Raw genomic sequence first — 118,264 nt, forward strand, 5'->3', positions numbered from 1 at the left:
TTCATTCTCTTCCCTTCCGTGTGGATCAAAAGGAGGAGTCATCTGAGAACTCATCACCCCCTCATCTATTTATACCAGCAATTAGGATTGACTGTACAAAAATTGTTGGTTTAACTTAAAAAAGTAAGTAACCTGGTTGCCTCAAAATTTTGAGTTTATTGAAATTAAAAAATTTGAGTTGATACAATGAAGGAAATTTGTTTAATAAATAGAAACTCAAAATATTGTATCTGAACCACATAAAAAATTGGATAAATCATGAAAATAGCACTATTTGGCATGTCTCACTGCATCATCAGAAATAAAACACACACAATTACCCAATATGCTTACAAAATCTTTTAATAATATTTTAATAAAGGTTGTCAAATCTAAAAAAAATGTAATTGTATTAACTCAAAATTTTAAGGCAACCAGGTAACTTTTTTTCTAAAGATTTTTTTTACAGTGCATGTATATGCATATGAATGTACACAATCATTTACCCACCCTTTCCATTTTGTTTTTAATAGAATCTTATATTAAAACATCTTTAAAAAACAGCCATCTATTTCCTGTTTCTGTTTGACCTACCACATTGTCTTCCCTTGAAAGTTAAGAACATGAGCTGCCCTAATGCATGTTAAATACACAGCTAGGCATAACATTATGACCAGGTGAGGTGAATAATACTGATTATCTCATTATCACGGACCCTGTTAGTAGGTGGGATATATTAGCAAGTTAACATTTTGTCCTCAAAGTTGATGTGTTAGAAGCCATAAAAAATGGGCAAGCTTAAGGATTTGAGTAAGTTGTTTGACAAGGGCCAAATTGCGATGGCTAGATGACTGGTCAGAGCATCTCCAAAACTGCAGCTCTTGTGGGGTGTTCCTGGTCTGCAGTGGTCAGTATCTATCAAAAGTGGCCCATAGAAGGAACAGTGGTGAACTGGTGACAGGGTTATGGGCGGCCAAGGCTCACTGATGCCTGTGGGGAGCATTGGCTGACTGTGTGGTCTGATCAAACAGACAAGCTACTGTAGCTCAAATTGCTCAAGAAGTAAATGCTGTTTCTGATAGAAAAGTGTCTGAATACACAGTGCATTACAGTTTGTTGCGTATGGGGCTGCATAGTATGGGCACCCTGACACCAGTCAGGGTGCCCATGCTGACCCCTGTCCACCGCCGAAAGCCCCAACAGTGGGCAGGTGAGCATCAGAACTCGACCACGGAGCGATGGAAGAAGGTGGCCTGGTCTGATGAATAACTTTTTATTTTACGTCACATAGATGACCGTGTGCATTGCTGGGAAACACATGGCACCAGGATACACTATGAAGGCAAGCCACCTGAGGCAGTGGATGCTTTGGCAAATTCCGTTGGGAAACCTTGGGTCCTGCCAATAATAATAATAATTAGTTACATTTATATAGTGCTTTTCTGGGTACTCAAAGCGCTTTACATATAGAAGGGGAAAATCTCCTCAACCACCACCAATGTACAGAAGCCATATTGCGCCAGAACGCCCACTACACACCAGCTGATTGGTGGAGAGAAGACAGACAAATTTGGCCAGGATGTCGGGGATACCCCTACTCTTTATCGAAGGACATCCTGGGATTTTTATTGACCACAGAGAGTCAGGACCTCGATTTAACGTCTCATGTGAAGGATGGTGCTCTTTTTGACACTATATTGTCCCCATCAATATACTGGGGTGATAGGACCCACACAGACCACAGGGAGAGCGCCCCCTGCTGGCCTCACTAACACCTCTACCAGCAGCAACCTATAGTTTTCCCAGTTGGTCTCCCATCCAGGTACTGACCAGGCTCAACCCTGCTTAGCTTCAGTGGGAAACCAGTCTTGGGCTACAGGGTGATTATGGTTGCTAGCCATATTACTTTGACCGTACCACCCACTTAAGCATTGTTGCAGACCATGTACATCCTTTTATGGAAACGGTATTCCCTGGTGGCTGTGACCTCTTTCAGATGGATAATGCACCCTGCCACAAAGCAAAAAGGGTTCAGGAATGGTTTGAGGAGCAAGAGTTTGAGGTGTTGACTTGACCTCCAAATTCCCCAGATCTCAATCCAATCGAGCATCTGTGGGATGTGCTGAACAAACAAGCCCGATCCATGGTTTTTGCATTCAAAAAAATCATAATGAATATTTTCTATAATGGTTATTTTCTACCCTGGTTTTGAGCCTAGCTTCTGAATCGCTCGTTTTTTTATGGCCGTGCCACATAAACATTTTGGAAGTAAACACCCACTGCTATGATTGGATAACATTTTACATTTACATTTATGCATTTAGCAAACGCTTTTATCCAAAGCGACTTACAACTGAGGAGTACAGGAAGCGTTCTCTCATGAAGAGGTAAAGAAACGTAAAAAGTGCCCTAAATACAAAGATTTTTATATTACACAGAGTAGCAAAAACCAGAAAAGGGAGGAAAAAGAGAAAAAGGAAGAGTTAGATTTTTTGAATTATTTTTTTTATGATAAGATTAAGTGCTAATGGAAGAGATGAGCTTTTACCTGTCTTTTGAATGAAGCGAGTGATTCTGTCGTGCGTATGGAGGACGCAAGATTGTTTCACCAACCAGGAACAATGAATGAAAAAGTTCTGGAGAGGGACTTCATGCCTCTCTGTGATGGTACCACAAGCCTCCACTGCTTAGCAGAGCGAAGGCTTCTGGTGGGCATGTAGACTCGCAGCAAGTTAAACTAGAGCAAGTTGAAGTATGCGGGTGCTGAGCTTGTGGTGGATCTATAAGCAAGAGTCAGAGCTTTGAACTTGATGTGGGCAGCGAGTGGTAGCCATCTCTGTATATATATATATATATATATATATATATATATATATATATATATATATATATATATATACAAAATTATAAATGCAACACTTTTACAACATGATTATTGCATAGGTGTGCCTTAGGCTGGACACAATAAAAGACCACTCTAAAATACGCAGTTTTATCACAGCACAATGCCACAGATGTTGCAATGATTGCAAGTTTTAAGGGAATGTGCAATCGGTTAGCTGACTAAAGGAATAGCCACAAGAGGTGCTGTCCATGAATTGAATGTTAATTTCTGTACCATAAGACTTATCCATAGGCTTTTCAGAGAATTTGGCAGTGCATCCAACCAGCCTCACAACCACAGACCACATGTAACCACACCAGCCCAGGACCTCCACATCCAGCATCTTCAACTACAAGATTGTCTAAGTCCAGCCACACGGACAGCTGCTGCAACAATCGGTTTGCATAACCAAAGAATTCCTGCGCAAACTGTCAGAAACCATCTCAGGGAAGCTCATCTGCATGCTCGTCGTCCTTATTGGGGTCTAGACCTGACTGCATTTTCTCGTCGTAAACAGCTTGAGTGGAGAAATCCTCACATTCGATTGCGTCTGGCACTTTGGAGAGGTGTTCTCTTCGCGGATGAATCCCGGTTTTCACTATACAGGGCAAATGGCAGACAGCCTGTATGGCGTCATGTGGGTGAGTGGTTTGCTGATGTCAACGTTGTGGACCGAGTGGCCCATGGTGGCGGTGAGGTTATAGTATGGGCAGGTCTATGTTATGGACAATGAACACAGGTGCATTTTACTGATGGCAGAGATACCGTGACGAGATCTTGAAGCCCATTGTTGTGCCATTCATCCACGACCATCACCTCATGTTGCAGCAGGATAATGCACGGCCCCATGTTGCAAGGATCTCTACACATAAGCATGCTTGTGATGCTCTGGATCAGCGTATACGACAGCGTGTTCCAGTTTCTGGTCCAACATTCAACAGGCCAAAATCAACAACCTGATCAACTCTATGCGAAGGAGATGTGTTGCACTGTGTGAGGCAAATGGTGGTCACACCAGATACTGACTGATTACATCAAATCAATGGGTGGGGCTACAGAATTAAGCATTCATCTTCTTCGGTCAAGGGGAGGCACAGGGAGACACATTCGCAGATTGATTGTATGGTCATTAAAAGTGTTTCTTTGAGTAACAAGTAAGGTTTTCAGCTCTGAAACGTATAGGATATTCTTATATTACAATGAGCTTTTATATATAAAAAGCTCAAATGAAAGTTGATTTCTCATGTCATGAATCCTGATAGCATAGAAAGCAACGTCACTTCATGGTGAAGTGTCCTGAACTTGAGATAAGTGTCCATTTTCAGTCATTTAGCAGAGGGCATTTGGTTAAAGTTAACTAGTGTATGTTCTGCTGTATTCATCTGCCCTTGGTGTTTTTGTATGAGACAGTAATGCTTTCACTCAGCAGGGGTGCTGCTTGTTTTTGGGAGAACTCCTCATCAGTAGAATCAAAGTTAAATACTGGGCTATTTTTAATTTGTTTTTAATCTTATGCCAAAACAAATAATAAAAAAAACAGGTAAACAACAAAAACATGAACTTATGTATAATTCATTACACATATCCCATTTCTTCCCAAACATAAAATATAATTTAGCAAATTTGAAGGGGCTATATGTAGAATTCAGAAACCCTTGTTTTTAGCGACACCATAGTGGCCATTAAGGGAACTGCAGCCAGGATCTTATTGCTCATGCTCACACTCATGCAGACACAATGCATCAAGAACAGTTAATGTTAAGTGACATACAAAAGTTATTAAATACCCTGATACACTCACTCCAGATATACTTTTCATTATTTGCTTAGAAGTAAAAGCAATAGAAGGATGCTGTTTCATGCATACTTAGCTTCACTGTTAAAGACTTGGATTCCCACCTAAACAAAGACGTCAGATAGGGCGGAATGTCCTTGTGGGTTGCGCAGATTAGCACTTTAATCTATCGCTTAATGCCGTTGCAGAGATTTTCTATTTATTCTGGTGAAATCATGTAACAAAATGCAAAAAATCTGCTCCCACTCTTGATATACAACCACTAGTGTCTCAGATTTAAAAGAGGTGATGAATTGAGAAATGAACTTTCCCTTGAGCTTTTGATATATAAAAGGTCATGATAATATAAGATTATCCTCTAAATTTCAGAGCTGAAAACTTCCTTCTTAGTCAAAGAAAAGCTTTTATAGACACCAGGCCCAGAAAACGATGGTGTGCTTCATCCTTACGCCATTGCGTGACGAAACACCACATCTACAGCACTAGCACAGCACATCGGCAGAAATTCTTTCTTGATCTGGTTGCGCATGTGTGTGTGTGTGTGTGTGTGTGCGGGCCATGTAATACAGAAATAATATTCCAATCAGGAATGTGGGTGGATGAAAAATAAATAATTGTGTTTGCTTGATAAATACGTTTACGAGCCCTGATATCGAGAGAATCTTTGCAGTTGCCGCTTTCAAAATAATATCTCCCTCATGGCATAGATATGACAGCGGAGCAGAAGCTCATTAAATATGCAAATCCTATCCAATCCTACATGGGCGTTTACTTCCAAGTCTCCAATGCGTCACGCCCACCAAAACCCAGCGTTCAGGAGACAGCCTCAAAACCAGTGTAGAAAATAGCCCATTAGCCTACTTATTAGTTATGAATGTTTTTGAATGTAAAAACCACACGAATGTCGTTAGTTGACCTCAGACAACAGTACAAAAAAAGAAAAAAAGCCAGTTCATGACACCTTTAACAAAGCGAAAACTTTACAAGCAAAGTTTGCAAATCTATGCCTTTATTCACATTAAGAGACCACTTAACATTGATTTCTCAATGTATACATACCCCCCCCCCCCAAATATATAGTCTACCTATCCAATCCCCCCATTCACACACACACACACACACACCTGTCCCACCCACTTTTTAAAACAAAGTTATGCCACTGTATACATGTGCTGATCATATAATTAGAACATCATTAAAAAGTTGATTAATTCCATTCAAAAAGTGAAACTTGTATATTATATTTATTCATTACACACAGACAGATATATTTCAAATGTTTATTTCTTTTCATTTTGATGATTATAACTGACAACTATGGAAAATCCCAAATTCAGTATCTCAGAACATTTGAATATTACTTAAGACCAATACAAGAAAGGATTTTTAGAATACTTGGCCAACTGAAAAGTATAAACATGAAAAGAATGAGCATGTACAGCACTCAATCCTTAGTTGGGGCTCCTTGTGCCTGAATTACTGCAGCGATGTGCTGTGGCATGGAGTCGATCCGTCTGTGGCACTGCTCAGGTGTTATGAGAGCCCAGATTGCTCTGATAGTGGCCTTCAGCTCTTCTGCATTGTGTGGTCTGGCATATCGCATCTTCCTCTTCACAATACCCCATATATTTTCTATGGGGTTAAGGTCAGGCAAGTTTGCTGGCCAATTAAGAACAGGGATACCATGGTCCTTAAACCAGGTACTGGTTGCTTTGGCACTGTGTGCAGGTGCCAAGTCTTGTTGAAAAATGAGATATGCATCTCTATAAAGTTGGTCAGCAGGAAGAAGTATGTGCTCTTAAACTTCCTGGTATACGGCTGCATTGACCTTGGACCTCAGAAAATACATTGGACCAACACAAGCAGGTGTACCCCAAACCATCACTGACTGTGGAAACTTTACACTGGACCTCAATCAACATGGACTGTGTGCCTCTCCTCTCTTCCTCCAGACTCTGGGACCCTGATTTCCAAAAGAAATGCAAAATTGACTTTCATCAGAAAACATAACTTTGGACCACTCAGCAGCAGTCCTTTTGTCTTTAGCCCAGGCGACACGCTTCTGTTGTTGAAGAGTGGCTTGACACAAGAAATGCGACAGCTGAAACCCATGTCTTGCAAATGTCTGTGTGTAGTGGTTCTTGAAGCACTGACTCCAAGTGCAGTACACTCTTTGTGAATCTCCCCCACATTTTTGATTAGGTTTTGTTTCACAATCCTCTCCAGGGTATGGTTATACCTATTGCTTGTACACTTTCTTCTACCACATCTTTTCCTTCCCTTCGCCTCTCTATTAATGTGCTTAGACACAGAGCTCTGTGAACAGCCAGCCTCTTTTCAATTACCTTTTGTGTCTTGCCGTCCTTGTGCAAGGGGTCAATGGTTGTCTTTTGGACAACTGTTAAGTCAGCAGTATTCTGAACTATATATATAAATCAACTTTTAGTCACTCTTTTCTCTTTTTTGTGGAAATACTCGGTACAGCCTATCTTATTTTTAAAGTAAATATTACAAAACTAAAGACTTTTTGGAGAATTTCAGAATTGGCCTCCATTCAATTCATGAATTTGAATTGAATTGACTCCACCCCACAGGAAGTTGAATTTGAATGACAGGAAGTGGAATTCAATTCATGACCATTCAAAGAAATTCCATTCAGTGTTAGGAAGGTTACTTTGGAAATGCAATTGCTTACTGTTAGAAGTTACCCATTATAAATGCGGTTTGGATTACTTTATCAATGCAAACCAATTTCCTTTTAATGATTGGTAACTAATTGAATTACATATTTTACCTCAGCAATGCAACTAAATACAATAAAAAAAATGTATTTAATAACATAATTGCATTACATGTAACTACAATATTACACATAATATTTAAGTAGATGTTAGGTTTGTGTGAGCCTGTTTATGTGGTTTATGAGGACACACATTTGTATAACTACATGGGTATCACACTGGTATTACACTATAAATGTGGTTTATGAGGACATTTCAAATGTCCTCATATTTCAAATAGCTTTATTAAATGTTTTTTTGAGAAAGTAAAAATGCAGAATGTTTCCTGTGATGGGTAGGTTTAAGGGTAGGGGCAGTATAGAAAATACAGTTTGTACAGTATAAAAACCATTACGCCTATGGAGAGTCCCTGTAAACCACAGACCAACGTGTGTGTGTGTGTGTGTGTGTGTGTGTGCGTGTGTGTGTGTGTGTGTGTGTGTAATGCTCAAAACGTCAACATAACCATAACTCACTTCAGTGTTGTGATGTAGGCCTGTTTTAAGTGAATATTGAACAGTTTTATTTTATCTCCATCTCTTGCTCAAAGCAGACAGCAATGCAATCGCAATTGTCTTCTGTGAGTGTGACTGGAATTAAGAAAAATAACATTTAAATTACCATTTTGCTAAAAATTTTGTTTGAACGTCAAACATTTCTAATTATTTCTGTCATCATTTTTAATATATTATTGATTTTGTATTAGCATTTTGCTCCAAACATTTCACATTTGTTATGGAAAATGTACATTTAAATAAATACATTGCCATTTTACATATTGCATTGGCATTATGCACATTAAATTTCAAATTGACTATTGCTACTAGTATGATTCAATACACTATGGAACCTTGTGGAATTTCAACAAAAGTAACCTTGCAAACGGACTTTTCGTGTGAAAATGCAATTCTCAACAGGTAGAAGTAGGCTATATTAAAAGAAAATACAGTAAAAGGTCCAGCAAGGAATACAATACTTACATACTTAATCTTTAAGTCATGTGCGTTTATACTGGGGGTACCAGTGCTTCAATTTATTTTCTTCCACATTAAAAGCCTGTTGAAAAACATGGGGTAGTAGGCTACCCAACTATTAGTTGTAACGCGCATGGTTTAACACTTTCCAAACATGCCAGCCCAGGATGACAAAACTTTGTTTTTACTAGTTGCCATATTAACATTATTTAGATAAATATTTGTGCCAACATTTTGAAAATATATATATATTTTTTTCCATCTATTTTTTTTCTTTTGTGTTTATTTAAAATAAGACAAATCTGATATTATTTGAATCTCATATCTGTTATTTAGCAGTTGAGATCGCTCTTTAATATTGATCTAACCAGGAGAAGACATGAGCCGGGTTTAAATCCCAGTTGTGCAGGTAAGGGTGCGTTGTAACACTGCGTTACAATGAGCCCCTGTTAGAACAAAGGCTATGTTCTACTTTTATGAATTCCTTTGAGAAACCATTAGATAAAGGTGAATAATGAATGAGAGTCAATGTTCGGAAATGATTCATTATTATGTTTTTAACTAGCTGTATTTACAATATGTTTGTTGTCAAACTGAAAAAATCAGTATATTTTTTATGATTAAAAAATGCCATTATTTTATCTAAAAAGTTAATAATTGTATTTTATTGACAAAATATTTTAGTTTGTCCTGGATTTTTTTTTTTTTTGTGTGTGTGTGTTTTTTTGCATTATATCAGGTAACATTTTAAGCTGTCATTTGGTCATGTTACAATGTACCCAACCTATGGGGCATGTTGTCACATTTCTATCTACACTGTGGGTCTCCTTACAGTGACGTCACCATTTTACACCACCATGTTTTACGCCACCATGTTTTACGCCACCATGTAGTAGCCCTAAACAGACACGGTTCAGAGCTCTAGCTACTTTCTGTTGTCTCAGATTCAGATTATGACATCGTTGTCCTGTATCAGACACCAACTTCTCTATGTGCTTCGAAAGGGAGGGGTGAGCTGTGAGCAGTTGCAATTCCAAACCTCGCTGCTAGATGCCACTAAAATGTACAAAGTGGATCTTTAATCCCTAAATCAGTCTACAGGCTTTCATAGAAAACCATGTAAGTTTCACAAGCTGTTCACACCTTGGCAATAACAAACTTATAGCCCCTTTGAAAAATTGTATATAAACAAATTACTAGCACACTGTAAAAACAAAAAATTCAGGCCTCTCCAATTCAAAATTCTAATATAAATCTTTCACCTGGCCAAATTAAATTATATTTTATCAATTGTGGCAACAGTCTGTTAACATTGGCTCAAAATAATATGTTGAGCCAATGGAAAAATGTAATTTACCAAACTGTGATGCTGATCCAGTTAAATATCTAAATTGTAGTAATAATTGTTTATTTCTCACTGTCTCAAAAGACAAAAAATATTAAAAACATAAATATAAGTAAAATACAGAACACAAACATGTTTGACATTTTATCACATCACTTTATTAACAAGACAATTCCAACACATTTGGTGACTGTGAAAATACATTATTTTAACAACACGATCTCATGGTAATGCGTATCAATAGTACGAGTGTGAAATCTCGTGGAATGGTGCAAATGCTACGCAGTTTTTCGATGCATATGATACGCACTTTATGGCGTGCATATGACACGCTCTTGGGTAGGATTATGGTGCTGGGGTGGGTTCTTATGTATAACAGGCCATAAAGTGCGTAGGCCTCATATGCACGCGAAAAACCTACTTATACGCATTTTCGTGAGACCGGGCTGTATTTGTAAGGAACAACTGAATACATTCAAGAATCTTCGGCATAATAGGATTTTTTTTAATGTGGTAAATAAAAAGTGGCAGATTTTTAATTTACAACAAAGTAAGCTAGCATTGTAATATAACAGTCATGTAGAATGAAACAGTTAACAGTGGCTTCATAGATTAGGCCTACTTAAAAACCTAGATTACAACTCGTTCTTTGTTCTTTATTTTCTATAAGTATAGTTAACAAACCTTGCTTTCATGAAATTCATTAAAAGAAGGTTGCCTACACATCTTGCTCCGGCTAAAGAGACTTGAACTCTTTAACTCTTTGAATTTTGCATGCGTAGTTTTTGGACGTAGGACTTGTTCAAACATGGATTTTTCATAGATTGACTGAACACAATTAAATGTTTAGTGCTTTTACATTTTTAGTGAAGACCTTAAGCTATGATCAGTAGCTAGGCTACAATGCATCTTTCTGCATGAAGATAAATTAAAGTAGGCTAATTTATTTGGCCGTAAATTAGATTAGATTAGATTAAACTTTATTGTCATTACACAAGTAGGCCTACAGGTACAAGGCAATGCAGTTTAGGTCAAACCAGAAGTGCAATAGTAAAAAGTGCAGTATTTACAGTGGTTGAATATAAATTTTACAGCGCATAATATACAATAGATATAAGTACAAACAACTAGGTCTATATATTATTTGACAATGTTCTAATTTAAATATTGCCACATTAAAGAGAGAAACACATACATTTTACATTTCAAATACATCTTACCTTTTCAAACACAGCTAGACGTTATCTACAATGAGTGAAACGAATCATAATGCATTACAATAAGTTGCCCAAAGAAAAAGTTAGAAAAAAGGTGTGGCATTGTGTCTTGCCCATTACTTGATATCAATTCGAACCACACCACGACGTTATCCTATCTCGGACACCCTGGATGGGTGGCTAGTCCATCAGTAAATTGTACAAGTAAATTTTTTTTTTTACAGTCATCAAGAAACACTTTGATAAAATGTGTTATAATTTACGCCAGCAGATGGCAGTATTGTACATTTTTCATTAAAGAGGGACCCCTCCTGGTTGCATGAACACTGCCTGTTCCTAGTCATAATTCAACAGTGACAGGCATGTCATTGTGTATACAAGATGTCCTTTTACATCTAATACAAAAGCCAGATGTTTCAAAAGTGATTCTGGACTACTGAATGTGGGTATACTTCTTCAGAAAACAGCTGTTTAGCAATATTTTAAGTACCTTTCTAACATTTGGTTATTGAACATACAGCCAGCAACAATAAAGCAATAAAAGAATACAAAGAAAATTATAAATATTGCATTCAACAATACTATATTGCTGGTGGTGAACCTGTTGTGGTTATGAATCTGGGCAGAGATTTAAATCTTGGTCAGGGCAATACATTTAAAAAAAAATATATATACTCTGTCATTGTTGTGCCCTTGAGCATGACATTCAACCTCAGTTTGCTCTGAAACACAAATTTTAATCTGCAAGTTATTATCTATAAAATAACTTGTAAAACTTTATTTCTACCAAAAGTCCTGTAGGGCAAAGTAAAGGTACAAGCAAAAGAGAAAAAACAACAAAATAACAAAAGAAATGTGTGTGCATGTTTGTGGATTTTCCACGTTTGTATGGAGATGACTTGCAGAGGTTTTAACAGGCGTTGAGGATTTAGATTGCTCTTTGGCCCTGGGTAAGGGCCCCCCCACCACTCCTCTAATGGAAGATGATTCAGTCGAACGGACGAGAAGACAGAATCGCAATTACCCAGACTTATTGAACTCACCCCTGACATTTCTTTGGCTTCTGACTGAACTAGCTCAGGAGTACAAGAGGATGGGTAAGTGGAGGAGAGATGAAGGGGAGTGGAGGGATAAAAAAAAGAAAGAGAGAAGATTGAATAAATTAATGAAATAGAAGACTGAGATACTAAAAAATATATTTATACACAGAATGCACAAACCAAGGTCTTGCACCTTGAATCTTGAAAAGATATAATGCAGCCATGGAAAAATGCACAATTAGACAAAAACAGACCAAATGAATCGCTAACAAAATTACCTTAAATTGGACCGCCAGGCTGAAATAATTTCCGCCTCAGTCAACACTGCATGCCACTGAATCTATGGATTGACGTGTGCATGTTAAGCCACAATGACAATCTCTCTCCATTCTCTCACTCAGTATCTCTCGCTCAGTGCCTCATCGCCGTCTCACTCAATCTTTGAGGGTATCAAGATAATGAATTGACGAATTAGACCTAATGGGACACAGAGCAGCGACAGTGTTACAGGAGGGTGCAAAAAAAAGACGGAAAAAAAAAACAGTGCACCATTTCAGTCCAAATTGCCTGCGATGCCATTCAAATGCCAGTCTGGCATTTAAACATGTCTCACCCCTCACAACTGACCAGGACTTCCATTCGCCTCAGTCAGTCTGATTCAGCCCTGCCTGTTCTAATTGGTTTATGGATTCCATGGTCGATCACAAGACAAGTTCTCTTGTAGTAAAGGTGGTGGCAAAATGCTTTTCAGTAAGGAGGGTCAAGGTCACAGGATTTATGAGTAACAATAATCAACAACAAGGATAACCATCATTAAAACAGCATTACCACCTTCCCTAACATTTTGTTACTATTCATCTCATTTAGGATTCACACATCTAATGCCAAAGGAGTCTGAATTATTATTTTTTAAATCTTCGGAAGAAACATACTATAGTGATCTGCAGGTGTTTGAAGTTGGTGTGGGATGATGATTATCATCAGTCATTTATTACAAGGGCACTTTATATTTATGTCAAAAATAAAATAAAGATTACAACTGATATTCTTCAAGCACTGTACAAATAATAAAAAAAATCAAACATACTTCCCTCTTGAGTGCAGTGGAATGAATTTCACAGTTCTGTGACGGCTGCAGTCAGAAAAGTAAATATCAGGTGGTGACACATGAAGCGACTGATCCGCACAAATCCTTTACAGTGCAAATGAAATACACATGGCATTACGGTCTGGGATTAACTGTCTGTTGACTGCCGTTAGGCTTGCCACCATTACAACCTAATCAAGCACATGAAGACACACTCTAATAGTAGGCCTGTGCCACAAAAAACCCTGTTGTTCAGAGTTTTTTACTGTATGCCTAACTGATAATGATAAATATGGGGGGGGGGGGGTGTAATTGTTATAATTGCTTTATCTGTATCTACTGTAATTTAGAAAAATCTGATAGAAAACAGACTGATTCCAGATTATGGCCTTCATTTCCAACAATATTCACCTTTTCAGAAATCTGTTTAACACATAGGAAGGGAGAATAATTTAATTATTAATTTATTGCCACTTTCCTACACATTAGGACTAAAATAATGATTACATTGGTTTACTTCAAAATACTTAATCTATTTAAAATTTTACATATATTTTATCATGTGAAAAAAAAAAAAAACGCTCAGTGGCCTTTTAGATAAACGTTTTACTTTTAGATAAATTATGTGATTTGATGCCAGAGTTTAATGCAATTTAGGGCACTTGACAAGAATATTTTGCAGGGACCCCTTTCTCTGAATTTAGTCAGCCAATAACTGTTCACACCACTAGGCCTATTAATGAAATATTATGCTAATCAAAAGGCCACAATTATGAAAAGGATATGTGCATAATTTTATTTAAATATAATCTATTACAGAAATAAATAAAATATATACATATTATTTGTATTTAAATGTATTTTAAAAAGCAATGTAAATGTAAAGATAGGCGCTAATTTCTTTACCTGTGCGTTTATTCAGACGTCATCTTTCACGTGTTCAGCTGAGTAAACTTTAAGCGTCCGAAAATTCAATTTCCCTTCGTACAAGTTTAATTTAAATATGCTGACTAAAACGATTAGATTTTTCTTCAAAACGTTGTGCACCGATTTCTTCTTTGAATTTTTCTTTGACAAGCGCTGTCAAATGTGTGAATTTAAAGCACAAAGAGGGACAGGCAGCTTATGTGCCGGAATATTTTAAAACTGAATGAAGAATACAGAAAGTGCAAAAACAGGGAAGTGAAGATAAATAGATTAGTGTGTGAAAGATGGTGAAATGACGCATTCCTCATCACAAAGCAGGAGAGCAGCTGTGGACGGAGCAGGTTCCGGTCGAGTACAGACACACAAAAGAGGACTCCAGCTTTCTCAGAGGGGCACTGGAAGGGACACTGGGCACACAAAAATTAAAATTAAATACCAAAGCCACATTAAAACTATATGAGGTAGAGTTATATTCTGCATTCAAAACTTTTAACGAAATCGAAAGAAACGTCCAGAGACCTTTGACCGCATATCCCATGCATCAGGTCCATGCCTTACCATGATTGGCAACTGGCAAGGCCTCGTTTTCAGGAAGCCTTCTCTTCTCAGCTGTGGTCAAAATAAATATCTCAGGGGTCAGGTTAAAGGTGGGGCAAGCCACACATGGAATCAGCCTCTTCTCTATATATACATGCTGAATCTGAAGATATGATTAGTGATGCCACACACGAAGAATATCCAAGCCCATTTTGTTTCCTCAAATGCTTAAGTAAAAAGCAAGTCCACAACGATAGATAGGTAACAAATGGCATATATGTTTAAATTTCGACCTGCAAGATCATATAACGTTTCTTTATCCAGCCCCCTTTTTATTTGATAATGTAGCCTACTTGTTTTCGTTTGATATTAATTCAGCTTATGACTTCTTACTGTCACTTTGACTGACTGGCTCTACTATGTAGTACTAGCATACTTACTTTAAAAAAAATTAAGTGACTCGCTAAAGTGTGTTAAGCAACAAGTGCACAGTGAGGTGAAAGTGGGCAAAGTGTTTAGAGACAAGTGATTACTGCACACGTCACGCGACACACTTGTCGCGAGGGTCGCAAACAATCGCAAGCGCGTGAAACAGGTGCCAATGGAATTCGAAGCATCTAAACTCCCGCGAAGAAACCATGATAGCACCCTGTGACCCACCCAGGGTGTTCAGACATAAGCAAAGGTAACCTATAGCACGCGGACTAAGCGCTGTCTGATGTATTTGTTTCTTGTATTTTAATAGTTTGTTGTTGTTGTTGTTGCTGTAGGTTATCCTCCTCTCATGCTGCTGAAAAAAAAAACCTTAACCCTAGCATGTATAGCCACCCACCACATGGTGTTTACAGTAATAGTCACAAGAAAGATGTCCCAGCAGGTGAAGGGTCCATATATATACACCTTTACATTTCATATTTAGAGAGGGACCAAACATCCACTGCGCATATGAAAAAAAAAACTACAATTATTAGCTATATTCGATAAAATATTATTTTCCTATATTTTGCAGATTTGCATTTTTCAACAGAACTATAGCATGTAGGCTATAGAACTGTGCTTTAGACACAATTTGTCAGCAGACCGGTGCAAACAATAAAGTGCAAACAAAGCCATTGTACAATTTGTGGGACATGTTAAGTATGTTTTAACTTGATTGCATGTATAGAGAGAAATTAAAGTGATAAAACTTCTAATAATTATTGTTACCTGTTATTTTATAAACACTAAAATATTAGCAAATATATGAATTGTAGACACATTTCTTAAAACGGCATACATGCCACTGACAATATTTGTATTAGAAAATGTTTTCTTTTCAAACTGGAAATGAGATATTTTAATGGCAAAGGCTTTAACGAATTCTGGTCCCACGTTATAAGGTTACTAGGACACATCATCTAAAAAGAAACTTTAAGAGAATTAAGCAAGGATTAAGCATGCTTTTCCTAAAGAAATCAACCTTTCAGTATTTATATCATGATACATAGAATTTAATTTAAATTACATTTGTTTTAAATAATTTAAGGAAATACAATTTTTAAATATATATATATATAATATATATATATTTATATATAATATATATATATATATATATATATATATATATATATATATATATATATATATATATATATATATATATATATATATATATATATATATACACACATATATACACACACACAAATAATATTTAACTTTTGAACTTCTACTTTAGTAGAAAAATACGTATTTACACACATGCTAACTTATTAGAACAAACTGTATATATAACAGACATTTAAATAACACTTCCATAAAAGTAAAACTAAACAACATTTAAATGGCATGCACAGAATTATCAAGATGGAACAAAGGCAGCGATGGTTAATACATTTAATATAGCATTCATAAGGATGTCAGTGTTTAACAGAATAAAAAACTCATAATGCATAATATACGTATAGCATATATAGCCTAAAAAACAAAAACGAGAAGCCACTCCACGAACTAATACTAAATACTCCAGATCAAACGTGCATAATAGCCTAACATGAATGTATGAATATATATATATATATATATATATATACACACACACACACACACACACATATATGTTAGGCTATTATGCATATATATATATATATATATATATATATATATATATATATATATATATATATATATATATATATATATATATATATATATATAGTCTATACACACACACACACATTTAAAAAAGCCTTTATTAAGTGAAGACTTTTTTAAACTTTTCTTTAAAGTGTTTAAACTAATTTGAAGAAAAGAGAAAAAAAAGAAAAAGAAAAAAACGTTTGATGAAATATAATATGGGCTGACATGTATGAAGAGGCACTCTAAATGCGAGTTTTCACTGAGAGAAAAAAAACGCTTGGTATTTGTGAAAGTGAAAATGCACCTGTGGCACTTTCTTGCATTTTAATTGTCAACCGACGTTAGATACGTGTGTCTAAACATTTTAAGCATCATTAATGATTTTAAAGTTAGTTGAAAAGGGGTCTACTCAAGCACGTAAAACCGTTTTGTCTCTCCGATTCACTCAAATCTTCAAGGTGGGATGAGTTGAGAGAGATACAAGGCTAAAGCTTTGGCTGTCAATGAAGCCATTTTCTCCAAAAAAGGGTCTCAAGATGGGAGCAGCATTCAATTAACTTGATCCCATCTAAAGAGCCTTAATTAGGTTTGTGGAGGACGCCACATGCACGGTGGGTCAGGGACAGCAAGACTGTGTCGTCTGAAAGGAGACTTATTTACGCCAGGACGATCAGACGCTTTAGAATTAAAAGCATTAAAACCTATCAACTCTATCCTCCCGGCGATTTCAAAGTGTCCGCTCTGCTAGGATCCGGACCCCGACAGTTCCCTGGCTTTGATGGAGGAATCTGGATTTAAAACAAGAAGCACCAGTCATGCATTTATTTTAGACCAGTTGCCCACAGACGTATTGGTTTCCATTTTTGGTATTGGACCAAATTATGGATAGTAAGCAAAGCTTACTAAATCATTTCTTGGGCCAATCACTTAGGTGGCATTTTTCAGGTATGGAGATTTAATACAAAACAACAAAATAAATAACAATACTAGATTCGTAAAATTTAAAGAGCTTAACAAATATTTGGGAGGAAAATAAATTTGTGTGTAACAGAGAAAAGAACTGCCATCGTGTCATTGCAGATTCTAGACTGTTGGTTGGCTGGATCCTGCTTTGCATGGTGTCAGGACTCATATCGCAGGCGTGCTTTGACTGACCGTGTTAGTATGAGTATGTTTGTGTGTCTTTTGAGAGAGAGAGACAGAGAGAGTGAGAGAGTTAAGGGGTGTGTGTTATCCTTTATATCAGGCTGCAAGCTCTATGATCACCAAGGCTCGCACACGCACACACACTCACACCAGCGCGTCCATTCACAAATCGAGTCAGCGCGTCAGCACCAATTGTAGTGACTGAACCAGTGGCATATACTGTGCGTTAAAGCTCAAGAGAGACCAAAGACAACACACCGGCAGACAAACACTAGGTATGTCTAAAGCAACTTGGTAGCCTTATGAAACATCTATTCAAATAAAACTCAGCGCATATACACTGACCAACACGATCTCATGGTAATGCGTATCAATAGAAGCCTACGAGTGTGAAATCTTGTAGAATGGATACGACTCCATCCATCATTGATAGGCCTACTTTATATCTATTATTATAGGCCTAGTAGACATAGGGATCACCGGTCTTTTCAAGAGCAAACGGCACATCACTTTCACATTTTCCTACGGGACACCAGTTGGTGCTACTTTTTTTAGATTAAAAAAATCATCAAGACTGTTCGGTTGAACACACTTTGAAACCACCATCGTTGTATAATAGAGATCTGTTGTTTGCGTTTATAGATTTATGCATGATCAATACATTATTTTCAGATCACCTGCGCCCTCAAAACATGTCCACAACGAGACCCTTGGCATCGACCACTACTTAGTTGAAGGGTGTTGGTTGGAAAAGTGTGCTTAAAGTTTGCACTGTGCTCTTTACAAAAATTAAAATGCTAAATAACCTATTCATTTTGCATATCTATTTTTTAAAAATTAATATTTAGAAAATTGTTGTTTTTACCCAACGTGGAAAACTTTAATTATGACGTGGACGTTATTTTGTCTACGTTAAGCGAAAAAGGAAACTCATGTCATACGTACTTTATAAATAAATAAAATCAATAAACGGGTTTGGGGATCAAACATGATTAACGATGAAAACAAAAACTCTTTCCCATCCTCTATAATAAATCACCAAATGTTGCTTTTGATCGGGTTGTACAAACACACTATATTTCATTAACAATTTTTTTATTAAATTTTAAATTTTATTATTTTCATTAAATTTTCATTAAATTTTATTATTTTTATAGCCTTGCTGCCACACTGTTTGAACGTTTCTGAAGTGCAAATCCAATGGACCCCATTCTTTAGAAATATACTGTCTTGTGTAGAAAATATTCAATTTCCTACAAGAGCTCAAGAAGAGGTATAGAATAGCCAACCAGACCTCATTGTTTTGTCTGGCATCACAGTGCGGTGAAATAAAAGCTTATTAAAATATTTGATGAAGAAGGATAATGAAATGTCCCTCAGGGTAGACTATGCATTCTGGAAAACATATAGATAGGAAGCGCACGTGAACACAATTAAGACTACATGACAAAACACGGAAAGGCTGATGACATCAATGCAAATATAAACATCGACCTTAATCCTATGTTGACTATTGGTGCCAGTGCAGCTATGGCTGCCATATAAAGAACTGGGCCTCAAAATAGCCAATAAAGTGTTATATGAAAGAGCTGCATTGAAGAAACTGGATGAGTCGAACGGCATCATATGATGTAGGAGTTAAGATCGGGTTGGATGTAGCCTAATCCAGCATAAAAAGGTGAATAGTCAGGATATACCTTTGAATAAATATGCATTTTGGATTAGGCCTACACATTAGGTTCATTGTTATTTTGCTATACATCAGTAGAAGTAGCTCTAGCTATTTATTATCCTGCGTTTTGTTGCTATGGGAGGGGGCGCCTCATGTTGGATGAATGAAATCACAAGATGCATAGCCTACAGTAGATGATGAAACGGCAAAAGAGGGTAAAGGAGGACACAGATATGGTTCATTTATACAGAATCTTTATCACTGATCCGTTGCATTATTATTATTTTCTCATTAGTGATGGCTCTACAATCCTTATAAAGGTATGCTGTAACTGCTATATGCGTGTCTGATAATGAATCTATTCTATGCGCAAAAAAAGGAGAAAAAAAGAAAGAAAAATAAATAATTGCGTAAACTGCAATTCTCGCCTAAGCCAGGGCGAGCGTTTCAGCCTTGACTGGCAAAAGAGAGACAGAGGGCAGGCCACGACGCTTGCAATCTGTCAATCGCTCTATTGTCTTTTACCCATTCCGCGCATGGAGTCTACGGTGTATCGTTGTAGTAGAATGCCCCATATCATTAAAGCCAAAGCATTGTTGAAGACCCTTAGATTAGAACCGTGTCCCATTCCACTCTTGACAAGAGCAGTACAACAGGCCAGTGGCTTTTGTACCGCTATGGACTCCTCAAATGGTATTGGTGGTGGTGGTGTGTGTGTGTGTGTGTGTGTGTGTGTGTGTGTGTGTGTGTGTGTGTGTGTGTGTGTGTGTGTGTGTGTGTGTGTGTGTGTGTGTGTGTGTGTGGAGGGGGGGGGGAGAGAATGATGTTCTTCATCAAGCAACAATAGGTCATCAATAGAACCAATATAAAAACATGACTAAATAATATATTTGCCACACCCTTTAACAATATTTAAATTAACTCCATGTAAAACCTCAGTGAAATCACAATGAAATATTATATAGAGGCTATACTATTTTGTTTAAAAGGAAACTCTCATGAAAAATAGAAAACAAGATATGCCTTGTTAGTGGCATTAAAAAGACGTGGTTAAGCAGATAATGTGCACCAATTTGAAAAGAGATGGCACGGTCTCGGCTTGCCAGAAACACTTCATAATGAGAAATGCAATCACAGAGGGCCTCTTGAGAAACCTCTTCAGTTAGAAAAGTCATACTGCACGTACACAGGGAGAATCTAGACTAACCTGGCAGCTCCGACAGTGTGATGTCTTTACAAACGTTATACAAAGGATTCAAGCGCTCATATTTGTGCTAACCAAATCGATGTTATTGTTGATGTGCTCGATGTTCTAAATCCACACTGTAAAGGTCACAGTCAATGTAGCCCAATAGGCTCCTTATAGGCGCAATTCCTCATAGACATACATAACGACTCAGGCTGCGTGATCAAACGAATCACAAAGATGTGCGCGATGCATGGATTTGCTGCTCATGGTAGCCTACCTGGAGAGCGCAAGTCAGGAACCGTATCAACCTATACAGGGTTCCAGCCGTTGCCACAGTGCAAATAGGGTCTGTTTAATGCTAATTTACGTTTTTTTTTTTATTGCGTATAAATAGTGTGTACCTACACATGATACTGTAGCCTAATAACAATGATGAAAATCGTTATCTCTGTGCAAGATGTAAATTGTAGGCTATACATTTTTAAACATTGAGAAACTTGAAGTTCTCGTACTGTTCTTCATATAAATAAAATGTTTATGCATCAAAAATGAAGAAAACTGTAATGTTATTATCATTTGGAAACAGCAAGCACTGCGTTGCGGAAACTGTTTCTCCATATAGTAGCCTATGACGCATTTTGTGTTAGGCCCACATGCAGTGACATTACCCATTTTTACAGTAAATAAAAACTGTGATATAAATGATACAATAAAACAATCCCCTGCGGAAAAACTTTACAGTACTTAACAGTATCAATGATGAAAAAAAACGGATTTTAAAATCTGCGCTTTCGTGAGTGCATTCGGAAAGTGAGTTGACGACCAAATCTGGATAATGATAGGCCTACATGCTTAAAAACATGCATAGCAGAAATAATTACACTACAGGTGAAAACCTCTATGATTAAGAGAAAAACCTCTATGATTAAGAGAAAAAAAAGTGAAGTCCGTGTTCAGTATGCAGGCTGCGTTTTTGGCACGGTCTGAATTTGTATTTTGGTGAAGCACTGTGTCTTTAAAAGTGCAAGGATGAGTGTTGTCTGTTACTCGCGAATCAGGGCCATGTGATAGCTCTAGACTGTGCTATTGGTCGAAGGCACGTGTCTAGGATACCGGAGTGTAACGTCACTGGGGGCTCGTATTAAAAATAAGAACAAAAATCCGGAGTGAAAGTATTTCAGGAGCAGTTAGGAGCCCCACTTCTCAGAGTAGCCACTGAAGTCTCCATAGTTGCATTGCGCACAAAACAAATAGCACCAAACTGGAAAGTTACGGTTCATCAACCTTAAACAGAGAACATTCCGTGACTGGAAGCCGTAACTATGTTTTTCCTTTGTGACCACGGTGCGCAAAGGCTTTTTATGGTCGCTAAAACTCACTGACAGATTTTCTTGCTCAGTTTTTAAAATTTTCCTTAAGTGAACAAAGTGGACGGAGTCGCCCGCGGAGTGGGGTGCGACTGCCTGAGTGCGGGAGAGCGATAAAGGGTTAAGGACGGAAAGTGGAGAGTGTGTCTCAGCATGGATGAGAATGAGCAGAGCGCAAGAGACGCGGAACAGCGAGGAGCAGCGGACGAGTCCAACAGTGCCATACGACCCCTTCTGCAAGCTCCAGGGAACCTGCAGCTCCCGCACCGAATCACAAACTTCTTCATCGATAATATCCTGCGGCCGGACTTTGGCCGTAAGAAAGAAGCGAACATCACACGCGATGAGGGCAATCACGGCGCTCGAGAAAATCACAACCCTACGGGTCCTAGCACGGGACAGGTGGGAAGTACTGTTCCAGCAGAGGGAACTTCGACAACGCATACGAGCAGCGGAGGAAAGAAGGCTGAGATAGAGAGCGAAGAGCCCCTGAAGCCCCGCGGGGAGAATGTGGATCAGTGCCTGGGTTCAGAATCGGATAGTTCACAGAGCAATTCAAACGGACACCCTAGTCAGTCTATGCTGTGGCCCGCTTGGGTTTACTGCACACGCTACTCGGACAGGCCGTCGTCAGGTACGTTTTCCTTCGTTTTCTTAAACCACATGCCAGGAGATCTATTAAATGTATCCAAAGTCGCCTACTGCACGTTCTAATCTATACTGTATTCGATTTGAACAGTTTATCCCAATTTTAGAGGGTAGACTAGCTAATTCTAAAACAAACCCCAATTTATTTATATTTTATTTTTACAATTCACTAAAGATAGCGGAATAGCCAAATTAAAATCTCACATCTTTCATGTCTGAACATGTATAGGCTACTGACATATTACGATGGGATTTGTATCATCTTTTGGCTAGTTTATGCAAAACGACAAGGGTCCTCAAAACAGGCTTAGATCGCCACTCTAAATGTTCAGAAAAGTGTAAAAGTAGTTTTAACTAAATTTTCGCAAATCAAACTTATTATTTTATTGTTATTTATATCAGTTGAATTCCATACCGTTTGCTCGTGGATTGATAATGATGTAGGCTAGTTTTGTTACCGTTTAAGAGAATGAGAAATTGAATGTGTCAAGATGGATCTAGCCTAGCCTACTTTTAATAAAATATATGTAGGCTAAATAAAATATTACAGAAACGCAATATTAACGCTGAATGAACATACATATATAGGCCTACAGGTTTTTTGGTTTTGTCTAAGGTTTTGTCCTGTATGCCTTCCCTCTTTGTTGATATTCCATTAGCATATTTTTGACAATGGAGCAGGCCTCGCATTTACTATATTCTCAATAAGCAGCTGCTCGTGAGTGTTTATGCTCTGTAAAGTAAGCTTATTTCGTAACTTGAATAGCATATTTAAATAAAACTAGTATTGCTAATAATTCAGAACAGAAGAAACCCTTATATGCATAGCCTACCGAATGCTAGTAGAGCAAACTTGAACAAGAGTGGTCATTTAGCCTAGTCCGACCGTCCGTTTTTTTATTTTAGAATAGTAGGCTAAATATATGATCTCTCAGTTAGCCTACAGCTTAAATGAAAGAGTGGATAGCTGATTGATATATAATTATTTACGAGAGCTTGTTTTGTACTTAAGTCTATCATTTCAATATCCTTTTATTTTTTTTCAAATAAATCAATCATAACTACTGTTAAAATGAAAGATTGGCACGATAAGGTATTTATTTTCTCGTTGAATTTTTTCACGTGAGCTTCCCCTCGCGCTTATTTTTTACATTTCAAATATTCATGAAAATATTATCCAACTGTAGCCTAGTCGGAGCGTTTTCAGCTTCGTTTAGCTAATTTTGTGTTGTGTTTATTTTCTTAGTGCGCTAGACTAACACTAGCTATTTATGATGTCGAATTTTTACGTAGGTATGCTCCCAATTTCTATGTCTACAAAGGTTTTTTAACGAAGATATGTTCAATATGAAGCAAGGCGCGAATCCCTCATCAAAATTCTGCTTCATCTCTGAGGTTTCCCGCATTACCTATTAATGTAGCCTACACTCAGAGAGAGAGAGAGAGAGAGAGAGAGAGAGAGAGAGAGAGAGAGAGAGAGAGCCATACCGCTCACACCCTATAATGTGACGCAAAATAAATAAATAAATAAATAATAGCCTACGTAAAACAGATTCATAAATTACAACACTTCGGTTGTGTATACAGCCCCCACTCTCCAGATCCCGCATGAACATAAAAACAGATTATTCTGGGCCTGTTATGCAATTTGTGCTTAGCTCTAAAAACGATGTTATTTCATCCACACACGCAGGTCCCAGATCTCGTAAACCAAAGAAGAAAAACGCAAGTAAGGAGGACAAACGACCACGCACGGCCTTCACTGCGGAACAGCTCCAGAGACTCAAGGCCGAGTTCCAGTCCAACCGCTACCTGACCGAGCAGCGACGACAGAGTCTGGCGCAGGAACTGGGCCTCAATGAATCTCAGATCAAAATCTGGTTTCAGAATAAGCGGGCAAAAATCAAAAAAGCCAGCGGCACCAAGAACGGTCTGGCATTACACCTGATGGCGCAGGGACTGTACAACCACAGCACCACGTCAAAGGAAGACAAATCAGACAGTGACTGAGACAGAGAATGCGGGAGGGGTGAGGTGATGGGTGGGGTGGGGTGGAATGGGAGGGAGGGAGGGAGGGAGGGAAGGAGGGAGGGCGGGGGCGCAAGGTTATATTTACAATGCAATAATTCAAAAGAATAAAAGGGCCAGTTAATAAATATACCAGCATTACCTACTAACGTTAAATAGAGGCTATAGCCTACCGAATTAGCCTATGTCAAAATACATTTATTGAATACAATTCTCTTATGAAATAATGGTCAAATTATTTCAAAAATAGGCTATATAGGAGCCGTTTTTTGCACTTGAGCAGAGTGGCTCTCTTGAGAAACAAGTGTTTCTATCGCTCTTCTTTGTCATGCTGTCACTAGAACCAAGCGTTTTCCACTATAGCGCATCGCGCGTTTATACTTTTTTTTAATTATGTGGGGAAAAAAAGCGAAAACCTTGCTTAAGTCCAAAGAGTCTTTTCTGCTGCATCCAGGCAACTGTGATATCAAATGCATTAGGAGTTGTTTTATTTCCACGTTTGTCGTTTGGTTTGATACAAAATGGACGCAGCAATCGTCGGATCTCAGCAGGAATTTTTATCAATAAATAAATAAATAAATAGAAGAAGAAGAAAAAACACGGTTCTTTTTATTGTAAATAAGTTCACCGTCTTAGCCTGGTTAATTTAAAGAGTAAATTGAGGGTAAAAAAGAAAAGAAAAGAAAAGAAAAATCGCAAAAACTTCTTTAACAGTGCATAGTTATCTGGTTAAACTACTATGTGAAAAGCTAACATATAGCTACGAAATAACATTCATAGCCTGGTCAAAACATTGCAAATAGGTGCGCTAAAATAAACAAATGTACCGCAGCGTCTTAAATTGCATACATAGTTTTTATAAAAGAGCAATATAATCATCTTTTGTAGCAAAGTATGTTTTAATCATTTTAATGCTGCCTATAAACGTGTAGCACTGACAATGATTTCGCTTATGCGCACTCTTGACAGAAGCCAGGACAAGCGCCACAACACATCACACAGAAATATAAACAATATATAAATATACTATATATAAACACACAACTATCGAATAAAAAAAGAAGCAAACCAGCTGTTTACTGTATGGCAGATGTTAAAATACTGTTTTAATGTTGACTTCATATTTGTTATGTATTTATATAGATTCTATTAAGGAAAAAAACTTTATCCAATGACCGGTGTTGCTTTTTATGTGAGAGTAGATTTCTAAGGTGTTTAAATTGCTTATTTATATTGCAATAACTTCTTTATGTGAATGAAAAGGTTGGGGCCTTTGCATGAAAGCTGCAAATTGTCATATTAGGCATATTCACGCGTGTTTAGAAAAGTTAAAACGGTATGATCGAGATTTAAGTTGCAGACTGTGTCCATATAGCCTACCAAAATTGTGGAATTTTTACTTTTTGAATCTCTTTGTTTTATACCTGAAAAGAGTGTGTGACTATATAGCCACCAAACTTAACACACTTTGCCTTACAAGTTCAAGTGCGAACTTAATAACACAGAACTGTGCCGAATCAGAGAAACAGTATTAGTTCAATTGCATATGAGCATATCTATGAATATGGCCTTCTATCTGATATATACGACCTAATGAATTTACTCATCAGCGAAGATCTATCTATAAAAGCTATGTTGAAAGCTGAAAAAAGAGAAAAATTAAGATAATACAATTTTATTTTGTGTTTACAGGTACTGTTTGTTATATGTGTAAATAATTTGTATCATGTACGTATTAATTGTGTAATTAACTGCCTCCTGAAATCTTGATAAGAATTAAATAAACAATAAGAATAATAATTCTCAATGTCTCAATAGCTTCTTTATTTGCTTCTTCTGTAAGATTTAATAACTATCTCGCGCTGCAGTTTTATCTTGCTCTTTGGTTGAAAAGAACGTGCCATGCTCTCTTCAAATGGGAGCTAAGCCCAGCGGACATGACGTCACGGTGCTGGCACACAAAGCTTTACCAAATCAGGAGTGAGTCGCTAATGCACCCTCAGCAGTAGCCCAAGGATTGGAGAAGCATTGCAGATAAAGCTATATGTAATAATCACCATCAAACGCATGCTCATTTGGATGTGTGAAACAAACCCCCCCCCCCATTTGTTTAATTTCTGAATTCTCTGTATCAGCAAAATTGTGTTGTAACCCTCACGTGCCCCGTGCACCACGACTGGGACGACAGAGACAATCATTGCCACAGAGGCGCTGGATAGCTTACAAGTGACTTTATTCGATAACTAGCCTTTAAACATTACCCACAGTTTAACAAACAACATAAACAGACAAACAAATCTAATTTCTGTTTGCTTCCCACATACTGAAATGTTCACACAAGGAAAAAACAAAACAACAACAACATATAGATAGCCCAAAGTCATGCTTATTCACCAGGCCTATTATATATATATATATATATATAACATACATATATATATATATATATATATATATATATATATATATATATATATATATATATATATATATATATATATATATATATATATATATATATATATATATACACACATACATACATACACACACACGAATCTATTAATAACAAATTAAGAGCATATGCCTCATCGAAATAACGACAATACTCCGGGAGACGGGACTCCGGGTGAACCAATGGATTGGAAAAAAATTATATTACAAAATAAGTTCCCGTTATGTAGATATATCAACATGCAAATTATACTACAGTTATTAGTTGTATTTAGACATGGGACAAAAATAATAATTTAGGCTATTTAGCATACATAAGTCTAATAAATAATGCCTAATGCTTTTTAGAAAACAAGATCTTAGTAGCATAATTCCTTAAAATATCATATGAAGAGATACTGCTTTTAACAAACGCATTAGGCTAATTAACAGTCATTGTTAACTTTAATGGAAACAACTGCTACGCATTTATTTATTTATGTATGTATTGTAAAATTACGCCGGACGCTAACCGTTCACTTAAATGTGCAATAACAATTAATAAAATCAATTAAAAAGTTTGGAAATTAAACTGATTATGTAAGGTCACAACCATAAACTTTAAATCACCAGACGAGATAGGCTACCCCAGTCCCATCAGCCTATTAACTCCTGGAGCGCTTTACGCAAAATAACTGAACATTCAAAAAATAAATCCTTAAGGCATAAATCCTAGTAAATATTTAACCTATTTAAAACAAATTATAAAACTGCAAACGTTTTTATCAAATATACATTTTGGAACAAATATGTTTGGGGTAAAAGCAAAATCTGGTTAGATGCACGTTTTATTATTTATGCATGGGCAGTACAACAAACGTCATACAAACTTTGTAGGTCACTTTGTAGGCCTAATGCAATGTTTTACAACATTAACAGAATAAAAGTAGAATAACAAAAAAATCAAAGCAGAAATATTGCCTTTATCCTACAAAGTGAGGTAACAATTTTGTCCGTCTTACATCTAAAAAAACTTTTTAACTTGACTTTCTCTAAAAAAAATATGTAAATTAAAAAGGAAAAAAAAAATCATCTGCTCATAGGCTACCTGTCCTCTGGGGGGAGGTGGGGGGGGGGGGGGGGGCACAGACAACTGGCATTTCCCATGCACTGACCTGCTCAATGACAATGCCTCATCTACATTTCTTTTCTAGCACTCCTTGTATGAGGAAGTGATGCCCAATGGTTGAGGGGAGAGGTCCCTGACTGGATTTCTATAGAAAAAAGTATGTGTTTGTGCGAGAGCAAATAATGAGAGAGACAGACAGAGTGAGAGAGACAGAAAGAGAGAGAGAGACAGAGAGAGAGAGACAGAGAGAAACCCCAAATGAAGGTCAAAACCTCCTGTCATGGCTGCAGGTGGCTCATTTCCTCTGAACAGTCCCCAATCCTGTCCACACCCCCTTCAGCTTTCGCTTTCTCCACCTTACACCCACATTTAACTCTCTCTAACACACTCTTACACACACACACACACACACACACACACTCTCTCTCTCTCTCTCTCTCTCACACACACACACACACACACACACACACACACACACACACACACACACACACACACACACACACACACACACACACACACACACACACACACACACACACACACACACACACACACACACACACCAATGTATATATGTATCTCAAAGGGCAGTTCAAGTGTAAATGATGTGCACATAAATACTGCTCAGAAGAGTCTAGGGCAAGGAACTAGTGAGCAAGGAACTCGCTATTGTGAGTGATTGTGAACTTTAGTCAAGCTGTTACCCTTGTATCAAGATACACATTAAGATTATACACATCTGGCCACCATGAGAGTGTGCTTCATTAATGGCAACATTTTTCAATTTCTATCAAATTAGACCATTTCAATCAAACTTCAACTTTGCCTGATATCATGGCCATTCAGACAAACAACAAAAAAGCCTGAGGTGGAGGGAAAGTATCAGAATACGGATGTCTACTCGTCTGCTTTCCATACAAAAGATCAGCACACCCTCAACCCCCCCCAAAACTCCAAACACTCCCACTGTGCTATTCTGCCCCGAGTTCTCCAAACGCTTCCTATGGACCACTGAGGAATGTGCCTGCGAGGTTCGGAAACGTCATTAAAGGACTGAGGGATGCAAACGGAGGACAAAAGGGATGACATCAGGCCGATTTCACACCAGGCCCTCGGATGGCCAGACCCAAGCCAGGGTCCTCACTACGCACCGCAGATCAAAAAGACTGCTGCACATACGCAGACCGGTCCGGCAAAGGAACGAAAGGGATGGTAAAGAATGCTAATCCGCAGGACAAATATATTTTAATCTTGTTACAATACAAGTTAATGCTGCAGCTAGTTGATGGGAATGAGTTGAAGAAAAGGTTATTTCATCTTACCTCAACATTGTTGTTCACAGGTGCACACAGAGAACTATTTCTTTAGCTCAGTTACCTTGAAAACTTCAAAGAACATGCATCTTGATACTATTCCACAATGAGAGACTAGATATAAGATAGAGTCAGTTTAACATACATTCTATCATATTATCGTAACTAAACCAATGCAGGACCCTCTTCATACACAATAATACACACATACACAGGGGTGGGTTTTTCATTTAGGTGAAAGCTCCACTGGTGGTGTCAGTGACCTCTACTGAAACCCCAGCAGGACTCTGACATGCAAAGGAAATGAGTCTGAGTGAATGAGTGTGTGTCTGTGTCTATCTTCTGAGCACCTTGGTAACTCTTGATCTCTCATGTATGGAACTCCGGCAATGGGCTCCTAAGAAGTCAACTCAGAGGACAAAAGGAAGCAGAGGCATTGAAACTCCAGTCTCTTGCTTTTTTCTAGCACTGCCTCGCGCTTAAGTCTCACACATATACACCACGAACACTACATGGGTTACACTAACTCAAAGAAACCTTAATGAGGAATTTTAATGAGCATGTAAAGTACAAGTGCCAGTCACTGAGGTAAGTGAGTGGCACGTGCACCTGTTGAAATGTTAATGTTTATAGTGGGATTTCAAAAACATGAGAACATGTGAGACGTGTGAAAAAATAATGATTATGAACAGTTCTTAAGATTAAAATAGCTTCATGGATATCATAAAAACAGTACAAATTCTTCAAATTGTAAATTAAGAACAACAAAAATTGTAGTGTTTTTAGTACACTAATGTAAAACATTTACTGATCACAACACAACAGTTTTCAACATAATAATGAAAGAAAGAAAGAAAGAAAGAAAGAAAGAAAGAAAGAAAGAAAGAAAGAAAGAAAGAAAGAAAGAAAGAAAGAAAGAAAGAAAGAAAGAAAGAAAGAAAGAAAGAAAGAAAGAGGAAATGTTTCTCAAGCACCAAATCAGCATATTCAAATGATTTCTGAAGGATCATGTGACACTGAACACTGGATAAATGATGCTAAAAACTCTTTACTTGAAAATATTGAAAACGTACTTAAAACATATTGAAATAGGAAACAGTTATTTTAAATTTCAATAATATTTTGTTTAAATAAATGCAGCCTTACTAAGCATAAGACTTTTGACTATTACAGAGTCCCAAAACCTTTGAACAGTAGTATATTTGCAATCACAATTTAAGTAATGTGATCTGTTTAACTGTCTAAATCAAATACATCATCTGTGATTCATTAAACAGCAGTGTTGAATATAGAACTCCTAAAGTTCAATTAATAATAATAAAAAAGTTTTCTGATCTTTAAATCAAATGACAATTAAAGTAACAACCACAATGCAAAAATGTAGATGCAGACCTGTCCGCATTCACTGTAGTGTACTTGCACATATCACACATATTCAAAAGCTTTCAAATCACCCAAGTAAGTGCTAGTGAGTGCTCTTTAAATGTAAGGTATGTTCAATAGTTAGAGAAGTACACCACTTAAAATTATAATTAAAATAGCCACACATTACAACTAATTAACCATCTCAAAAGTTTAACAATCAGGCACAAATGTAAATAAGACCACATGCCATACTTACAATTTGATTGGACAACAAGAACATTTGGATGTAGAAATTTACAGGAGATATATCATTACCTAAATGTAATATAAAGTAAATCAAAAGCTAAGAGGCGTCACTGTGGCACTTTGCCTTTGGTAACAAACTGAGTGGTTGACCTTTCCAGAATGGTTACTGTCATCTTTTTAATACAGCACAGCGACTTTTGACCTTATACTGTACGACATTTAGAGACATAATTGGCCGTGACTCCCACTAAACTATGAGAAGGACAAAATAACCATTTAAAACATTTGCTTTAAAGGTCTGCAAATATTAAGTGAATGATGTGTGTATGCCATCTGCTTTCTGATATATATATATATATTTTTTTTTTGGTACATTAAAGCAAAACAAAATGCATGTATTCTCATTTTCACAAATACACTTAAACTAACACCACGGCAGTGTAACTAAAATTCAAGTAATTTTCAAGTAATGTGGTGGTGAACTGTGCCTATTTTAAAAATAATTTAAAAAATAAGCCATATATCGCATATATTTATGCGGTATATGGATGAGCCATCCATCAAGTAATTATGAAAGAATGAGGTGAAATACAGGTGAAAAATGAATTTATCTAAGTTGAGGCTCAATTCTTGATATATTCATTTGGATAATACATAAAGATCATTTTTATAAAATATGTCAAAGAGTGGGCTATATATTTAAAGAATACATTTGTCAAAATAAACAAGTTTGGACAAATATGTTTGACATCAAAAACAGGTCTAACATTTCTTGAATATATGGATCATTTTGGCAACTTGTCAAAACAACTAGAAATTATTGTATAACTATATTAACTTAAGCTAAACCGCTAATAATATGGTAATATGTATAATTTGCTGATACAGCTATATTGATCGTATGAAGTAAGTTCAAATCTGTTTCTGTCTTCATGGAAACAGTGAGAGAAAGGAAATGAGAGTCGAGAACAGCACTTTATAAAAAGTGAGGGAAAGAGTAATGCATTAAAGATAGATATACATACAATTAAAAAAAATACTAAAATACTACCTGGATCATCTCTGCAGACACATCATTTCGGTTCCTGTTTGATATCCTGTACAGACAGACAAATTCACAAAAACAACAACAGTGAGACACATTAATGCAAAATAAAAAAAATAAAAAACCCGTATAGGCATCAAATTCAATGGCACAATATAAAGGTAGAGCATTCAAGTATATAGAGTGTAATTTTTAGTCCGACATGCAATGATCTATTCATTTAAACTGTCAAGCTCCATTTTATCATCAACACAAGCTGGAAAATAGGAAGGGTCACATGTTTTCCACAGAATAACCTTGACATATTCTCATAACATGCTCACATACACAAACACATTCGGAGAGAGTCAATATCAGAGAGGGCAGAGACGAAGCGCCTGCTCCATTATAGCATAGTCAGGGCAGGGAGTTATATTACATCCTCCGTGGACCTGCCCTGCCTCTCTTTGGTGTGTTGGCAAAGCCAAGCACAAGACAGGCAAACAAACCAGGTCATTGTTTAGACTGTTTCTTGGTTACGATTTAATTAGACACTTTAGTGAGCTAAACTTTGCCACAGCCATCTAAAATGACATGCTTTAGACTACAAATTTAGAAATGCATTGTTATACTGCACATACAGTCAGAGTACCTTCATGAAAAGCCTATTTGAGGAATTAATGGCACAGCAAGGCAGGAGGAAAAGCTGCAGAAGATTCTGCAAATGCTCAGGTGTCCATCTAATACGTTTTATATTATTTATTTCTAAAGTTCAGTACACTTGACAAATTCAATCACAGTCATTCTGAAAGAATGGCAGGCTTTGAATGTAAACACCTGAGCAAATGCGCCGGCTATGTTTCCCCCCAGCAGTCCAGATTCCCCCACTCTCAATCATCTGCCATGTGGTAGTGCAACAGCGAAAAACCCTGACTACATCCATTCATCACAAATGACATACATATGACAGCATTCATTAAAACATTCATGACGTTTTGACTGCCATGAAATGCATTGACTAAACCCTCCCCCGTATGAAGGTAAATTACTCCCATTACATTCTTCATGGTTATGTACAGTGGCGAGTAAAGTGTGCAGAGGTGTCCATGCGTGAGGATATGGATGATTGAGGTATAGAACATCTAGTTCTTTTTCTTTAAGCACTGGGGAACATTTTATTTTAACACACAAACCTGGGAACTTTCAAAAACATGGCCATGAGAAAAGCGTCAACGAGAAAGGCTTTAGACATTCAGACTGCAAAAAGACAAGACATTTCAGTTCATTTTACCACAAAAGTGACAAAACATGGGAAAAGGCGAGCAGGGAAGATGGGTGGGGGGTTTGGGGAAATGGAGGGGTGGGTGGAGAATCGGTGTCCTCTTGGCAGCTCACTGCAGCTGCCATTTTCTTGGCTCCGAGTGGCTGGTTTAGAGGGCGGGGCACGAGCAGCCACACAGAGAATGCCATAACAACCCCCGCCACCCCGCCTTTCCTACAGACCACCTCCAGAACGGCTGTTCCAGGGTCAGATTTATCTAATCCAGTCAGAATCGCACCTGACGGGACACTTGACTGTAACGGACTCGAGATCTGTTGAGTAAACTGCTGCATGATTGCAAAGCAAAGTACCCACCCACAGCACAGGAACAACAACAGCGGCACTTCCTGCACTTTCACTGAGCAAACTATGCCTACAGCCATTCATAATGAAAGGAAAACCACTGCGTACACACAACCATCACACCAGCATTTCAGAAATATTGTGAAAATGCAATATTCTTGTGACCACATTTTTCACCTGTCATCAGGTTTTGTGTATATAGCTCCCAAAAGACACAATCATCATATTTTACCAGAGACCTTGACTCAGCATAATAATAATACAAGAAAGTAAGGACAATGATGTAGTTTTAAGATTCAGTACATCCCACCTTAAGTGTAAAAAATAAATATTTTTTCACAAAATTCATCCATGTGCAACATTAGATATGAAACCCACATAAAAAAGGAACATTTTGTTCTATAATAAACTAATTAACACAAATAGGCCTACTGGAAATAACAGAATACATAACTAAAAAACACAAATAAATTACATAATTGAAGTTTGTATGTTGTAATGTAACCACCATATATTTGTCTAAAAATAAATCGTAATATGGCATATTGGACATTCTTGTAAAGATCATATCAAACTTTAACCCAAAATGAAATACTGCTCAACAATTTTTTATAATCAACACCAATATAAAATACTTACAGACAATGTGACATCTCATAATGTGGGTGAAAATGCTCATTTTGTTCCGACTTGTGACGCAAACATGTCAAGAACATTTCACTTCTATAAACACAATCCTCAAACTACATTGTAATTAGTTACCTTAGTTATCTCTCAAAATAAATAAAAATGAGAGAGAGAGAGCGAGCGAGAGAGAAAGAAAGAAGAGAGAGAGAGAGAGAGAGAGAGAGAGAGAGAGAGAGAGAGAGAGAGAGAGAGAGAGAGAGAGAGAGAGAAAGAGAGAGAGAGAAAGAGAGAGAGAGAGAGAAAGAGAGAGAGAGAGAGAGAGAGAGAGAGCGAGAGAGTGAGAGAGAGAGAGAGAGAGAGAGAGAGAGAGAGATACATCAAAAACATGAAAAAGGTCACATTATCCATTTGTTAACAGCAGAGTCTAGACAGGTCAAGGTGCATTATGTTCATTCCCAAATGCCCCGTCTCAATATCTCCAGATCCCTCACATGATTCTCTTTGGAAGGAGGGGTCAGCAGTGGCCAAGTGCAGGCTAATCAGGGCAGAGGGTAGTGTGACCCCCCAGTGTCTCCACTTGGCTAATCAAAGCCCCCAGTCCTGGGTGTCAGGCTCTGGGCTGGAGAGGGCAACGGGGACAAAGATAATGGGGAGGGGGGAGTTGTGTCCACTCTCCTTTGTCTCCATTCAGAGACAGAGACAAGCTTCACACAGATGACATCAGGGCCGGGTTCTTTTACTAAAGGATGCCCCGGATTTCGGAACGAACATACAGACAGACAGACGCACACTTACATACACACACACACACACACACACACACACACACACACACACACACACACACACACACACACACACACACACACCATCTGGGGCCTTCATATCCCAAAAGGGCTGAGGATGGAAACCAGGGTTTAGCACAACTCCTCTTTTCTCCCTCCCTCCCTCCCTCCTTCCTTCCATTTCTCTTCTTCATTACTCGGGGCCTGTTTAAACAGACAGCCAGGACAGACATGGCAAACATGCTGAAAAGCTTCTCAAAATCCTCATGCAAATCACAAGCCAATCTGTAGAGAGAGACAGAGGCATTTTGGGTTTGGGTGGAAATAATTAACTCTCTTTTCTATGCTATTTTCACCAAACACAGATGAGTCTGCAAGGCCTGTGCTGTGGAGGCTACTGTCCAAGTCTTCTATGCTAAAAATAGTTTTATTAACTTACCATATCGCATGGAGGAAGATTCTCTTTTTTTTCTTTTCTTGCAGAACACCAGAGCCAAATTACTCTGACGTTAAAACCCAGAGTGTGCAGACATAAGTCAAATAAGTTTAACACCTTAAAAATCTATTGCGGTATAATAAAAGAAAATGCTGAATTTATCACAATACTTTTTTATGATTAAATGATTAAGTTCACATGTTCTGCTATGACACAAAAAATGCCACTTCTGAACTAATGTACCAAACAAGAAAAAGTCTAGAATTAAATATTACCATTATATTCTATGTAAACATACTAAAAAGACAACAACAACAACAACAACAAGTGATGCTTTAAAGCAAATAATAGTAATTTTAATTAATTAAAATGTTTATGAACCTCAATTAAGGCAAAACAGACATTAATAGTGCTACAATGTCTATTCTATTCAGTTAGGAAAGATACATTTAATATCACATATTAAAACAATGTAATTACTGTATAAAATAAAACTATGTAAAATACACTGATACAAATATTGTTCTTGCTTGTACTATCAAACCTCTAAAATAAAAAATTAAACATTGTGTCACAACGCACAATATTATAATTTGCATGACTTCTTACACTGAAGTTGACTGTGAAGTACAGCTGATTGTAAGTAGCAGCCATTCTTTTACCAACATGTCAAAAGTCTCAAGTCAATTACATTACCTCTTTTGAAGTATAAAAAATATTACAGAGTTTGATGGACATCCACACAGCTGGAAGGCCAAAGACAGCATGTGTTTTCTTACTGCATATTTGCCTGAAGCACCCAGTTAATGAAAGTCTGCGGCAGCATCTTTATTAAAACGGCATGAGCGGAGAGGGAAAATGACTAGAGAACATGAAGAGGAGAAATGCACAAAAAAATTGATACACAATCTTTTCTGTGTGCTAACTGACATACGATTTGAAAGTATGCATTAGTATTTTACGTCGAGTTGCACATTTCATATGTGTATGTCTATAAACAATGCAATAAACAAATAAAACCATTCATTCATGCTTTCTAATATGCGCCCATTAAAAAGAAGGATTCTGATTGGCTACAGAGGATTGCATAATTTCAAGGGTCTTGTCAAACCTTCCTCTCTTTCTGAGTTTTAGAAACTTAACATTGAACAAATCACTGGTGTTATGTAAAGACATTATTGTAATATATTGTCACACGTTCTAGACATTTATTGCAGTTGTTACCGTTTCATTAATCACATTTGATAAATCACTCAACCCATACATTTACATTTATGTATTTTGCAGACGCTTTTATCCAAAGCGACGTACAGTGCACTTATTACAGGGACAATCCCCCTTGAGCAACATAGGGTACCCATAATTCACTGTCATGCTTCAAATGATAATTTAAGTGTTTGTATATAAACAGATACTTTTAACCTTCAAAATTGTAGCAATGTAGTACCAACTGACTCCCTGAATAGTTTACAAAATTAGTTGAGATACATTTTTCCTTGAGTAAATTTGCCATATGCAATACTTTATACATATCCAAATGATTCGATATTGAATTGAAATCGAATCGCAAGCCTGAGAATCAAAATCGATTCAAAGCGTGAAATTAATGTTAATACGTCCTAGTGTTTTACTGGTTGGACAATGTACATAGACAAGTGGTCACTTTAAACATGGTTAATAAAACTAAATACTGCATAACCAGCATTATCTCTAAAGAACGGGTTAGCTTCGTTTTTTTAAATTTTTCATAATTGTAAGTTAATATTTTTTTTCTTCCATAACACCATTGATTTTTGTCATGGAATTTTCCCTGTGGCTTGTATAATTTTATGCATATTTATTTACTCATTAAACAAGTCTGACAATTTCTGTGCATAATTAAAACATATACACACTGATTTCAAAGTCATCAGAGTCATTTTCCTGAGAGGCCATTGATGCATGCTTGGGACTGCTTGTTATGGAGGACTGCTTGTTATGAATCTATCAACAAATGACTTTTTTTTGCTGCCATTGTGTGAAAAAAAAGAAAAATCTGTGATCTGGAGTCTGGACTACGGTCTAAATTAATCATGCAAATTATTTTGTGAGACATGCCCTGCTCTCAGCACAATCACACACCTATGAAACATGAAACAAACTCATGAAATAAAGTGTAACAGGGCTCCGGCATGAGTCATAAATTTGCTATCTTGTTTTTTTTGTTGTGATTCAGTTAACATATTTACAGCCTTACTGATTTAGCATTCTAATATAATCTTTTTATAATCGATCAAAACTGTATCCAAACTCTCCCCGGTATGTAGGATTTTAATGAAGCTCAATTTCAACCCACACTTCCCGTTACAAAATTTAGAGTAATAAAAACAGACTTCCAGCTAGCTGCAGAGAACATCTAAACGCATTACATTTTGTTTTAAAAATACTGGCAGCTAAGATAAAACACAAGTTCTTTTCCTGATGCTCAGAATCCATAACTTCATGGAGCTTCAGCTGGAACAGGTTGTTCTTCACTTTCTGCAGCAATAAAGACCAATTTTGAGCACACAAACACATTTCTAAAAATAACATTAATGATATTTAAACTTAAATTGACACAAATTCAACTTACAGTAATGAAAATTTAGAGAATAATTACCTATTTGCAATGCATTTTAAAGCATTGCAAATAGGTAATTTACTTTAGGCCAAATGTAATTTATTTTCTTTTTTCTTTTGAACCATAAACACTTTATGAGATTCGCCTATGGGTAGTCGTCGTCCACAAGCTTGTTAACATCAAGATGTTTGGTTAATTTATATTGTATTTGTGAGGGAAAATGGATATCTTATATTAGTCTAGAATTATTATGTCCATTATAATTATTGTCTCCATTTTTAAACAACTCTTAGCCTTCACAAGTACATTTCAAATGCTCTGGCAGTCAGACGAAGGAATATTTAAAAGAATAAATATTAAACGGTAGTCTCTCAATTAATACAAGGTCAAAAAGTAGCAAATATGAAATAACAGAAATGGCAAATTGGTGATTTAAAAACATTTTTAAAATGTTTAAAATGTAACATTTCAAATAGTAGGAAATTTCAACTTACCGAGAGGATTTTCTTAACTACCTTAATTCACTAGAACAAATCTTAGCAGGAATATTACTTTTTTTTTTTTTTTTTTTTTAAAGAAGAAGTAATTCCTGTCATCATCTAGAGTCAGTCAAGGGTGAGGAGACCTAAATTTGATTGGCCAACCCAGGTCGCACCCCAATACTCTAAACTGTCATTGGCTATCCCCATACTAAGAGATGGAACATCAATGAAATCAGATATAATTTAATTGGTTTGAAATACCAGAAGCAATTCTACTATATTGGAAGCTTTGATTATTTAATGGTTGATAAATACCTTAAATGATTATTATTATGATCATTAATATTGTGAGGAAGGTTGGGTTATGCTTTATGCCACCTTGAAAGAGTCGGTGCCCCTCATAGGGCACCCTAGTTTAAGAAAAAGAAAAAAAACATGTGACAGAGCAGGATGATTTTTCATTAAAATACTATTAATTTAGGGATGAAGGGAATAAACAAACCTTATTTCTACCTCTCCTTCAAAACTTAATAAATCATTCAGAAAGCATGCTAATAAAAATAAAGTGAGAAACATAAACATGCATATAACTGAGAAAATCGTTGCAACGAGAAAAACAAACAAAAACAAAGGTTGATTGAAACATGATCGAAAAATTCACCCAGGGAGGACATGCTACTACCTCATGTTGCTCAAAATCTTGTTTTCCTCTACTGTACAGAATGTAACGTTACAAACTACTATAATGGTGGCAAGTTAACACTGAAAATGATTAGCAGCCTTTCATTGTATGGAAATGAGCAGCTTGAACAATATGCTAAATATTTTCTTTTATATTCCACAAAAAAACAAAAAAACAACAACATTTGGAACAGCATGAAGATGTGTTGATAGTAAAGCGTCATTACTAAACACCTCTCTACAAACTGGTAAACGGTAACTACCAAGCGGCATCTAAAATATATGACAGTTGATAAGTCTTTCTTTGCACTTTTGACGATTGTTATATTTAAATGAACATGACTGCCAACTTTTTTTTATTTTAAATATTACTTGGCCTTCTTTAAGGTATTGTTATAAAATTGCATTTCTCCTGAGGAGATACTAACACAAGCACAGTTTCATGAATACAGAGTAAGGTCAGCAGCAGTTTATTCCCTGTGTGCCATGATGCACTAACATTAGCCAGACTCAAACTGTTGAGTTTCATTCTGCTGGCCTTGTTATAAGAGAAATGCTGTCAACTCTGAATACATTGCTGATTCACTCTCACCTGAACAACACCAGCAAAACACAACACAGCGTGACTAATCACTGAATATCTAACCCTCCTTCCAAAAGACATCCATGATAACATGTCCACAAAAACATATCAGTGTACTTCCCCCATTAAACTAGTAAATATATAAAAATGACAGAGGGAGGCAGACAGAAAGAGAGAGAGATAGTAAGAGGGAGAGGTCATCACTAATGAGGGAAGCAGGTGACCCCTGCAATTCAACAGAGATCCTATCAGCTTCCTTTGTGTTGCAGGGGTTAATCCCCTTTAGGCACTAATTGATAGGAGATAACATGATACTATTGCCAAGGCCCTATTTGGTGTAACCCCTGCACTCTCACACATTGAGTGTTAGTGGGAGACCAGACGTGAAATTGATATTTGGGATGTTTGCGTGCTTAAGCGCAGCTCTTTCTTATCGAAGAGTTGCAGTGTTCATTTGGTGTTTACGTCACAGACTCTTTGCGAGGATTAACCACTTGGCCTTTAAATCACTGTGACCGGTTCATTTGGTTTTCAACCCATCAACACATGCTTTAGCAGACCGGCATCAAAACGAAATATACCCCTGTACCCGTTAATGAGTCTGAACGCTTTGAATGTTTGGCGAGACTCAGCACCTGACAGAATAAAAAGGGCTGGGTCAAGGTTAAATCGGAGTATCACCTCTTGAGTTCAATCAAAATATACAACCACAGCTGAAGACAGAGAAAGAATAAAACAGAGCGGAAATATCAAAAGACAGAATGAACATGGCGCTCTTTAACAGTATACTGTTTGCATATGAAGCAATATTTGACATAATCTACCGTCACAGGGGGAGCAGGGTTTGTATTTGTCAGTGGTTTTTATGTTGAAAAGTGGCATACAGGGACACATCGCATCATTCCAAATAATTAAAAGGCAATTAAGTGATCAGCAGCTGTGAAAAGGGAAAAGTGTGAGAGAGAGAGAGAGAGAGAGAGAGAGAGAGAGAGAGAGAGAGAGAGAGAGAGAGAGAGAGAGAGAGAGAGAGAGAATATTTCATTAAAACACTATTCCTTTATGATGTGATGAACAACCACTTTCTACCGCTCATTTAAAACTAAATAAATAATTCAGACACCTTAGAAAACATGCAAAACAACAATAAAAAATAAAAGTAAAATAAAAAGTGAAACATAAATAACATCATTCAATGAGAAACGAGGCAAATCTGAAAATGATTGTTCTTGAGTTCCACAAAAGCCTGAACAATGTTATTTAATGTTAAGCTTTTGACTCATAGGCTGATCCAAACAAAATAGCAAAGATTTTGAACAATGTGTAATATAATGCTCTAGAAAATAGCACCAGCAACTTTGAAAAGGCGTTAAATAGAAAGAAAAGCATAAAAGGACTCAGCACTTTAAGCACAGCACAAGTCAATGTTCACAACTAACACTGAGCTGTGTGTTTGGCCTTACATGCAGTTAAAAGAAAGCTAGCTGAGGCAGTAAAATACAAGGACTCACCAATCATTTGTGCAGGCGTTTATGAAGTAAACAAAATTAACTACCTTAGCGAAGATTGGAATTTCATCGACCATAGCTTTGAAACAGTTATTCTTGCGCTGGCCAGCCATTAATAAATCGATGTTTACTACCGGCTCAAATAATTATGAATGCGCTATGAAAGGACTAGCATGATGGCATGAAGTTATCTGCAAACAAACTGACATAGAATAAGTGACAGACACTACATTTGAACAGCTTCGTCTTAGCATGCGCAAAATGTCATTTAGTAGATTTTAGGCATAATATTATTAAAAAGTATCTGAAAATATAAACCCATAAGTACTCCTAAATATTTATGTCTTTCTAAAAATGGTATTAAAGAACAGTATAATATAATATATAACAGTATAATATTGATAAGCAGATAATTATGCAGATAAAACAATATATAGAAATGTGGAACATATACAAAAACTACTAAATAACCTGAAATTACATTTTAGCCTCATCGCGGATATGTTTGGAATCCCTTGCATATTTTCAAACCTTTAGTAAACAACATTTTAGAACTTCTACAAGTCATTATTTTTTCCTCCCACTGTTCTTACCATTTCCTGTCCTCGCGCACAGTACCAAATTGCTATACTGTATTATATAATCACTGTACATTATTACATAATGTGCACATTACAACTGCCAGTTGTACTTACAACAGTACTTTACAAAAGTTTATACATGTTAAACTTGCATGATACATTCAGCACACAAGTATTATTGAAATATGGCAAATGTGAAGGTATATCACCCCGTTCTATAATTTGTATTATTAGCATTTATATTATGTTGTATACTCCCATATTAATAATTAAATAAAAAAAATACTGTTTCTAGCTATACAAATAATCACAGAAAGACCCCTCATAGATCTCACATTTCAAAGCTTTTCCAGTTATGAGCCAGATTTCAGGGCCAATGGGTCACTCAAGGGGCCGAATCTTCCAGAACATTGTGTACCTCAGATACTGAAGGACAAGGCCTCAGACACTAAGCCACAAATCCGCCCTCTAACACACTCACACCCAAACACACTCACTCACACACACTCACACACCTTTGTGGCTTTATACACACTCTACACTCCAAACCAGACTCGCACATATCATAGTTGATTCACAAGTCGATAAAATATTTTTATCAAGCACAATAGACTATTATTTTTATTTAAAGAAAATTTTATTGAAATAACATCAAAAATAACACTGCTCACACAAATAATTCAAACTACAGTGACGAAACTACTTAATTGAAATTTTCATTAATGCAAAAGCTATTTAAAATATTTTTTTTTATTTAACGTTAATAATAATACTGTATTTACTCAAAATTATATTTTTAAAGGACACTACACTTTTCAAAATGCATTATTTTTTTGTTATATATATATACTTCAATGAACGTTTGCAACAAAACATGCACATTATTATTTGTGCAACAGAAATACGGATATATAATGAAAATCATCTTTAGAGATACTGTCGAGATATGGATAGGGACATTAAACACAATATTCAACGAGAATATATAAAGAATACCATATTATATAAATATGAAATAAAAACAACGTAAAGGGCACAGTCAAAGGACTAAACTTTTATTTAAAATATTATTAAATCCTGCTAAGGTAATGTGTGATTTAATATATTTTAGAGTCATACTATCTGTATAATGTGCTACCTAGGGGTTGAAAAAAAAACCTTAACATGCCTGTGTAATATACAAAGAAATAAGACAAATAACATTTCACAGCGGATTACAGCACATCATCATTTACCAGTGAAATCCTGAGAGCCTGAAGGCACAATTTTATTTGGATATTTGTAACTAACTAACTAACTAACTAACAAGCAATATCTCTTCCAAAAATGCATTAAAAAGCAGATAAAAAATTATTTGTGTGAGTGGCAAAATAAAAAAAAATAGATCTTTGAATGTCATCATAGCTACGCGGAAGGTCAAAAGTAGAGCCATAAAAAGGATGTGAGCTTTAATTTCAGACAGGTCAAATTTGCACCCACAGAACCATTCATAGTGTTCCTTCAAATTTATAACCTCATGCAAATACAACAAATGCAATCGAAGCAAATGTGGGGCAAATCTATCACATTCGTTTAGCAAACGAACGTCGAATGGCTAAACTAAATATTGCGGGCGATGCCTCCAGTCTAAACTGATTCACGCTGCAAATTCTGGTACTGTGGAAAGGGTATCCATCTTCCTCTGCAAAACTCCTCCCTAAAATGGAGGCAGCTGTCCTAATACATCCAATGTCTCGCTCCAGCACTTGGGTAAAGCTTTGAGAAGAGTCAGACGTTACACTGCCATCAGCACGAGGACATGAGTAAAAGGAAGAAAGCAAGTAAGCCAGGACAGTCACCAAAAAGAGAGAGGCTCTATGCTTTGGCTGCCTGCCAGTGATCCCTTTAAAATGCCATTGTGGCTTTGATATTGAATATATGCAAGCAATGCAGGAGAGTGAGATCCTTGTTCTTTCACACACAAAATCCATAAGCTCGCTCCACAAGAGCTACAGAGACCCGGGGGGCGCTGTTGGACACTGCAATAAAAATGGCTGCCATCTTCATTTTGTGAGATATTATTTCTAACAAAAAAAAGAAGCTTTTAACCATCCATTTGATGTCACAAAAATGACTATTGTGACGAGTATCCATGTAACCTTCAAATCAAACTAAGCTTTTTTTTTATGACAGACTGTCTGTACAGTATTTTTTTACCTGCCCATTAATCACCTTGTCTAATCATTACGTTCAATGAAGAAATCAGTTAGAAATTCATGAGAGAAGTGAGTACTGAAAATGATTGGTGTGCCAAACTGAAAGTGCGATTGCTCAGCAACATTTCAAACGTCACATCTGACAAAAGAAAACAGAGACTCGTTTCGGTTAGCATTAGCCTCTCTGATGCACACTCATCAGCCTGCAGGCTTTCATAATCGCACCTTTGCACACATCTCTGCATTCCTGCCGTTCCACCTCTCTCTCCATGACATGCCCAAATGTGCTTCACAGTGTACTGGGTTGGAAATGCCCTTTTAAACCTACCGGCAGCACGACAGCACAACTCCAGAACACCGGTACCACCGGTAGCTGAATCCTCCTGCCTATAAAGAAAGGCCAAAAACAAAGAATTAAAACGAATACATGTTTTAAATTGAGAGGGTCATAATTACTTTTACATTTCTTTACACATATTATAACAATTAAATAATAACACATTTTATTTCATATTTAATTAAAAAATGTCATCGTTTTTAGCATGTTCAATAAACACGAAATCATAGCAGATGGAGCATATTTTATATCATTGTGCATGCATAAAAAATCTGATAATACTTGAAATATATATACTAGTAGCATAGGAAAATAATTCCACCAACAGGTTGTTGATGTGCACAATTTTTCAAAAACATTCAAACCAAACATTTTACGGTCCTGTGAGCTAAACCAACATGCTTACACTTACACACATAGCTTGACCAGTTGAAACATGACATGGCGTACTGAGGTTGGACGCTGATAGGCCTGTAAGGTGAACTGATACTCAGAAGTGTGCAGCGGCGCATTTATAATACCATCACACATTACAATAATGAAAACCTCAAAATGAACACGTATGTGCTGAGTTGCTCAAATTGGCAGAAAATATCTGTAAATCAGTTTGTGCTGCAGGCAACAAAAATACTTAACAAACAGAAAACAGATTTCTTTAAGCGTCTCATAGTGAGCCACACCTATTCTAAATTGACCATGTGCCTCAAAATTGAATATACTCCATTTAAAAAATACTAAATAGTTAGCAGATACCCATAACAAAAAAAGTATAAACGTGAATGCTTATTTGTAAAATTACTACGATTAAAATAGGAACAATTCGGTGCTTATTTTCATTAGTCATTTGCCTAAATACTGCAAAAATCTAAATAAACTCGTATGTGTGTTATTTTAGCAAATTATATGTAACGGATGCTTACACAACAGCATGTCTAAAAATGATTCTGCAATTAGTTGCTAAATTTGAACAGATGAAACTCTTGATTCTTAATTTTTTTAATATATATTTGCATGCGTCATATAAAGCATTATTATTTTAATCATTGTGTCATGCACAAACAGAACTTATAAAACCTAGATACCATTACAACAAGAATTACAAAATTTCTCACCATAACCTTGTGTGACCTTCAAAGATTAGGCCTATTTTTTTTTTACTATATATATATATATATATATATATATATATATATATATATATATATATATATATATATATATATGCTTAGATAATATAATTACATATCATATATGCACCAGTAAAGGAAAGACTTTTTAAGTAGGATTTCAATTATCGTTACTTGTCATTATTATATTTTAGCTTAGATGTTGTTTTTGATTGCACACCCTTCTGGGCCTGGGCATGATAACATCCAGCGAGTGTAGGGTCCCCATTTCTCTCTCTGAGACACTCTCAAAACATAATATAGAGGGACCATGTCTACCAATGTATATCCTTGTGCCTCCTGTGAAGCAGCCATCTTGTTTTGCATATGACTGAGAAGCTGAGTCGTATGTCTGCTTATTTTATAACAATATCAAAGAGAGATGTCTCTGTCTGCTTTAAAACTGTGAATGTATAAGCATGCAAAGCCAAGCAACATGGGCAACAGATTCATGGTGCTTTTTCAAATCTGGACCAACACAAACATGCATTTGGTCAAAAAAGGACGATTTAGAACAATTACAGAGGAAGAAAGCAGACCTACTCTAAAACTAAACCTTCAATTCTAACTTCAGACGGATAAATGTAAAGTTAAGAAATGACTGTCTGCAAGACAAGCATTAAGCCCGTTACCGAAAAAGAAATGTTTTGGTCTGCACACCACAGATGAATCCTGCATTTTGATTTACATTCATGATTCGGATCATAATGACAATATAATAGCAGAATCAAATGATACCTTTTAAATACAGCACGGAAATACGGTATTACAAAAAATATGATAGAAATGGGATTAATAAATAGCCTAAGAAAATGCCTTATTATAAATGTCCTCATTAAATTATAAATAAAGGGGAACCTTTTTACTCCAGTGAATATTTCCCAGTATTTTGGGTCTTGCCAATGCAAAAAGATATACCGGTATAATATTTTTTACTATTTGCAGATGAAAAAAAGCAGTTTGTTAAACACGAGTTGAACTTCTGCGGCAGGGCACGTTGGCACATTACAGTATATGGGGTACAATGACCATTAAACAGCCTACTGACTTTTCAACAAAATTAAAACAAAGAAACAATTATGAAACATAAGTATTTAACAGCAAACACGTACATGTTAACATTAAAATCTCAAACCATTGTTCTGATCAATAAATATGGCAATTTATAAATCATAGCCTATCATTCGTAACATTTTAAAAAATGTAACATGAACCAATATAAATGGGCCAACTTGCCCAGTTATATTTATGCAGGATAAAAAAAAACAATTAAAGCATGTTTTTCCTGAGTAAAAGGGTCAACCTTTCAGTCAATAATATCTACCTTTTTGTTAATAATTGTGTCTGAATTTATGCCAGTATTCTGTTCACTTCACCTAACAGATCAAAAATATGTTACTGCGAATTCAAAGTTCACTAAAATTAAGATAGCAATGAACTGTGTGTGAAATAAACGCAAAAAACAAAACAAAAAAAAGCATTTGTAATATAGCTTCCGTCTTGCCTGTATTTTTGAAATGTGGATAAAGTCAACGAGTTGTATCTTATAACTTATTTAGGGACTTATGATACATTTTAAATATACTAAATTACCATTAGTTAACTTAATTTGTTAATATATTAGCTATTTTGGAACGAACCATGTATGGACGATACCATCCAGGCACAACAAAACTGAACTGACACCAGTTGCGAGCTGTGACCATAGATAGCATGACTGAAAACAAGTTCGCGTCATCGTATTATTACAGACACTCAAAACGCGTGAGGAGGTTTTTGCGTATATTTATTTATTAATGGTAGCAGTTTTACCAAAATTATTTGGAAGTCTAAGTACTGTCGTTAGACTAACCAGGTGTTTACCTTAAAATACATTTTTAGCACCAGGAAAACAGTCTAAACGCTAAACCCTGATAAATTACAACGCGTCATCCACCGCAGGCGGAAACTTCACGCACAAAGACGGGCCTTAAATTGCGGATAAACAGCAGACGACTTGGCGCATAACGGCATGATCTGTATACACTCCTGACACGTTGATATTCACACTACAGCTCACTGTTTTTGGCACCACGAGTTCATGGGGTTAATGAGAAACCGTGCTCACGTGAGCACAGGTGCGTCATCTGTCTGAAGAGATGATCGCGATAAACTCTTTCTTCATCCCGCCGAACGACATGCGGTAACATGTAATCACATTAAAATGACCACCCTGCATCCGATCGGCGGTTTACATGCGTCGTCTTGTTTGCTATGATTAAGCAACATCGCACACAGTTAAGTACTAATATATTCATGAACAACACAATCACCATAACAACGGCAGACTGTATTAGACAAAAAGATTTGCGCCCCGCCACGGTCATCTTACCTGTGAATTAACGAACTGTCTGTCTGGTGAAAAACATGGAATAAAACTTTGAAATGCGCTACAATAGAATCTAGTTTTCAAGCTACGAAATGACTACAGTGTTGGATGATTGAAAATTTCCGCTCTGTCTCCCTTTGTTTTTCTAATGACTATGAGCGAGACTCTGGATAAACTCCATCACCATTTTTATCAGTTTCAGACAGACTCCAGACACTCTCTGGCCACTTACGTGTCGTGCACTGTCTGCGCAGCGCGTTCACGAGCGTCGGCGCGCCACAGACTGACAAGCACCAGACCAATGGCGTTCCGAATTTCAGCATGATATCCAATAACAGCAGCCCAAAAAATGATAACCTCTGAATGACTCCCCGGATGGATGCAGGAAAAAAAATTATCTTTAGGAAACGCAGTCGCAGAAATATGATTGGAGGTGGGGATGAATCAGGTTTATCGTGCAGATTGCTCTTATGGATGTAAACTCTTGAGTCATATGTGAAAAGAAAACGGCATAATAATTTGTTACTCTGCACTATAGCTTTAATAATGTCCTGCATTACACCACCAAAGAAAAACTTTTTTAATAAAATAGTGTACGTGTTCTTGTTTGGAAAGGTGAATTCTAGCCTGTTTTAAGAGAAATGAAAACCATACAAGAAAAATATAAACTGCCTATATAAACAGGAAAGCTTCATTTCATAATAATACAAAATATGTTTTGGTTCTTAAGCCAATTCACAGCCATTTTTAGGCTAACTATAACATGAAGCAGCACAAATACAAACAAATAAATTGATACAAATAGGCTATTATTGTGTTTATTCAACATTATTTTAATGACTGATGAAACAACTGCTTAAAACCATTGAAACACTAATATAGTTGTAGGCCTATAGCTTGTTCCAAAAAATGTATTTTTTATTTTTTTATTTTTTTTGCTATGAAAGATAGGGATATTTAATGCCTTTAATACACTTAGAGAGACTCATCACTCACAAATTTGTTAGAATATACTGTATCATTTCTATGTTCATTCTTCCCAACCTCCAACTATAGGCTACATTTGAATAATTTGTTTGACATAAATAGCCTGCCTTTGTAAACATGTACACAGATGATTTGTACATATGTCAGAAAGTACGTTTATCAGAGTAATTTGGACTGCTGTTATCAAAAATATGATTGCTGTTCTTTAGGAAAAAATAAAATCATTATGAAAAATGTATTCCATTAATTGTTCATTAAATATCAGCTATGAAATAGCATATACTTGCCCAATATATTTTCACATATAAATCGCAGCGATCCTTTCTGAAGTGTTCTATACAATTTCAAAATGTTAAATAAAATGTAGCGATGTTAAAATAATGTTATGAAAATGAATGCAGGTTAAGTGGGTCATTTAAGCTTGATTGTACTCTGCTCAATGGGTTGACACTTTCAGAGTAAAACAATGGTCTTTAATTAAAGGGACACAATTTCTCTAATAATTTCTCTAGTTTTGGTTGATGCGATATGACACTGGTAGGTGTGGCTACACATGGTAAAATGTAGACATTTTTAATTTCTTACTCATAAGGTTTCTCGCTAAATGTAACCAAATATATAATGGGAGTTGTGACAATCTCTTTTGTCTGTTATACAGTTAACAAAATGCAAAGAATAGTTTTCTTGTAAGGTGCCAGCCCACTTTGGCCACATTTGTTAAACAAAGTGTGCCATGTATTCAGCATGTGCGATCTTTAACCTTCAGTATAATAAAAATCATTAAATAAATGCAGCAACTTTTTTACTGATTATTAATAGTTGACATGTCAACCTTTTTAGAAAACAGAAATGAGTGTGCAGTCAGGAAATTCAAGTTAGTGATGGAAGAAAGGAAAGAAAGAACAGAATACATGCAGAATATAATGCTTTAAGATAGACATAAAGTTCATTTAAAGTGTTCAGAGAAAACAGACAGAATTTTTTTTTACAATATTTTACAATACAATTTTATGTTCCTCTTAATTGTTAGCATTTTTATTGTTGCATTTTATAGTGAGATTTGTAATATGTTGTTCATTTTCATTAATATTTTGATATTCAGATTTAATAAAATGTAATGCACAACATCATTTGTTTTGAATTTTACATGATATGAGTGAACTGATACATTTCACTCAGCCTATAGGCTGTACGTTTCTGGATTTTTTAAATATGTTGTTGTTTGTATGCTAATATGTGTCAAAAAATCTTTTGTTTTTACTTAAGATACAGGATCACTTTGATAAATCAAGGATGGCCCACTTTATTGATAGCTGTTTATTGATAGCTATAACATATTATTAAATTGAAATAGCTGGACCTTAAAGTTAACAAAAGTTATAAAGAAAAAAAAACACATCTATGTATCTTTAGGCTATACATGTAAAAAAAAAAAAAAAAAAAAAAGTGACTTCACCTGCATTCACCCTATTTTACAACCTCCACCTGCAATAACCACTATCCAGTAAAAGCAAGAAAAAGCGGATATCTGCGTTTGTCATAGCCTTATATCTGCTACTAAGATTTGACTTGACATGATCATCTGTCACCTCAAGGTTTACTGTGTCTATGAGACTAAACTCTTCACTCTAACTCTCCTAAAATAGAAACCCCTATGGAATTTGCATTGGTTTTAATGGAAACTGTAAGGGTCCATGTGAATTTCATGGGTATTTTTTTCTTCTTCTATTGGTGGCTATGCATAGTGCCATTAAAACCATTCAATGGAATATTGCCCAAAACACCACAGGACAATGGTTGCCAGGTATGTGCAAAACCAGCCCATACATCTAAAATAACAGCAGTGACTCTATAATATCAAAATTCAATATGTGCCAGTCCCATACCTAAAATACATATTTTGCAGTTATTGTTATGTTTTAGGCTATAAACAATCTTGAAAATCACTAGTAGGGCCTAGAAGCCCTACTTCTACATAAACTCCTACTACTCCTACATAAACAGTCTGAACTCAAAGGCACCTTTATCACAAAATCTGGTAATTTATGTATAATATTTTAATGCATATCAGTGAATTACAATTAAAATCTGCACACAGCAGTTTATGAAGCCAAATTCTGTGGGAAAGCTGCAAACTTGGTAACTGGACGTCATGTTTTTTAATGGTTAACATTTGATGGTTTGTTTGTAATGTTTTTGTTGTTGTTGTTGTTTTGTGGTAACCATTATAACTTATGTGGTGGTTTCTATTGTTTGTTTGTTTTTTTTCAGCATGAAGTCAAGCTTTGAGGCATAGCTAATGTTAAGGGATGCATTTTTTAATAAAGCAGTTAATATAAATAGCCTTTTACAGATACAATTTAATTGGTTTATGTCACGCCAAATTAAAGTATGTTTAACCTTCACTTTTGTTGGAATTTACTTTAAAACGAAATACGCCAGGCTAGTCTTGTAGCCTACCTTTTGGCACTTCCCTCGTTGCAGTTTGATACCCATGATGCAGCGCGGCTCCGTTCGGTCGCCATGATTCTTATGCAGATGTTTTCAGAGCTCAGACTGAGAAGATTTCACGCTAAGCTAAGGGCCTGAATCGCTGCACTTAAATCAGTTTCAATGCACTCATCGACGTCATAGGGATACCAGAGTCTCCAAGATAACATACAGTCTTGGGTTATGGCGACCAATGCTGGGGGTATGATATATATATGTAATATGAAATTTACACTTAGTTTAGCTCCCAGCTAGCGGTAACGAGTTAGCTGCTATTGTTCCATAATTTGCGGCGCTTCTAAGATCTTCTTTCGGTTTACATATTGTGCAGTTTAATTCTATGCAACGACAGCCTTTTAGGCTGTATTTATTGCTATGGCTTGTCATGTTGATGGTCGTGATTCATGAGCACACGTATATTTACATCTCTATTCATTTGCGGTTGCTAACTAGCTAGCTGAAGGGTTGAATGCGAATGCGTTTCCAGTGTTTTTTGATGCAAAAATGCAACATATAACTAATGCGTTGACAGTCATTTTGATGTTTATAGGGCGAATGAAGAATTGTTCCTGTATAGTACAGTTTGGGTCTGAATTAGTTACGTAAGCATCTCAAACGGTGTCTCGACAGACAGCGGGACTGTTATTTTAACCGTGCCAGAGATACAAATTAGATGTTTTGAGAAAATCTAGTATTTAATAACAACTGCACTGTTTGCTCGTATTTGTTTCTATTCTAAATGTAGGTGTGGATGTGTTTCAAGATTGATGTTGTTTTTCTGTCAGTTAGTATTGATCCTCGTAACTTGTCAATCGCTGCCATCACTGCAGACACGAATGATGCTATTTTCTTGTTTAGACATTTACTGGGGTTATAAGCAGAGGAAAATGTGTTGCTTTCAGTCACCATGAAATCAAAATGTACTATTTATTATTTATAATATAGTATTTATTATATTGGTTTTTATCTGTGCACATTTTAGTTTTTCAAATGTATGTTCCCTTGTACTCTTTAATCAAAATAACTCTGTTGATCTGTTGATGTAGACTGTCGTGAGGGCTGGAAAAACTGTCACTCACATGGTTACATCTAATCAATTCCTGATTGACAAAATCAAGTCCCGCTGTACATTTTTTTCTTGTTTGAGATGCCCTGACATATGTCAAAATGGGGAAGAGAACACCATTCCTATTGCAGCTTCTGTTTCATGCTGGCTTTAAAGCAGTTAAATATGCTGTAAATTAGAACGTAAATATCCAAAGAACCTTCCAAATAACATCTGTACTGGTTACGGTTAAAAATACATTTTTCTTTCTGAAACATTGAGCTGATTATCGGATCAATGATTGTTACTACTACTATATTAAAGTGAAACGTCACCCAAAATGAAAATGATGTCCTTTGCTCATGCACTAGTTTCAAACTAGTATGACTCACTTTTTTCCGTGTAACATAAAATAAGATATTTTAAGAAATGTCTTTGTTAAACCATATTATGTTAGTCAAAGGTCTTCCAAAACATTATATATATATATATATATATATATATATATATATATATATTATATATTGTGTCTGTGCAGAAGTAAGTGGTTTGGAAGGCGAGTAAATTAAATTGTAATTATTTTAATTTTCAATGAACTCTCCGTCTAAGATTAGAATCATTCTTCAAAAAATAGTATAGTTCTTTCAACTAACAATTGTCTTGAAACCTAACATCTCATGCACCAAACTATGAGTTGTTATTTGCAAGATCTGAGCATGTACTATTATTATTATACAAATCAAATAAATCTTTATATGTATTATAATAAAAGATGAATGTGTTTTGTGCTTTTGTCTTTATGTAGATGATGACTTCGATGAATACGATAAACCTGGTGCGGAAAGGTCAAGAAGACGGAGAGGAGAAGATGATGATGACTTGGAAAGGTAAGTCTTAATCTCTGTCCCATTGCTGGCTCAGTTTTGCTCTGCACGTTTCATTTCTATATTAGGCATAGATAAAAAGAGAATCAGTTTCCTTGAGTTTCTATATTGCCTGGTGGCCAATTTTCACTGAATTTACATTACATAAGTAAGAGCTGAGTGTAAAGGTTGAATTAGCAGAGCAATAGCACAGCTGTATATAAAATATTGCAAATATTACAAACATCATATCAGAGGTTGTTGGTTCGCATCTCACTGGTGCATCTGTGACCAGGACAGCAATGCTTTGTGGTGTATCGAGAGCTATGGTATCACGGGTAATGTTTACAAACCATATCTAGGCTGCTATAACCAGACCTTTGGTCGTTCATGCCGATGGCAAGTGTCGGTTTCATTAGTGCCAGCATTGCAAATCTTGGGCTGTGGACATTGTTAAACATGTATTGTTCTAGTTATGGTGTGGAGAAACTCTTGAGAGGCTTAACTTTACATGCTTGGAGTATGGAGCATGGGGGTGGATCAGTGATGGTTTGGGCTGCAATATCATAGCATTCCCTAATGTGCTTGATGTACCAATGACTTCCGAACCTTCTGGAGGACCATGTGCACCTAATGGTTCTAACATTGTACCCTGAATGGGGTGCTGTGTATCAGCATGGTAATTGTTCAATACACACAGCAAGGACTTGTGACAGAATGGTGTGATGAACATGAAAGTGAATGTTCTGAGCATCTCCCACAGCCTGCACAGTCACCAGATCTAAATGTCGTTCTGGCGAGGTTGACGAGCGAGAGACGTCGGAGGGGCGAGACCTTTGCGTGATTGATAATGAGTGTCACCTGCGAAACACGCACCAGTCTCGCACACTCCTCCCACGTATCTCGTTCGTCAACCTTGCTGCAATCGTTGATCTGCTTTGGGGTGTTTAGGAGGAGCAAGTCAGAAACTGCTTTCCTCCACCAGCATCACATAGTAGTTCAGGATAAAGAATGACTCAAAATCACTTTGCCCACAGTGAAGGACTTGTATCTGGCATTCCCAGGATGGGTTGATGCTGTATTGACCGCAAAAGGAGGCCCTACTACACCATGCTGATAGATTGTTGTGCCCTAAAACCTGTTTCATTGTCCAACCTCTGTATATATAGACATCATCGGTTGCATTGCAAAGAAAATTAAGCTGTTGCTTTTAATATCTTGCATTGCTCAGTTGAAATCAGATGCTTCAAGAGTATATTTTTATTAATTCACAGTGATTTGGAGGAGGGAGACTTACTTGAAGAAGATTGGCTGTCATCAAAAAAGGTAAAGTGGTTTTCATCATTGCCAGTTTCTCTCCCCTCTACACTATATCATACATCTGTTCTTACCTTGTTGTTATGGCAGAAAGCATAGTTTGTTTGTTAGTTGCTGACTTAAAGGATTAGTTAACTTTTAAAATGAAAATTATACCATGATTTACTTGCCCTCAAGCCATATGACATTCTTCTTTCTGATGAACCCAATCTTGAGTTATATTAATAAATATCAAGGCTCTTCCAAGCTTTATAAGGGCAATGAACCAATCATAAACGTAATGGATGGATGCATCCATTCATCATAAAAGTACTACACACAGCTCCTGGGGGTTAATGAAGGCCTTCTGAAAATTTACTGCCAGTCTGCCTTCTGTATTCAACTTACGAAGAAAGTGTAAAGCCTCTCGCAGTTCAAAATGCTTACACTACATCTGAAGCCATACGTCGCGGCAGTTACGCTTTTTTTGTAAGTTGAATACGGAAGGTGGTTTGGTGGAAGCTAGATATTTGACTTTATAATGTGCTAAATATGGATATTTTTCTTACATAAACCCATCAATTTGCTTTAGAAGCCCTTTATTAACCCCCTGGGTCGATGTGGAGTATGTTTATGATGGATGGATGCACATTTTTGAGCTTCAATCTCATGGGCCCTGTTCACTGTCATTATAAAGCTTAGAAGCGTCAGGATATTTATTAATATAACCCTGATTAAGTTAATCAGAAAGAAGAAAGTCATATACACATAGGATAGCTTGAGGATGAGTAAATTTTGGGAGTTAATTTACATTTAAAGTGAACTAAGCATAACGGACATAAAGTACTGCTGAAATGATTTCTGTATTCTTATCAAAGATTTAAAAGGCAGTATATGTAACAATCTCACCAACAACAAAAAAATCAAGTAGATTAAGCAAAGGATTTTTAATTGTGTTTTTGTCTGCCCTCAGAACCCCTCAGAGCTGTCAGATGAGGAGCTAAACGATGATCTCTTGCAAAGTGATGAAGAGGACCAAAATGCGAGGTACTCCAATACTCTCAAATAAAGGCACTGCAAAATCCATACATTTTTAAAGGGATAGTTCACCCAAAAATGAAAATGGGATGTTTATTTGCTTACCCCCCAAGGCATCCAAGATATAGGTGTGTGTAAATGAAGATTTTAAACTCCAACCGTTGCTTGTATAATGCATGTCAATGGGGTGTATTTCTATAGGGCTCTACATAGCGCCCATTTTGGGCGCATTTACACCTGAAAATTACTGCGTGCGACTGTGAATTTTTTTTTAGCCGCACTGGTGCGATTGACCCGAACGATTCTAATGAATATATGTGTAATACAATCGGAATGAATAACTACAACTCTCAAAGTGCATCAACACTGAGAAACAGTTTCCTACTGCAATCAACTGCTTTTCATGCCTTCAGTCAGCAGAATAAGTGCAAAAGCCTGTGCGACAGACTACACTTCAAACAACGATTGTTTACAAGGTGAAACGGGTGTGACAACGCAGCCATGCGCACTAATCAGACGCCTCACGCTGATGATTTACAGCCAAATCAAAATGAACTGGAACATTTAGTTTATCATAAAAAAGCTCAGAAATTAACGGATGCTTAGGGGAAATATGCCATCAAAAAATTATTTATTAATAATACATTTAAAGTTGCACTATGCAACTTTCCGTCCAATGGAGGGCGGCTATTCAAAACAAATGCGTAGTTTGATGATGCAAAGTTTGAGCGCAGCATCTTGGGACATGTGGTCTTCACCTCACAGCCGGTGGAAAATAGGACTTGGGCAGAAATCATGTTCATGGATGCGGTTATTAACGTTACTGTAGTGTAAAGCAGAGCAGGACCGAGTGTTGTGGAGCTGAGCACCGCCGCTGGAGCGATTGTTATACAAATACCCGCCTCGTGAATACCGGGACTTTTATTATGACGGGAATTAACACATTCGCCGGGCGCCTGCACTGATCCGCTCTTCCAGTTATGATTATGAGGTAATGCAGCTCTGTTTATCATATTAGATACATTTAAGTGTGTTGAAAATGATGTTTTGACTTTACTCCATGCGTTCACTTGTTCACACTGCTAAGAGTAAAGCGCTCCTGCCAAATAAAACCCGAAACCGAGAGTAGCGCAGATATGATGCAATTGACAGGCAACTTCCTCAAACGCTATGCTGAATCGTCCCGGTCCTTAGTTAAAATAGCAATTTTCTCACAATTTACAAATAGTTGGAAACATTTGGGATATTGTAAGTACTCAACTGAACAAAATATATAACACCGGCCTAGTGGTTTTAGTGGCAAAAAGTTACGACTTGCTATTGCTCCGAGTATTGGGATGATTGCATATGTGATGTAGCCTGACAAGCCAGACTCGCATCAAGATGTTTGGTCTGGAAACTCACCATAGACAGGGCTCAGTCCGAGGGGCGGGATAAACGGTTGTCTTTCAAACTCCCTCTGCACGCGATAGGATGGCGCTACCAGAGCAACGAAGGTGAGACAGAGCTTGTTGATAGATTAAACATTCACCGTATCCGGTCGGCTAAACTCTGAACACATCTTCCCTTTTTAAGAATGACTTCAGTGCCGTTCTTTGTTCTTTTCTCAGAGAAAAGCTTAACTCCAAGTCTTCCAGAATCGCAGTCAAAGCTGATTCGAAAGACAGCCGCCGTTCGCCAGTTTCTGTGTTTACTAGAAGCACGCAAACGCAACTCGGCTGTCGTCATTATGGCCCCGCCTGCCGACTCTATACACGATGTGATTGGCCTGTCCAGAGTTAGGGGAATACAGCTCAGAAGTGTATTGAGAGTTCCTAGACGACACTTGCGGGCAGATTAAATTTGCTGCCGCTAAGGTGCTTCTAGATTTCTAGGCTATATGTGATGCTGATCTTGAACAAAAGTCCAATAGACAATCTGATATTAAGTAACAACGTTTTAGCCACAACACTGTCTACTTCATGAAAATCAAAGCCACACCAGAACTGATTCGCATCTCCAAGCCATTCGATTCAAATGAATCTGTGTTTTGAACTATTGACTGAATGACTTCCCACCACTTACTGGCGGTTTTATTCTCATATTTATACTTTGCATTGACTTATTTAAAATATTAAACTTTTAAAGTTTAATTTGTACATATTTTTAAACTCAACTTGCATGTAAAACATTCACACAATATTATTTACCCAGCTGCATTAAACACTATGTAAATGTGTCTAAATCCCACTTCAGATAGAGCTTCTGTGCCACTTCTGCAGTGCAAAGGTGGATCTTTTGATGCTTATCTCATTTTATAGGAAACTAATCACATCTGATTGTGTCTAATTGTTCTAACTGAATGTATTGTTTAAATTACATTTTAAAAACAACTTTTCTATTTTAATTTAAGAAATTGACAGATGAGGCATACATTTAATAAGATTAGAAAACATTGCTCTTATAATGGTAAAAATGCTCCTGGACATTATTTTAAAGGGACAAATATTATCCTGTAATGGGAAAGTTATAATTAAAGTTTTTTTTGTTGGTTTATAAAGTGCTCCTAAATTTTTTACTTTTTTGACACAAGTGCTCCTCAAGAAAAAAATTAGCGTAGAGCCCTGTTCTATGAAAGTAAAAAAACACAGACATGCAAACCCATATTAAACCCTGTGGCTTATGGCGACATAAAGATGTCTTAAGACAAAGCTATTTTTAAATTCAGCTATTTTTTTACCTCATATCAGACGAATCTCATCTAGTATTCACCATCGCCATTACTTCTGTCAAAGAAGGTCAAAACACATTGTATAGATCATAGATATATGTAGATTTCTCATTAGTGCCTGCACGGATCGGTCCAATGAGACATTTACGTAAATATATCTATGATTTCGCCAGTATATGTTAAGCTGATTTTTTGAAGTTTATTTTAAGTCATGACAGTTAAAGGGATACTTCAGTGCTAGGAAGATGAATCTGTATTTAAAGTGGGTCATCAATGTAGTAGAAATGTGAACTTATTTTTTAATTTGCTGCCTTCTAGACTGAGAAAAGACAGAAAATGTATTTTTGTCTCATGGGGATGAAAGACTAAAATTCCCAGAATGCTTCGCTGCCCTGTGTGGCCATTCCTAAAGCCACCACTAGTGGATTACTGTGACTGAGGGTGCTTTCACACCTGCCTCATTTAGTTCGGTTGAATCGTACTAGAGTTCGTTTCCCTCTTTGGTGCGGTTCGTTCGGTCAGGTCTGAAAGCAGCAATCGCACTCGGGTGCGTACCAAAAGCGGACCAAACAAGCGGACCAGACCTCCTTGAAGACCACCTGGTCTCGGTACGATTTCAAACGAACTCTGGAGCGGTTCGTTTGTGGTGAGAACGTGATCCGACCTCGAACAGAACCAACTGCAAAAGTACTGATCCTTTTTGGACTGAACCAGCTGCCGTAGTTAGCTGCGCTGACATTGTGTGCATGATATTGTTACCTGATAGATCGTTGGCAATATTTTCGGAAGATGAGCATGTCAAGAGTTAATAATTAATGCACGCCTCCTCTTGAAGTGACGAGCGATGCGCGCTCGCCGGCTGCACTGCATTAGAACGTTGTTTTCATGTCGCATCTGCGCTTCATTATAGAAATGTATTGTTTGCATACTGTGGTAAATACACACAGTGTAGTAGATTATGGCCAGGGACAAAACTGGCCCGTGCAGTCGTCTCTCCATAGTGTTATTATAGTTTGCTGGCTTTGCCTCTTCTGTTGGAATTTTCCCACACGTAAATTCTGACCAATCGAAAAGCAGTTTAGGAAATACGCCATGGCCAATGAGTGATGTGGATGTTGTCACGTGCCTGCGTTTTGGTTCGTTTCAACTGGTTCGGACCAAAGCAATCAGTGTGGTGTAAAAAGGAACCAAAAAAGCTGAAAAATGCAACAATGTATAATTGTTTTGGCCCTTGGTTCGGACCAAATGAACAGAACTGTGAAAGCACCCTGAGTTCAAGAAGACACTACAATTAAAAACTGAATGTGTCTGTTCAATATGATGAGTGAGTAACCGCGCGAGTATCACAGCACTGAGCACTTACTGTGAGTGAGATAAATGAGCTGAATGAGCTCTCGTGATGAGAGCTGAGGTAATCGCGACAACACTCGCGGCATACATTCACAACATGAGTTCAGTCTGTCGCGTTTCAGTTCATGCCTTTGCAAGCTTAACTTTCATAGAAATTAATTTGAGAAGTTAAAAGACTTACATTGCTCACCATAGCTCCGTTTAAATGAGTGCCTGTAGCTGTGAGCTGAGCTCTGAGTGTGATCTCCATCCCCCATGCGCGGGTTCAAAACATGCGGAAATTGCTCCCTCTGCTGTCTGTAGTCTTTAGCCTTTGGCCAAACATTCCTCCTATGGTGCAAATTAGGGCTGGGCGATATGGCCAAAAATTAATATCCCGATATAGCTCATTTGATATCCCGATAACGATATACATAACGATATAGCAATTTTTCTGTTAATTCAGTTTATGAATAGTCAAAAATAGTACAAAATTGCAATGTGGAAATGCAGTTTGAAATGATATACAAAACAAATAAAGGTAGTATGGACTACATTTTTATTTTATTTAGATCCCTTTTTTCAAGCAAGACAGTTGGTAAAGTTAACACCTGCCTAGGGATGTTAACCGATGACCGTTTGACCGATGGTTGAACGTATCAACGTTAATCGATCAAAGTTGTCGGTTAAAAAAAAAAGAAAAGTGATCTCTAAATTAGGCTATTATACAGTGGACTAAACGCTACTACAGTTAGCCATCTCATTCCAAAATCTTTTTGTGTGAAGTGAGCATATTCCTCACACTCAATTTTCCATAACTCGCCTGTTTGTACTTAAAGGGGGGGTGAAACACTCAGTTTCAGTCAATCTCATGTCAATCTTGAGTACCTATAGAGTAGTATTGCATCCTTCATATCTCCGAAAAGTCTTTAGTTTTATCATATTTATAAAAGAAATATGGGCTGTACCGAGTCTTTCCGGAAAAAACCGAGCGCCTGGAGGCGTATCGTGTGGGCGGAGCTAAAGAATGATGAGCGCGCAAAGCGGTGACGTCCTCAAGCGTGGAGAAACCCATCTATCTCAGCTAATACAGATAATGATCCACAATCAAATCTGAGGCTGAAATAAATTGAACAGGAGAAACGGCAACATCAGGATGTCCATCTCTGTGGTATGTACTGTATTTAGGGGCCTTTGTGTGCAGTTTATGAGGACATGATTCGGTTTATGGACTATTGTATGTGACTAGACCTTAGAGGTAGCAAGCAAAACGGTTTTGCACGTCAGAGTCAGACTAGTGTAACGTTATACAGAACAACAATGGAGTAACCGTTAGCGCATTTGAATGACGAAGCACGCGATCGTATCGTTTACTGATGTTTACTCATGCGTCCGTAGCCAATAGCAGAGACATTTGAAGTTGATTTACTCACCGGCATCTTCCAAAGCAGGACCGCTCTGTCAAAAACACACTTCTTTGGTATGATTTGGTGAAGTCCTGTGACAGCAGTGACCGTGGAAATCCACTTTGCGACGCGACTGAAGCGATGCCTTGAAGCTTCCCGTCATTTCTGCGTTCAAATCGGTTCAAATGCAGCGCTGCCTTCCCGGAATGCTGTGCTGAAGCGCTGAAGTCGCTCGACGTCACCCATAGGAATAAAGTGTAGCACGGCGCGCCACATAAGTGTTCACGGACGACTGGATCTGCACCTGAGAGACTGTTTACAGGCGTGCATTTCTTCTCTCTCCCTCTAGTCACGCGCGCGCGCACCCTTCCGGGAGAAGAGCCCGTATGGCCCATACAAGGACCTTCCGCTCTATTTAACGTCAAATAGACCCATACTCGAAAAAAACTCGCCGAAACTTGTGAGAAACCGGAAGGAGTATTTTTAACACAGAAATACTCCATCAAACGTCCAACATTAGTTTTTGAAACTTTGTCTATGTTTAGGATGGGAATCCAAGTCTTTAACAGTGTAAAAAGCTCAGTATGCATGAAACAGCATTTCACCCCCCCTTTAATAAACCAATAAAAACATTTGACGCGAGGTCACAGCGTTTGGGTTTGTGCGCTCACAAGGTTTGCAAAAAGTAAACAGGCTAAACACTCGAGGTTAGAGCCAGAGCAGACGACAGTATGAAGCGTGCATTTCGCTTAAGATGGGCTTACATTTGGAAATATCTACATTTCAGTGGTAACACATAAGGTGTTGATCGTCTTTTTTTTATTATTGTTAGCACTACCTCGAACTAAAGCCGCGACGTCTCTTCGGAGCTGTCATTTTCTTAAATGAGCCGCGGCGATGTTTCAAATGAGCTTCTTACGCTAGACAAACGCCTTTATTTTCTAACGCCATCACCTTGACCAAACCATTTCGAAACTAAGGAGCCATTGTCCTCAGATTACAAACAAGCTCCTCGGCGGCGCGTTTGCGGGACTCGTGTTTCGCGCTGTGGGGGATTTTAAAAAAGTGACGTGAGTGGACGGGAGCGCTAGGAGGACAGTGCGTGTGTGTGTGTGTGTGTGTGTGTGTGAGAGAGATAGAGAGAGCTAGAGCGCGGCTCGCGGCTGTTATTTCAAATTCGCCATCCCTACACCTGCCATTAAAATATTTCAATATATGGCTATATGGTGTGCCACGCGTAAAAGCCCGCTGCAGCGTCTGTGTCTGAAGTTTGTTTTGAGCGCTATGCCACCACTCTGGCATAATTACTCTGAGAATTACCCTGGTCTGAACCGCGTCTACTACCGTCTTTCTCCATGTTTGTTTATGTATTGCAGCGTGCATGGGCATGCCGTGGCGTGAGGTGCATCTTGACGTAAAGTTCTGCCGTAAACGCCTTATCGTGGCGTAAGCGATAGAGCCTTATATAAAATGATAGACATTTTCTATCGTCCAGACGATATATTTCGTCATATCGCCCAGCCCTAGTGCAAAAATCATCAGTTTGCATCATAGGAGGAATTTTCCAGAAAAAAAATGCATAAATCTCTTGTCTCAGGGGGATATGAGGGGGAAAGCACAATCATTTGAATATACTCCAGGGTTTCTACTGATACAAAGCCATATGCTAATCGCTGAAGTAACCCTTTAAAGCCACAACTTACTAAATCAGATGGGTTTTTTTGATGAATTGTGTAAATAGTCTACAGTATAGCCCAAAATAGCTTTTTTCTAGATTATGGTTGTATAGAAAAATGTCAGCTCACAATTAGTATAGAATGCACCATTACCTACGCTGTTCACATTTCAATTTTGTTTTTTTCAAAATTGTCTTCACCCCATAATTTATGCAAAGCTTCAGTGCTCTAAAATCAATAGAGCAGTTCATCCATAACATTATTAGAGATGACATTGAACTATCTTTGACACCTTCTGCTTTAATCAAATGGCTTTCTTTTTTGCAATAAAAATAAGCAACAATTTTAGTTGACACACTTCAATTCAGACTCTAATATTGTTCTTTTGGTAACTCAAGGGCACTTGTAACAAAAATGCACATTGAAAATGTACCAGTTCATTACTTTATTGTCCAGTGGTTAATGTGTGTCTTTGTGTCTGTGATTCAGTGGTCAGGGGGAGGCTGTGAGTTTAAATGCAACACTGGGTCTGGGCACCTCTGGTCACCTTCAAGATGAAGACCCTGAAGGAGGTGGATGTACTGGAAATGCCTATGAAGAGACAGAGGGTTGCCAAGTGGGTTTCTCTCAGGGTGGGGAGTATGAGACAAATGAGTACCAAGGTGAGGATGAAGGACTGGAATACACAGGAGACCAGAATTGTGATGAATATCAAGAAGTTCTGGAGCTACAAATCGACGAGCCTCTGGATGACGATTTTCAGGTTAGTAAAGCTTTCTCTTGCTATCTCTATTGCTTACACACTCCATAATCCCCCACCCCATTTCCTCCATGTCTGCAGCCTGACAACTCATGCTTTGTGACCCTCAGACCTTAAGGTTTTGTTCAGTGTGAGACTCTTCACAGTCTTTGTTCAGTAGATGTCCTGCCAATCCATGCTGGGTAATGGGAAGAGCTCTCAGACATGATCTGATAAAGTTGGCTGTAGGTGAAAAGATTATTGACCTTCTTTAAAGTGGTCTTTAGCAAGCATGACACGGGCATGATTGATGAATTGTGTCCTTTCTGTACATGTTTGTTTGTTTGTTTATTTATTTATTTATTTATTTGCTTGGATCTTAAAGAGACAGTTCACCCAAAAAATGAGAATTGTTATCATTGACTCACCCACATGACGAATCATTCAGATTAGTTTTCAAAAGATCCTACTGAAACAAATATTAGTTAGTAAGATATGATAAGGCAAACCAAGGCAGTATATTCTTAATTCAATTCCACGTGACCGTCTGACTAGATTAGGAAAGGGCCAATCTATTGACCTCTATCCAATCTATAAATATCGGTCTGGGACAACTGATAACACATCTCAAGTCAGATGTAGTTTTTTTTAAACTGCTTTTTTCTATAAATTTTCTACAACTGTTACTTCTATTTAAAGATCTATGACAAGGGGAATCTCAGTGTCTGCTTTTTCAGGATTTGGAGGCTGGATTTCTCCTATGTTTTGTACCAAAAAAAGAAGTGCAAAGGAAATACAAAACACTGAAAAAATGTGTAGTAAAATCTGACATTTTGCTAAAGTGCAATTAGCCCAACAGGTGTGAAAAAGTGTTTTGCTGTGAATACAAAGGTGATAAACTACCTTTGCCAGCTGTTTGTACTCTGGAGGAATATTGCCATTGCTTAAATTCAGCTTCAAATTCTGTTTCTTTGACCGGATGATATCTCTGTTTACTAGGTCGGTTTGCTTCTGAGGCTTAGCATCTTTGTGTTGTTTACTGTTATCCAGAGTTAATGTGTGGAACGGTTTAAAGGATTAAGCATTTTCCCTGCAAGTGGTCAGCTCATGTGCTCTGTGCAGGATACATGTCAGTCATTTTGGCCTGTCTGTCTGACTTTCTGTGTTATGCTTGGTGTAAAGTTCTTCAGATTTGTCTTGTTACCCAGCCAGCAATTTTTTGTCTTCTGTAGAGAACATTTGCTTGTAGTGAATTTCTCATACCACAGTTTTAAGTCACAATGTATCTTGAAGACTTAATGGGCTTGTCAGAAATACTAAATGATTAGGGTTTAGCCTTTACAACGCTTTGGTTTTTGTTATGTCTGAGATCATGATTTTGAAAATCTGTGTAGCATTGTATATCGTGTAATTCTACAATGCGAGTAAATCTTTACTCTGGGCGACTAAATAATATCTCTCATTAGCCAAAGCTAATAAATGCTTAGATTTTACTGGCCTGTGTGTTAGAAGCTAAGAATAAGTTTAGCATAGATATATTTTCACTTGCTGAACACTCAGTGAAACAGTTTAGTTCTCTGTCAAGGCTGTAAAACATTTAAACGATAAATAATAATAACCTAAAGAATATAAGAAAATTAAATGTAAGTTTAAAAAAAGAATTTGCATAGCCTATTTCCCCGCAAAGATGTGTCCTATGCCGTTCTGTGCTTTGAGATGAATGTGGGACATGAGCTGGATTGACACCTTTTCGAATATCTTCATCTTGAGGGAAGTTTTCTCCTGATGTTGCAAAGCAAAAAGGTTGTGAAAGGTCTGAAGAGAGAATTTTATCTTCCAAGATATTTAGGCTATGTTTGATTATGCACTGCCAGAGAAAACGGCAGTAATATCGCGGGGTGTGAAATCAAATGCGCTATTCAAATAAATGTGATGCGTCTCAAGTCTAATAAAAAGCACAATTTCTGTTTCTGAAGAAACGTTTATAATTCCCTGCGAAAATGAGTGTAACGTGAGTACAGATTTGGGAAAAGAAACGAGATGTCCAGGGGGATTAAAATGGACTAACGTTATGCCTATTGTTAAAATTCACGGAAGTCTGAAAATTAGGTGACCAGATCGCAAAACAGGATTAAAAAGGTGGCAAATCTTAAATTGGGCTTCAATGTTACATCTGCAGATTTATTTCCTTTGTAAACAAAGCTTTGTGCTTTACTCCTGTGGTAATATTCACGTAAAACAGCATTCACATACAAAACATTGGGTTAATAACAAAGTTATAGTTTTTAAGTAAAAAATAGTATTTATGTAAAGAGACAAAATACAGAGTATAGTAAATTATATATTTTTATAAATAAAAAAAAAGACTATATCATCGTCCATCTCAATGTTTTACCGTAAACATTGTCAACTACTGCTAATTTAGGGGACATCGCCAAACCTAATGCACACGGCCACTCGGGCAATCATAACGGAGCAGAGCAAAGCGAGTGGTTTCAATGACCAATGAAAGTTAAAGCTACACTGTGTAACTTTTATAGTTTATTCTTAGCTAAAATCACTTAGTTCTTTCAAAAGTATATGTGCTCATTAATGTATATTTACTTCTTTCACGTAATAATGCATTCTCGTAATTTTATAATATACCATTGAAAATGCATACGTGTTAGGGGTTCGGATGGCGGTCGCCATGTTGCTCCTCCATCTTGAAAGTACATTAGCCAAAGAGGGACATACCCGTAAATTCTTTTCAAGCTTTTCGCGTTTTTACACTCGATGGCACCGTGTCGCATGTGAAGAGGAGGATTGCTTGAGGCTGCTATATGATGATGGAGGATCACTCTTAAGCCCCTTTCTAAATGCACGTCGGACCCGCAATATTCCCGGAACATTGCCGGGTCGCGTTCTGTGTGAAAGCAACCACGTCCCGGAATTGATTACCAAATTCGACTCAGGTCGGGGACCTAGTAACATTGCGGAATATGTATCAGAGTCGCCAAGGAAGGGGAAAAGAGAATTAAGACGCCACGCGACAGGCAAATCAACAAGACAAAAGTAAATATTGGAGTGGCCTTTCCAAGATGGAAAGAGCTCATGAGGAGAAACGATTTTAAAAAGAACGCCGACGTTGCCTGCTTTCTTCTCGACAGGTAACATTAATTCAGCCTATTTGTGTATATTGGAAGTTTTATTGTTGCTTGGCTAATTATATCATGGTGTGCTGTGTATAACACTAGAACGACGTCTAGGATAGTTTTCCTCACGTCAATGATGAAAAAGTATTGTTTAACTTATAACATAAATCCGTGTTCTATGACGGATAACATGAGATTAATATTTGAATTGCATTATAATTTGTTTGCCTTACGCTAGTGATGTCGTACAATATAAAGAATAACGATAGCACTGATAAAAAAAGTTTCTTTACTAAGATTAGCTTGCATTCGTCTGGGAACCTGATAGCTGATGTTAGCAATGAAATGGTAAAAAATAACGAAAACGTAAAACTTTTATTCATTTTACATATATTAATTTGATCATAGATCATTTGGCAAATTAAATAACTGCAAGTTATAATAGTTTTCAAAAGTAACCTCATCACTTGCAACACTCACCGAAGAGGTCGAACTGGAAGACATGACTAAATCGGCCACCGTAGGAGTTGATACGAAATCGAAATTGAGAGGAACAGAAACTATTATTCACTGGATGGTCATATATCTTTTCACCACTAGATGGGGGAAAATATCACAGTGTAGCTTTAAGCTTCATATACATGAACTGTGAATGGATGACAGTGCAGCAGTGCACATTTTAGTTTCAGTTTTGAATGGGTGCCAGTTCGGGGGTGGGTTGCTTGAATTGTGTTGAATTGGTTATATAAGGCATATTCAACTGTTTAGGATACTCGTCAAGACAGGACATGTTAACAATTTCTTTAAAAAAACTTAAAAGCAAACTCGATATATATAGTACTCATTCATCATGTATTTTTGTTTTAGTTACAGCAAAGTTGCCAAGAAATATAATGTAGCTTTCAGTAATAAAGCTGTTTTATATATAAAACACTTAGGACAGAGGTTGAAAATCAGCTCCTGCATGTTTCAGTGTGTGCGCAATTTCTTTTCTTTTTAAAGTGTTTCACCGTAAAAAAAAAAGTCTGTGAGCGCGTACAGGCGCATCTGCTTCTATTACAACCTTTAAAAGCTCTCTTTGTGGGCAAAGGTGTCACATTCACCTTGTGGTGACTTGGAATTCAAAGGGGAATCGGAAAAACGGTGTTAAATGTAGGTCGGATGTCCAGATATCGGTATTTATTGGTATGTCTCTGATATCGGTATGAATCTGATTTAAAACCACATTTGGAAGTGGCTTAAATCGGAAGAGGAAAAATTTGCTAAATGGCTGCGTTTGCACTGGCACAAACTATCAGATTTTTTTACTTGCATCTTACACAGACTGGAATTTGTTGCACATGTAAACACAAAAATTCACACGTGCAACAAATTCCAGTCTGTGTAAGATGCAAGTAAAAAAATCTGATTGTTTGTGCCAGTGCAAATGCAGTCATGTAGCATGAGGGTTCGTCGCTTTACAAAGACACAGAGACTGATAAAATCCTGCCGGAGTCAAGGCTCATCAGACTGCTGCTTTTGTTCTGTCTTTCATTGACCTTTAATGCAGGACAGATGTCGTTGATCATTCTGCCTGTCCAGGTGATCGCTTGATCACCGGTGTCCAGGACAATGCTGACAGGTGCACAGAGGGCTTGCCCTCACATCACATTTTGCAAGTTTGTCTGTTCAATGACAGTTTCCTTTTATATCTGTACATTGTTATCACGTCTTATTGTTACTGCTGAGATCTGGATTCACTGTAGATAAATGACCTGGAGAGTTTTGTTATAGAAAAATACAGCACACGTTTTCTCAAGGATAAGACTAAAAAAAACACTGTCTCTTCAAATATAAGTTTGCTTGAGCATTGTAGACTTTCCATAGCAGTGAAATTTATGTTGTCCAAATATATTATAAAAGGGGCCTTGCAACAATAATTGCTATAGAATCATGTGCTAGTGCCTAAAGGTGAAAAGTTTGTCGCTGTACTCTATGTTCATGGCTATAAGTATAAAATACAGATTTTTGTTGTTTGTTATTTGCATATGAAAGCAGTGAAGTTATGCTAAAATGTAGAGTAGGACATGCCACAAAAAACATAAGAAGGAAGAACTTATGACATTGTTATATGATTAAAAAAAAAATCCATATTGAGCGATATTGATATTTATCACAAGGTCTAATTTGTAGAGCTGGACCAGAATATTTGAATATTCGTTCAGAGGGTTGTTATTCCATTTTCAATTTTGGGATTTGAATATTCTTTGTTGTTGTTTGTTGTTGTTTTTGTTTTTTCTCACACACCTGGCATCCCCCTCAAAGCGGTTCTCATTTACACTTGAATATGTTTACATGCAAAACACTATACTTAATAAATGTATTTGCTGCTTCTTCGCCTTAGTGTTCCCTGTAAGGCTGTAAACTGAGTATTCTCTGTCTAGAGAGCACGACTGCACAAGCTGATATGGGAGAGTGCGTGCCTGAGCTTGTATTTTGGGTTAAGCTGGGTTAGTTGTACATTGTGGAAAATAGAATAATAGAATCACAATGTAATACCCTTTTTACCTGTTAGGGATTATTGTAATTTTTTTTCCTCACCGTCAAATGACAGCGTGGGTGTGCGCAATTTACTTTTGGTTTAGAATTAGCGGCATTTCTGCTGCAGGTTTTTTGAATTGTGGTGGCAATTCTAAAAAAAAAAAATCTAAACACATTATAATTGTTAGAAATGTATTGCTAAAACACATTGCAAAGATTGTGAACTGTGAAGTACTGAAATGTGGAGTTAAACAGTTTTTCACCATTGCTGTGCTCCGGATTTTCTATGCGGAGTTAAAACGGTAGCTCGATGAAGCACTGGAGCCTCTGAGCCTGGCCCAGCCCCTACTGTTGATGACACACTGGAGCCTCTGAGCCTGGCCCCGCCCCTACTGTCGATGACACACTGGAGCCTCTGAGCCTGGCCCCGCCCCCACTGTCGAAGACACACTTGAGCCTGGCTCCGCCCCTACTGTCCAGAGTCGCGGTCAGAGCTGATTCGAAAGACAGCCGCCGTTCGCCAGTTTCTTTGTTTACTAGAATCACGCAAACGCAACTCGGCCGTCGCCTTTATGGCCCCGCCCGCTGACTCTATACATGATGTGATTGGGCCGTCCAGATTCTGAGGAATACAGCTCAGACGTGTATTGAGAGTTCCTAGAAGACACTTGCGGGCAAATTAAATTTGCTGCCACTAGGGTGCGTATTCACAGTTTCAGCTCAAATACAATGCCCGATCATTGACAGGGATATTTGAGATGGTTATTTAGTTTCTTTTTCAAAGACATTTATGCATCATAATCTAGCAGTTATTTTTTGTTATAGTCATATTTTCATATTTGCATAGACATCTCATGTTTTTGTCAGCATACATTTTTGTAACAGTCTTAAAATAGTTTCATATCTCCATGACGGCACAAGCCCGGCCCCCCGTTAATCGATTACTCGTTTTTGAGACCTATCGATGATCGAAATGAAAAATTGACAAAAATGCCCATCCCTAGTTAATACAGCCTACAGTTTGATAAGCCTTCATCGTGGAAATGCTTATTACTAGTGATTGACCGATATATCGGATTCCTGATATTTTTCCCGATATTTAAAGGGTTAGTTCACCCAAAAATGAAAATTATTTAATTAATTACTCACCCTCATGTCATTGGACACCCGTAACACCTTCATTCATCTTCGGAACACAAATGAAGATATTTTTGTTGAAATCTGATGGCTGAGAAAGGCTTCAGATGTGCCTTCATTGGCATTCAGTACATTTCTAGTAATGTACAACTGCAGTGACTGTACAATAATTTTACGAAGTGACGAAAATAGTTTTTGTGCGCAAAAAAATTTAATAACTTTATCCGCCAAGTTATTGTCTTCCGTGTAGGTCTCTGACGTGAACTCATCTGGAACTCACGCGATAGCGGCGCTCCTCCTCTGCCGGGTCATGTATTGAACGGTGGAGCTGCGTCATATTCTCGCCATGTGTCGAGTTCACGTCAATAACTTGGTGGATAATGGAAAATTAATGGAAAAAACACAACAAATCAGTACAATAACAGTCCCTTAAATAGGTGCTTTTACATTTTGCTTTGAAAGCAAATCTCCTGCGATAATCTTTAGTTTCTCGCTCCCGTGATGAATGCAGATGTGCTGCGATACTCGTCCGGCCGTATTGGCCAGACATGTTCAGTTTTTATTCCTAGTGTCTGTTCTCTTACTGAACTAAATAATTTATATAAAAACCGTGGTCTTGATAAAAAATCAAGACCACGTTTGGGGCAGTGCCGCGGTGGGCAAGTGATGTAACTGGTGTTATGCCTGAATTTCAGGAGAAGCTTTAGTACGTAGCCTGCATTGGGGATCTGGAAGCTGTTCTCACTCAAATGTGCAGCACACCGATAAACGGTTGGATTATAAAGTTCAGGAAAAGTTAGGGTTGGGCGATATATCAAGTTTGTACAATATATATCGATTATATTTTTAAGAGATGATACAAAATGAGGCAATACCATGTATATCGATACATGGCAGATTGATACAAGCACATCTGAAAAAAAGCGGAACTTGCAGAGTGAGCTGATGAAGGGAAAGTTTTCTCTCTGTTTTTTTTCGCTGAATGTCTCCCTCAGTCTCAACCGCTTTCTGTGAAGTTTGAAGTTTAACACAGACTGTCAGGACACATTTTAATGCAAAATGGAAATTAGTAAATTAGTAGCATTTGCAGATAAGGATATAACTACTGTTCACTATATAGATCAGTGGATATAACCTGTAAAATGAACGTTTTGCACAGAGGACGCACACACATTTGTCAAAGTGCATGACAGGGCATGTTGAACGCTTAAAATAAAGACATCTCATGTTTGGGCACTTGGCTCGTGTACCCTGCATGTATCCTGTATCCTGCATCAGCTCACTCTGTTTCCACTCCACTATTTTTAGATGCACATTTTGTCTTTAAATTGTGTTATTCAGTGCTGTAATTTGGCACGACTGATGTAATTTGGCACGATTTTTTTATGCTCAAACAGCAACATTACACGCTAACTACAGTTGAAAATGGAAAAAAAAGCATAATAGGAGTTTTAATTTCCCTGCAGACATGACTATAAGAGAGTGATTTCAGCATTTTCAGATTCCCACTGCCAAAGTTAAATCTTAAAGAGTGAAATGTGTACTTCAGCAGAGGGGAATGGGTTAGTGGACCTGTAGGATATAACAGGTAGGTGGAAACAGGATCTGTAGGTATAGCAGGGGATGGAGACATGGTCTGTGGTGGACGATTTAAGCAGAGATGGGCACAAAACCTGTGAGTAGGGAGACGAAACCTGTGGTGAAGGATGTGTGGTTCAGCAAGGTAGTCCGCAGAAGCCATGTGTGCCCGTCTCTCTGGATGCTTTTGTACATTCTGTGCTCGAGTGTGTGTGTGAGAATTTGCTCAAAGTCAGATGATGATATTTTCCCTGTCAGTGAGCTATGTGTGTGCTGGAGCTTTCTTTGTGTCTGTTTGTGTGTGTGTATGCATGTGAGTGAGTGAGTGTGTGTAAAGACAACACAGTCAATGATATTTTCACCACCACTGAGCCGTGTGCGTGTTTATCTCCCATTCTCTGTGTATCATGTCAAACATTTACATCTCATTGAATTTCAAATATCAGCAGGAATGGTAATAGGGAATAGTAATGAGACTGGGCTCCCACTGTTATGCTAATTTAGGAAGACTCCCCTTCAGCGCCCCCTTTCCCTCCCTTCCCTGACTTCAGAATGCTGCACTGGGCCTTTCTGGCCTCTCACTCGGATGTGGCATTAACATTTTCATTCAGGAGTGATTTTGATTCATTGTAATATTTTATCTTCTTCATCAGTGTCATTTGTGGCATTGAACATGTTCTGGTAGTGCCGACCTATGGCACAGTCCAGAACAGGTGTTTCAATCGATGACATACAAGAGATCGGTTTAGCCCTGGCTTTCAAGTCCTGCTTGAATTTCCAGTAAATGCAGTAAATATTTGTTTGTTTTTCTCAGGTGGATGAATATCCGACTGAGTATAGTGAAGAACAGACTGATCAACAGGAAGTGGTTGATGAGGAGGAGTGTGAAGAAGAAAATGAGGAGCAGGACAGCTCTCAGGTCACAGAATTGGAGGAGGTAAAGAATAGTTTGTGCTCTTTTATGGAGATGCTTAAAGGGTCAGTTCACCCAAAAATGAAAATTATGTCATTAATTACTTATCCCAATGTTGTTCAACACCTGTAAAACCTTTGTTCATCTTTAAACACCAATGAAGATGTTTTTACTGAAATCACATGTCTCATAAAGGCCTCCATTGACACCAATGTCATTTCTTCTCACGACCCATCTCACTACAGTGTCTCTACAATAATTTTATGAAGCGACAGGAAGTTTTTGTGCGCAAAATAAAAAAACGACTTGTATAGTGATGGGACGATTTCAAAACAAAGCTTCTTAAAGCATCGGCGCCTAATGAATCAGCATTTCGAAATCTTCCCATCACCATAGAAGTCGTTATTTTGTTTTGTTTTTTGCGCACAAAAACTATTCTCGTCGCTTCATAAAATTATTGTAGAATCACTGTAGTAAGATGGACTTTGTAACAACATCTTTAGTGCCTTTTATGGGTCTTGAGAGAGGAAATGACATTGGTGTCAATGGAGGACTTTCTGAGCCATCGGATTTCAACAAAAATATCTTCATTTGTGTTCCGAAGACAAACGGAGTTCTTAAACATGTCGAGTGGCATGAGGGTGTCATTAAAGGGGGGGTTAAACACTCAGTTTCAGTCAATCTCATGTCAATCTTGAGTACCTATAGAGTAGTATTGCAACCTTCATATCTCCGAAAAGTCTTTAGTTTTATTATATTTATAAAAGAAATATAGGCTGTACCGAGTCTTTCTGGAAAAAAACGAGCGCCTGGAGGCGTATCGAGTGGGCGGAGCTAAAGAATGACGATCGCGAACAAAGCGGTGGCATCCTCAAGCGTGGAGAAACCCATGGCTATCTCAGCTAATAGATATGATCCAGAATCAAATCTGAGGCTGAAATAAATTGAACAGGAGAAATAGCAACAGCAGGACGTCCGTCTCTGTGGTATGTACTGTATTTAGTGGCCTGTCAACATTTGTGTTTCTTTACTCGCAGTTTATGAGGACATGATTCGGTTTATGGACTATTGTATGCGACTAAACCTTAGCAGTAGCAAGCAAAACGGTTTTGCACATCAGACTAGTGTAACGTTATACATAGAACAGCAATGGAGTCCGTTAGCGCATTTGAATGACGAAGCACGCGATCGTGTCGTTTACTGATTTTTACTCACGGGACGATAGCCAACAGCACAGACATTTGAAGCAGTTTTACTCACCGGCTGCTTCCAAAGCAGGACCGAACCTTTATCGCTGAGACCGCTCCGTCAAAAACACACTTCTTTGGTGGAAATCCACTTTGAGACGCGACTAAAGCGATGTGAAGCTTCCCGTCATTTCTGCGTTCAAATCGGTTCAAATGCAGCGCTGCCTTCCCGGAATGCTGTGCTGAAGCGTTGAAGTCGCTTGATGTCACTCATAGGAATAAAGTGGAGCGCGGCGCGCGACATAAGTGTTCACGGACGACTGGATCTGCACCTGTGAGAGTGTTTATGGGCGTGCATTTCCTCTCTCACTCTAGTCACACGCGCGTGCACCCTACCGGGAGAAGAGCCCCTACGGCCCATACAAGGACCTTCCGCTCTTATTAACATCAAGTAGAGCCATACTCGAAAAAAACTCTCCGAAACTTGTGAGAAACCGGAAGGAGTATTTTTGACACAGAAATACTCTATCAAACGACCAACATTAGTTTTTGAAACTTTGTCTATGTTTAGGATGGGAATCTAAGTCTTTAACAGTGAAAAAAGCTCGGTATGCATGAAACAGCATTTCACCCCTGCTTTAATGACAGCCTTTTTGTTTTTGGGTGAACTAACCCTTAAAAATGACATGGCATGAGTCTCATGATTTATGTGTGCTGCATGCTTCAGGTGGAGAATGAAAATGATCAAGAAGCTGAAGCTGAGCCAGAGCAGGATGCAGAAGTAAAGGAGGAATCTGATGAGGAAGAGGAAGATGTCGAAGAATCTAGACGCCTGCGATTTAAGACAGAGCGTAAAGATGACACAGTGGTCAGGCTCTCTGATGCTGTCAGTAAAAGAAGGAACATCCCAGAAACATTAGGTAAGGAATTAATATGAAACACCTTTTTGTACTGTTACAGGTCTAAAAATCTCATATGGTCTTGTTTTGAGTCACCTGACTATTATTTTACATTCTACAGTTCAAACAAAATATCTGTTTATTTTTATGATTTGGCTGCACTGTGAGTGACTATTTGTCCATTTGATTAGGTCATCAAGGCTCAAACCTAAACTCTTCCTTTAGGTCAGTTAGGCAGACCTACTGGATTAACACAGGGATGCAAACAGCGCGCTTTTCGGCGCCTCTCGCATTTTTCACGTCCGTTTGGGTGACTTGTGTGAATCGTGCAGATCCGACAAGTTTTTTAAGAGGTGGGGTGGGGGGGTGGCTGTCTGATTATAGTTTCACCAACAGTAATTCTGGATTGCCTCCACCAAACAGTAAATAGCTAAAGAAGCTAAATAAATCAGACCACTGCGCACCAAAACAGCAGTATGCGCGAAAGTGTGACCCACTGGTGTTTCTTCTGGCTGCGTATCTTTTACTGTCTATGGCAGTGTCATTGCGCGGCTCGCCCAGCTTAATTTGCGGCTCGCATATGGCAGTAATGATCATGCAGTCAATACATATATTTAATAAACACAAGCAGGGCTATAACCCATTAAAAACTCAAAGTGCCTGCTCTGTTATAAATCATTTATATTTTAAAAATGTATTTTTAAATACCCAAAACAGCTGCATTACAAAAGTTGGAAATATAGACTAGAAAATGTACACTAGCTCTGCCCTTACGTCCATGACTCACTGCGGAGTTGCCAGCTGTCTTTCCTGCTCTAAACGCAGAACACATTTTCATGAAATCCGTATCTATAACATGAATTGTATTTATTGTGCGGTTTATATGCCAAAATGACTTTTCATATGCATATGATACACATTGTCAACTAAGATTTGTGGTTTCGTGCCAGCATCATGAGCAGACAGCGTGCCAGAATCCAGTTCTCTTTTGCACTTGAATAAACTATAACACACAGGAAGAATAATGGCATAATGTCCGTTTTGTCGAGTATTCTCATATTAAATAACGTCTTATGGGTCCTGCACACTGTGCGATTTTTCAAAATCCTTTGCGAATGTCCCTTGTCAGACTGTACGGACATGATCGCCATGTCACACTGTAAGATCTCAATTGACATTAATGTCAGACTGCACGATAGTGAAGGCGCGCTAAAAACGGACACGCGCAAGAAAACTCACTCAGAGTTTTTTATCATCAATGAATGACGCGTTCAGTGACAGTGAACTGCATTACACGCAGGACTGAAATGCTGGCTACAAAGAAATCTCTAGCACTCGTTTTGGTCATAGTTTGTCTTGAAAAACGGAGTTATTTGACTGTCGTCGTAGGAGAAGTCACACTGCAGGATTGTGTGCCAAATCTTCTGACACTGCCAGAATTTCGTCTGAGGTAAAATTTGATCGCAGCGCTAATCGGCTGCCTGTGAACATGTCAAACTAACGACCAAAGACGTCAGATTTTAGCCTAGGATCTGAGGAATCTTTTAGGATTTGCTAAATTTGTCCCAGACGGCCAAATCGTGGCCAAAATCGCACAGTGTGCACCCGGCTTTAAACAATCTTAAATAGTTGTGAGGGGAAAAAAGGCGCGACACAGCGCGTCAGTACTGCAGCGGCAGAACTTAAAGCAACAGCAGCCATGCTGTCTGTCATTAATGTTAATCACTCTGCTCTTGACTAAAGGACTTTTGTAGCTTTAATAAGGATTAATCTATATTTAATTAATAATTTATGCAGTGCAGACTGTTTGATAACTTTGTTCAATTTCTGTAGTCTATTTTCTACCTGTGACACAGGAAGGACGCAGGTAAATATGACATGGGTTTATGAGAGGATTTTTTTAAGTTGACATTTAAAGCCTAATAAATGTTAAAAAAGCTTTCAGTTACACTGTAATGTTGAATGGCTATAATCAATGTTTAAAATTGGTGGAAAATATTTCATAGACCTATCTGTTTAAATGATACCGGCCTTCATTCATATTTATAAAAATATGCCATTAAAAAAAAAATCAAATATACTGTATTTGTTTTTTCTACATTAATTTGGTTATTTACTGTAAAATGATTGCATCATAAAAATATTAAAAATATATAAACACTTGTTTTTAATTGTGATTAATTGCAATTAATCACAGAAAAATGTATAATTGACTTGAAATAAAATAATCGAAATAATCGATTGACAACACTAAAAGAAAATTTACTTCAAAAATAGGGCTGTGCGATATTGAAGAAAAATGCGATATCTTGTTAAATAATGCGATGTTCAATATTTGATAAGATATTGCAATTAGTGTGTAAAATCTATTTCAATTATATTTATAAAAAAAAAAAAAAAAAAAAAAAAAATCTGTGAGTGAAACCATTTGTGTTTCACATTGTTTCTGGGAAAAGAAAGCATCGCTACAACTTCTGAAAGTGACCAGCTGTGTTTTAGCCAACATTTGTGTCACACATTGTTCACATTTCGGTGTGTGTGTCAAACAGCGCGAGACTGCAATTTATTGTTTTATGCAAATTTTGTCGTTTAATAACTCTTTTTAACGTCAAGCAAGTCACTTAAGTAACAGTAGTCGTGTGCCCAGTCTATTCTCTGCCCAATGTGTGACCTAAAACGTACAATTTTCCACAATGTTAAAGTAGCCTATTAAAATCATTCAGATATTGCGAGCCATTAAGATATGTACATTTGCGATATTTCGATATATTGCACAGCCCTAATTAAAAATATATTATGCATACATACCCACTATCTATCTGCCTTTTGTATTTATTGCATTGCATATTGTATGTTCAGGGATGACAGATTGATAAGCATATCATATGCTATTGGATGTAACTTTTTACACTTTGCTAAAAGTTGCTCTCCTATTGATTTTGTCCTATCAGTGTGGCTCTCCTGAAAAAAATAGCGAAGATCACTGGTCTATGGTATCTGCCACTGTAACACATTTTCAGAATTTCATTTTACTCTACAGTGCCTTGCGAAAGTATTCGGCCCCCTTGAACTTTGCAAACTTTTGCCACATTTCAGGCTTCAAACATAATGATATGAAACTGTAATTTTTTGTGAAGAATCAACAACAAGTGGGACACAATCATGAAGTGGAACGAAATTTAGTGGATATTTCAAACTTTTTTAACAAACCAAAAACTGAAAAATTGGGCGTGCAAAATTATTCAGCCCACTTTAATACTTTGTTACAAAGTTAATACTTTGTAGCGCCACCTTTTGCTGCGATTACAGCTGTAAGTCGTTTGGGGTATGTCTCTATCAGTTTTGCACATCGAGAGACTGAAATTTTTGCCCATTCCTCCTTGCAGAACAGCTCGAGCTCAGTGAGGTTGGATGGAGAGCGTTTGTGAACAGCAGTTTTCAGTTCTTTCCACAGATTCTCCATTGGATTCAGGTCTGGACTTTGACTTGGCCGTTCTAACACCTGGATATGTTTATTTTTGAACCATTCCATTGTAGATTTTGCTTTATGTTTTGGATCATTGTCTTGTTGGAAGACAAATCTCCGTCCCAGTCTCAGGTCTTTTGCAGACTCCATCAGGTTTTCTTCAGAATGGTCCTGTATTTGGCTCCATCCATCTTTCCATTAATTTTAACCATCTTCCCTGTCCCTGCTTAAGAAAAGCAGGCCCAAACCATGATGCTGCCACCACCATGTTTGACAGTGGGGATGGTGTGTTCAGGGTGATGAGCTGTGTTGCTTTTACGCCAAACATAACGTTTTGCATTGTTGCCAAAAAGTTCAATTTTGGTTTCATCTGACCAGAGCACCTTCTTCCACATGTTTGGTGTGTCTCCCAGGTGGCTTGTGGCAAACTTTAAATGACACTTTTTATGGATATCTTTAAGAAATGGCTTTCTTCTTATATTTCTCTTATACGGAGACTTGATTACACACAGGTGGTGGTGGATTCTATTTATCATCATTAGTCATTTAGGTCAACATTGGATCATTCATTGGATCCTCACTGAACTTCTGGAGAGAGTTTGCTGCACTGAAAGTAAAGGGGCCGAATAATTTTGCACGCCCAATTTTTCAGTTTTTGATTTTATAAAAAAGTTTGAAATATCGAAAAAAAATTCATTCCACTTCATGATTGTGTCCCACTTGTTGTTGATTCTTCACAAAAAATTACAGTTTTATACCTTTGTTTGAAGCCTGAAATGTGGCAAAAGGTCGCATAGTTCAAGGGGGCCGAATACTTTCGCAAGGCACTGTATGTGTCTATAAGGGTGGGCCCGGGGTGGCAGCCCACCCCTGTATATTCTGGATATTTGCCGTGGGGCGAGGGCTTCGATTATCTCTCTCTTTTTTCACCATACATGTGTTTGCATCCCTGTTAACATGACATAATTAATATTCATGAGCAAAGTCTACCTAGTTATGCACTTACCAAAATATTTTTGTTTCGTAAGGTTATTTGTGAAGGCTGTTTTTGTTTGTTGTGAAGTTAACTGAAAATATTAACTTGACAGAAGTTATCTAATGTCTCTTTGTATATCTTATTTTTTATATTTTAGTTTCTTGTATTGTGTACCATTCCAGACTTTTAGACAGCTTTTAAAAAAACAACATCTTTAACTTAATGGCCCAAGTGCTTATAAACAAATTATTATATTTTATTATCATTATCCTATTTATGAGCAGTATAAAAGGGAAAAATTGATTCTTTAAAATAACTTCTTTTCTAGATAAGTTGAAGTTGATAAGTTAAACCTCAATTTCTTTATTTGTCAGTATCAAATGTGTCGTTGTTTTGTATTTCCTTTCAGAGCTCTCTGAGGAAGCTAAAGCAGACCTGCAGGAGTTTGAGGAAAGGGAACGTCAGAGGAAGCAGGGTCGTTTTGGAGGACGAGGGAGAGGGGGGCCACGAGGAGATGGAGGGAGGGGAGGAATGGGAGGTAGAGGTGGAATCCGGGGAAGAGGAGGAGCAGGAGGACGAGGAGTCGGTGGAAGAGGCAATTTCCCTCTGTTTGGAATGAGTGGTTTCCGTGGTGATGGAGTTGGAGGTCAAGGAAGAATAAATGAGCAAAGGCCTCCACTGATGCAAGTGAATTTGGGAATGCAGGTAAGAAACTGACTGTGAAATGGCACAAAATATGAATTCTTCTACTGATAGGACATTAGAGACTCATGCATACGTTTTTACTATCTGAAGAAAATTTCCCAAAGTGTTCCTGTCAGACTCCACTGTCCACTGAACATATTTCAGTAAATCCAAATTAAGCTAACAAAGGTTTTTAGAAAAAATTATTTCAATCACAAATATACACGAGACTTATGACTAGTTTTGGGTAGGGCTGGGCCATAAAACGATAATGATAATATATATATATATATATATATATATATATATATATTTGGGATGTGTTGATGTGCTGTCTGTAGCCTAAGCCAAGGGCTTGACATTTGTCTGGGACAAATAAAATATAAAAATAACCAGAAACGCGAGAATGATCCAGATTTTTTGGTTGTTTTTATTATATTCAATGTAAACAGCGGTTGATGATTGTATCTCTGCCTCTGGTACGTTAACAAGTCGCGTTGAGGCTTGCGCTGCCTGGATCTTTGTGACATTCGTGGAGAAATCAAAACAATTGAGCAGCAATATAAACTCACAGAAGAAACATACTGGGGTAAAACTGAGTTTTTTTGTAGTTGTTGATATTTATGATTTATGATATTGTTAATAACACAAGTCGACTTTTCAATCATGAATTGTGTAGCATGAATAGTGTAGCCTAGTTCAATATACAAGTAGCCTAATTAATATTAAGTTACTTACATTTTAGATCCAAACAACCTTTTTTTGTTCCATTTCACTCATGATTTCACCGACGAAAATAGTTCAAAAAGAAAGCAACACTCAGCGCAGTGTTTTGTTACTAAATGATTCAGCGTTTTGAATGAATCATTTGAATAAACACTCAATGACTCACTTATGAAGACAATCACTTAGGGGGCGGTTATGTTTAAAAAAAATGATTGCATGTTTTATTTAGAACATCAATCTTATAACATTTTTTAGCTGTATTTTTTGCTGTTTAAATTATTTAATTTGATTGGTAGCAGCCTAGTGTTTTTTACTATTATAACAGAATTTATTAATCAAATGTAAGAATTTAACAGGAAAGATGATGCATACATTTAATAAGATTTTAAAAATAACTCCCTGGGGTGAATATCACAAATATGCAGATTTATGTAGGCCTATGTTAACGCTGACAGAACACTGATGAGAATATTACTACAGAATCAATAGATGTATACCACCAATTTAATTTAATTTTATTTTATTTAATTTTATTATTGTTCAAGTTGATATTTACAAGAAATATTGTAACTGTAACTAACTTTTAACTCCTGTAAAAAGCACCTTATTTGTTTAAAGTGTTTGCAAACCATATTTTATTGAACTTTTTTTTTTAGCAGCACTTTTGTATTCATTATTGAATTTTACGCATACTGCGAATAATCACAGAAAATCATGCGATTAATCACGATTAAACATTTTAATCGTTTCCCAGCACTAATAGAAATTAAAAAAAAAATCTGGGAGCCCCACAATAAAATAGCCACACTTATAATATTGTTCACCAGCTGACACTATATACAGGTCCTTCTCAAAAAATTAGCATATGTGATAAAAGTTCATTATTTTCCATAATGTAAGGAAAAAAATTAAACTTTCATATATTTTAGATTCATTGCACTCCATCTGAAATATTTCAGGTCTTTTATTGTTTTAATACTGATGATTTTGGGCTACAGCTCATGAACCTAACATTTTGTGAGCTGACTCTTGAAACATTGAGGAGATTTAGATGCTCCATACAGTGTGGAAATGAACGGGTCTTTATCATCGCTGAAGTGAGCGACAATACGATCGCAAATGGACAAACAAGCGAACATGACACATGAGCATATTCAAGCAAAAAAAAGCCAGCATATATTAGTTCTTTCTTGGCTAATGTCCATGCTGTGTGACTCATGTGTTTTGAATGATGACGTGCACTGAACCTCTTTTCTCACCATAGACATGCCCCTTACCTGCTGATTGGCTGCAGGTTTGTTATTCCACTCGGCTCGAGTCCTTTTTCTAAAACTGTTTTGAAATAACACTTACCCCACCTTTAACGAAGAAGACGATCATCTAAATCTGTAGCCCCACCCACCAATTTGTGCATGGCATGTTATAGGGCATCTTTAAATGGCAAACACGGCACAGAAACCACATCAGACCGTTTAATGCTTCTCTGAAACCGTAAATGCATTTACACAGGAATTAAAATCAAAGGAAAAAATGCTTTGAACATTACTAATTTAAAAATACAGTTTTAACAAAGTGTTATAATTTAAAAAAAATAATAATGAAATGATATATAAAAATAAAAATACAGAATTTTAAAATATTTTCCTCTGCATGCTATATATAGGCGCTTTGATGTTTGCAATAATTCTGAACTTATAGGCTATTGTAGGCTACGGTATAGTTATTTTATATTTCTTAAAAGGGTCATATAATGGTACATGCACTTTTACAAGCTGATTGTATGGAAATGTGTGTTGGCAGTGCCTGTACACAACCATCCTATAATGATAAAAATCCATCAAGTATTTTAAATGTCCTTATATGTTTTCCCCTGTCTCAAATCGAGCCGTTCGACCGTGTGATGTCACCCAGTCAGACGCCCCTCCCAAGACTGTTGATTGACAGAGCGTTTCAACTCAGACCCGCCCTGAGCGAGTTCAAGCTGTCGTCGTCATATCTGCCATTGTACAAGTAGAGTCGCTGGAGCAGAATGGCATCTAAGAGATTGTGGTGTTCTTTTCTTGTATGTAATAATGAACACAGCAGTCATTCTGATGTTCCTAAATCCGAACCGCTGAAGATGCGGTGGCTGAGTTTTGTTTTCTTCAATGCTTTTATGTCTGCACGAACCGCAAAGCATTTCTCACCAGACTGCTTAATAACCGAGGGTTAGTATGAAGCAGGTTTTGCTAAGAAGCTGCTCCTGAATAAAGATCTGTAACTTACCACCTCTTCGTGTGCCTGCTGCATCTCCAGAAGAAGTGAGTAGTTTGACGCGTGCACCCTTCACGATGAATGCAGCTAAAGTTTACAGGGTAAGTTAAATTTCGCCAAGCTTTCTATGTATGACGTTCTCAATATAATTCATAATCCCACGTTTATAATAAGCAACATGTTATGGTTATTGTGTTATCACAAACGGTGTACGCTGATTTTAAAGTTAACATGGACGTGGTAACACTACACTAAGCTTAATTATGTAGATGGTTTATAACAGTACTGTAAAATACTTTTTTTACTGTAAAAAAAATCGTGTTGTAACAGTTATTACAATGCATAGATAACGTTACGCATCACTGACAAACCTACATTAACAGAAAAAAAGTTTTTATTGGCTTTAGGTGTTACATCAATCTGTCAATGATCTAACATATACGTCAGTAAACACGCAGTAGTTCGCGCTAACATTACCCTGCCAGTACATAAAGATAGATCAAAGTGACATTACGTTAACCAACCATTCAGAAAAGTCCTGTTTAGTCTTAAATGTCGAATTTCGTTGGAGCTGTCGTCTTGTCATGGGTCCCACTCCGGTTGCACAGATCTTTTTTATGGTCTATGATCTGTCCTTAAACTCACGTTTCGCCTCTACTGTTGTCAAGGGTAACACTCCTTGTGCCTGCACACAGAACAGAGGGGCGGGGTCATTTGTTATTTAAAGCTGTATACACTGAAATGGCTTGGTGAAAACAGCTGTTTTTCACCAGGTAAAATGTGTCTTTTTACAATACTAATAAGAATTTTTAATTAAATTATATTATCAAGTTTTAATTTAGTAACTAAAGAATCATATTAACTTGTATAAAAATGGCATTATATGACCCCTTTAATAAAATTGTGCCCGATTGAACAAATGCTATGAAAGAAATTACTTATTATTATTGGTAGATCACCTCAGGATTAAAATTGGTTTTTTTAAAGTACAGAAAGTCACTTTGGAGCAGTCACAACTAATGAAAAATGATAGTTTTTCAGGTAGGACAGCAAATATCAAATCGAATATCAAATATTGTTCTCAAAGAGACTATTTTTGGAATATAATATTTTTAATGCACAAAATCACAGTGACGCCGACTGGGTTAAGCATTTACCGTTTCTGAGGGGAAATGTTGCAGTGCGTTAATCTGGCAGTCTCTTCAATGGAAGATTATAACGGCGAACGCCAATTTATTACACACAACGGTGATTTGCTTAAGTGAATGATATTAGTACAGGACTCTTTTACTTTAATTCCTAGATAGTTTGTCTCCTGCTTCTGGATTCTCGCGCAGCGTGAGCTGATGCTGACTGGCGGTTGTCATGACAGTGACGTAGTTTAAGGTGGCACAAGTTCACGTTCATTTACACTAAATCAAAACTGTATCAGCATCGCCTTTGATACTAGGGGCCGGGGATGGGTCAGACCCGGCAAATTTTATGTCTGCTTTTATGCGGCATTGTCTTTACACAGAATTTTGAGCAGACACCGAGATTAACTCGGCTGTGTAAAGATGCCTATAGATAAATAACATAGGCCTATGTGGAACTAAACTGGATCAAATGTCCAAGGAATAAAAATTATGCGTAACCTTAATTCGGATTCCAATATTATGAATGCAAGGATGAACTTTATTTTTAATGAATATCCATCTCGCGTGATGGGGAAGACATCTATTGAGTATGTGTTGATTATTGGAGTTGTTGGTTCATTTTGTTGCGATTCGTGATCAGACTCGGACATGTATAGGCCAGGGATCGCAAAGCCTGACGTCCTGGGGCTAATGTGTTTTCCAGACACACTACCAAAACGTATTGCCGGCCTGCCGACGGGCCATCTTAAATACCGAAATAACATTCCTTTCTTGATGCGTGTTGTTCACTCTCTTGACTTGATATTTGAAGGAAAAATGCAATCGCGGAAGTTTTGATCATGCTGATTTGTCTGGCACTACTACTTTCGTCAACTTGGCATTTTCCAAACTGTATCGAAACTGTGACCCCCAAAAAAGTGACACAAACTGAACCATGAGTAATTTGAACTGTTACACACCTACTGGCCAGTGACCAGTGAGCTGCTTTGTAAAAGGGAGAAGTGATAAGCAATTGTCCCATCCAAACCTTTCCCTCATCAAATAGCACATACACTCATTGTTATCCATGCTGATTCTGTGCCAAGGGGTTTTCTGGGCTTCTCCTACACTTAATTAAATTGTTACGCCTCAAATGAGCAAATTCACATTTACAAGGTAAACTTTTTACTTCTGCTGCATTGGCAACATAACTACTTTGGAAGAGATGGAAACATCAAATGTATGCATTTCAATGGCAACACTATCAACGCGAAATGAACCTGCAGCAGTCAGGTGGTGCTGCTAAATATTTTTTTGGAACCTGTATTACTTTTCTCAGGATTTGTTGAATAAAAATGTACAAAACATTTTACAAAATCACAATGTTTTGCTAAAAAAAAAAAAAACTTTTTGAATGATGTCTTGCTCTTATCTGTATTACCATAAATGACAGAGTATTTTAAGTTTATAATAAAACAAAAATCATTTGGCATTGTGCTGATTTGTAAATGAGGGGGCCCAGGCCCCCTCTTGGCTACGCTACTGGTAAACAATAACACTGTTTACAACATTTGGACACGTTATTAGTGACACAACTTTTCAAACAAATTTTAACTTTATTGTTCAAGCTCTTGAAATTTGTTCCTTTTGAGGCTATTGAAGATTTTGAATCAGTTTTAGATGTTGGTGTGTTGATTTGTGTCTTGTCTCACCCTTGTGTTGCTTTTGAGTAAAAGTCAATTATCACTGTTCTCACTCCCCCTCTTATCCATGTTGATATATGGATTATGGCAAATAACTTGGCGGGAGTCCATTGAGGAAGCATTACACCAAATTAAATTTGTACTTTGCTGAAGGATTTAGCTTCCTGCGCTTATTTTATTATTAAATATCTGTCGAGGGTGTAATCCCTTTGCGCTTGAGCTGTTAGTTTGAACGTTCGTGCTGCACCTTTTTCTTTTTTTTTTCTTTTTTTTTTTTAAAAGCTGATTTTCTTTTATGGAGAAGGAAAGCCTTTTCAGGCTTTTGACACAACTTGTCATTCCTTGACATTGATGTGTTCTTTTACGTTACGCTTCAGACAGTGGTATATAGTTCACTGCTGTAATGATTTAATTGAATTCCCCTCCACTCCTGTCTACGAGTTGTCATATAATGTACAAGTTGTCTTCATCTGATAATGAGTTAATAAATATAGTGTGCTTACATGTGCAAGGTTTTCTGAAATAGACTGCAATATGTATCTGTAGTTTGGGGAGTACATTTTTCACTTATCGTATGAAATATGTTGACCTTTGGCATTAATTGATATGGATGCAGAGGCACAGTGTATGTTTTTTGGGAGCGTACATTAGCATTTTGTATTCAACTTAAACTCCTTATTTAATTCCGATTTAGTCGCAGGCACATGGCTCTTATGATTGATTACTTGATTAAAGGGGTTGTCTTGAGACCAAGGTCACAACACTACAAGATAATGATTTTTCGGAGGTGAAAGAGAGAAGGCTTATTTTATTGATTGATGGTCTTTTTGTTTTTCTCTCTTGCTCTCTTGCTCTCTCTCTCTCTCTCTCTCTCTCTCTCTCTCTCTCTCTCTCTCTCTCTCTCTCTTTTTTTTCTTTCTTTGTTTTTTTTTAAAGCAGCAGCTCAGAATGACTCCTCCACTCCAGCATCACCACCATCAGTCGCGTCTACCTGGTTCGAGAGGCTCTGGTGGTCCTGGGCTCTTCCCAGATCCAGGCACCCCGATTCCTCAGCAGCCGCTGCAGCTGTTGATGCCACACCTGGCCCACCGTTCCTCAGGGCCCAGAACACAACACGACACGCACGGACTGCCCTTGTTGAGCTCACCACCCCGGCACTCGCACGTACATCCAAACCAAAACCAGCAGCATCAACAGCACCACCCCAAGAACATTCACATTAACCCTCACTTCAGAGGACCCTCCTCCTCACCTGTACAAGGTATGGCCCCAGAGACCAAACCAGCAACCTGATATTCATATATTTGTGCGGATCGAAGCTGTTTGAGCATCTGCTGTAAAATGAGTATGACATTGTGAAGTGCCTATATTCCATGTTAATTTTGTACGCTTTGCACTTTTGCAAATTTTTACTTGGGTCCTTTTAAAGTATTTTCCCCCTTTGGTATGGCCTTCACACTGTAGGCCGTCCATCAGCATTAAACCATCTTTCTGAAATGCACACATCTGCGGAGGTGAAATGATTCACAGCTAAATTACTCCTTTTGAGTGTCAGTTTATCTCATTAGGTGGCCCAGTCTGCTCGAGAGAGAGATGCACAGTTTAATCAGCAGAACAGCCCTCTCTCTGTGACCAGCTGTGACAAACCATGGTTTAGACACGTGGCAAGAAGAGACTTTTATGGTGTCTGTGTTACGCCGCCCAACTCTTCTCGTTCTGCATCCCCTTTTCTGACTCATACTTTTTTATTTCCATTTTAATCTCAGTTCCCTCAATGCCCCCTGTGCAGAGCCAACCGAGGCCTAACATCGTTCCACAGAGACTCCCGGTAAGTAACCTCACATTGCTTTAAGTTAGAATTAAGTGCTTTCGCTCTGCATAAAACTGCAGTGTGTTACGGTCGAGGCATCATGGTGTTTCCTGAATTTGACTGGCCCGTAGTCACAGAAACCAACATTTGTCTTGCTGTGTGGAAGGCATGTCTCTAAAAATGTCCTCATATGTGGGGAAGATCTGCCAGTTGAAATCGAAAGGGAGAGCGTGGAAACTCAGAACAGATGTAAAAGCCCGTTACTGTCTGTAAGGATGTAGAGTAACCATCAGGCAGCTGCCCGTGCTGTGGCTAAAGTGATTACTGCTGAGGGGACTATCTTACCCCCCACCCCACAAATCTCCCCAAATCTCTTTTCTGTCCTCACTGATATACTTTGGTTTTCTCTTTTGCTTTTGCTCTCAAATGGATGCATAAATCACTGTTTCAGTATGATAAATGCCAGTAACAGAAACGTTTTGCAGTGTTACATGCTAAATTTATATTTAATAATATTTTAAAACTTTTTTTTTTCTATTTATATATCTGTTTTTATGATCTCAATCAAGACTACATGGATAATGAATTTAAATATTAACATTACACAGTTGGACCATTTAACTGCAAAAAAAACTTATTATAATCAGTCACATCACCTAAAATACAATATATAATTTATAATTTATATCAATTCGATCTGAAATTCCTGATGGAAAATCCATGTTATTTGTCAACTATTCATGTACTGCACAGCCCCAAGTTTGGGGATACTGGACCCTTAGTGATCATCCCTAATCTTGCTGAATAGGAAGAGGTCCACACACGCACTCATTCATGACACATTTCCAGCTGTCTGTCTCCCATAACCATTCTGGTACAGACAGGTCACCGTTTAAAATGCCATTGGCATTTTGCAGGAAGCAGCGTCCATTAGCCCTCTGGGCACTTGATTATCATACATTAGCATATGATCACATCTCATCTTACAATAGGCTGATCCACAATTTCTCTATGAATATTTACTACTGCAGAGTTTTTGAATATTAATCTGCATGCTACATTTTTATATTGTATTCTGTGTTCAATGCTGCTCATTGCAGAAAAATCATTAAACTGCTTAGTAAGCTCATAGCCTGGCTTCATTTTGCAAGTTAGTTAAAGGTTCAAGTTTGATTTTCTTTTGCAAGTAACATTTATTGCATTATTAGGTGTTATTCTAGTTTAATGGATAAACTGCTTTTATAATGTCATACATTTTCAACGTTTGACAGAGTCAACTTTGACATTTGGGATGCCTGAACACTGAACATCAGAAATTATTAATTTGATGTGTGTATTTTATTTTTAGACACATGAGGCTTGCCTCCAAAATGGCAGCAGCCTATGTTTGGCATTTGTCTTTCCCACTCCCTCTCTATCTCCCAAGCAGATCATAACTGGTTACATATTGAACAGATCCATGGGTATTTACGAAAGATTAGCCCCCAGAAAGGACATGCTCCTTTTATCAAACGAATGCAAACTTGCAAAGGTATTGTGAATGTACTTAAGCTCCCATTGTGTTACAGGAGCTGACCTTTTGAATAGAGCAATGAAGTCCACAATAACAATGTGATTCTCTCGCTCCCTCCTGGCCATTGTTTAGCTAAGCTGCCTGATTGACTTTCTGTTAAGCAACTTGGCTGGCCTTGGTGACACTCACTGGCCGACTGAAGATCAGAGCTGAAAACGTGGATTAAAAGTTTGATTGCATCTTAAGTCATTTATAATGAGTAAAGAGGTGCTAAGCATCACAATTTGCTGGAGTGTGGCCCCTTTGAACGAAGGCTAATTTCTTAAGAGCGAAGGATTTTTTTCAAAGAATAAAGGAGAGGGGATTCACATTCAACTCCAGGATTAGTATGGATCGTTATCTTTTTCCTCTGGAAAGGTAGAGGGGGGATTTTGAGTTTTATGAGCATTGGGTTAGGTAAGCACTGAGAATGGATAAAGATTTATAATTCAAGGGTGTATGCAAATAGCTTGCTTTCTATCTAAAAGATTCCTCAATGCTATAAGCTGAAGTTTATGATCTTAATATGAAGAGCTACATTTAAAAAGAAGACAAGGAGCACAAAATAAGAGGCTTTTTGGCTTTGAAACTTGTGTCAACAGTAAAGCTTATGCTGGAATAGTCATGTTTTTATTTTTTGCTGTTTTCTGTCCTCATCCAGGCTCCTGATTTTCAGCAGCATCTCCAAGGGAATTTTGGCCCACTTCAGCGGCCTCTGCCCTCCCAGGAGCAATGGAGAGGACCACCACCACATCACCAGGATCAAGAGCACTTTTTCACTGGTGGTAAGGTCAAAAAAAGATGGTTACACTTGTTGCCTGCATAGACATATCTATATATATATATATATATATATATATATATATATATATATATATAGATATAGATATAGATATAGATATAGATAGATAGATATATATATCAGACAGAGCAGGTATATATTCGTTTGCTTGGCAACTGAAGCGTGACATCAACAATGTCGGAATTGATACTGCTTCTCTGATCCTGTTTCTGGCTTCTCCTTCACAGTATCTCTTTTCTTCTTTTTCTTTTTCTTATTCCTAGAACCACGTTTTTCAGGCCAGCAAATGTTCGACCAATCTGGCCCTCCCCCCCTCATGAATAACAGTGTTCTTCCGATTTCGGGACAAGGCCCTCCATCTTTCCCCCCACAAGGGGGACTCGGAGGTCCTGGATTTGGTCCTCTGGGGCTGGGGCAGAACCAAGGGCCTCAGGGAGGTGGTGTTTTCCAGAGAGAACCCCTTCGGCCGGGTATGGGCCAGCAGCATGCAGGACCCCCTGGCCCCCGTCCCTTTGTGGGTCACAGACAGCCCTTCTCCCCCCAGCAGCAGGGACCCCCCTTTAGCCCCCAACACATGCCGTTTGGTATGCAGGTACGCCAGAGAGTAAGTTGGTTTACCAAAAATCTGCACGGCCTTGCTGGCGTGATGAACATTATATTGCTTGTTAATTGACAGAATGGTTTTCATGTTTTTTTTGTTTGTTTTTCTGTATTCACAAATTTTATGATATGCTCAAGTCTCAGCCCTGGAATTTAGTTCAGGAAATATTTCAGTTGTACACTACAATTCAAAACTCTGGGGCTAGCAAGATATTTAGAAGAAGACTCTTATGCTCACCAAAGACTGCATTTATTTAATCAAAATACAGTAAAACAGTAATATTGTATAATACTATTACAGTTTTAAATAACTGTTCTATTTTAAAATGTAATCTATTCCTGTGATGGCAAAGCTGAAATTTCAGCATCATTACTCCTGTCTTCAGTCACATGATTTGTCATAAATCATTCTAATATGCAGATTCAGTGCTCAAGAAACAAATCTTAATTATATCAATGCTATTATAACCCGTGCTGTTTAATAATTGTAATTTTTTTAAGGATTTTTTTAATATAAATATAATAATATCTGTATTTATTTGAAATAGAAATATTTTGTAAGATAATGTCTTTTATGTCACATCTGATCAATGTAATGCATACTTACTGAATGAAAGTATTATTTTGAATGATATTGAATTATATAATTTAAAAAATATATTTCTTAATATAAATATTACTGACCCCAAACTTTTGAATGGTATTGTACATGGCACAGAGTCATTCCTAAAGTGTTTTAGTTTGGTTCTAAACCATTTATTGTAAGCCGTACAGGGTTTATACACAAGTACATTTTCAGTTTCAGTTTGAAACGTAGGTGTTGTGTCGACTGAGCAAGGAGAAGCTGCTGTCTTCAATTCAAGCAGCAGACAAGACTGCCCTCTTGTGTTAGCACTGTTTGTCAGATCATGGTTATTTGAGGTCACTGGGTTAGTTGTTACACATATGCTGCACAGTTCTCTTTTTCATGAAAATAGTTTGTCTTGATTCTCATCAAACACAACATGGTGTTATTTTTTTTTTTGCTAAACATTAACTGGTTCAGACATTTTTTTGTTTTGTTTGGTAGACTATTTAAATATATACAGGGATGACTTGCAGAGTAATATGATTCTCATTTGTGACTGGCCTAATTTTCACTGTACGTGTCCTTTAGAGAACCGATACCTAAAACTGGATCTGATTCGTTTGTACACTTGAGATGGCAACTTTGTACTTTACTTTTTATCAGTGATGTGATTTGTATCCGTATTTATATGGAAACTATGGAAACTAAACTAAACTATAACCTGAAAACTATGGCCAATGTGAATTGTGAAAAAGATGGTGAGGTGGGGTGTACTGTATGATGAAAATTAAATTGTGAAATGTCCTTAAACAATTACTAAATAAACTGCAAAATGTTACTTTTTCTAATGCATTTATGCCATACACAAATAGCTTCTGACAGTGTTGCACGAGTTCGCAGCGCCATCTGCGGGACATCCTTAGCATGTTTCTAAGCACCAAATACGAGTAAATTTCAGCGTTGAAACTGTTACTCACCAGATGCCCTAGTACCTTCTTCTTTGCCTTCAGCTGAGATTGAGACATGCCTGTTTTATGCACATTTGTTTATAGTTCTCACTCTGGCTGTATTCTTGTTTTTTACGGTTTTCAGGGTCTATTGCAGCAGCCCCTGCTCCATGATCCTTCACTATCCCATCAGCCTTTGCACCAGCAGCAGCACCAGCAACATAGACAGGACTTGGCCCCACAGGGCCTGCCTCACTCCCAGCCTCCGCCACAACACCAACAGCATCACCAACACCACCCAAGGGACCACCATCCCATGGTGCACCTCTCCCAGCCCCGTTTCCGTCAATCAATTCAAAGTAGCCATAGACAGATGCAGTCCCGACCACAGGCCAACCAGCAACGAAACAATCATGGCAGGCCCAGAATGGTAAGCCATTTCAGATGTGTATTTTTTGCAGTAAGCAGGTTGTCAATAAAGCAATAATAGCCCTGTTTCCACCAAAATTACCCAGAACAATTTGTCTCAGGACCTTTTCCCTCCAGCCCTGTTACTGCCCTGTTGCATACCGAGTACCAACCAAAAGTTCCTAGTTCCTGGGGAAAGTTCCTGCAGTGGAAACAAGGCTATTGGTTATAAATATACATGTTAGTCAGCTCTCTAGGTTATGAGGCAAGACTGGTCTTAGCAATACTTTTTTATTAATGTCCACACATATATCTGACCTACTCCTCTTTAGACGCCTCCTTCTCCACTGCAACAGATTCCTCCTCAACGCAACAGCAACCTTCGTGAGCTGCCCATTGCATCTAGCAACAATAATAACCGGCCGTCAGTGCCTAGTGGGCAAGCAAAGCCAGTTACTAGGCCAACACAGAATGTTAGGCAAGGGCAGGCTGCTCATTCTGGACCAGCAGGAAGGGGAGGACCTGTGACACAAGGGCAGGGCTCTGCCAGAGCACCGCAGCCGCCAAGTGTGCCTGGGATGAAGAGAGAGCATCCAGCTGCACAGTCAAGCACCACTCCAGAGGTACGTGACTATATACACACCTTTTGTTTGTGAGGGGTTAATGTTAAGCATGTTTTCCACCCATAAATGTTTGCCATGGGAACTATTTAGTGGGAATCTTTTGGTTCTTTTGGCAATTTTGGAGGTTACAATTAAATTAAAAATAGATTTTTCATTTATCGATTCAGTTCAATAGGTCTTTAAGAAAAAATCTCACTAATTAAATATAAATCTTGAAATTTAACCCTAACTCCATTTTAGTCAAATATTATAAAACAAATGCAGTCATTAAACACATGACTGGCAGTCTTCTGTAATAGAGCCAAGCAGCCCTGAGACAAGTAGAAAAACTACTTAAGTAAAATCCTTGAATACAAAAATAAAAACTTTTTCAAATATAAAACTGGCCAATAAAATAAAAATATATACATTTTTGTGGCTTGTATATTTAATAACATATGCTAGGTTAAAGAAGTACTGCAAAGTTAGACATGTAACATTTTTTAAATGTAAAAATCATCAGAAGAATCATGACTCGTGTGTATATCTATCTATCTATCTATCTATCTATCTATCTATCTATCTATCTATCTATCTATCTATCTATCTATCTATCTATCTATCTATCTATCTATCTATCTATCTATATAAGCACACACACACACCTAAAGGATTATTAGTAACACATGTTCAATTTCTCATTAACGCAAGTATCTAATCAACCAATCACATGGCAGTTGCTTCAATGCATTTAGGGGTGTGGTCCTGGTCAAGACAATCTCCTGAACTCCAAACTGAATGTCAGAATGGGAAAGAAAGGTGATTTAAGCAATTTTTAGCGTGACATGGTTGTTGGTGCAAGACGGACCGGTCTGAGTATTTCACAATCTGCTCAGTTACTGGGATTTTCACGCACAACCGTTTCTAGGGTTTACAAAGAATGGGTTGAAAAGAGAAAAACATACAGTATGCGGCAGTCCTGTGGGCAAAAATGACTTGTTGATGCTAGAGTTCAGACGAGAATAGGTCGACTGATTTAAGCTGATAGAAGAGCAACTTTGACTGAAATAACCACTCGTTACAACCGAGGTATGCAGCAAAGCATTTGTGAAGCCACAACACACACAACCTTGAGGCGGATGAACAGCAGAGGACCCCACCGGGTACCACTCATCTCCACTACAAATAGGAAAAAGAGGCTACAATTTGCACAAGCTCACCAAAATTGGACCTTTTAAGACTGGAAAAATGTTGCCTGGTCTGATGAGTCTCAATTTCTGCTGAGACTTTTAGATGGTAGCGTCAGAATTTGTGGGGGATATTTTTTGGCACACTTTAGGCCCCTTAGTGCCAATTGACATATCAGTAAGCCCCACCCCCCTCTTAGTTACTGTTGCTAATTCAGACAAACAAATGGATTTGCTATGTCTTACAATGACAGCTGTCAGTGTGAAAACCTCATACAATCGCATCCAGGATAACATCCAGGATCAACACTGTTCATGTACCACAGGGGCAGATGTAACCATCTTAATATGGAAAGAAACACTGAAATGTAGACCATCGTTTATGTTTTTTTAATTTAACTTACACCGTTACATGGCGTGAGAACAGTTACCTATCACTAAGAGTTACCTATCACTAACTTTAATTGTAACTTAATGAAAGTATAACAACCAAAAAAAATCCTCTAAGGAAAACTGGAATGAGTGTTACAGTACCCCAGGAACATTGTTTTACTATTTTTGTAGCAGAAACACCATCAAACCAATGAGAGAATCATATTTTCTAATGTGTCTCTATGGCGCTGAAACCTAAAGATGTCCGAGTTCCGGTGCCCGTGCAACTGATGCTCAACTGCTATTGGCTTTTCTGCATTCGAGGGGAGGGGCTTACTGATAGGTCAATTGGCCATTGTTTAAATTTATATATATATATATATATATATATATATATATATATATATATATATATATATATATATATATATATATATATAAAATATAATATAATATAATATACTACCATACTAATAATGTGTTTGACCCTCTTTCGCATCCAGAACTGCCTTAATTCTACGCGGCATTGATTCAACAAGGTGCCAAGGTGCTGAACGCATTCTTTAGAAATGTTGGCCCATATTCATAGGATAGCATCTTGCAGTTGATGGAGATTTGTGGGATGCACATCCAGGGCACGAAGCTCCCGTTCGATCACATCCCAAAGATGCTTTGTTGGGTTGAGATCCGGAGACTGTGGGGGCCATTTTAGTACAGTGAACTCATTGTCATGTTCAAGAAACCACTTTGAAAGGATTCGAGCTTTGTGACATTTGTACCTAGACAATTTACCTAGACAATTTGCACTAAGGGGCCTAAAGTGTGCCAAGAAAACATCCCCCACACCATTACACCACCACCAGCAGCAGCCTGTACAGTGGTAACAAGGCATGATGGATCCATGTTTTCATTCTGTTTACGCCAAATTCTGACTCTACCATCTGAATGTCTCAACAAAAATTGAGACTCCCCAGACAAGGCAATATTTTTCCAGTCTTCAACTGTCCAATTTTGGTGAGCTTGTGCAAAGGTAAGCCTCTTTTTCCTATTTGTAGTGGAGATGAATGATGAATGAATGATGACCCGGTGGGGTCTTCTGCTGTTGTAGCCCATCCGCCTCAATGTTGTGCGTGTTGTGGCTTCACAAATGCTTTGCTGCATACCTCGTTTTTAACGAGTGGTTATTTCAGTCAAAGTTGCTCTTCTATCAGCTTGAATCAGTCGGCCCATTCTCCTCTGACCTCTAGCATCAACAAGGCATTTTCGCCCACAGGACTGCCGCATACTAGATGTTTTTCCCTTTTCACACCATTCTTTGTAAACCCTAGAAATGGTTGTGCGTGAAAATCCCAATAACAGAGCAGATTGTGAAATACTCAGACTGGCCCGTCTGGCACCAACAACCATGCCACGCTCAAAATGGCTTAAATCACCTTTCTTTCCCATTTTGACATTTACTTTGGAGTTCAGGAGATTGTCTTGACCAGGACCACACCCCTAAATGCATGGAAGCAACTGCCATGTCAGGCTAATAGTTCTAGATAATGCATTTATTGCTAAACTTTTTCCAGCATGTATGCACAACTACAATTTACCTTTGTTTTGTGCATGTTCACCGTAAAAGTTGATATGGAACCTTTATTTAATCCTTAAGATATCGGAAAAAAATGTGTAAAACAAAAACGTATATTCCTGAATATATTTGTGTTTGTTTAGGACCCAGATGAAGATGAGGAGACACGTCAGTACAGACTGAAGATTGAAGAACAAAAGCGTCTACGAGAAGAGATCCTCAAGCGCAAAGAGCAGCGCAGGCAGATGCAGGCTGGTGAGCGCAAAAGACAACTGATGGAACGCATCAGTGGCCAGAACCCAAACCAGACCCCACAAACACAGAACCCCACACAGACCCCTGCAGCCCAACCCCCACAGCCAGTCCCTTCACTGATCTCCAACGGAACCCCCCAGAACCCTTCGTCAGGTCTTAGTTCCCCTCGTCCAAATGTGAAGGCTCGTCTGCAGAACACTAAACCTCAGGCACAGGCTTCAGGCTGGTCTGTACCACAGAAGCCACAGAACCCTGGACCTGATGCCAACCAGCAGGCCCAGTGGCAACCACAGCAGAAGAGGACCATAACTCCACAAAACACTCAAAAACAGGGTGTTGTTCAGACCAGTCCAGTAGAAGGGCATAGCCTGGGTCAGCCTCAGCCTGGTGGAAAGAGAACAGTGATGCAAAGAACAAACAGCATAGAATCACCACAGGTTCCACAGAAAGTGCGACTAGTTAAGCTTCTGGGAGAGGTGAGTAAATTTGTTGCATGTTTAAACTCTAGATGTGATCTTTAAAGTTCATATGCCACAGATTTTTTTGCCTTTGTCCTTTGGTGGTTTTCTTGAAGTAGTTGTCACCAGAGCTCTTGATAATAAATCAAAGGAGTACGAGGAGGATTTCCAATTACTCTAAAAGTCAAGGAGTCTACTTTTTCGACCACTAAAGTTTTTAGAGCTAAAAACTGTTTAAAGTATGAAGCGAATTTCTCTTTTTGAAAGAATCAATACCAAAAGTGGTCTCCATGCAGTGTTTTGTGACACCACACTTAATTGACAGAACAGTGTTACCTTTTAAGCCCATAAATGGCACCATCCTGGCGTCATTAAAGTGAGCTGCTTGGCATTTGCGCGTTTACTTTGAGTGACAAACGATCCCGACATTGTAAAGGTTTGTGTCTTCTTTAAGTCAAGGTGTGCTTTTTTATGAGCCAAGTCGAAAAAGACCTAATGGAAGTTTATGTCGAGTGTTTCAGCTACCCTTTTGCATTAAGACTGGAGTTTAAGGTGGTTATGTACAAATCTGACAAGACATTTTATGCATTTCAACCAAGAAAAGGAGGACACAAGAATGATTTATGGGCTCTAAGAGATGATTTGCTGTGTTGAATGAAGAGAAAACTTCCTTTTCCAGTCTCCTGCCTGAAGCAAAGCTAAATATCTCCTTTGAGTGCCGGATCTCTGTGGATGAAGATAACTGGTTGTCAACTTAGTTAATAGAAAGCTGCACACAGCTATCTGAAATGCTGTGGTTCTGACTGACAAAGAGGAAAAAGGGGGAGGGGTGTCAGACTGAGGGAAGCTGATCCTCTAGGTGCTTCTCTTCTACTGCTGTCAACCTCAGCTGCCTGACAATGTTATCTCTCTTTCTTGTTCTCCCTTCTAACTTGTGCTCACTCTGTGTTACTCTCTTCATCTATCTCGTCTCGCCTCTCGCTTTATCCATCCATCAGCTCATCATTGAAGTGTGTTAGAATAGGTGTCAGTCCGGGGACATCTGCAATTAATCTTCCTCGTCTATGTTGATATCGGTGTAATAATACCTGCGAGAGTCCGGGATAAAGAGAGATGGCGGTTTGGGCGGATTTGTATTTTTCCCAGCTTAGCCGTACAGATAAGAGCAAATTAAATTTTCATCAGGAAGAATACAAAGCCTGCGCTGTACAAAAGCTGCATGGGGGATGGAGGTGACGGGGTGGGTGGAGGAGGGGGAGGTGCTTGTCAGGTGCCGTCACCCCGCCTTGGTGTATTGCAGCGGGGCGTTTGATAGATGTAATCTGAATATGTGGATTTTGTATTGAGTTAGATTAATCCATTAACCCCCTCAGATGGAGACAGACAGAATAGAGATAATGCACATATTTTAGAAAAAGACAGATGGGATGAAAAGGATGAGCGTAGCAAGTATGGCAATTATGTCTTTGTTGTAGACTAAAGGAATGAGTCTATAGGGAGCATATGAATGTTTTACCAGCCTGAATATATGCAGTCGTGCTGTAGTGGATAATACTACACCTAGGGATATTGTATCCTAAACAGCTCATGTACAGGATGTGAAGAGTTTCCCTTTTTAATAGAAATAGAAACCATTTAATTCAGTTGGATAAGGGGGTTGCTTCAACTGTAAGCTATTGTTAAACGTCTGCTCTGCACTTCCAGCATGAGCTGCAGTCGCGGACAGTGCAGCAGGAATCACAGTTCACTGATGGCGTGACGAGAGTCAGGCGAGATGATTGACAAGACCATGGTGGAAGATTCGTTTGGCAACAGAGCATGTTAAATGTCTTCTCTTGTAGAATAGGCGCTCAGCACTGCTATTCCTTATACACAGTGTGATTGCGAATTTAAAAAGCGAAAGTAAAATGCAAGCTCCCTGGTGTGCGGAAATTAGGCTACATACAATAGCTTGTCTCCCAATATCAAACCTATCTTAGGCTGCACTGTGTAGTTGAAACCACTTCTTAGCTCTGGTCTCTGTTTGCACTTTGAATATTGAGAGAGTACTTTATTCTTACACTTATTGTTTACACTTAATCATTTATACAAATTATACACTTAATTATACTAAAAACTACTATTATTTTTGTTATTTTTTTACTTTTGTTTTCTTCTATGTTTTGTTTGTGGAAATGAGTTCAATAAGTAATGGGTGATGTAAACAATATGCAATATAAACGATACAAAATTGGCCTACGATAGAGATTTTAATGCAATAATGCATGTTGATGATCTACCCGTGAAATTTAGAGCCACATCATCGAGTAAACATTGTTGAAATCGAAATGGAGGAGCTGGTGAAAAAGACTGGTGCAACATCCATTATTTGGACTTGGTTTGGATTTAAGCCATCCGATGAGCAGCAAAGTATATTCGGGTGCAGATGCGCGGTTGCGCGCACACTAGGCATGTGCCGATTTTGGTAGTGCGATATATCACGATAATGAATATGCACGATATTGTTATCGTGGGCACTTCAAAATATCGTAAATAATAATTTATTAACAATTTTTTTTATTTTTATAATGCACTCAAGAATACTTTGCCCATCAACCGTATAAATGCTCAACACCGCTGCGTCAAAGTGACACACGCTCAGATGTAAACAAGCCGGTGACTGAACATGACACATGACTGGCACATGACTGAACCGGTGAAGGAGACACGCTGAATGAAGTGCCGCTCAGTGACAGCAGAGGGCACTGATGGAACGGCAGAATGCAGCGATTACCCCGGAAACCCCGCAAACAAAAGCAAGCTCTAGTGAAGGAGTTTTTAAAACAGCCGTTCGTTTTTGTCTCAGTGTTGTTCATCACAGGCTCAGCACCAAATACTTAATACTTAAAGACTTAATAGGCTATTTATTTTCAAACTTGTACATTGTTTTAATCTGGACTACAACATGTAACCTCATGATTAGAATTTTTTGGATTATTTGTCCAAAAGACATACGACTTCATTAGTTAACATGTTAATTCATTATTACCAAACTAACAATGAAAAATACTTATAAAGAATTTATTATTCTAAGTAATGCTAATTTCTTAGTTACTGTTTAATAACAAAATAACTTTTTTAATGGCCCTAAGATAAAACTAACAATGATCAGTATTTCTTAACTAACATTACCAAAAACATTATACTTTCTAAAATGTGGCTATTGCTCATTCTTAGTTAATGCATTAAATAATGAGACCTTATATTAATTTGTTGCCTGTTGTTCTTTATGGCCTAATTCTTTTGCACTTTAATCTGTTTAATCTGTTTGAAAATTGTACTTTTACAGCTATGGAAAAAATTAAGAGACCACTTAACATTGATTTCTCTTAATTTTTTCCAGAGCTGTATATATTTTTGGTGCATTGTATTGTATTTAAACATTGTTATTTTTGTTATTACAAAAATAGTTCTTAAAACTGTTATGTTATGACCACTTTTTTGGCAACGTATTTCAATATCGTGATATCGTATATCGTGATAAAAGCTTCGCAATTAATCGCAACATGAAAAATTGATATCGGCACATGCATAGCGCGCACACATTGTGTGCTTATTTTTCACTTGACATTTTTTATAAACTATGTTTACTTTTAAACAGCATACAGCCTTTAAATGTTTATGTATTTACTTAAAATGATTATCACAAAAATAAATTATTGCATTTAAAAAAACATTTTTTTTAAATAGTTAAATAAAAAAAAAAAAAAAAAACATTTTGCTGTGGTAACGAGTCCCGTTAAATTTTTATGGTATTGGTACAGACTACTGGAATTTTTTTGTATTGTGACATCCCTCTTCCTTAATTCACAGTATCCTTTTCTTTATGAACAAGACACCAGTTTTCATTTCATTAAGAGAACAAAATGTTTAAAACCAAATATGTTACATTAGGCTGTAGGTAGGGATGCACCGAATGTTCGGCAACCGAAATTATAAGTAAAAGTATAAGTAAAATGATGAATAAGTAAAAAGGCCGAATAATTTTTGCCGAACAATGACGTTTTTAATGACGCGATCAAATAGTAACCCACGTAGAGTGAGAGGCGCGCGCTTTATGCAGCAAACATGTCAGCAGTGTGGAAGCACTGTTTAGTGCTGCATCTCATGTCATCGATGAGAAGAGGAACCGACTTTCATGTGAGAAAGCAGAGAAGCTACTTTTCATAAAGAAAAACCTGCCACTTTTCCAATTTGTTGTGGGTTCATCCACCTTTTTTGCACTTTTTTAATGCACATTTGATGTTGTAGACATACAGAGTGTATTTTTGTTATGTGATTTATTTATCTGAAAAGCAACACAAAATAGTAAAAAGCAAATTTTTACTATTTAATTATTGTAATGGTAAAAAAATGGCCAAATAAATGGAAAAAATGCGAAACACCGCGTTAGGTATTCTGCCTTCAGCCTTCGGCCAAGCATTTCATTATTATTTGGTATCGGTTTCGGCCAAGAATTTCATTTCGGTGCATCCCTAGCTGTAGGTAAGAAGCTTTGTTTGAAATATGTTTCTATTAATCTGCACTATTAATCAACGTTAAACCACACGCGTTTTGGCTGTGAACGTTCTTTTTTCTTTTATAAATGCGCAGCTTGTCAGTGCAGCACAGCTCTGTGATCAGAAGTAATACTGCTCCATCTGAAAGCCACAGTGTGCTCTCACGTAGAAGCTCCAAATATGCCCTGCAGATAACGCACGTCATTCAATGAAATCCCTATGGCCATCATACTATCAATGTAGCTGAATAAATAGAAGATTAAAACACTTTGATTGATCAAACATGACTAATAAACACAACTACAAACATATACACTGATCAGGCATAACATTATGATAATTGTCTTGGTCACACTTTTGTTGTCAAAACAGCCCTGACCCGTTGAGGCATGGACTCCACTAGACGCCTGAATATGTGCTGTGGTATCTGGCACCAAGATGTTAGCAGCAAATCCTTTAAGTCCTGTAAGTTCCAAGGTGGGACTCCATGGATCGGACTTGTTTGTTCAGCACATCCCACAGATGCTTGATTGAATTGAGATCTGGAAAATTTGGAGGCAAAGTCAACACCCCAGATTCATTGTTGTGCTCCTCAAACCATTCCTGAACCATTTTTGCTGGGCGCATTATCTGAAAGAGGCCACTGTCATGAGGGAATACCCTTTCCATGAAAGGTCTGCAACATTGCTTAGGTAGGTGGTATGTGTCAAAGGTTTCCCTGCAGAACATTGCTCAAAATATCACACTGCCCTGGTGGCTTGCCTTCTTCCCATAGTGCATCCTGGTGTCATATGCAAGCACTCTGCCATCCACGTGATGTAAACGAAAATGTGATTCATCAGACCAGGCCACCTTCTTCCATGGTTCCGTGGTCCAGTTCTGATGTTCACGTGCCCACTATTGACGCTTTCTGCGCTAGGGGTCAGCATGGGCACCCTGACAAGTCTGCAGCTATGCAGTCCCATATGCAACAAACTGTGATGCACTGTATATTCTGACACCTTTCTATCAGAACCAGTATTAGCTTCTTGAGCAATTTGAGCTACAGTAGCACGTCTGTTTGATTAGACCATAAGGGCCAGCTTTGGCTCCTCAGGTACATCAATGAGCCTTGGCTGCCCATGACCCTGTCGCCGGTTCACCACTGTTCCTTCCATGGGCCACTTTTGATAGATACTGCTTTTGATAGATACTGACCACTGCAGAATGGGAACACCCCACAAGAGCTGCAGTTTTGGAGATGCTCTGACCTAGTCATCTAGCCATCACAATTTGGCCTGTCAGACTTCCTCAAATCCTTACTTTTGTCCATTTTTCCTGCTTCTGACACATCAACTTTGAGGACAAAATGTTCACTTGGTGCCTAAAATATATCCCACCCACTCACAGATGCTGTGAAGAAGAGTTAATCAGTGTTATTCACTTCACCTGTCAGTGGTTATAATGTTATGCCTGATCAGTGTATGGTTTATCTGAGTTGAAGCTTTCTCTGGTATTTTCATGATGATAAAGTATGTTTATACTTCAATGCTAATAGCCTTTATCATTTTATAGAAAACTATGAAATATGTTGTATGCCTTATTCTAAGGCAGCCACATCATGTTTTTCATATATATATATAAAATAGCATATTTTTGAATCGAATACATGTCATAATAGCGTCGCATCCCAAAGGTCCAATTTTACTGTATCAATTCAAAATAAAAATAAAAAACTTTGACATTAAACATTATACAATTTCATTTTCCAGAGATACGAATAAGCCCAATACAAAGTAGGGATGCACCGAAATGAAATTCTTGGCCGAAGCCGAAACCGAATAATAATGAAATGCTTGGCCGAAGACCGAAGGCCGAATACCGAACGCGGTGTTTCGCATTTTTTCCATTTATTTGGCAATTTTTTTTACCATTACAATAATTAAATAGTAAAAATTTGCTTTTTACTATTTTGTGTTGCTTTTCTGAGAAATAAATCAAATAACAAAAATACAATTTCAAAATATTTATTTAACACTAAATTTTTTTTAACATTCCAGCAGATATTATACAAACTAAGCACAACATAACTTAAAATAAATAATTAGTATGTAGAATGTAACTCTGTATGTCTACAACAACAAATGTGCATTGAATAGTGCAAAAAATGTGGATGAACCCACAACAAATAAATAACTGTCCTAGACATAAGCCTACTTATTCAGGAAAAGTGGCAGGTTCTTCTTTATGAAAAGTAGCTTCTCTGCTTTCTCACATGAAAGTCAGTTCCTCTTCTCATCGATGACATGAGATCCAGCACTAAACAGTGCTTCCACACTGCTGACATGTTTGCTGCATAAAGCACGCGGCTCTCACTCTATGTGGGTTACTTTTTGATCGCGTCATTAAAAACGTCATTGTTCGGCAAAAATTATTCGGCCTTTTTACTTATTCGGCCGAATGCCGAAAGTGCTTTTTTGGCTATTTTCGGCCGAATAATTTCGGTTGCCGAACATTCGGTGCATCCCTAATACAAAGTGTGCCCCTTTTTGAGTTTTGATTCCTGTGAAAAGCTTAAATCTGGCCATTTTCAAGGCCTTTAACATCTAAAAACTGCCAGCAGCCATCAGATAACATAGATATTTTGAAAGGTTTTCCTGAAGATGAGGATACCAAATTCCTGCAATTTCGAGGAAGAGCCAGAGGCAGATTGTGCAGTCTCAGACAGGTCTTCATCTGTGGCATTTATGCCAGAGATGCAGTCATCACTGTTCAGGAAGATGTTTTATGCATTCAGCTTCACCTTATCCTCTGAAAATGATCACAGTATCATCCCAAAACCAGAATGCAAGAACAGTTTTATGACTTTATTATGTTGTTTGCTTATTCAGTTTTTCTTGTTCCACATTGTGTACATTTTTGTGAACTCTTAAGGCTTGGCATTGTATAAATGATTGCTTTTGATATAAGCAGTTTGAGCATTTGTGATGCAGCCAGACTTCTGCTTGAAGGGACTCTCATGTTTGTTAAGTTTGTGCGCCATTGGGGATTTTCTTTTTATGGGTTATAAGATGTATCTGCTCTGTATTCTGTAGGCAGAAGCCAGTCCCAATACTGGTCCTCCACAGCAACAGCAACAACCAATTGTTCGGCCTGCCCACCAACAGAGACTTGGTCCCATCAGGAAAGTTACCATGGCGACTGGTGGGGTACAAAATCAACAACAGGCTGGCCGTGGCATGGCAAACCAAACGAACCGGGTATGACATTGAATCTGGATTACTCTCATAAGCCCTTAATTGGACAGGTGCACAATGCCATTTTGCACAGCTGACACTAATTCCTGATACTAATTGTGCTTTCAAGTCATGGCGGAATTAATGTATTTACGACATTCTTTAAGCCACAGCTTTCTGAGTTGGGGACATCTGAATTAAAGCATTATGGCAGAAGCTAATTTCTTTTATTCATAATAAGCTGTAATTGTGGATTGTCTGTACACACTTTGTATACTGTTGATAAACGATAAAACGTTACGTACGTAACTGGTGTACGAGTAGTCAGATCAAATTTCCCGTCTCCCATCATCCTTTGTGCCAACACAAGAATGGTAAAATACTCTACTTTAAGTTTAGGGTCAGTACGATTTTTTTATGAAATGAATGCCTTTAAACGTTCTATTCATCAAAGATAAAAATGTATTACGGTATCCATAAGTACTAAGCAGCACAGCTGCTAAAACCATTGATATGAATAATCAGAAATGTTTCTTTAGCAAATCAGCATATTAGAATGATTTCTGAAGGATAATGTGACACTGCAGACTGAAGTAATGATGCTGAAAATTCAAAGGAATAAATCAAAATTTAAAATATATTAAAATAGAAAACAGCTATTTTAAGACTTTTCCACAAAAAAACAAACAAAAAACGTACAAACCCCAAACTTTTGAATGGTTGTGTACAGAAAACATCAATTACACGCACTTATTCATGTTGCATTAGAACTAAAAAGCTTTGTCTTTGTCAGGAAGTGAAATTGTCCTGTGTGTCCATTTTATTCTGACCAAAATCGCTTGAATGCACATTCTACTTATATTTGCTTTTCTTCATGGGCTTGTGTACTGCTGTCCAGAATATACAATCCACATCTGCACTCTTTGTTAGAGTTATCCTTTCCTCCTTTTCCCCGTCTTGAAGAACTGCTCTAAGTGGGTCTCTCCCTCACACTTCAGCACTAGTGAAGACGGCAGATTTGGTTTCCTGCAATGGCTCAGCTGTGTCACTGCTTCTCCCAGGGGACTGGTAGCTGTTTTGGTAGAGAGCAGGAGCAGTAATGATATGGAACAGAGTGCCAGGTGTGATGATATTGACAGGCTGAAGCAGGAGAGATGAAGATCCCTTGGCCTTTTCCGCACGCTGCCGTCTCTGTACAGTAGTCCGTTCTCATGGGACAAATACAGTGCTAACGTGTGTCAGTCAGTCACAGCAGAGTGCCTTCCTGCACAGCCGCTCGCGCTGTCTCAGTCAGACTGTCTTGCTGCATCTGCCCGAGCTCTCATGTTGAGTCAGGTATTCTAAACACTTTCTGCTGTTTACTGATATAGCCGTGGCCTTGTAAATCACTCACTGGCATTGTACCCGGTGTCTCGCTTGGAGCAAAAGTGAATTTTCTACTCCATAGGTGATGAGAGGGCATCTAGCTCATAGCATTGAGAACACATGAGGGATTTTTCAGCATGGCAGCTGCACTTAGTTGGTTCCAGACTCCAAAGCCAGCCTGGGCTTTTTTTCGCATTTATTTGATAAGATGTATGAACAATGTCTTTGAATTGTATTGGAATATTTTATCATAACCAAGTCAGAACCAAATTTGATTTAAATTACGGGACTTTAACCTGTTAATTAAGATTAATTACACAAAAAATAAATAACAATTTTAACCACACTTATTTTTGGTGAACGTTTTTCAATGAATGAGTTTCGACGGACCGATTATACTGGAACACCAACTAGCGTTCATGAGTCACGATATTTTTTTACGGTCTATGGTCACGACAACAACAAACCATAGTGAACATGAACGAAGAAGCTGATGAGACCGCTTTGCTTGGCCCCGTGGATGGGAAATTTTGTTTTAAAAAACGAAAGGATGGAAGTGTCGACAAGAGTATGGTTGTGTGTAAGCTATACAACAAGGAATTTGCCTATCATGCAGCACATCGAGCCTCAAATATCACAAATACGCTTTTGCTACACTTAATGGCACACATTGCTCTGGTCTGCTGGACTGAAATAAATAAACAATATTTTGTTGATTAAGTTTATTTATTCAGTCATTATTCAATGGTATACTAAAAATCCATGTGAAAAATTACTTCTCATTGTTCTCAGGTCAAATATTTATATGCAAATAAAATGCGATTAATTTCGATTAATTCATTACAAAGCCTCTAATTAATTAGATTATTTTTTTAATCGAGTCCCAGCCCTAATATATATATATATATATATATATATATATATATATATATATATATATATATATAATATATATATCCGAGTCAGAACCAAATTTGAACAGATTTAAATTACGGGACTTTAACGCGTTAATTAAGATTAATAACACAAAAAATAAATAACATAATTTTAACCACACTTATTTTTGCACCACGTAACGTTTTTCAATTAATGAGTTTCGACGGACCGATTATACTGGAACACCAACTAGCGTTCATGAGTCACGATATTTTTTTACGGTCTATGGTCACGACAACATAGACATACATATCTATCATAGACACGACAACATAGACATACATATCTATTTTATCTGATGGCTGCTGGCAGTTTTTAAATGTTAAAGGCCTTAAAAATTGATAAATATAATATAAATATAATGGATAATGATGTTATTTAAAAAAAAATGTATCTTGTATAGAATGGATTTGGTTAAGAATTAGTGTGGAAGTAAAGCGGGCCAGTGATTATCTTTAGCTTCAGTGCATGCAGGTCATGCAGCAATACATAACATCCATAACTATAATTGGGACTGTCGTATTACATAACATTATAATGAGAACACTATTGTAATAAGACACTGAAATGTTTGGGTTAAGTTAACGTGTTTCAGTGCGTTATACAGAAAGAACGCGCGTATCCAACAGGAGTTGCACATTCTGGCTAGCACTTAGTTTATGTTCATTTGTGCATTCATGTAATTTTGTCTAGATATAAATTGTAAAATTGTTTTGCATACATATCTAATTAATCTCATATATGGTGCGTTTCATTGGGTTAATTAACTCACTAACAAAGCACTTTTATTTTTTTGTATCATTTTCATTAACAATATGGTTTAATCAAAATACTTTCATTATTGTCCGTGCACAGGTTATTCCATTTTATTTATCTAATTTATACCGTTTATAAGTAATGTTGTCCAATGACTTGTTTGCATTATTTAGGCATTATTTTAATTATTTGTAATGCAATAGTTTTTTTTTTCATAGAAAGTTGGCCGTAGGAGTGTAAAATAAAGGATAAAATTTGATCTAGGCTACTATACTGTATATGTTTGATTTATGTTTAAGTACTTTGCACAAGCTTGAGGTGTTTAATAGAGATTTGTATTATGTTTAAGAATTTCCCCAGAATTTCCGTTCAGATTAGTTTTAAAAGGATTTGTTTAGTGTTCTTGTTTAGCATCCAGAACACTTTTACAAAGAATAGTGCCATAAAAACAAAATACTTGATTGCCCTACAAAATGAAAGGCTTATGTTATACTGAAGCAAAGTTTGTGCTTAACTGTGACTTTGGCCTTATCTGTCTTTTGTCTGCGCCCAGCATAGAGCTTTGCTTTCAAGGCCAAAGAGCTCAGCTTCAGTCTCAACAGACCACAACATTTTCATTCACCAGGTTTTGTCATATGGCCTCTAGCAAACTCCAGGCCTGACTTAATGATTGCCTTTTTCAGAAGTCTCTTCCCTCTAGCCGCTTCACGCTTAATCAGTAAAGTGCTGAAGAGATTGGTGGACTGTCTCTCCTATTTCAGACAAAAGGCACTTCGTCTTGATGTTGCAACTGAAAAAATGGTTTTACTAAGGATGTTTAACTATATGTACTTATATTAATTAAATCAAGGCTACAGAAAATAAAATTATTCATATAGTTTAACTTGCTTTTTGAAACTTTTCATATGTTTGAACTATGGAAGTCCAACAATGCCTCGCAAAAAATATAAACATTAAATGTGAAATGAATGTTTCTGTTTTTAAGAGCAGTTAACGGATTGTGGGATTTCTGCTGAAACGCTGTACAGGCAGAGAAAATAAAAATAGCTTGCGGTTAATGAATTAAACAAAAGAAAAAAAAAATCATAACCATCCCTAGTTCCAGCATTGCATTAAAGTACTGGCTGCTTCTGTGATGTTCTCCTCTTACTTGTTTATTAATATCATAGTGGTTGTTTGCTGGTAAAATGTACTGTTAATTGTTCTTTCCACCTTTATTTAATATTCCTGTTACTGATGTCCACAGTTAGTCGTTCGGGGCCGAGGACGTGGCCGTGGTGCGGCGCGTATGATGATGCAGCAGAACCCAAGAGCTCAGGATTCTCAGCCCAGCACAGTCTGCATTGAAGGTTTATCCACCACCACAACCAACAAACAGCTCATGAACCTTCTCAACTCCATCGGCCCTGTTGAGGTTAGAACACATTGACTTTGTTTAGCACTTTTCAAAAACGTATATCTCTTTTTCTTTCTTTTTTATTAGGGGTCAAGCAAAGGTTGTTTATACTGTGTGTTACTTAAAGGTCCCGTACTTCGCGTGTTTTTGAAGCTTTAATTATGTTTACAGTGTGCAATATAACATGAGTTCATGTTACGCGTGTAAAAACAGTATTTATTACACAATATACTTATCAGTACAGCGCTGTTTTCTCTGTCCTAAAAACGGCCTGATGATTTCCTTGTTCTATGAAGTCCCTCCTTCAGAAACACGTAACGAGTTCTGATTGGGCCAGCGCTTCCCGTGTTGTGATTGGACAGCAGCTTAGCGCACTTTGCCCGGAAAGGTCCTGCCTCTTACCATAACGGGGAGATGCAAGCGCTGAATGCGCGCTCTTCTCCACGTGAGAGAGCAACAAGACCACGCCCCCTATTTTGCGTGTTCTTGTGGGCGGAGGGTTAGTCAACAAACGGTTCTAGTGACGTCATTCCTGAAGGAAGTGCAGGGGTGTAGTCCAAACCGGCCGTTCGCTGTAGGCTTTGAAAGGGAACTTCGGTTAAATAAAATGTCTCGCTTGGCATTGAACTTTGAGCTTTATAATTTTACAGGTATTATTTATGCTCCATCAGCAACATTTCACACTAACTAAAGTTTGAAAGATGGAATCGCGAAGAACGGGACCTTTAATATATCATTAATACAATGCCCTGATCATACAACACCAGATTGGTGACAGCATCACCTGCTGGCCAAAGAACATAAAACATGGCCAAAGGTATTTATAACTTCAAAATATATTGGTCTAAAGTGGTGCTTCTTTGCACCCTATATTTCAGAGGGGCTTATTTTGGCTGCAACCACCCATCAAGCATTTTTATTATGTATTTACAAAATGTATTATTAAATGTCGACTTCATCTCAGTTAACATTTCAGTTTTGGAGGCCATAATATGTTCTTATTTTCCAGCAAGGAAAATTTATAAACGACATTTATAAATGGTATTAGAGTTTTAACAATATATCGTTAAACCCCTATACCGTGGTATGTCTGAATACTCTTTTCTGATTAGTTGGAAGGTGTGCATTTAAATTAGTTTAACACACAGTTAGTTTAATCACCATTGTAAATTAATATGCTGCTTTCCTAGCACAAGTTGTTGGTTTTAAAGTAATTAAACTCAGAGCTTTACTATTAGTAGTGATGCTAGAGAGACTGTAACGCCGCATTCACACGAGGCGTAGGCGTTAACGCTTCCCATTTACTTTGAATGGGTGACATCATCTGTTGCCGAACTGAATTGTGGGTTCCGTCGCGGCGCTTCACTCGCATTCCAAGCGGCAGAAGTTGAAGATTTCTCAACTTTTCAAGCGCCAGCGCAGGCGTCATCCAATCAGATCGCCGTATGTATCGCCAAATATCCTATAGCAGATGCTAGCCAACAGCTTTGAGCACCTGTGCAGTGCACTGACAACAACTACACGGGCAATCGCATACACACATAACACCAAATCGGCATCCATTTCATCTCACAGACTAGCTGTCATAAAAAGGCGCTTTTTTGTGTGTTGTTTTTTGGTCCAAGCAGCAAGTTAATGTGATTGGCTGTTGTCACTATGACGATCGCGACAGCACCCAGCTTCAGCCACGCCCTCCGTCAAGCGTTAACGCCTACGCCCCGTGTGAATGCGGCGTTAGAAAACTCTGTAAAGATGTTGGTCATTCACATGCACAATCTCTCGATCTCCATCCCTCCTTAATTGATTCACATTCATTCAAATAAATTGAAAGGGTTAGTTCAACCAAAAATTAAATTTCTGTCATTACTTACTCCCCCTCATGTTCCAAACCCATCAGACCATCGCTTATCTTCGGAACTTATATTTAGATGTTTTTGATGAAATCCGAGAGCTTTCTGACCTCACATAGACAGCAACACAACAACTACTTTCAGACCCAGAAGGGAAGTAAAGAGATTAAAATACTCCTTGTAACTACAGTGGTTAAACCTTAATGTTATGAAGCAACAAGAACACTTTTCATGTGCAAAAAATAAGCAAATAACGACTTTATTCAAGTGTCTTCTCTTCCCTGTCACATACGCTATTCACTTTGTTGGGCTATTCGCAGTGCATTGTTTCCAGGTTCTACAGCAGAGCGGTGGCTCAGTATTAGCTGAGCACCACATGTGTGCATTGGGGTACTTGCATGAATCATGTAGGAGCGTGACACGGGATAGAAGAGATTGTTGAATTAAGTTATTTTTGTTTGCTTTTTGTGCACAAAAAATGATTCTCGCCGCTTCATATAACAATAAAGGGGTGGGACAATACATTCTTTCGAAGGCCTGATTGTGTTTGTTGGGTGCACTGTAACGTGTTCATGCTTTTTTTTTTTTTAAATTGCATTATTTTTCATATGTTTTACTTTTATTCTGCACTGCTCTGTCCCTCCTTGTAAAAAAAATGATCTGATGGTTTCTATCGGTTCTATGAAGCCAGTCCCTCAAAATATGCAATGGTCTCATATTGGTTAGCTGGGCCAGCTGTGTTCTGATAAGCTAACCGCCTAGTTCACGTGTTTGATGATCGGCAAGTTATCACGAGCTGTGGAGCACAGAAAGCGAGATTAAAATTTTAACCATTGATCCCTTACTCTCCCGTCCCTAGGAAGGTTAAACAAAGTGGACTTACAATCCAGAAGAAAATAACTGTGTTTCGTCGGGCATTGCAAAATGGCCTTGCCCTCCTTATTTAATATTCTCGGAAGAAGGGGTTTATGTAAATATTGAACCCACTGATGTCAGGGAGTCTGGACGAAAAGGCTGTAGCTCCCTACCGGCCATTTGCTGTAGTCCTTGGAAATAGATTTCTTTAAAAGCAAATCTCTCCCTTTGCTTTAAACTTTGAACGTTGTAACTTTGCAGATGTTGTTTATGCTAAAACAGCAACATTACACACTAGCTAGAAAAGTGAAATCCCACTGTAGTCTCATGGACTAATTGAGTAACTAATTTAACTAATTGTGAGTAATTAATGACTTACATCGCTAACGAAAGTGAACTTCATTTTATCCATCCGTTCAAATTTTGCACTGCAAAATTATTTTTAAACATTAAATTATACCTAGCATACACTTGCACATAAAAGCAAATGACGTTTGCAAATTACTTTAACTTGATGGAAGATTTGCTTCCTGACAAGACAAGACAAGACAATGACACCAGGAATAAACTGAGTGAGTCCACTCTTTCTGGGTAGAGTGGACTCTTAAAAATGATTACAATAGTGCCATCTAGCTGTGTGCATTCAGTGATGCGCTCCGGACTTTTTTACTGCTCTGTATGTGTATCACCCACTCTTACTGTGTAAAGAAACAGAGGTCGCCTTTTACAGAAAACGTAGATGAGCATTTATATAATAATACGTCTGCTAATACATAATTTGTGATTTCTTTTATAGATGTTTACAATGTTGCCTGAGCAGCGGAAGGCCATTGCCAAGTTTGTGAACCCAGAACATGCAGTAAGCTTTCAGCACAGCTTTCACAGGTAAGCATTTGAATTCCTCTCAAACTTAGTTGTGCTTTTTTCAATGCACAATGCATGAAAATGAATGCCATTGTTAACATTTTATGGATGAATAGATTTTGGGACTTTTCCCCTCATGATTTTATAGATCAAGGCCTGTTCATACTAAAGGCCAATTCACACCGCACAAACGCCAACGAACAGGTCTGGATCAGTGTGTTACCACCCCATTATTTTCCAATAAACTCTGAAGTAATCTGACCTGGACACACCGTTGCCATGACAATGAGACTGTGTAGTAGTGTGTGCTGGGCATGCTTAGTTAAATGTGTGAAATTGAAAATGGCAGGTTTCTGGACAAATCAGAAAACAATTCTAGAAAAAGAGCAATGAGATATTTGTGAGAGCTCACTGGACAAAGTTTGAGTGCACACGTGATCTGAGGAAGAGCTGAGCAATTTGAAAGTGCGCGTCCAGTGCTAGAATGAAAGAAATCTGCCTGCAAGCGGATGGATCCACCCTCGCATTGCAATAATGCGCTCTCGACATTTAACGCCATAGAAACGGCCTCAAATCGACAATAAAATGAGAAGAAAGTGGAGTCTGAAAGATGGAATCTTTTTTTATTATTGGTTCAAATGAAAGGAGAATATATCGTATTTTTCCGTGGGTGTTCCAGTTTGTCGGTGTCAGTTGAGGCAATGTGAACATGAGTTATTTTTCATAAAGCTCTAAATCCAGTGGCCAACGTGTTTGTTGCCGTTTGTCTGTGCAGTGTGAATTGACCCTAATGTACATTATGAATGTCTTTTGCGAATACGATTTTGATCAGATTTCTATGAACCTTTTCATGTCTGGTCCTTGTTAATAGCCCTAAAACTTGACAAAAGTGCCTAAACAGTCCTGCTCCTGGAAGGGCCACGGTCCTGCAGAGTTTAGCTCCATCCCTAATGAAAAACATCTGAACTAGCTAATCAAGGTCTTACTAATGAAGCCACTGAAAAGCAAGCTTGCAACTTTTAGCCAAACAAGACTAACAGCTAATGCTAACACTGATACGCAGGGATGGAGACCAGAGGCCTTTTTTTATAGATGTTAATGAAGAAAAGGCTTCACTACACTAAATAAACCGCTTTTGTGAGGAAACACTTTATTATTTAATGAATAAACAGTACTTTTGTTGGGAACGATATATAGATTTTACTATGATAAAGTTATTTTATAAGAGAAGACAGAGTAGGGAATGTTACTTCTCATTTACAGCATTACCATAGTATTTAATAGTAATATTGAGTGATGTATATTGTCTAAAGAAAGTAAAAATACCAATGTTTTCTTTCTTTGGCTTTCAGGTTTTACCCGTTATAATAAGACCTGAATTGTAATGACTTTGTAATGACTATTATAACTGCATGTATGCACATGATGCTAATATTATGCATTTCAATGAATAAAGAGAAAATGAATAATGTTAGTGCAAATATTGTTATATTGTAAATTGTTTAATGAAAATTTTTAAAAATGAATTTATATATATATATATATATATATATATATATATATATATATATAATTTTTTGTAAATTAAATATGTATTTAATTAGTTGTTTTAGTGTAATCTTAAATATAGTTTTATGCGCCCTTCAGTGACTAGTAATTTGTAGTTAATGGAGAGATTTGCATTCTTTTTTCACAATAAAGCATTTTACTCAAAGAATGAAGTCCCACTGTACATTTACTAGGAAAAAAAAAACACCTAATATAGAACATTTATTCACGAGACCAGAGCGCTAATCCACAAGAAACTGATTAATGTAAACTGTAACTGACGTCACTGCCGTTACATGATAGGCTGAGGTTCCTCGCATGATCCATGTTAGCCATAGATACAGACCCTCTCATCTCAAGACAATCTCTGTTACTAGGTGTACTAGAAACTTCCAAACAGATGTGTTGAGGCAAATTGGAGCTAAACTCTGCAAGACCGTGGCCCTCCAGGACCGAGTTTGGACACCCCTGGTCTAAATCATATTGCTGTTGTAGGACTGTTATTCTGTTGAATCTCAGAATATTATGTGAAAAGGCTTTTACTGTTGGGAAGCAAGAAAAAAATGTACTACAGCATTAGACCACATTTTAGTTGGTGGCTAAAGCTTAATTGTTTGTGTAGCTGAAGGGCAAATGAGAAGGAAAAAAAAACCTTCAGAAAGTTTTAATCACATAACTGTGTAACAAAGAACAAGAGCTCTACTGTGACTCTACTGACTCTCATGTTTTGATGGTAATGCCCCAGATTAGCTTGCTTTTAAATGCGAGTGTCTGATTTCAATCACATGTTCCCTTGATTACATAGGCACATGATAGATTTGTCTCACATCGACGTTTCCATTATTGATGGCTGAGCAACGAGTCAGTTCAACAGAAGAGAAGACAAGAGAAGTGACAAAGAAGAGCACGTCTTTTCTAAAAGACGGACGCACAATCAGGACGCTAAAGCTTTGGTAGCTGTGTGGAAAGTACTGTCAACAAAAACTCAATCCGCATGCACGAAAGAGTCAAAAACAAAGCCAAACACTAGCTGTGTCCAGCTGGATATGGCACAGCATTAGAACTCATGTTGTGAATGACTTTGGCATGAAGTCTCTCTTGTTTCTGTACATTCATTTATATAAGGAAATCAGTAATGGTCTGAACCAGCAGGTGAAAAGAGAGGTATGAAACCAAGTCATTTTTATGACACTTGATAATAGTTGCTTCCATCCCATAGCTCTTGAGACAGATCATTAGAACAATTCTTTTGAAAGGCTGTTTTTGGTCAATTAGGAATTCTTGATTTATTTTGGAATTAAATCAGTCTTGACTTGAATAAAGAATGAATGTTTTGTATGCTGCAGTTGTTTTTGTCACCTGTAGAGGGCAGCAGAGCTCTTTAGTCGCTCAGGGCATGTTGTGGATGTCAGTGTGGAAAGCACTGCTTTGTAGAGGTGCTATGTTAAGGAACTTTGGGGCATTTTTGGGTTGTTTTATTTTTGTTTGTTTGTTTTTTCTCGTTGAATATTTCTGGAAGCCACTGTGAGAATTTTTTTTTTTTTTGCACGCACATTTGTCCATGACTATTTATGATCTTAAGTTTATTCATTGTCCCTTTCTCCATTATAATTGTATTGCAGTTGAGTTTTGTTCTGCAGAGCTGGAGTTGTGGTTCATGGCATGTGTCTTAGTGACCTAAAGACAGCTGACTGTAAATGGCTTTTATCCTTTGATTTTAAGTTGATGCTGAAGTCGCTTATTTAGATTCTTTTAATTGTTGTTAGAAATGGCTTCTAAGAAAGTATTAAAGGCATTCAGAAAGTTGCCCCTTTTAATGCACATATTTTTCTTTCCTCCGAGTTTAGCACATATTGGTGTGTGTGTGTGTGGATGAGGACGACTGAATATGGCTTATGTGATGATTTGGTAGGATTTTATTGTAGTTTTTGATGGTGGTGTGGGTTGTCTAGAGCACTGAATGCTTTTGCGAATCGTGTTCACAAAAACAACTTGAGGTTGTTTGTTTGCGAAGGGAGATATTTTCAACAATTTCTAATGATTGTATGGTTATAACTTGGGCTCAGTTCATTGTTATGATAGTTGGTCAGACGGGAATACAGGTTTCTAGCTGAATTGAGTAGATGGGGATAGGGATTGGTCAACATCATCTTCATTTTCTACTTTATTTTCCTATTTATTTTGTATGACCCATGAAGACTATTTTTTTTAACACACATCCTCATGTATTGTCAGTCTCCAGTGAATATATGTTTCACTCCCTGGTTTTTCATAGCTTCAATCATTTCACATCCTGAGTTATTATATCATCATCTTTATTATTTGTATTAATAACGATAAAAATAGCAGTCCTCCAGTACTGTGTAAGTATAGTGCTTGTAAAGTCTAATTGTACACCTAAAACTGTCACGTTATGGCCCAGAACTGCTCTCTGGTCTAGTGTTATATTGTTTATAATTTGATTGATTAATTAAATCAAATCAGTTTACTTTATAAGATATTTATGTAGCAAAAACAGTCTTGTTATGGTATCTAAATATCTCAGTTTTAAATAATATAACAGTATAACAACATGCCTGTTATGTTATAGCATTTCATTAAATAATGTATCAATTAAATGTTGGTAGTTATTAGCACATTCAGGTCTACAATTTCATAGGATATGGGAGCAACTATTATCAGTGGTCACCTTTTTTGTATATAATGGAGAAGGAAAAAGAAACATGTATGAAGCTATCAAATCTGTTGTTTTCTCATCTTGAAATCTTTTCATGTTTGAAATGGTTTAAAAATACCTACTTGTATGTGACAGGTGAATTTCTTTTCTCAGTTTGTTTTTATATATCAACATAAAACATCCCTTGGTCATTTTACAACAATTTTGTTAATGCAGAACTTAGAGCTTATTATTTTAAAGATGAAAAATAAAAGATGGTCACATATATACCATGTAAATACGGGTATGTGAAGCCAACTGTCTTTATCACCATTAACTGTTGTCTGATGTTGTTTTGTGTTTGAAGATTCTCTCTAGCATCCTAAAAGATGTCTTATTATTCTGAACACAACATACTCATTTCCCTAATTTTCATCCATCCTCCCGAATGTTTTGTTGCAAAATGTATAAATTGATTTCATTTCTTATTAAGGTGCAACAATTTATCTGAAGACTTTTCTCTTGAATGTCCAAGATTTTGGACCTTTTGTCTTTCAAGTTCATTCATTTGTAAAGCTGCTACCCTTCAACACCCACTTGCTTTAAAATGCACTTGTAATTTATAATACAGTAGTTGGTCATGCTTAATACCAGTATGCTCTTTGTCTATATGTTTGTATTAATAATTTGCATTGTGAGTTTCCAGGAATCACAGAAATATTTATAATGGGTAAGATTGTAAATAATGTTATAAAACCAAAACACATGGATCCTTTTGAAATAAGATTTTTACATTTTTTTGTTTTTGTTAAATTTGAGTTTTGTGGACATGCTCTGTTTAAAATTGGTAGAGGGCACAGATTTGTTTTTTATTTATTGGTTTAAATGTATTTATATATATATATATATATTTTATATATATAATTATTATTTTGATATATATATATATATATATATATATATATAAAGAGTGAATCCTGTGGATTTAAATGTTTCAACTAGAGAGAAACACTTTATATTAATATTTTTTAATTACAAATCTTATAAGATGTAATATTTATAT

The 118,264-nt window shown here is 37.5% G+C and overlaps 2 protein-coding genes and 1 long non-coding RNA gene across 6 annotated transcripts; 2 read left to right on the forward strand and 1 right to left on the reverse strand.

The window, feature by feature from the left end:
* Positions 1 to 9,889: 9,889 nt before the first annotated feature.
* Positions 9,890 to 48,444, reverse strand: LOC137070910 (uncharacterized). 2 transcript variants are annotated; one of them, XR_010904360.1, is made up of 5 exons: positions 48,222 to 48,444; positions 44,676 to 44,734; positions 32,277 to 32,322; positions 12,293 to 12,491; positions 9,893 to 12,046 (listed from the first exon to the last, which is right to left on the reverse strand). It is a non-coding gene; the product is annotated as an uncharacterized lncRNA (long non-coding RNA). The 2 variants fall into 2 exon arrangements; XR_010904359.1 differs by having other exon boundaries at positions 9,890 to 12,491.
* en2a (engrailed homeobox 2a) lies at positions 20,319 to 27,115 on the forward strand. Its single transcript, XM_067438442.1, has 2 exons — positions 20,319 to 22,694; positions 24,402 to 27,115. The coding sequence occupies exons 1-2, from the start codon at positions 22,214 to 22,216 to the stop codon at positions 24,716 to 24,718; spliced, it is 798 nt and encodes a 265-aa protein (XP_067294543.1). The 5' UTR covers positions 20,319 to 22,213; the 3' UTR covers positions 24,719 to 27,115.
* Positions 48,445 to 51,712: 3,268 nt separating the features above from the next.
* Positions 51,713 to 117,849, forward strand: rbm33a (RNA binding motif protein 33a). 3 transcript variants are annotated; one of them, XM_067438469.1, is made up of 19 exons: positions 51,713 to 51,897; positions 53,546 to 53,627; positions 54,878 to 54,929; positions 55,873 to 55,946; positions 63,548 to 63,821; positions 72,981 to 73,103; positions 74,994 to 75,186; positions 80,017 to 80,312; positions 87,025 to 87,349; positions 87,855 to 87,916; positions 90,112 to 90,235; positions 90,516 to 90,856; positions 92,513 to 92,797; positions 93,108 to 93,398; positions 96,653 to 97,240; positions 104,835 to 104,999; positions 109,279 to 109,446; positions 112,930 to 113,018; positions 115,351 to 117,849. In XM_067438469.1, the coding sequence occupies exons 1-19, from the start codon at positions 51,879 to 51,881 to the stop codon at positions 115,397 to 115,399; spliced, it is 3,600 nt and encodes a 1,199-aa protein (XP_067294570.1). In that variant the 5' UTR covers positions 51,713 to 51,878; the 3' UTR covers positions 115,400 to 117,849. The 3 variants fall into 3 exon arrangements, with proteins under 3 accessions (XP_067294570.1, XP_067294586.1, XP_067294578.1); XM_067438485.1 differs by having other exon boundaries at positions 90,516 to 90,844; XM_067438477.1 differs by having other exon boundaries at positions 87,028 to 87,349.
* The last annotated feature ends 415 nt before the right edge of the window (positions 117,850 to 118,264 follow it).

This window comes from Pseudorasbora parva, chromosome 1 (assembly GCF_024679245.1).
Source record: "Pseudorasbora parva isolate DD20220531a chromosome 1, ASM2467924v1, whole genome shotgun sequence".
Taxonomy (NCBI): Eukaryota; Metazoa; Chordata; class Actinopteri; order Cypriniformes; family Gobionidae; genus Pseudorasbora; species Pseudorasbora parva.

Bases quoted from the DNA above. Each gene is read 5' to 3' on its own strand.
- en2a (XM_067438442.1), top strand. From the start codon at position 22,214: ATGGATGAGAATGAGCAGAGCGCAAGAGACGCGGAACAGCGAGGAGCA. The intron at 22,695-24,401 runs GTACGTTTTCCT...CCACACACGCAG, and splicing joins CTCGGACAGGCCGTCGTCAG to GTCCCAGATCTCGTAAACCA.
- rbm33a (XM_067438469.1), top strand. The intron at 73,104-74,993 runs GTAAAGAATAGT...TGCATGCTTCAG, and splicing joins AGGTCACAGAATTGGAGGAG to GTGGAGAATGAAAATGATCA. The intron at 113,019-115,350 runs GTAAGCATTTGA...TTGATTACATAG, and splicing joins TTTCAGCACAGCTTTCACAG to GCACATGATAGATTTGTCTC.